Source organism: Bos javanicus, chromosome 8, assembly GCF_032452875.1.
Source record: "Bos javanicus breed banteng chromosome 8, ARS-OSU_banteng_1.0, whole genome shotgun sequence".
NCBI lineage: Eukaryota > Metazoa > Chordata > Mammalia > Artiodactyla > Bovidae > Bos > Bos javanicus.
This window is the reverse complement of record NC_083875.1, coordinates 32,419,821-32,563,999: the sequence shown is the minus strand read 5'-3', so window position 1 is coordinate 32,563,999 and position 144,179 is coordinate 32,419,821. Positions and strand designations below refer to the sequence as shown.

The 144,179-nt window shown below is 37.2% G+C and overlaps 1 pseudogene; it reads left to right on the top strand.

The window, feature by feature from the left end:
- Window positions 1–56,587: 56,587 nt before the first annotated feature.
- On the top strand, window positions 56,588–57,956 carry LOC133253402 (large ribosomal subunit protein uL3-like; annotated as a pseudogene).
- The last annotated feature ends 86,223 nt before the right edge of the window (window positions 57,957–144,179 follow it).

The window sequence follows — 144,179 nt, the reverse complement described above, 5'->3', positions numbered from 1 at the left end:
GACAAACTACTCCAGAATTATTGCCTGGAAAACCCCATGGATGGAAGAGCCTGGTAAGCTACAGTCCATGGGGTTGCAAAGGGTCATACACAACTGAGTGACTTCACTCACTTTTGCTATTGTTAACTTTACTATCATGATTGTTGTCAGCTACATAGCATGGAAGAAAGGTTAACAGCACAGTGTAAAGAAATAAACTTCCTAGAATTTAAGACTGGCTCCATCAGGTATTTGCTATATAATATTAATAATGTTATTTAAACTTTCTAAGTCTCAATTAATTTCTTCTCGAAAAAAATTTACAACATAGAATTTTAATAATCGAATGAAGACACATATTAGGGAATCTTCAGAGTACCTTGTTCATTTTATAAACATACTAAGTCTAACTCATTTACCTCAATTTGCTCATTGCATTTAACATAAGCCCTCAAAAGTCCTCCAGGTTTGTGAGAAAAAAAAAATATAGCTTTCTAATCTTTGATGACTAGCTCAGGAATAACATGGCAAAGTCCAGATTTAATCCTAGCCCTTGTGATTTCAAATCCTATTATTTTCCATGTTGATTATTTCCCCCTATTATTTATAACTGCTAGCCAAAGAAGGATACAGATAGACAGAGATAATAAGCTTTAAAGCCACTTCTTGATTTCTATTTTCTACATGAAAAGCTAAGATGGCAAAACAATTTTTAGATTCTTTAGGAAATAATGAAAGGTTCTAGAAATATATGATCACTTATGCCTTCTGGTTTGCTTTAACCTTCTATATACATAAATCTAAAGTATAAAGTGGACTACAAAACTCTACAAATTATATACATATGCATCTGTATATATACAGGTATATACAGATACATCTGTATATATCTGTACTTGACCTAAATTGAGGGCTATCTCTGAAGCAGAAGTTCTTAAAATTCCAGTGATACAAGCTGACAATATTATGATATCAACATAACATTGATACATTGTCTCTACTATTCTATTTGAGTTGTCACAATAGAGTATCACAGGCTAGGTGGTTTAAGGGCTTCCCACCTTCCCTAAGTGGTAAAGAATCTGCCTGCCAAATCCGGAGACGCAAAAGACACGAGTTCCATCTCTAGCTTGAGAAGATCCCTTAGGAAAGGAAATGGCAACCCACTCCAGTATTCCTGCCCTGGAAATTCCATGGACAGTGGAGCCTGGCAGGCTACCATCCGTGGGATCACAAAGAGTTGGACCTAATTGAGCACAGCACAGCAGCACAGGTAGTGTAAACAACAGACATTGATTTTTTCACAGCTCTAGAGGTTGAAAGTCCAAGATCATGGTGCTAAGCGGGTTTACCTTGAGGCTTCTGTCCTCAGCTTGCAGACGGCCACCTTCTCACCGTGTTCTCACATGGCCACTTCTTGCGCCTGTGCTTTTGTTGTCTATTCTTTGTCTTATAAAAATATCAGTTTTTTAAATTAGAACCCTACCTAACATTATGACCTCATTTAACATTAATTACCCTTTAATTAAAAGAGGTAATTAATACAAATGCAATGACATAGGTGATTATGGCCTTAACATATACATTTTAGAGACATGCAATTTAGTCCATAACACTGTCATATCCTGTTAATCCAAATTAATAATCTTTTAAATAGTAGAACATTCATTACAAGGAAAATACCCAGACTTAGATTTCTAGGAAAAATAAAGAATTTACTTAAATTATATTTTCCCTAATTTTTCCTAAAATGTACATTTCCCATATATATTCACTAAGTAAAACTACAACAATTAAGATTAATATGTTTACTAGTATCCATGTTAATATTTATACAATTGAAATTCATACACAATTACATGACTATAAAACTGGGCATAATATTTCAAAAATTTGTGATGAATTCTAAAATGAATCCAAGAGTTGAAACAATATATCTCTCCTATTTCAGGAGAATTTCTTTTCATATATATGTATCAGTATCTCTATATCTAAGAAATTCAACTGTACTGGATGCTGTGATACATCACTCTAGTCCCTATTCATGTTAAAATATATGTTCTTCAAACTGCTGACTGTTTCAAACTGACAGCTTCCAGCTGTCATCCTTCTTCAAAAATGGCCCTTGATTGGAAAGAGCCCAGTGTCATACCCTCTGCCCCCAGGAAAGCTTGCATCCAGTGACTGATCCACTCTTATGTATAAATGTCAATTCCCTGGACACAGTGCAGGGTGACTTTAAGAGCCAGTGCAGCTTCAGAGCTTCTCCTTCTCAGCTTATCACTCTGCTGAATCTGATTCCCTTTCTTTGCCTTCCCGAGAGCACCCTAGGACACCTCACATGAAAGAGTAACTAATACTTTTTGTAGCAATGCTAAAAGCATTAATGAATCAGACAGATTAAGGAAGTGCATATTAATTCCCCTCACAGTAATGGAGGCATGTTTTCAAAATAAAATCATTTTTAGTCGGTCATGATTAACTTTTATTTTAGCAAAATTTTAAGGAAGTCAATGGCCCTCCCAAGTAGTAAACACAAGAATTCTTCTGGGAAATTTGGCTACAGTTTCATAGAGTGATTTCTCCAGAAAAAAAAAAAATCTAAGACAATAAAAATCAACTAAATTCTGTTCAAGAAAAATAAAACAGAAATGTGGATTTTAAAATAAAACAGGACAATAGTTATATTAATAAGCTATCTTATACTTTATAATATTTTAATAAATTCCAAAGTTATTTCACTGGCATTGTCAAAAGTATACACCAAAGTTACTTTGAGTTTTTTTTAAAAGAAAGGGTTATTTTTCATCTTGTTACAAAGGTTGTTTGAAGATCTTACTTGTGCTGGGCCCTGCACTTAACACTGTTTTTGTTCATGATTGTCAATCCCCAAGAGTTAATCTGGTGCCTCAAAGATCATTCAAGCTGTTGAAAACTATTTTTTCATTTATAAGTGAGTAATGACAGCACCTGGGAACATGACATCTGAACTTAATTGCCAGTTCTGTCATGTGTAGGAGTTGTGGAAATTTCTCTTAACCTTTCTGTTCTGAAGGATACTTAGCTGTAAATTAAGACTGAAAATAGTAATAGCTATATCACAACATGTGTCATGAGATTTCAGTGAAATAGTTTATGCACAAAAGGATATAAATAATAAGAAACAATACAAATTCTTTATCCATTCTTATCTTATTCATCTGATGTAAAGTAAAATACTAAATTGCACATGTCATTGTTGTTTCGTCTCAAAGTCATGTCTGCCTTTTTTGCAACCCTATGAACTTCAGCCTGCCGGGCTCCTCTGCCTATGGGATTTCCTAGGCAAGAATACTGGAGTAGGTTGCCTTTTCCTTCTCCAGGGGATCTTCCTCACTCAGGGATTGAACCTGCATCAAAGAATGGCAGGTGGATTCTTTACCACTGAGCCACCAATAAGCCTAAACTGCTCATTATTTAATGTTTATCAAGATGATCTTAATGTTCCCCTCAGCTGGACTATATTGTAAATAGGCTTCTTCCTGACTCTAGGCCCCTTTCCTCCCTTTTCTTAGGAAATTTACTTAAGAAAATCTTGTAAACTCTTTTTCATCCTCTTTAAGATATAAATCTTTCAAACATTTCTCTTGCCAGTTTTGTGCTCCAGGGCTATCATTTTCAAGTGTAAAGGAACCATTTCATTGAAATGTCATCAAGGAATATAGGGCTCCTATCCCCTAGTCTCTGTGGGAGGGTAGGAGCCTGAGTTGGGTGCCTTACTCCAAGTGGAAAAACTACCTCCTGTTATGAAGATATGAGCAAGATTAGTTTTCCTTTTGAAAGTCAATAGTAAACACAGATGTCCCTTGACCTCTGTCTCACCCCACTGTTTAAAAAGTTTCCCAGCTTTGTTTTTTTTTTTTATTTATTTTATTTATTTATTTACTTTACAATATTGTATTGGTTTTGCCATACATCAACAGGCATCCACCACAGGTGTACACGTGTTCCTCATCCTGAACCCCCCTCCCACCTCCCTCCCCATACCATAACTCTGGGTCATCCCAGTGCACCAGCCCCAAGCTTCCTGTATCCTGAATTGAACATGGACTTGCAATTTGTTTCTTATATGATATTATACATGTTTTAATGTCATTCTCCCAAATCATCCCCCCCCACACAGAGTCCAAAAGACTGTTCTATACATCTGTGTCTCTTTTGCTGTCTCGTATACAGGGTTATGGTTACCATCTTTCTAAATTACATATATATGCTTTAGTATACTGTATTGGTGTTTTTCCTTCTGGCTTACTTCACTCTGTATAATAGGCTCCAGTTTCATCCACCTCATTAGAACTGATTCAAATGTATTCTTTTTAATGGCTGAGTAATACTCCATTGTGTATATGTACCACAGCTTTCTTATCCATTCATCTGCTGATGGACATCTAGGTTGCTTCCATGTCCTGGCTATTATAAACAGTGCTGAGATGAACATTGGGGTACACGTGTCTCTTTCCCTTCTGGTTTCCTCAGTGTGATTTCTGGGTCATATGGCAGTTCTATTTCCAATTTTTTAAGGTATCTCCACACTGTTCTCCATAACTGGCTGTACTACTTTGCATTCCCACCAACAGTGTAAGAGGGTTCCCTTTTCTCCATACCCTCTCCAGCATTTATTGCTTGTAGACTTTTGGATAACAGCCATTCTGACTGGCGTGAAATGGTACCTCATTGTGGTTTTGATTTGCATTTCTCTGATAATGAGTGATGTTGAGCATCTTTTCATGTGTTTGTTAGCCATCTGTATGTCTTCTTTAGAGAAATGTCTATTTAGTTCTTTGGCCCATTTTTTTGATTGGGTCGTTTATTTTTCTGGAATTGAGCTGTAGGAGTTGCTTGTATATTTTTGAGATTAGTTGTTTGTCAGTTGCTTCATTTGCTATTATTTTCTCCCATTCTGAAGGCTGTATTTTCACCTTGCTTATAGTTTCCTTTGTTGTGCAGAAGCTTTTAAGTTTAATTATATCCCATTTGTTTATTTTTGCTTTTATTTCCAATATTCTGGGAGGTGTGTCATAGAGGATCCTGCTGTGATGTATGTCAGAGAGTGTTTTGCGTGTTCTCCTCCAGGAGTTTTATAGTTTCTGGCCTTATGTTTAGATCTTTAATCCATTTTGAGTTTATTTTTGTGTATGGTGTTAGAAAGTGTTCTAGTTTCATTCTTTTAAAAGTGGTTGACCAGTTTTCCCAGCACCACTTGTTAAAGAGACTTTTCTCCACTGTATACTCTTGCCTCCTTTTCAAAGATAAGGTGTCCATAGGTGCGTGGGTTTATCTCTGGGCTTTCTATATTGTTCCATTAAGACCAATGTGTGGCCTCTCTCTCCTATTCAAATAGCCCTGAATAAAGTATTCCTTCCCGGTTTAACCTTGGCTGGTAAAACATTGTACTTTGACAGTGAGAACTAAAGTTTATTTCCAAAAGTTGTCCTTTCTGAAATGTTTTAATATGTGTATGGAAAAAAATTAGAAGGATAAAGTATGTAGTGGAAGAATCAAATGGCAGCCTTAAAAGCAGGTAGAAACTCATTGAAAAATGTTTTCATTAAATACTAGCTGTTACCCATGAAGTTACAGAGATGGAGAGGTGAAAGCACTCTCAGAAATTATAGTATCTCAGGAAACCTCAATGTTTTTCTAAAAGCTTAGATTGAGAATACATACAATTCCAATGGTCATATTTTTTCTCCAGACATATTTAGAAAAATAAATAATGAAAAGGAGGTACTATTCCCCCCCCAAATCGTACAAATATCAAAAAATATAGCCACCTTCCTGAGTGTTATTGTGCCTTGCTGTCTAACCCAGGCAGAATCATCATTTCTTCTGTCAAAACACACTAAAAATACTGTGTAAAGAATTGGAGGGACTCCTTCATATTTCTAGTGATAAATTAACATTATGATGGTCCCCATACTCAGTTACCTATTTTCAGCAAAGTCAAGCAAGCTGAAGAATTATACAGAGGATGCCAAGAATTAATAACCTCTGGAAAGGGTAGTTACTTTTAAGTCATGCTACAAAGTTATTGCAGCTTGAAAGAAGGCTGACTAAGAAGAATCTTCTCACTATAAATATTCATATGTATAATTATGTCCTGCTTCCCAAACATTGGCACTGTTTGAGAAACTGACATTAAGAAGCTTATTAAAAACAAGTTTGGCTATAATTATTGTAAAATTAATGCTTATATGTAACAGAAAAAGAATGAAAAGGAGGAATCTAAAGTCATCTCTGCTGCTGATGCTGCTGTTAAGTCCCTTCAGTTGTGTCCGACTCTGTGTGACCCCATAGACGGAAGCCAACCAGGCTCCCCCGTCCCTGGGATTCTCCAGGCAAGAACACTGGAGTGGGTTGCCATTGCCTTCTCCAATGCATGAAAGTGAAAAGTGAAAGTGAAGTCGTTCAGTCGTGTCCGACTTTTAGTGACCCCATGGACTACAGCCTACCAGGCTCTGCCATCCATGGGATTTTCCAGGCAAGAGTACTGGAGTGGGGTGCTATTGCCTTCTCCGAAAATCATCTTTACACCCACAATTTAGTGATAGCAACTTATAAACATCTCAGCAAATTTTACTTCCATGTATATATAGAATATTTAGTATAGTTTAACATTTTAGCTCATACTATAAACTGGAGATTATTGTAACTACTATACCAATATTATCATATTTAATACTCAGAATAGCCCTATAAAGAGGGCACTATTTTTAACCAGGTTTTACCACCAAGGAAAACAGGCACAGAAAGGTTAAGTGATTTGCTCAAGTTCAGAGAGTTAGTAAGTTATCAAGCCTGATTGTATCAATAGTTAGTCAATATGGTTTAATGGCCCATGTTTTCATACATTATAATGTCTATTACCAAACTCTTACTTTGAAAATTAATATGGTTTGCCAAAGTTTTCACTATTATATAGAATTTAATGGTGAATTTCTTACACATTTTTCTATACTTTTCCACTTATCACCTTGAGATAAATTTGTTGAAGATTTATTTTAGTCGAAGAGCATACTTATTTTAGAAACTGATACAAATTTCTCAAATTTCCCTCAATAATTATTACCAATGTTATTCCATTTTTATGGTAAGAAAGAGTCACTTCATTGTTGCCTTCTCACAATAGACTGTTTTCTACTCTACCCCCCACCCCACGGTATCTGACAATGTAGACCAAGACAACACCTATTGAAAATATAAGCTACATTAATTTATTTTAGTAAGAAGATGCTATATAGAAACATTTTCACAGATATAATTTCTAGTTATTTTTCCTAGCACTTTGAAATGAAATCTTAAATATATCTTAGTTTAATTATACTAATTTTATTAATTCAGAACATAGTAGGCATATAGCAGGCTACTCTGCTAGATGCAGTCAATAACGCAAAAGATAAATAATCCTGTTTGTTTCATTAATTAGCTTGCTATGTAAGGGGAAGTTATCCCACATAAACTGCTAATGAATAAGGCAGAGTAAAGATTGTTAATTATAATACAAGCTGAGTTTTTTGTACAGAGGGGTGGATAAAAATATGCCATTAGCTCTCACTGAAGTGGTCCAGAAGCCTTCACTGTAGAGTTACCTTTAGAGTTGAGACCTAATGAGACAGAACACTAGGGTAGATGTACAGAAGTCTGAAGGACATACCTGAGCCAGTGAACATGATGAAGCAAGTCACAGAAAAATAAAACTGGATACGGTTTTCTGTTTTACATTATGAACTGAGGGCATTTAGTGGGAGGTGGACTTGATTTTTCCAGCTATAAATACATATTGTATCATCTATTTATGTAAATAAAGTGTTTTATCAGCTTTCTAATCAACACTGCCCCCAAGAGGACCAGGTGTTTCCACTGATTAATTTGTTTCACAAACTCAAAAAAAAGTCAGTCTTTAAAAATAAAGTATATTAATTACTTTCTTTGTGCTCACCACTGTGCTGCTGCTGCTGCTGCTGCTGCTGCTAAGTCCCTTCAGTCGTGTCCGACTCTGTGCGACCCCATAGACGGCAGCCAACCAGGCTCCCCCGTCCCTGGGATTCTCCAGGCAAGAACACTGGAGTGGGTTGCCATTTCCTTCTCCCATGCATGAAAGTGAAAAGTGAAAGTCAAGCCACTCGGTCATGTCCAACTCTTTGAGACCCCATGGACTGCAGCCTACCAGGCTCCTCCGTCCATGGGATTTTCCAGGCAAGAGTACTGGAGTGGGGTGCCATTGCCTTCTCCTGTGCTACACACTGGCAAAAGGGTGACCTTCTTCAGACCCCTCTTTCAGGAGGCTTATTCCAGGGGTGAGAGAGGAAAAAAAAAAAAAGCATATATGTCAAACATATTGCTGCTGCTGCTGCTAAGTCGCTTCAGTCGTGTCCGACTCTGTGTGACCCCAGAGGCAGCAGCCCACAAGGCCCCCCATCCCTGGGATCCTCCAGTCAAGAACACTGGAGTGGGGTGCCATTTCCTTCTCCAATGCATGAAAGTGAAAAGAAACATATTACTAGCAAGAGTTAAATAATAAAAGCAGAAGTTGAGATAGGTAAGAGGCAATCAGCCAGGCAAAGATCTGGGTAGCATATTGCAAAAAGATTAGAAAGAATCTGTGGTCAGGAGGTAATTGTCACCAAAGGAGAAGGCTAGGTATTTTGACTGTGATCATTGCTACCTTTAGACTATTAGTCTAAATTAGCCTCACCATTAATCTCTTTTGCGTGATTATTCGATACCTCTTCATTCATTTTTAGTTTTGGTTTGCTCAGGGAGTGTGTAAGCAAATAGAAAAAAAGTATCATTTCATTTTTTATTCACATACTCTAAGGAGTTACTAGAATTCTTTCCCAATCTTTAAATATCATCTTTCTTATCCAGCTGCTGCTGCTAAGTCGCTTTAGTCGTGTCCGACTCTGTGCAACCCCATAGACAGGCAGCCCACCAGGCTCCTCTGTCCCTGGGATTCTCCAGGCAAGAATATTGGAGTGAGTTGCCATTTCCTTCTCCAATGCATGCATGCATGCTAAGTCACTTCAGTCGTGTCCGACTATATGCGACCCTATGGACAGCAGCCCACCAGACTCCTCTGTCCAAAGGATTTTCTAGGCAAGAATACTGGAGTGGGTTGCCATTTCCTTCTCTATCCTATCCAGAGATACCCACTAATCAAAAACTATTGTCTCTCTTCATTCTGCCTTTCCAATCTAGCCTCACACCCCAGCTCTGCCTTATTAAGGCAATGTAAACCTCACGCAAAGAGTTGACTCATTGGAAAAGACTGTGATGCTGGGAGGGATTGAGGGCAGGAGGAGAAGGGGACGACAGAGGATGAGATGGCTGGATGGCATCACTGACTCGATGGACGTGAGTCTGAGTGAACTCCGGGAGTTGGTGATGGACAGGGAGGCCTGGCGTGCTGCGATTCATGGGGTCGCAAAGAGTCAGACACAACTGAGCGACTGAATTGAACTGAACTGAAGGGTTCAAGAATTCTGGAAGTATTACACTCAAACACGATACATCAAGACCAGATAGAGTTTGTTTTCAGGATTAGTTTTTCCTTGAAAAATGACTATAAAATCAGATTTGCCATCAAAATCCACCTTTTATTCTGTGTCAAAAATTGGATTTGCTGTCTTCAATACGATTTTATCTCAGTTTGATTGCTACTGATATTTATCAATACCTTGATGCATGCACTCATTTTTACTTCTTTTCCTTTTATCCTGGGGCATTAAATATTTTTAGAATACATACTATATAATAATATCATCAACATAAAACTATATTTTAAAATTTTATTTAGTATATTTTATATATCTATAATAATAATAATGAATGAAAATCATATATATTGTTATAACAATTAAATATTTTGTATATATATATATATTTTAGCCTATGAGCCCCTAACTACACACTGCAGTCACCACCAAATATGATGGGGGAACAAGTAGAGTGTTTAAATTTTACAAATCATGCTGGGACTTGTACCCAGTTTGCATCAACATCCTCCTTGAGGTAAAGGGAAAAGTTAGCTATTTTTCAAATAGCCCATTATACATCAGCCTTGGCCATTTGAAACTATGTTTCCTAGATTTTTTAAACAGTCTTGCCAATGGTATAAAATGAATACTAATCATCTGTGCCTGTCTTGCTTGGGGAAGGAAGCTCTTTGGGGTTTTCAAGTTGTTTGGAGATTGTCACTTGATACATTGCTTTAATCATTTTGCTGTTTTAATCAATGTGCACATGTGCTAAGAGAGGTCTGATGAGCATAATGTAATGAACTCCAAAAATAACAATCAGAAAAACCTCTGGGTCCTCTCCAATTCCAAAATATAATGTAATCTCTGAACCAAATGAAAGTGTCCCCGGTCCAATTTGTTCAAGGGAAGATGATCAATTTATCTCCTCCCAAAGAGAAATAAAGGGAAGGAAAATGTAAAAGTAGTTGAAGCCTCAAATATATTCAGAGATTCTCTGAACACATCAAATAAATGTCACTTTCACCTGAGGAAAAGGTTTTTAGAAATAAATGTTTCAGCGATACACAAGAGAGTCTTTTAGTGTTCTAAAGGAAAACAAAATATGTTTAAGCATCTGGATGTGAATGAACCATGGTAAAATTGTTTTCAAAGTTTTTATTCAAATAACATTTATAATTGCTGTAATGGTTATGATAACAATTACCATTTTTTATGTTTGCCAAATGGCAGGAAGAACATTAGAAATGTTACCCCATTGTGATGCAATCTACAGCATGGTGACTATAGTTAATAATGCCATATTGCATATTTGAAAGTTGCTAAGACAGTAGATTGTAAAGGGCCTCATCTTAACACAAATAAGAAAAAAAAAATTATAACTATGTATAGTGACAGATGTTAGGATAAATTATTGAGGCGATCATTTTGCCATATACCAGTTCAGTTAGTTCAGTCGCTCAGTCATGTCCAGCTCTTTGTGTCCCCATGGACTGCAGCATGCCAGACTTCTCTGTCCATCACCAACTCCCAGAGCCTATTCAAACTCATGTCCATCAAATTGGTGATGCCATCCAACCATCTCATCTTCTGCCGTCTCCATCTCCTCCCACCTTCAATTTTGCCCAGCATCAGGGTCTTTTCCAATGAGTCAGTTCTTCGCATCAGGAGGCCAAGGTATTGGAGTTTCAGCTTCACCATCAGCCCTTCCAATGAATGTACAGGACTGATTTCCTTTAGGATTAACTAGTTGGATCACCTTGCAGTTCAAGGGACTCTCAAGAGTCTTTCTCCAACAACAATTCAAAACCATCAATTATTCAGTGTTCAGCTTTCTTTATGATCCAACTCTCACATCCATACACGACTACTGGAAAAACCACAGCTTTGACTAGATGGACCATTATCGACAAAGTCTCTGCTTTTTAATATTCCATCTAAGTTGGTCATAGCTTTTCTTCCAAGGAGCAAGCATCTTTTAATTTCATGGCTGCAGAAATCATCTGAAGTGCCTTCAGAGCACAAAAAATGAAGTTTTTCAGCGTTTTCATTGTTTACCCATCTATTTGCATGAAGTGATGGGACTATATGCCAATATCTTAGTTTTCTGAATGTTGAGTCTTAAGCTCTCCTCTTTCACTTTCATCAAGAGGCTCTTTAGTTCTTCGCTTTCTGCCATAAGGGTGGTGTCATCTGCATATCTGAGGTTATTAATATTTCTCCCAGCAATCTTGGTTCCAGCTTGTGCTTCATCCAGCTCAGCATTTCGCATGATATACTCTGCATAGAAGTTAAATAAGCAGGGTGACAATATACAGTCTTGATATACTTCTTTCCTGATTTGAAACCAGTCTGGTGTTCCACGTCTGATTCTAATTGTTGCTTCTTGACCTACATATAGATTTCTCAGGAAGCAGGTAAGGTGGCCTGGTATTCCCATCTCTTTCAGAATTTTCCACAGTTTGTTGTGACGTACACAGTCAAAGGCTTTGGTGTAGTCAATAAAGCAGAGTAGATGTTTTTCTGGAACTCTCTGCTTTTTTCAATGATCCATCAGATGTTACCAATTTGATCTCTGGTTCCTCTGCCTTTTCTAAATCCAGCTTGAACATCTGAAAGTTCATAGTTCATGTACTATTGAAGCCTTGCTCAGAGGATTTTGAGCATTACTTTTCTATCATGTGAGATGAGCGCACTTGTGTAGTAGTTTGAGCATTCTTTGGCATTGCCCTTCTTTGGGATTGGAATGAAAACTGACCTTTTCAGTCCTGTGGCCACTGCTGAGTGTTCCAAATTTGCTGGCATACTGAGTGAAGCACTATCACCACATCATCTTTTAGGATTTGAAATAGCTCAACTGGAATTCCATCACCTCCATTAGCTTTGTTCGCAGTGATGCATCCTAAGGCCCACTTGACTTCGCATTCCAGGCTATCTGGCTGTAGTTAAGTGATCATACCATCATGGTTATCTGGGTCATTGTCTTTTCTGTATAGTTCTGTGTATTCTTGCCACCTCTTCTTAATATTTTCTGCTTCTGTTAGGTCCATACCATTTCTGTCCTCTATTGTGCCCAACTTTGCATGAAATGTTTCCTTGGTATCTCTCTTTTCTTTAAGAGATCTCTAGTCTTTCCCATTCTATCATTTTCCTCTATTATTTGCCATATATACAAATATCAAATCATTATGTTTTATACCTAAAACTAGTACAATGTTTTATATCAATTCTACCTCAATTTAAAAAAATGAGAAATAAAAAAAAATTACTCCATTTTAACTTACACAAGAATTTAGAGGAATGGTAGTTCTTATTTTCTCCGTTGTTAGAAAAGAACAAACTGAAGCTTATAGATTTTAAGCAACAGAGATAAAAATTAAGTAAAAAATTATCCAATTAAACTCTTAGATACTTTGCCATTTTCAGAAAGCCTTTGATAACTCTAATGTTGTGTATATATGTGAAGTTATGTTTTAACAGGAGACTCAGACCTCTCATTTTTAGACCTTCCACAGTTCACAACTTTTTCATTCTCACTACTTTACATGGTAGCTCATTCCTAACATCCCCTAATTTGACAGGTTCTTAAACATCCCTGGATTTTTGTACCTCTGTTTTATTATTTTTTCATTCTTACCAGAACAATATTCTTCTGTTCCTCTTTACCTTTTTGCCTATGCCTGCTTTTAACAAATGGTTCGATGATCCTCTTTTTATTAAATCTTTTTTGACTCTCCCAGTCTCTCATGGGACTCACTGGGTATTCATGACATATTGTACCTAGATTTTCTTTCCCATACATTCCTGTGATTTTATTTATTTTTTTTTTCTTTTTTTTTTCTCTAATTTTATTTTATTTTTAAACTTTACATAATTGTATTAGTTTTGCCAAATATCAAAATGAATCCGCCACAGGTATACATGTGTTCCCCATCCCGAAACCTCCTCCCTCCTCCCTCCCCATACCATCCCTCTGGGCCGTCCCAGTGCACCAGCCCCAAGCATCCAGCATCATGCATCGAACCTGGACTGGCAACTCGTTTCCTACATGATATTTTACATGTTTCATTGCCATTCTCCCAAATCTTCCCACCCTCTCCCTCTCCCACAGAGTCCATAAGACTGTTCTATACATCAGTGTCTCTTTTGCTGTCTCGTACACCCGGTTATTGTTACCATCTTTCTAAATTCCATATATATGCGTTAGTATACTGTATTTATGTTTTTCCTTCTGGCTTACTTCACTCTGTATAATAGGCTCCAGTTTCATCCACCTCATTAGAACTGATTCAAATGTATTCTTTTTAATGTCTGAGTAATACTCCATTGTTTATATGTACCACAGCTTTCTTATCCATTCATCTGCTGATGGACATCTAGGTTGCTTCCATGTCCTGGCTATTATAAACAGTGCTGCGATGAACATTGGGGTACACGTGTCTCTTTCCCTTCTGGTTTCCTCAGTGTGTATGCCCAGCAGTGGGGTTGCTGGATCATAAGGCAGTTCTATTTCCAGTTTTTTAAGGAATCTCCACACTGTTCTCCATAGTGGCTGTACTAGTTTGCATTCCCACCAACAGTGTAAGAGGGTTCCCTTTTCTCCACACCCTCTCCAGCATTGATTATTTGTAGACTTTTGGATCGCAGCCATTCTGACTGGTGTGAAATGGTACCTCATGGTGGTTTTGATTTGCATTTCTCTGATAATGAGTGATGTTGAGCATCTTTTCATGTGTTTGTTAGCCATCTGTATGTCTTTTTTGGAGAAATGTCTATTTAGTTCTTTGGCCCATTTTTTATTCAACATAGTTTTGGAAGTTTTGGCCACAGCAATCAGAGCAGAAAAAGAAATAAAAGGAATCCAAATTGGAAAAGAAGAAGTAAAACTCTCACTATTTGCAGATGACATGATCCTCTACATAGAAAACCCTAAAGAGTCCACCAGAAAATTACTAGAAATAATCAATGACTACAGTAAAGTTGCAGGATATAAAATCAACACACAGAAATCCCTTGCATTCCTATACACTAATAATGGGAAAACAGAAAGAGAAATTAAGGAAACAATTCCATTCACCATTGCAACGGAAAGAATAAAATACTTAGGGATATATCTACCTAAAGAAACTAAAGACCTATATATAGAAAACTATAAAACACTGGTGAAAGAAATCAAAGAGGACACTAATAGATGGAGAAATATACCATGTTCATGGATTGAAAGAATCAATATAGTGAAAATGAGTATACTACCCAAAGCAATTTATAGATTCAACGCAATCCCTATCAAGCTACCAACAGTATTCTTCACAGAGCTAGAACAAATAATTTCACAATTTGTATGGAAATACAAAAAACCTCGAATAGCCAAAGCAATCTTGAGAAAGAAGAATGGAACTGGAGGAATCAACCTACCTGACTTCAGGCTCTACTACAAAGCCACAGTTATCAAGACAGTATGGTACTGGCACAAAGACAGAAATATTGATCAATGGAATAAAATAGAAAGCCCAGAGATAAATCCACGCACATATGGACACCTTATCTTCGACAAAGGAGGCAAGAATATACAATGGATTAAAGACAATCTCTTTAACAAGTGGTGCTGGGAAATCTGGTCAACCACTTGTAAAAGAATGAAACTGGACCACTTTCTAACACCATACACAAAAATAAACTCAAAATGGATTAAAGATCTAAACATAAGACCAGAAACTATAAAACTCCTAGAGGAGAACATAGGCAAAACACTCTCCGACATACATCACAGCAGGATCCTCTATGACCCACCTCCCAGAATATTGGAAATAAAAGCAAAAATAAACAAATGGGACCTAATTAAACTTAAAAGCTTCTGCACATCAAAGGAAACTATTAGCAAGGTGAAAAGACAGACTTCAGAATGGGAGAAAATAATAGCAAATGAAGCAACCGACATTCCTGTGATTTTAATGGTAGTGATTTTGTTTTTCAATCTCCATAACCACATTATCTCATTAATCCCAAATGTATAAATAAAAATAAATGAATTATTTTCTCTCTTATTGCTATACTGTGTCACTCAACAATCTATTGGGTTAGAACAGAGAATAAAAAAGGAAAACATTTCTGTTACCAATAAGAATGCATTATGCTTGCCTTTAACTTTTAAAACAATGACTATTCTGGGGCTGGCAGGCATCTAAAGCAAATGAAATGTTATTTTTCACTCATTTCAGAATTGCATAAACAGAATAGTTGCATTATATACAATGATTTGAAGACTATTTTTCTTTTGGTTTTAATTACTCATACTTCTAACTTTAGTCTGTAAATAGTTTTCAGAAATTATTGTAAAATGAAATATTGTGTTTCGTTTTTAAGGAGAGTAAGAAGGAATTCAGGAAGAAAATATTAAAAAAAAAAAAGCACATAAATCCAACAATAGGAGAATGACAAACCCAATTTAAACATAAACAAAAGTCCTGGACATATACCTCACCAGAAAAGATACACAACCTGCAAATGAGTGTATGAAAAGATATTCAATTTCATATGTCATTGCTGCTGCTGCTGCTAAGTCGCTTCAGTCGTGTCCAACTCTGTGAGACCCCATAGATAGCAGCCCACCAGGCTCCCCCGTCCCTGGGATTCTCCAGGCAAGAACACTGGAGTGAGTTGCCATTTCCTTCTCCAATGCATGAAAGTGAAAAGTGAAAGTGAAGTCGCTCAGTCATGTCGGACTCTTAGCGACCCCATGGACTGCAGCCCACAAGCTCCTCCGTCCATGGGATTTTCCAGGCAAGAGTACTGGAGTGGGGTGCCATTGCCTTCTCCATTAAGGAATTGTTAATTGAAACAACATGAAACCACAACACAAGTATTAAAATGGCCAAAATCCAGGGCACTGACAACACCAAATGCTGACAAAGCTGTGGAGCAAAAGGAATTCTCATTCACAGATGGTGAGAATGCACCACCCTTAGCCATTTTGGAAGATAGTTTGGCAGTTTCTTAGATAAATAAAAATACTCTTACCATATGATCCAATAATCACAGTCCTTAGTATTTACCTAAATGAGTTTAAAATGAGGTTTTGTCCACACAAAAACCTACAAACAGATGTTTATAGCAGCTTTATTCACCCTTCAACTACATATAGACGGAATAAATCCAAGTCAGCAGAGTAAAGGCAATGACTGCTATACAGCAACTTGAAGCACTGCTCAAACTTCAGACTAGCCTGTGAACCATGTATGCTCAGATAGAATGTTTTGCCATATTTCAACCAATGTACTAAAGACTTAGAGAGTTGATGTACTATTTGAACTGCTGCCTACAAGAGGTGAGACAAAACTTATAGTCCAAAACTACCTGGATTGATAAACTGCTAAAACAAAAACAAGATTCTCCAGAAGATTATAACTGGAACCAGAGTTTACACAAGAAAGGGTTCAAAATTTCCAGGATACAACCCCAAATTACACAATGTACAATAATCCACAAAAAATGTGGCCATTTCTCAAGTAGAAAGAAAATTAAGATATATTGCTAATGTGTTCCTTCAAAATTCACATGTTGAAACCCTATTCCCAATGTGATGGTTGTAAAGTCAGCTCTTTGGGAGGTAATTAGACTTAGATGAGAGTTTGAGGATGGAGCCCCCATGAATGGGATTAGTGCCCTTATAAGAGTCACAGGTGAGTTTGTTTCCTCTCTTTCTTCACCATCTGAAGCTGCAGTGTAAGATGGGCTTCTACAAACAAGGAAGTGGGATCTCACCAGACACCGAGTATTCTAGTGCTTTGATCTTTGAACTCTTAGCTTCCAGAATTACAAGAAATTTTTATTGCTTAAACAATCCAATCTATGATATTTGTTATATAGCATCTTGAACTAAGATGTGATCTCCAAGATTATCTAAATGTTGGAATTATCAGATAAATATTTAAATCAGTTATTATAACTCACTAATATAAACCAAAGGGAGTTACATGAAGCACTTAAAATTGCTGTAATATTCAAGAGAGAAATAGAAACTATAGAAAAGAACCAAATGGAAATTCTATAACTGAAAACTACAGTTTCTACAATTTAAATAAAATACAAGATGATATCAATAGTAGAATATAGGTATCACAAAAAATAACTAGTGATCTTGAAAATAGGCCAATAGAAATTACACAATCTGAATAAAACAGAGATACAATTTCCATAAAATGAACACAGCTAATGGAGTAAAATGTTACCAAAAGAATGTACTGGAATACTAGAACAAAAGAAGAAAGAGATTAGGACACAAAAAATAACCAGTGAAAATACCCTTCAAGAATAAAAACATTTCCAAATGAAGGAAAATAAAGAATTCAGCAATAGCCTAACTGCTCCATAGGCATTGCTAAAGAAATTCCTTCACACTGAAGAGAGATGACAACAGATGAAATATGGATCTTTAAGGATGCAGTAATAATACTAATAACACTGGTAAATACCTGAGTAAACCCATTAAGAAACTATTTTCCTCTTAAGTTCTGTAAAATACATGTGACTGCTTAAATCAAATATCATAACAGTGTCTGGTATGATTCTTGAATATATAGGAATGTAATGTATATCACTCCTGTAGCATAAAGATCATTGGAGAAGTTGTTAAAGGTACATTTAACTTGAAAGATTTCTATATTTTATATCCAGTGTAACAGTATTAATTCTAATCATGAAAGTTTATTTGTTATAGTATACTTCCTAGAGCAAATACATACACACTGATGTGCAATGCTCCCACAGAAACATGTTACAAACAGCCAAAAGTGAAGATAAATTTAAATGGGTTAACAACAGATAATGCATAAGAGGGCATCCAAGGAGGGAACAGAAGAATAAAAGGAAAAGTAACAAGCATAAAACAAATAATAAATTGGTAGACCAATCCAACCATATGGAACATTACGTTAAATGTTAATAGCCTGAATAATACAATTATAAAGAGATAATTGAAAGAATGGATAAAAATTATGACCAATCAAATGCTGCCCTTAGAAGAAAAAATTTAATAAGGCACAAGCAGGATGAAAGTAAATGGATGGACAAATAAATGCCATGAAAACAGGATAAGGAGACTGAGCTAACAGTTTCAGTATCAGATGAGTTCATGACAAAGCTTATTACCAGGGATAAATACCGATCTTACATAAGTATTAAAGGGACAATTCATTAGGAAGACATAACAATCATAAATATATACACATCTAGAAACAGTGCCTCAAAAATACATGAGGAAAACTGAAAACATTAAGGGAAGAAATAGACGATTCCACAAATACAATGTAAGTTATTAAGACCTGTGTCTCAGTAGCTGGTTTAACACCTAGATAAAATATCAGTAAAGACACAGATGCTTTGAATCCACCAGCTGAATCTAATTTGCATTTACAGGACACTACTGCTACTGCTAAGTCACTTCAGTCGTGTCTGACTCTGTGTGACCCCATAGACGGAAGCCCGCCAGGCTCCCCCATCCCTGGGATTCTCCAGGCAAGAACACTGGAGTGGGTTGCCATTGCCTTCTCCAGTGCATGAAAGTGAAAAGTTAAAGGGAAGTCGCTTAGTCGTGTCCGACTCTTAGCGACCCCATGGACTGCAGCCTACCACGCTCCTCCGTCCATGGGATTTTCCAGGCAAGAGTACTGGAGTGGGGCGCCGTTGCCTTCTCCATTACAGGACACTACAAACTACAAATGAAGAATACACATTATTTTTAAGTTTATATGCTACAGTCAATTAGATATACAACATGCAGGATCATAAACAACTCAATAAAATGTAAATAGATATAAAATCATATAGTGTATTAACAACCGGACAGAGGGGAAATGGGAAAATATTGGTCAAACAGTACAAACTTCCAGTTATAAGATGAACAAGTTCTGGGAGCTATAGTTCAGCATGGTGACGGTAGCTAATAACACCGTATTACACAGTTGACCTTCAAACAACACAGAGATTAGGATCATAAGCCCTCCATGCATCCAAAAACTGCATGTAATTTATAGGTGGCCCTCCATATACTCGGTTCCTTCATATAGGTGTTTCTTCCATATTCACAAATCCACATCCTCAGATTTAATCAATCTCGGATGCTATAGTGCTACAATAATCACTACTGAAAAAAAAAAAAAAAAACCCACATACAAGTAGACCCATGTAGTTCAAACCTGTGTTTCTCCAAAGGGTCAACTGTGTACTTGAAAACTGGTAAGAGTAAATCTTAAATGTTCTCACCCAAAAAGGAAATGGTAGTTATGTGACAGGATGGGGGTATTAAAGCGCTAACACTATGATTACTATGTTGGTAATCATTTTGCAATATATAAATGTATCAAATCAACAATTTGTACACCTTAAACTTACACAAGATTATATGTCAATTATATCTCAACAAAGCTGGGGAAAAAACAGAATAAATAACAATTATATAAAGATTTTTTATTCCATCAAATTCATGGGAATGAAATTTTGTTTAATACTATAGGCACCAAGTACAGAAAGGAAATTTTCATCAGATAACAATTATCCTATTTTGTTGTGTCAACTCTAGCGTTGCTTATTTGTGTAATTTTTGTACAAATTATATTCTAATGTATCCCAGCTTATACCCAGGAAATACAAGCAAAGGGGCCTAGTGTTAAAACTACTATATCTAAAATAAGTGGAGAATAATGTAGATACATGATATAGTTACTTATTCTAAGTGGTCTAAATTTTGGACCTCAGAGTCAGCTTCTGGGAGATAAGAGAGAAAGTTCCACATTCTCCCTCATAGCATTATTAGATCCTAATTTTAGTTGTAAGCCCCACTTTTGGTTTGAAAACAAACCAAAATAAACCTCTTTGCAATTCCATGGGCTGTCCATGGAATCCTCTAGGCCAAAGTACTGGAATGGGAAGCCGTTCCCTTCTGCATGGGATCTTCCCAACTCAGGAATCGAACCCAGGTCTCCCTCATTGCAGGCAGATTCTTTACCAGCTGAGCCACAAGGGAAGCCCAAGAAGACTGGAGTGGGTAGCCTATCCCTTCTCCAGGGGATCTTCCCGACCCAGGAATCAAACTGGGTCTCCTACATTGCAGGCAGATTCTTTACCAACTGAGCTATCAGGGAAGACCCGAATGCTCAATACCAGATCTTTAAATGGTTTCTAGATTTTAATTATTAGGAAAAAAAGTCTTATGAACACACATACAAAATTTATTTTTGTGAATATTTTTTAACTTTTATATGCTTGTTATTTTATTATTTCCAACCTTTCTTGGAAAATCCTTGCTATTTTATACTCACCATGCTTTTTCTTTTGTTTTTCCTTATAAATATGGCAATACAAGTATAATTATTTATGCAAAAGTTTATCCAAGTGATTTTCACTCTGGGCATGTGTTACTATGCACATATTTTATAATAAAAAATTTTAAGCCAGATTATTTGAGTATTCTCAAAGCAAAAATTACACTGGGCAGTATTGAACAGACAACATCAAATTCATTCTGGGCAACAAGGACAAGAGACCAGAACAAAGTTTGTTTAGCTCCACGGAAACAAAAGAGAAGAGTTTGTAAGGGCTGTGTGATGGGCACTGTAGTTCTTCAGTGTTTGCCTACAGGCTTTAGCCAAAGGAAGAGTAAACATTTTTTGTATCTTCATGACAGGTGGTAATTTTACAACTTAGAGCAAGTCTCCCATCGCAGTCAGGCTCCTACCCTCCCACAGAGACTGGGCAACATTCTCTTCCTTGATGCTTATTAATACATTGCAAAGAAATGGCTCCCAGGTCCTTGAGAAAGACAGCCTCTGGTGGTCAAACTAGCAAGAGGAATTCATGTATGTTTGTGTGTATTTCAGATATAAAGGACATAACAGTATATTTATTCCAGGTGTATGATGAAATGGTTTTATATTTGTGTATGTTGTATACCCTACATCCACTTAACATCTATCACCATACTTTTTTTATTGTGATGAGAATTTTTAAGATCCATTCTCACAGTTACTATTAAGTATCAAATACATTATTATTAACTATAGTCACAGTCACCATGCTGTACATTATATTATTTACTCATTTTATAAGTGGAAATAGGCATCTTTTGACCCCCTTCCCTCATTTTATCTACACACAACCCTCTGCCTCAGGCAATCACCAATCTGTCCTCTCTGTGCCTGAGGTTGGCTTTGTTTATTTGTTTAAGATTCTAAATATAAGTGAGTTCACATGGCAGTTATCTTTTTCGGTCTGACATTCTACTTAGGTAATGCCTTCAAGGTCCATCCGTGTTGTCTCAAATGGCAAGATTTCATTATATTTTTATAGGCTGAATTTTATTTTGTGTGTGTATATATGTATATATATTTATATATCACATTTATTATCCATTTATCCATTAATGGATATTTAGATTGTTTCCATGTCTTGGCTATTCTAAGTAATGTTACAATCAACATGAGGGTGCAAGGATCTTTTTGAATGTGTGTTTTTGTTTCCTTCAGGTAAATCCCAGAAGTGAAGTTGCTAGCTCATACAAGAAGCTTCTTGAAATATTTAAATTCTCAAAGGGACAGAGAAAGAATTCACAATTACAAGTTTTCTAAAGCAAATGTTCTAGCAAAATGGAGGGGAGGGAATCTGTCTGACTAGACCATCTTGACTCCTTAAGGGTCAGGGTGAGAGGGAAGTTAGGAGCCCACAGGCAAGAAGCAGCCTATCTAGTTTTCAGTAAAACTGAAGCAAAGGTCAAGGCTTCTTGTCCAGTATCAAGTGCTAAATAATTTCTAGTTCGATTATGAATAAATTTAGCATTTCAGGATTCTTGGGGTTCAGATAAATAACTGCAATGAGTTAAACTAGAAAGGATTGTGTGAAACTTTCACTGCTTTATAATAATTGGAGGATACAAATTTTTTTTTTTAATTTTGAGGTAAAAAATTAATTAGTTTTATATATAAATCACAGAAGATGTGGTCACACAATTTTGCAAATAATAATGCTAATGAAAGTAACCTAAGTTAGCACAATGACTATAAGAATTTCAGAGTGCTTGCATTTGAAACAGTCTGATTTAATTCGGTTAACAATTTGAAAACATGAAAGTTGTACTATAGATAATATTGCTGAAAGACCTCCTTTCTACATTTTGATACCTTTTTGTCTTAAAAGGGTGTTGGTATTAAGAACATTTCTCCATTTTTTTCAAGTAGGTTATATCAACACATGGCAAGTACATAGTTAATCTGATCATGTTTTAGGCAATGCATTTGCATATCTTATTTTAAAGGAATACCTTCCGTTTCCTTGCTATGTTTAAAATATTGTGAAGATTAATGTGGTATTACTATTATTATCTCAATTTTTCAGATGAAAACCCTCAGGATCACAGAATAAATAACTTTCCCAAAGTTATGTTATAGTGTTTGTATGAACATACATTCAACTCAAATTTGGCTCACTGCAAATCGTAAGCTATTTCCCTTGTTGAGCACCCACCAATCTGAGACCAGCTACTACAGTAGGGGTATTTTTATTCGTTTATGTACAGTGACCATTTTACTTTATAAAATATAATAAAAATAGGCCTAATAAGTAATTTACAATTAGATATTTTAGGTAACAGATAGGAATGTCAATAAGAATACTAGTGTCCTCAACATTGAGATACAAATCGATCTATTCCACAACAATCATTTTTAAGTTTTCCAAAGCGAGAAAGAAACACTGTATTAGAAAACAATACTGTTTTCAGAAAGACAACATGTGAAAAAACAAAAACAGCATTTTTTTGGTATACAAGAAAGGAAATGAAGAGAAAGAATGGATTATTTACCGTCTTTTCACTGCAATACCACTACCACCCTCATCAAACAGAACCAAACCAAAATAATTTACATACACATAGCTCGTCTCCATACATGTACATTCTCACACAGATTAGCACTTTTGCTGACCAGCACCTGGCTGGTCCCTGGAGGTCTATAATTGAGAGTACTCAAGTCAGCAAAAAATCTAAAATAAGATGCTTGGGCTTTTTATTTCAGAATTCTGAAAATCAAATTTGTGGACTGTTTCCAAACATAAGTCTCCAGCTTCACTAACCTCGGAATGGGTCACTTCTGAGTAAAGTAGAATATTCAGGTTTGCTTTAATGAACTGATTTTTCACTCAATTCACTAAATGGTCTTTTAGCCAGACACAATCAAGAGGATGAAAATTATGTCTTTAACTATGTTAGCAAGTGATTAGTGCACAAAAAAAAAAAAAAAAAAAAAGCCATTATGACAAGCTCCGGTTGGTACCTCTGTATCATATGAGTATGTGTAGGATCAGCTGCAGGCATGGAGGCGAGGGACACTGGATGGTAGTCAGTGAAACATTCAACCTCTGTCCATTGGCCCATTGCCCCTATATTTTTATTCTTATTGACTCATGTACTTTATATATATATGTATCAATATTTTTAGATGGAACATTTCATAAATACCTCTCTCTAGAAAATAATAGAAAATGCAATACTTTAAGTTTCTCAGGAAATAGGTTTAAAAATATTCTTGGCTATAGGGGCTCACTGTGTATCCGTTAAGTTTATGCCTCAAGACAGGATTTAGTAAAGTCAAAGGATAAGTTTTAAATGTGAACTCGTGTGAGTAAAGTGAGGGTCTGATTTTCTTTCTGTTTTGTTTTGTACTGCCAAAGGGTGAGGTACAATACACTGAAGTAAAGTTATAATTTTCCACCAAAAGTTGTTTATTTAGGTTAATCTTTAAACTATTTCTGTATTGACTATGTATATACTATTTGCGCATTCTGTATTGACATTTTTTCCCCCCAAAGTTTCTAACTATGTTTAAATTCATTGCACCTTATTACATGATTTTTGGCTCTGAAGCTCAAGGACAAAATTGAACTTGAATAAGATTCGGCACAGCAACAGTGGCAGGAACAAAACCCTTCTTTGTTGGAGGTGATTATTTATTAGCCAATGAATATTATTTAGCTAATTTGGTACTTTTGTGAATAAAGCCACTGGTCAAATCACTAAAGTGTGTTCCTCATTCTGACAATCAAATTTAATTTTCCTTTGTGTAAACAGATGATTAGGCCTATGAGTTCAGATATTCTCAGTGAGAAAAATTAATTTGTCCAAAATATTAGTCATTTGGAGTCAGGAGCAAGAGTCATATTCTAATATAGCTTCTCAAACAAATATCAGTAACATGACTATTATATAGTCATATGGATTACACTTCTAGTACCATATAGTGAACTACATAACTGACTTGTTATATTTTACATAGATTTCTTAGAGATTTTTTATTATTGTGTTTTCACAACATATTTCAAATATTACTAGTATATTCATTCATTCTCCTGATTTCTCCCTTTATCTGTAAAGTGATAACAATAATGCAGGTGAATATTTTCATTTGCTTCATTATAAAGTGTCTCATTTCAAAACTGACCTGAAAAAATATGAGCTATTTCATGCAGCATGAAAATGACAGAATGTAATATAGGCTTACATGACTACAGGTCCCTGAAGAAGGGTGAAAAATACCTGTAACACCCTGCAGTCGGTTTCCCTACCTACAACCACTAGGGGACCAATTATACAGATTGAGGATAGCTTGACAGAATCAAGGATGAGTTCAGCAGCCCCTGAAAGAGAATCGAAGATTAGATCAATACAGTTCTGGCATAAATGAAAAAAGAGGTAATTAATACAGGAGGCCAACCAATAAATTAGCCAATTGTGTTAAGGAAATGGTGTGGGACTTTTACTGCTCTAAATTTTCCTCTGTAATCACAGGGAAAGGCTTAGTTTAGTTTGGATTCCCTTCCATAAATAAAGTTTCCTTGCTTGACTTCTAAGATCTATGAGCTAGACACATGGTATAGAGTGAAAATTAAAACTGGGACTTTAAATATATTAATAACTATTTAGCACAGAAAGAAAAAGATAATGTTGTCTGATTCTTGTGTATCAGTATCTAGTGGATACTTAAGAGCAAAATTTTCATTGTAGATGACACTCCTAATATCTGAAATTTTATACTTGTAATTCTAAATATATAATTCTTCATAAAAATCATAAAAGTAAAATACATCATAGCTAAATAAAATCAATGGTGAAAAATTAGCAAGGATTCAGAAAAAATATTTTTTCAAAATCGATTATTAAGGCATCATACCACATGGGGACTGTTTTAAAATGTATAATTACAAACTTTATCACTATATGCAGCAATAGAGACGTGAAAATCATATATGAAATGTTGACCCATCTAAATAATACTTCATAAAACTCTGGAAGGACTTTAGTTAGTCTTGTGTCTATATTCTGAAGTATCCTTGTCATATGGTAAGGCTATAGTTTAGATAAATGGTCAACTAAAAAGTACATATCATTCTAAGAACAGATTGCTGAAGTGTCCAGAACTAACTGTCAAATGATATGTATTGCTCTACTTTTCCCAAAATATTACTGCTTCATGACATCAGTTTTAAATATTAAGAAAAGTATTTAACCAAAAAATAAGAAAATAGGAGAACAAAATTATTATTACTGTATAAATTATTTAAAAATTTGGAAGTGAATTTTGAATAACTGATAATGTTTTCCACAAATATACCAAGTGGTTTTCAGTTCAGTTGTGCAGTCGTGTCTGACTCTTTGTGACCCCATAGACTGCAGCATGTCAGGCTTCCCAGTCCAATACCAATTCCCAGAGCTTGCTCAAACTCATGTCTATCAAGTCGGTGATGCCACCCAACCATCTCATCCTCTGTCATCCCATTCTCCTCCTGCCTTCAATCTTACCCAGCGTCAGGATCTTTTCCAATTTTTGTTCTATTTGTTTTCTATTGCTGTGTCACAGATTACTACAATTTTAGTGGCTAGAAGTAAATGATTTATATTACAGTTTCTAGATGTCAGAGATCTAGGCATGTCTTAGCTGGGTTCTCCATTCAGGGTCCCACAAGGAAGAAACCAAAGTGTTAGACTGCATTCTAATATGGAAGCTGGACTAGAGAAGTATTCCCCCTAAACTCTACCAGGCTGATAAGAATAATTTCCTAGTAGCTGTGATTCAGGCAACTTGCTCCTTGAAAGTCAACAACAAAGGGAATCTTTGTCTCTTCACGCCTCTAACTTCAAAGATTGCCTGACCGTCTTTTAGAAAAATCACATAATTAGATCAGACATACCAGATTAATCACTTCCTTTTATTTAACTTAGAAGGAACTGACAGAGACCTGAATTAAACTTGCAAAATTTCTTCACTTTCATCATACAATGTGAACATGTTCTTAAGTCCTACCCCACTCAAGGGGAGGGACTTCTATGGAGTGTATACAACACGTAACAAGGATTTTTAAGAGCATCTTAGAATTCTGCCTACAACATATGTCCCAAGTATCCTTTCACACTGTATTTTCTATCTCTGAGCAGTTCACCTAGCTGGATGAAGTCCTGCAATTTTTAATAATGAATTGTTTTTGTTTTCACTGATCTGAAATTTGAAACAACAAAACTAAGCACAAAACTAGGTTCATTGTAGTTAAAAAACTTTAAATCATTGCCTTAGCATCTCTGTTCACAATATTTTTTACCTTCTCTTTTGGTTGAGGTATAATTCACACAGTGAAACACACAGATCCAAACTGTAAGGTTGGATGATTTTCACCAAATGTTAAGACTCAGGTAACCCACACCCAAATCAAGAAGCAGAGTATTTTCATCAACCCAGAAAGATCCCTTGTGCTTCTTCCCAGTCAATGACTACCCATACTCATAGAGGCAATAACTGCTCTACTCATTCATAGATTAGATATGCTTACACTAAAACATGTTTGGAATCATTTCATATATCTTTTATCAAATACATCTTTAAGGTTCATATTATAAATTTTTAATTGTCTCTGTCTACTGGTAGGATTCTTTACCATCTGAGCCACCAGGGTAAAAGACAGGGAGGCCTGGTGTGCCGCAGTCCATGCAGTTGCAAAGAGTTGGACACAACTGGGCAACTGAATAACACCACCACCACACTGGTAGGATATCACTTTGTTTACCAATAGTTTTAAATGGACATAGCTGGCTAGACAGCTGATCTCCACAACAGAGATGCATAAAAATCACCACTGAGATCATCTGCCTCAACTTCAAACAGCTGTAGACGGGTCAATCGGAGACAAAGCCTATCTGTGTGTGAATAAAGACCTAGGGAGGCTTGCCCCTGGGTGTTTCTTGTGCTTGCTTACACACTTTCTCTGCCCTAAAATATTTGCATTTTAGTAAAAGCCTAACAGGAAGAAACTCTGTGGAATTTTGTGATCCTTGACTATATCTGACCTTTTGAGATCTTTAAAGTTCCAGCAGGGTTGGGATTTTCTTTTGTTGGTTTTGGTTTTTAGCTTCCTTTATATTTTCTAAATGTTGTAGATGTGCTGGTGAATAAAGTGAGTTTTACTTTTTCCTACCGAATTTGGATACCTTGTATTTCTGTTTCTTTGCTTGTGATAGAATCTATAGCACAAAGTTAAATATAAGTGGTTATTTCCTCATGTTGGGAAGAATTTAGACTTTCACTATTAAAAATTTATCTTAAGTTTTTTAAGTATTTATTTTGAAATAATTTTAGATATACAGAAGAGTAGCAAATACAGGACAGAACATTCTCATATACATTCCAACCAGTTTTCCCTATTGATGTCTTACTTAGCCATGGCACATCCATGAAGACTAAGACATAAACACTGCTTCAATACTAGTAACTAAACTATAGGTTTTACGTAGATTTTACCTTTTTCCACTAATATTCTTACTATTCTAGAATGTATTACAAGACAATACATTACAGTTAGTCATCATGTCTTTTTAGTCTCTTCCAATCTATGAGAGATCCCTGGTTTTCTTTTTCATATCCTTAACACATTTGAAAAATATTAGTCAGGTATTTTATAAAATGTCTCTCAATTTGAACTTGTATGGTGTTTTCTTTTGAACAGGAATAGGAAAAAGTAGGTATATATTCCCAGAGCAGCATCCTTAAATATAATACAGTAACTTTTCTAGAATATGTCCTGATTGTGGTACCTCTTGATCAATTTCTCAGGCAAATGACATTTCAGTAGATAGTCCTGTGTGTATGTGTGTGACTGTATAATTTTAATTTTAGGAAAATTTTCTTGAATTGCAGAATTTTAATATATTTATTCTGTTTCCATGAGGCTTCCCTGATGGCTTAGATGGTAAAGAATCTGCCTGCAATGTGGGAGACCCAGGTTCAATCCTTGGGTTGGGAAGATCCCCAGGAGAAGGAAATAATAACCCATTTCAGTATTCTTGCCTGGAGAAGTCCATGGACAGAGGAACCTGGAGGGCTATAGTCCATAGGTTCAAACATGACTGAGCGACTATCCCTTTCACTTTTATTCTGTGTCCTTACTTTGGTTCTTCTTCCAGGATTGCTATATATTTTACACTTTACTTCTGATTTTTAAGTTTCTGTCCTCCACATTTTTAATCTTCTGTTTATCTTGAGGTATCACCTGTTATCTTCATTTGCTCTTGTGTTCTTTGTAGTTTAATTGTTATGGGCCAGTTTTCTAAGGACATGTTTCTGGCCTGTTTTCACCATCAATAAGAATGTTACTCTGCAACTTGTTCTCTTTTCCTTTATGATTTTGTATAGGACTTAATTTTGACCTATTTCTATTGCTGATTCTTAGGTAAAATTTGTTTTCCTGAACTTTTGGAATCACATGAGTTTCAGGAAGGCTTCTTAACATCCCTGAGCATTCTTATCTGTTACTTATAACAAAATACCATGAATACAAGTGGCTTAAACAACAGAAGTTTATTTCTCAGTTTGAAGGCTACAAGTCCAAGATCAACATTTCAGTAGGTTTGGTTTCTTCACTTCTTATGAGGACAACAATCAGACTGTATTAGGGCTCACTCATATAACTTTATTCTAACTTAATTACCCCTCTAAAGCTCTTCTCTCCTGATACAGTCACATCCTCAGATATTAAGGATTAAGACTTCAACACATGAAATTTTTTGGCAGGAGGGCTTACTCAGTCTTTCTAACATGAGGTCACTTACAATTACCCAGTATTAAAAAGGGCAAAACCCCTCCAGGTTTCAGCTGTTTTACTCAGGTTGGAGAAACCTACTCTCTGGGAAATACTTCCTGACTATCATGGTTCTTCTGTTCTTGGATCTCAGATATTCTTTCAGTTCATTCCTTCTTCTCCCCACACAGAATTAATACAATGTGGAACTTTAATTCTTACTGGTTTGTCTCCATCTGCTTATATGTTAGAGTGCATTAGGACTTACTACCTAGTTCTGTTGTGTATGTGGCTTATTGTTTGATGGTTTTACTATCGTGTTCCTCTGTATTTCCTTATATTGGTATTTCATGTTTTCTTTTTTTTTTTTTTCTTGGTCTGTATTTTGACAATACAGGGTTATCAACTTTAAATATTTTAAAAGACATGTCCTTTGGTTTTATTGTTCATCTCTGTTTTTCCATTTTCTATTCCATTGATTTCTGCTCCTTAATATTTTCATCCATATACTTATTACTTAAGATTTAACTTGCTAACATTTTTATAGATATTTTAATGTTATGTTTTCATTATAATTCATCTCAAAATATTATTTGATTTCTCCTTTCGGTTATTAGGACGTATGTTACTTAATTCTCAGATAATTGGGGATTTTTCAAGTGTCTGCTTTAAAATTGATGACTAATTTAATTCTGTTATGGCCAGAGAATGTATTGTGGATGATTTAACTCTTTTAAATGTATTATCTCATTTTATGAAATAATATATGGTACCTTTTTGTGAACTTGAAAAATATGTGTATTATCAGTTTGTTGCTTAATAGTGATTTATTTCTGTTGATTAGGTTCACAAGCTGTTGGTATAATATTTTCAAGTCTTCTTCTGATTGTCTAATTGTTTTGTCAATTGCAGGATGAGAAGTGTTCACATCTCCAACTATGAGCTGACTCCATTATCATTACCAAATGTCTCTCTATCCCTGGTATATATAAATATTCTTTATCCTGATGTCTACTACGCACAATATTTACAGACATACTCCAGTTTTCCCACAATTCATGCTTGCAGGGTATAAACACAGAAAAAGAACAGGAAGTCCCTAACAACCACGATTAAGCTAGGCACTGAGATATTTCTAAGAATTGCCTTCCAGTGAGGTTTAGAGTTTTTAATGAACAAGATTCTAATAATTGGTTGACATTCTTTTCTGCTGACTCTATTGTCTTTGTCATTTCTCAATCCGTTTCTGTTGACTCACTCTATTCCTAGTTATTGGTGACATTTTCTGGATTCTTCACATATTTAACAATGTTTTCATTGTATTCTTGTACTTATGATGCTAAGTTCTTGAGCACCTAAATTTTTCTGATGTTTTCTTAATAGACATTTTTTTCCCTACAACAGTAAGTTGATTTCTTTGCAGTTAAGCTTGATTTTTGATGCTTACTTTTAAGCACTGTTAGGGGATATCAGAGTAGATTTTACTCTATAGAGTTAAATTAGTTAACTTGAAATTATGTGGGGTTTTTTATGTTTGTAATGTTGTATTATAATGTACATTATTCTATTGTGTCTGCTGTACAACATAGTATCGATATTTTATGGATTATACTCCATATAAAGTTACTATAAAATATTGTCTACATTCTCTCTGCTCTCCGTTACATCCTTGAATATTGTTTATTTTATACTTAGTTGTATGTACACCTTGATGCCCTTAACCTTTCTTGCCCACTCCTCATTAGTTATCACCAGTTTGTTCTCTGCATATGTTTCTTTTTTGTTATATTCATTCATTTATTTTCTATATTCCACATATAATTGAAAATATACCAGCATTTGTCTTTCTCCGACTTACTTCACTAAGCATAATACACACTAGATTCTTTCATCATGTCAAAAATGGCAATATTTCATTATTTTTATGGTTTTATCATGTTCTATTGTGTATTTATATATACCACACCTTCTTTACCCATTAATTTGTTGATGGAGACAGTTTATTTTTACATTTTGGCAATTGTAAATGATGCCCCTATAAACACTGAGGTGCATATATGTTTTCAAATTGACATTTTCATTTTCTTTGTGCATTGGCAATAGTGGTTTTCACCTTAGCTGGGAGTAATTCTGAAACAGAAAAGGCTGGAACAGGAGTCCAGTGTGAAATGGGATGCATGCCGGGGTGGTCCTGGCAGGGTGGTCAAAACATCAGTAGTTTTCAATTTGGTGCCTTTGTGCTGGAACTGGGAGCAATCAAGTCTGTGTGTGTGCTGTTCAACAGTGAAGTCTGTTTCTTACAGCCCTCTGTAAGCCCTACTAGTTTTCAAACCATCTAAGAGGACTTATCTTTCTAGTGTCAGACCCCAGAGATGGGGTGACTTATATGGGGCTTGTACCCCTCACTCCTTAGTGAGGATACCCAAGCCAATGATATTCCCCTGCTCTTCTGGGTCACCCATTAGGGATGTAGTTCCCAATTAGATCACCTCTCTTTCTGCCAGGTTCCTTGTTGTTCTTTCCTTAAAGTCTTGGTTATAGAAGAGCTGTTCTGCTAGTGTACAGGGCCTTCTCAATGACAGTGACTCTGTGTAGTTGAAGATCTGATGTTATTTATAGGAGGAAATGAGTTGAAGAAGGTCTTCTTAGTTCACCATCTTGATCCCACGCCCTATCCAATTTACGTGTTTTTAAGATTTCTATTGGCAGGAGCTTTCCTTATATCCAGTTGCCTTTGAATTCAGGCTGTGAAAGTACCCCAAGTTAACTAAATGGTTTTTAAGTCATTATGTATTTATATTAAAATGTATAGACACACAAGATGGATAAATTCAAGATTGTATAACGTATTCAGTCTTGGAAAGTATAGGTTCAAATTTACATCTCATTAGTTTATTTTAACACATATCTTGAAGAATGACTATGGTTTTGCCATATGTGGGTGGAAGGATCTGAAGGGAATTCCATCCATTCAAACCTTATAACATGAGTAAAGAATTGAAAGTCTATTCATGCAAGAAGTCTTGAAGAAATATCTACTTGGGAATCATAGCTGTGCATTGCAAAGCTGTTGTGGTGGTGTGGTAAGACATCTTTATTATAGGAGCTAAAGCAAGAAACTGTTGTTTGGGCTAGACATAAGCCCTTCAAGAGTATTTTTATCATGACTTCAATTTTTGTTTTGACTAGTGTCATAGATTTGGAACACAGTCTGGCACAAAATGTGCAGTTCTGAAAGGATATCTCTAAACAGTCATTCATGAGCTTAACCAAATTTCTTGGTGCTACTATTTCAACAGCCATACATAGCAACATTTAACACCCATGCAAAGTCCCTAGAAAGAGGGCAAGATTCTCTCTGTAAATGCAAAAAGAAAACATTTAAAGAATTATTTACATTTATTTTGTTCTTTTCTCCTTTGCCTCAAGAGTATTTCTGTAGGGAAAAATTATTTAGGTTAATTGTTTGGAAACATGACACTGGTATCCATCCAATTTTTATCATTTTCATTATATCAAACAAATTCCATTTTCATCTTTCACTAGCAAGACTCCTCGATGTCAAGATGGGCTGAACTAAAGCCAAAGACAGGATTTTGCATACTTCATATCAGACGGTTTAGTTCCTCCTTCTCCTGGATGACTAACCTTACATCTGATTTTCATATTCTGAAGTTTCAAATTCTTCCCTCTCTCTAGTAGCATGACTTGCATCTAACATGCCGTAAAATTCTCATCAAGGCACTTTCAAATATATGAAACTATAATGCAAATGTAATGTAAATAAGGGATTAATTCGGAATTTTAAATAAAAATGAATTTTAAATAGATAAAACTTAAATTAAAACTTTTCTTGATAAGGGAAACCTTATAAGAATGATATATCACACTAGGCCAAACATAAAAGAGAACTACAGATCATGCAGTATTTGAGTGGGTTGTGACTACATTGTTCAGACAGCAGTGGTACTCAGAGCTGCTGAGTTTCTGCACCTGAATGAGGCTGAACACTGCATTTGAATGATGCAGTAAAATCTTGCTCTTGTAAAACTACAGCACAGAAATAATGCATTATTTTGAATCATCTGTAAAATATGAAGAAACGTCAGCACAAGGACACTGAACACAGCCTTTTGTAACAGCTAAAGCTAAAGCATTACTAAGCACCCTCATTAAGGCATCACAACCCAAGCTTTCTTTTCAAACCAGATTTAAAAACACTATTTTATTTCAAGGGTTCAGTTAAGTATCATGATACATAAAGAAAACTTTTAAAATGTAAGTATTAAGAAGAAAAAAGATTTTCATAGAAATTTCAAAGGAAAACAACTTGAAAAAATCTATTAATAAGCACAAAAGATAGAATTGGCTATGATCCAATTATACAAGTACCCCTAAACGATTTTCAAACAGTACTCTTCAGTTGTACCTTAGCAAACAGAGGATCACTTTAAGTGCAAGAAGAGAAAAACGCAAAACAAATCTCTACCTTTCAAAAGCAACAGAAGTTTGCCAGTTTATTGCTGTGTCTAAAGGGAATTAATTAATAAAGTTTCTCCATCACTCCCGGTTTGAAGTTATAGGAAAGAAGAAAGAAGTACAGATATGGAAAAAAAAAAATCCAAGTTCTGCAGGTATAACATGAAAGAAATAAAGAATAACCTTCATTGAAACAAACCTATCTTGTAGTTTAAGAGAGATACTAGTAAGTTAAAAACAGTGTCATTCATTTTAGATGTTCTTTTAGTGAGGATCAAAGTATGCAAAAGAAATATTCACCTTTGAAGTTAGATTTTCTTCTTGAATTCACATACCCATAGTGCTTTTCACTTTTAATTTGCCTTAATGAATTTATTTATATATTAAGTAATTCTATGTGAAAGCACTCTTAATTGCTGCAAGCATACAACAGATCAGTGTAAGTTTCTTATATCTAGGAACTAAGTCCATCAAGTAGGGAGGGCAGGAGAGAATCACATGACCACTACAAAGATTTTAAAGTTGTATTCTGCACATTGATGGCATATCTATGGGGGTACTGTTCTCACAGGCATCATAGATTTGTTTTTTATTAAAATAATTTTTGGCCAATGACAACAAATTTTCTTACTCTACTGAGTCTACGTGTTTGTTTTGTTTTTCATTTTTAATATAGATACTTGGTAGACAACAATCAGCAAGGCTGTGGAACTACCAGCAGAAAACTTTCCAAATACAAACCAAAAGGATTAATTTTGGTAAATTAAGTGTAGCCCAAATGCTAGCCTCACCTTTCCATGCTCATAAACTTGACTGGTAAACACATTTCAGTGATTCCTTCAAAGGTCAACTATGATGTTTCCAACACTGATAACTAAAAACATCATGAAAATGCATAGATTTATGTGGGCAAGAGAACTATCATGTGAATCAAAATATTTGCATTTATAGAACCAGTGCATTCTCTTCCTGCATGCACTGTGACAAGGAAAGACAAGTACATAATTAGCAGATGGTTTGATGAGAATCAGTATAAGAGTCATAACATAAACAGATATTTACTAGCAACAGGGTTAAAGTACCTAATGTACATAAAAACATATTCGTAATTGGGTGTCTCTTGATATTGAGTCCATAAAATTCAAATGCTATGGATAAATGCATAAACCTACCTTGTACAATTAGGATGGAATCATTAAACAAGTAGTAATATCTCATGTCTGTAGATGCAGCTTTCTTGTTTTATATATATACATACATACATACATATATTTGCATGAGCATTTATTTGTTAGCATCTCTCTCTTTTTTTTTTAGTCTTCATTAATCAACTCTTCTGATTGATTTCTATTTTGTGTTAACCCCTTTCCACTGTCACTGGTACAGCGCTGGTTTTCTGACCCTTTAGAAGCATGACTATCATTTAATATATTACATGTTGACTTTTAAATATGTATCAGAGAACACATGATTATTCAGTTGGGGGTGAGATGGAGATTATCCAAATTTGCAAAATATGTAACAGATATTCCCTGAGCTTCAGTGTTAATAATGATTACTAATGTAAAATATTATGACTACTAGCAAATGTCTCCCTGTTGTAGAAATTATGACATCAAGTATCTAATGTATTTAAAATGAGAACTATTCACACAGAAAAATAATGAGATTTTGTGTAATGCATGCTTTCATCATCTACAGGAATCAAACAATAGTTACTAACATACAATGTAAGAGAAGGCAAGAACAACCAAAGTATTTTCATAATACTACACTATCTTCCTAGTAGCCTACCTGACTATATACTTAACAAAAAATGTATAAAGAAAGGTTGCTAATGCTATCTTGTCTGAAGATGTAATTCCTCTAAATTTCTATAACTTATGAAAATGCTAAATTCTTGAACTTTAAAGACAAAATGAATTGAATATTGTTGTTCACTCACTAAGTCATGTCCAACTCTTTGTGATCCCATGGACTGCAGCGCCCCAGGCTCCCCTGTCCTCCACTATCTCAAGGAATTTGCTCAGATTCATGTTCATTGAGTACAACTCATTGGAAAAGACCCAATATTGGGAAATATTGAAGGCAAAAGGAGAAGGGGACAGCAGAGTATGAGATGATTAGATATTAAGTGTCACATAACATCACGCCAGGCTATTCCCTGGTGGCTCAGATGGTAAAGCGTCTCCCTGCAATGTGGGAGACCCGGGTTCGATTCCTGGGTTGGGAAGATCCCCTGGAGAAGGAAATGGCAATCCACTCCAGCACTCTTGCCTGGAAAATCCCATGAACGTAGGAGCCTGATAGGCTACAGTCCATGGGGTCGCAAAGAGTCAGATACGACTGAGCGACTTCACTTTTTCACTTTCAAGCATCACATTAATTGAATATTATATGCCAAAAAGGGCTGATGCCAGTACCATGAATGGGGAAAAAATAAGAGTGGTATCTCAAAGTAATTAGTTAGGGAACAGAAAGATTTAACAGCAACAACAAAAAAGGCATTAAAAAATACAAAGCTATTTAAAATCTTTGAAACCATACATTCTTTAGGCAATAATTAGATTAATGTGAAAATAGGAAAATTTAAAGCTCTTCTTCCAACATAATGCTATTTCACTTCTATTTGATTATTAAGCCTTTATAAAATTATTCATATTAATTATCAAAGGAACAAATATACCCAATAGCCACATTATGGAGTGAAATGCAAAATATATATGCTGTATTAAAATAAATCATAAAACTTCAAAGAAATTTGGGCTTATACAAATTTGCTTTGACTAACGCGTACGAGACCCTTAATAGAAAAAAAAAAAAAGAAGAAGAAGCAAGTTTATATGAACTGTAAGGTCATATCTAGCTTCAAATTTAGATATATATTTTTTGGGAGGGAGTGTCAAGATGTTTTGGTTTCAAATAACAGAAATGCAATACTTGTTTAAGGAAAAAATTACCTTGTACAAAATATAATATAATACTGGTTTGGGGGTACTACCTGGTGCTAGGGCTAGATATGAGACTCACTGTCATTTCTTCCCTTTATTATTAGGCTACTTCTTTCTGTGGTAACCTCTGGCAACTCTAACCCTGCATCATCCTCATCCCTACTTTCCATCTCCCAATAGTTCCAACAAAATTCCTAGAATTAAATTTCATTCTCTTCATGCCCATCCCTGAATGTTTCACAGTAGCTAGTGGGCAGAACTACATGATTTGACAAGGTCTTGATTATGTGCCAATTCCTTGGATGAGAGTGGCAACAGATATTATCACAAAGGGAAACTGAGGGGCATTAACCATAATACTGTCAATCAGCACTTGGTGCCAGCTGAGCCTACGTAGAAGATTTACAAATGGTCAATCTGCATCCTTGTTCCTTAGTATTCTCAGTTCCATCAAATGCTGGGTTATGGTTTATTTTCTTTCAACTGCCATTTTTGCTCACTCAGGGTACCATCAAGTACTGGCCAAGAATTCTTTCCTTGAATCATTCCAAACCTATGGGAAAACCACTATATGGAACTGGTAGGATATTTATGTCACTAATAGTGGGCTCATGGAGTAATTTATTCTAGCACAAATATTCCGTACAGTTTAGTTCAGCCACTCAGTTGTTTCTGACTCTTTGTTACCCCATGGACTGAAGTACTCTGTGCTTCCCTATCACCAATTCCCAGAGCTTGCTCAAACTCACGTCCATTGAGTTGGTGATGCCATCCAACCATCTCACCCTCCGTCGTCCCCATCTCCTCCCACATTCAATCTTTTCCAGCATCAGGGTCTTTTCCAATGAGTCAGTTCTTCACATCAGGTGGCCAAAGAATTGAAGTTTCAGCTTCAGCATCAGTCCATCCAATGAATAGTAAGGACTGATCTCCTTTTGGATGTACTGGTCTGATCTCCTTGGAGACCAAGTGACTCTCTTGAGTCTTCTTCGACACCACAGTTCAAAAGCATCAATTCTTCGGTGCTCAGCTTTCTTCACAGTCCAACTCTCACATCCATACATGACTACTGGAAAAACTATAGCTTTGACTAGACAGACCTTTGTCAGCAAAGTAATGCCTCAGCTTTTTAATATGCTGTCTATGTTGGTCATAGCTTTTCTTCCAAGGAGCAAGTGTCTTTTTATTTCATGGCTGCAGTCATTATCTTCAGTGCTTTTGGAGTCCAAGAAAATAAAGTCTTTCACAGTTTCAAATGTTTCCCCATCTATTTGCCATGAAGTGATGGGAATGGATGCCATGATCTTAGTTTTCTGAATGTTGAGCTTTAAGCCAACTTTTTCACTCTCCTCTTTCACTTTCATCAAATCTCTGTAATTCCTCTTCACTTTTTGCTATAAGGGTGGTGTCATCTTCTCATCTGTGGTTATTGATATTTCTCCCAGAAATCTTGATTGCAGCTTTTACTTCATCCAGCCTGGCATTTCACATGATGTACTCTGCATACAAGTTAAATAAAAAAGATAACAATATTCAGCCTTGACATACTCCTTTCCTGATTTGGAACTATTCTGTTGTTCCATGTCCAGTTCTAACTGTTGCTTCTTGACCTGCACCCAGGTTTCTCAGGAGGCAGGTAAGATGTTCTGGTATTCCCATCTCTTTAAGAATTTTCCAGTTGATTGTGATTGACACAGCCAAAGAGTTTAGCATAGTCAATGAAGCAGAAGTAGATGTTTTAAAGGAACTGTCTTGCTTTTTCTATGATCCAATTTATGTTGGCAATTTGATCTCTGGTTCCTGTCTTTTCTAAATCCACCTTGAACATCTGGAAGTTCATGGTTCACATACTGTTGAAGCCTGGCTCGGAGATTTTGAGCATTACTTTGCAGGTGTGTGAGATGAGTTCAATTGTGCAGTAGTGTGAACATTCTTTGGCACTGCCTTTCTTTGGGATTGGGATGAAAACTGACATTTTCCAGTCCTGTGGGCTCTGCTGAGTTTTCCAAATTTGCTGGCATATTGACTGCAGCATTTTCACAGCATCATCTTTTAGGATTTGAAACACTTCAGCTGGAATCCCATCACCTCCACTGAGTTTGTTCGGAGTGATGCTTCCTAAATCCCAGTTGACTTCACTTTCCAGGATGTCTGGCTCTAGATGAGTGATCACCATCATGATTATCCAGGTAATTAAGATCTTTTCTGTATAGTTCTGTGTACTCTTGCCACCCCTTCTTAATATCTTATGCTTCTATTAGGTCCATACCATTTCTGTCTTTTACTGTGCCCATCTTTGCATGAAATATTCCCTTGGTATCTCTAATTTTCAGGAAGATATCTCTAGTCTTTCCCATCCTATTGTTTTCCTATAGTTCTTTTCATTGATCACTTAGGAAGGCTTTCTTATCTCTCCTTGCTATTCTTTGGATCTCTGCATTCAAATGGGTATATCTCTTCTTTTCTCCTTTGCCTTTAGCTTCTCTTCTAAGCTATTTGTAAGGCCTCCTCAGACAACCATCTTGCCTTTTTGCATTTCTTTTTCTTGGGGATGTTCATAATCCCTGCCTCCTGTACAATGTCACAAACCTCCATCTATAGTTCTTCAGGCACTGTATCTATCAGATCTAATCCCTTGAATCTATTTCTCACTTCCACTGTATAATCATAAGTGATCTGGTTTAGGTCATACCTGAATGGTCTAGTGGTTTTCCCTACTTTCAATTTAAGCCTGAGTTTGGCAATAAGGAGCCACATGATCTGAGTCACAGTCAGCACCCCATCTCGTTTTTCTAACTGTGTAGAGCTTCTCCATCTTTGGCTGCAAAGAATATAATCAACCTGATTTCAGTATTGACCATCTGGTGATGTCTGTATGTAGAGTCATCTCTTTTGTTGTTGGAAGAGAGTGTTTGCTATGACCAGTTCTCTTGACAAAATTCTGTTAGCTTTTGCCTTGCTTCATTTTGTACTCCAAGGCCAAGCTTGCCTGTTACTCCAGGTATCTCTTGACTTCCTACTTTTGTATTCTAGTCCCCTAAGATGAAAAGGACATCCTTTTTGCGTGTTAGTTCTAGAAGGTCCTGTAGGTCTTCATAGAGCTGTTCAAATTCAGCTCTTTGGTATTAGTGGTTGTGGCACAGACTTGGATTACTGTGATACTGAATGGTTTGCTTTGGAACAGAGATCATTCTGTCATTTTTGAGATTGCACCCAAATATTCCCTTAGAAGTTTTATAATATTAGAACTGTACCTCACAGCTAGTAGCATGAAGAATCTTGATCTCAGAGTTTTGGATTCAGGGAACATAAAGGGATGGAATGTCTAGAGCAGTTTTGTCCAGTAGAATTGTTTGTGAAGATGAAAATTTTTAAATGCTATGCTGTGGAATATAGTAGTCACTGGTCATATGTGACTTCTAAGTACTTGAAATATGACTAGTTTGACTGAAAATTGCATTTTATTTAATTTTATGTATTCTAAATTTAAATAGCACATATTGGACAACACAGCTCTAGAGAAACTACATGGGGTCACATCTCTGTGGTTCACCATCATATTCTCAGGCAGTAAAGTTTCTGGAGAGAGCCAAGAACCTAACATCTTTTGTTGTTGCTGACATACAGCAATAGCTGACATGTATTCAGTGCCTCATATAAGCCAGGCACTCTGCTAAGCTTCTTTAAGAACTTTATACAAATATCTTTTCAAAGATTCCTCACATCTAGCTTAATAATACAGGACATATCTTAGAAGTCCAGAATGTTGTGGTAGACAGTGAAAGACTCCAGCCCATAATAATGTACGAGTTGAATAGCTTCAATTCAACAGTATAATCTGCTAACAGCATATACATGTATATCATCATCACTTTGTTTTTTATAAACTTTATGGAGGTATGACTGGTTCCATCTTTCTATGTGTAAACTGGGTGAACAGCTGTGCTCACCACATAGTATTATGAGGATCAAACTCAATATGTGTAATATACTGAGAATAGCTTTCAGGAGATAGTGTTTAATAAATATTCAACATTATAATAATTATTAATGTTATCAACATGGCCACTATAGAATGTTTCTCCACCTAGTTATATCTAGGACATTTCATGATGTGATAGAAACCATATGCTCCAATTAACTCTGGAGTACACTCAAGCACCACTGGATCCCTCAAACTCCAGAGCAGAAGACTATAAGGTCTACCTGCCACTATCTTGTTAGTATTCTCTCATCAACTCTCCAGATTTGAGAATTCCTATTTCTTAATTCCTCAGATTAACTTTTCTTGGGCTCCAAAGTCACTGTGGACAGTGAATGCAGCCACAAAATTAATAACACACTTGCTCCTTGGAAGAAAAGCTATGACAAACCTAGAAAGCATATTAAAAAGCAGAGACATCGCTTTGGTGACAAAGGTCTGTATGGTCAAGTTATGGTTTTTCTAGCAGTCATGTACAGATGTGACCGTTGCACCATAAAGAAGGCTGAGCACCAAAGAACTGATGCTTTTGAACTACAGAGCTGGAAAAGACTCTTGAGAGTGCCTTGGACAACAAGGAGATCAAATCAGTCAATCCTAAAGGAAATCAACTCTGAATATTCATTGGAAGGACTGATGCTGAAGCAAAACCTTCAAATAATTTGGCTACCTGATATGAAGAGCCAACTCAATGGAAAAGACACTGATGCTGGGAAAGTTAAGGGCAGGAGAAGGGGCAACAGAGGATGAGGTGGTTGGATGTCATCACCGACTCAATGGACATCAGCTGGAACAAACTCTAGGAGACAGGGAAGGAGAGGGTAGCCTGGTATGCTGCGGTTCATGGGGTTGCAAAGAGTTGGACATGACTTAGTGACTGAACAGCAGAGATTATCTTTAATAATAATAGTCTTTCAAGAGTGACTGTGTCTCCTATTTTCTAAGAAAGTTCATATTCCATGACTTCCATTAGACAATCATATCAAGATATTCAAAAACTCTGATAATTAGAAACATAAAACCCAAGAATCTTTCAGAAGATTTCTGAAAAAGTTTTTAAATTTTACGAAGTAGCTATACGTTCACTGCTCATTTAATCTGATATTCACAACAGCTTGTAATAAAAGTATCAGCAAACATATTACAAAAAAAAATACTAAAAATCAAAGACACAGAAAAATAGAAATGAGACTGGCATCATGACTAGGAAAAGGGGGTTCCATTCTTGAACCCAGGTCTTAGAAGTCCAAATCCAGAGATATTTTTCTTTTGTTTCTAAACTTAAGACATTCTAAAATGAGTTTTAAGTGGTCAGGGTACTTTGTGGATAAAACAAGACATGAGAGGGAGAAGTGCTTAGTTTACATCTCTTTAATCAGGAAAGGAGTACATCCAGGCTGTATCCTGTACCCTGCTTATTTAACCTATATGCAGAGTATGTCATGAGAAATGCCGGGCTTGATGAAGCACAAGCTGGAATCAAGATTGCTGGGAGAAATATCAATAACCTCAGATATGCAGATGACACCACCCTTATGGCAGAAAGTGAAGAAGAACTAAAGAGCCTCTTGATGAAAGTGAAAGAGAAGAGTGAAAAAGTTGGCTTAAAGCTCAACATTCAGAAAACTAAGATCATGGCATCCAGTCCCATCCCTTCATGGAAAATAGATGGGGAAACAATGGAAAAAGTGACAGACTTTATTTCAGGGGGCTCCAAAATCATTGCAGATGGTGATTGCAGCCATGACATTAAAGACACCTGCTCCTTGGAAGAAAAGCTATGATCAATCTAGACAGGATATTAAAAAGCAGAGACATTAAGGTCCATCTGGTCAAAGCTATGGTTTTTCCAGTAGTCATGTATGGATAAGAGTTGGACTATAAAGAAAGCTGAGCACCGAAGAATTCATGCTTTTGTTCTGTGGTGTTGGAGAAGACTTTTGAGAGTCCCTTGGACAGCAAGGAGATCCAACCAGTCCATCCTAAAGGAAATCAGTCCTGAATATTCATTGGAAAGACTAATGCTGAAGCTGAAATTCCAATACTTTGGCCATCTGATGCAAAGAACTGACTCATTGGAAAAGACCCTGAGCTGGGCAAGATTGAAGGTGTAAGTAGAAGGGGATGACAGAGGATGAGATGGTTGGATGTCATCATTGACATGATGGACATGAGTTTGAGTAGGTTCTGGGAGTTGGTGATGGATAGGGAAGCCTGGCGTGCTGCAATCCTTGGGGTCACAGTCAGACATGACTGAGCAACTGAACTGAACTGATTAGGATTCAAGGTCGTTTATTTTTTTTTTTTAAAGAATTGAACTGTATATTTGGCTGTTGTTCTTGAGTCACTAAGGTGTGTCCAACTCTGCAACCCCATAGACTGTAGCCCACCAGGCTCCTTTGCCCATGGCATTTACCAGGCAAGAATACTCGAGTAAGTTGCCATTTCCTTCTCCAGGGGATCTTCTCAACCCTGGTACTGAAGCTGTGTCTCCTGAATTGGCAGGTGGATTCTTTACCACTCAGCCACCTGAGAAGCCACTGGATTATTTTGCTGTATCTCAAAAAATAAACTTCATAAACTTTTCAGAAAGAAAAAAATAACAAGGAGGTCATTGTTCTACTAAAAACAGGCAGTTTTAACTTCAGTCTACTTTACATAAAGACAGTAAGGAAAAATGATCATTAATTACATTTTACTTTTTACTCAAATATCTGGGTTCTGCACTATACCACAAGGGATCACAGAAGAGTCAGACATGTCTTAGCAACTACACAACAATTTGTTTATGCTACATGTCTGCTGCCTAAATGGATACAGTGTTGCTATTGAAACAGATGTTTATGTGCTTACTTCTGTATCATATATTGTTTTCTCTCTGGGAATAATTAATTCTCATCATTGTTCTTTCATATATATATTGTTTTCTCAGTTTCTTCTTCAATCTCAAAACTTTTACTTTAAAGAGGAAAATAAAAGGCACAAAGAGGTTTGATGTCAAAGCAAAGTACCTGACTGAAAAATGTTCGAGTGCATTCTATATCTGTTATCTTAAAATAAAAACTTCAAAGAAGATGACGAAAGATTTTCAAGCTCCTGACTCTGTATATATATAAAAAAATTAAATGATGAAAAGCCATGAAGATGAATAGGTCTTTCTAATTGCACGTGTGGTTGCCTACTGGACTCATTCTAGCTTTTCATTTATTTCTGGATTTTCTTTTGGTGGAAGGAGATTATCCTTCTTTAATAGAGGAGCACTCTGAATGATTTTAGTACAACACTTAAATATACTACATAAAAGGGTTTATTTAATCGAGGGCTATGATTTCTTGATACCATTTCTGACCCACGGTACAAGAACTGGCTTTTAATGCATAAAGATATCTGGTTACCATGACTATAATTACCATAATTTTACACCTATTAATTTTGTCTGTAGAATTAATTTCCATAACTTATGACTTGAAACAAAAACATCAGCCTTGTTCCATAGTTTCCAAGAGCAGAATTATGATAAACCTCATAAATGCCAAATGGTATTATTATTTTTTCCTTTTTGTTCTCTCTGAATCCTCCAAACTGGTTCCCTCTTATTAAAATTCAAACAGCTGTGAAATGGCCAGGCGATTTGAAGATGAAAGTAAATGTGAAGTGACCTTCATCCATGCTGAACAAATAGAATATTATAAACATACTTTCCAGTTGAAGTTACACAAAGCAAATTAAGAAATACCTAGGGCCATAATTTACTATAAAAATGTTTCTTAAATTTCTGACAGTTTCATTTAACTGACTAATTAAATTTGCTTGTAGGCATTTTAGAGATGGAGTCTAATAACCACACTGTCATTTGGGAAGAAAATGAAAATTACTTTTTTGTGTGTGAGATACATTTGTAATGGTCCAGGTCTCATACTAAACATTTGACAAATATCTGTAAGTACTTATGCCTAGCTGTATTAGATAATAATGCCAATTCTATTAAAAGATGATTAAAAGAAAATCTCACATATAATAGCCTGGAACTGTAAATTTGTATTTTCTAAAGGTGCTGCCAAGGAAAGAAGTTAAAACATATTTCTACAATAAGAACAATATGCACTTATTGTATATTTAGTTTACTCACTTCATGAGAACTTAGCATGAGAGGATAATCCATTTTATTATTCCCCATGTTAGACAGGGTGCTACTTCTTCCCCTCAATGATCTGGATAAATCCCATCCCCACGAGATTGCATTTCTAGCTGCCAGACAGACACTGTTGTGGAGGACTTGGAATTCAGTTTCCAAGTATATAAGCTTATATGTTCAGAAAGCTAATAGATTTTTTATTTTCTTCTAAAGAAAACCCCAAATACAAACTCTTTTTTGAGGCATTGTGTAAGCTGTAAGGGAAAACGTTCAAATAGAGTTTTGCAACCAGTGTCTTCAGGTGAATCTTAGAATAAAATACCCTACAATCTTCTATAATTATACCCTCAAATTGTGGATAACGGTCAAAACACTAATTTTCTCTTTAGAAACAATCCAGGATCTTGGCATGTAAAATATAAAACACCTGATGACGTTTAATAATTATCTCCTTTCATTATGTGTAATTGTGTTATTCATTTCATGAAAATGACATTTAAGAGAAAAAAGTGAAAGCTACAATTATATAATTATTTTGCCAAAGCTCTGTGAAAATCAGACTATCTCAGGGTTTAAAATTTCACTGAATTTATGTGCAAAATTATTCACATTTATTTTAGTTCCTCTCTTACCTCCTATTAACCTGTGAACTCTCTGAAGCTGTACAGTGGTATCTGCTCATGGTGGAATATCCTTCAGCCACTTCCCTGGTGGTTCAGTAAAGAATCTGCCTGCAATGCGGGAGATCCAGGTTCAGTTCCTGAGTTGGGACGATTCCTTGAAGAAGGAAATGACTACCCATTCCAGTATTCTTGCCTGGAGAATGCCATGGACAAAGGAGCTTGGCAGGCTACAGTCCATGGGGTTCCAAAGAGTCAAACATGACTGAGCAACTAACACTTTCAACACTAGTATAGTACCAGACATACAGAAGTCATTCAGTATGCGTTTGCTGAATTGAACTGATTGAAATGTTTAAAATGAAAATAAACTAATAGGGTATGGCATTCAGGGAAGGGGAAAGTTAGAAAGATTAAATCTCTATGGCCTTTATTATTCTTGCCCCTCTAAAGATTTGATGATTTTTTCCCCCTAATTAAAAAAAAAAAAAAAAAAGAATCAATGCTCAAATTTGTAGCAAAGGTGAGAAAATACTTCCATTATGGCAAACTTGATACTAATTTTGGTATTAATTAGAGAAACCTAGGAGGATTTCTACACTTCAAATTTCTCTCGCTGCCTAGAAAATTTAACTCAGCACCGCTGGAGTTCCTCCTATTAATACCATCCCAACTTCATTTTTAATAAGGAACCAAATCATAACCTTAGCTTATAACTTCAGACTACACTCTAAATTAAACTGTACAGACACAATTTAGATGGTCCATTTTTGCCATAATCCCAATAACAAAGTCAACTGATCAAAGACAACTAGAAACCTGGAATCATACAGTTTAAGTTTATTTAGCCTTCCGCAGTGACTGAGCGCATGTACCAGAAGAACCATGGGAATCTCAGCACCAGGGAGTTTGAAGGGGTATATTACAGTGTTTGTCCTTATTCTGGGTAATTTTAAGGCAAATGTAGGGAACGTGAAGTCGCTCAGTCGTGTCCGACTCTTTGTGACCCCATGGACCGTAACCTACCAGGATCCTCTGTCCATGGGATTTTCCAGGCAAGAGCACTGGAGTGGGTTGCCATTTCCTTCTCCAGGAGATCCTCCCAACCCAGCGATCGAACCTGGGTCTCCCGCATTGCAGGCAGACGCTTTACCATTTGAGGCGCCAGGGAAACCTAATGTAGGGAAGCAGGTGTCAACTTAGATTGAGTGCCATTAGGAAGTACAGACAGTGTGCATCCTGGTTATCTCAGTAACTTTTTGTCTAAGAAGCCTGAAAATTAAAGGAGAAGTACAGTTGCCAAGGGTAGAGAAATAATAACCACTGAAATTTAGCCAGAAGAAGGAGGCTTACTAGTGCTATTACTATTCAAGTTTTGGTTGCTTAGGGTATGTGTCCCTGTCTTGTTCCATCATGGTTACAGAGTGACTTTTTTGAGTGTTGTTTATACTCCATAAATATCAGTTAGAAACACAGCATCCTTTTTGAAAACTCCTACCTGCCAGTTTCTAAGGTCAGTCAGTCAGTTCAGTCTCTCAGTCATTGTCTGATTCTTTGAGTCCCCATGGACTGCAGCATGCCAGGCTTCCCTGCCATCACCAACTCATGAAGCTTGCTCAAACTCATGTCCATTGAATCAGTGATGCCATCCAACCACCTCATCCTCTCTCGTCCACTTCTCCTCCTGCCTTCCATCTTGCCCAGTATCAGGGTCTTTTCCAATGAGTCAGTTCTTCACATCAGGTAGCCAAAATATAGGAGTTTCAGCTTCAACATCAGTCCTCCCAGTGAATATTCAGAACTGATTTCCTTTAGGATTGACTGGTTGGATCTGCTTGTAGTCCAAAGGACTCTCAAGAGTCTTCTCCAACACCACAGTTCAAAAGCATCAATTCCTCAGTGCTCAGCTTTCTTTATACTTCTAAGGTAATTTCCCCCTTTCTTATGAAACATTTTAATTATTTATAACTATTACTTTTTTAAAATCATGTGATAAAACTATAAAGGCAATCACTTTTTATGGAAGAATGGGGTTTTGGAAATCCCTGCTCCATCTTTCTGCTTCTTACCCACTACATCATTTTCAGAATTTCCTTTATATTAAAATAACTGCAATTGTTACAGGTGTAGAAACAATCTATGATAAACCTATTTTTCTTCATGTCAAATATTATTTGCTTCATGATTTGAAAATAATTAAGACGAAATAAAGTGATTTACCTATATTCAATAGGAGGCATAAAAGGAAAGTAAATAGGAAAAACTACATGAATAACTTTAAAATCTTTTTTGCCAAAACAGCAACAACAACAACGAGACCAGTCATGAGGAGTTTGCGACTGCTTCATCTAACAAACCTACTCATTATGAAGGCAAGCTTATTCTTTCTAACTCAGATCTTTCAGTTCAGTTGGTCAGGAAAACCCCTAGAAACAGAAAAAAAAAAAATGATCTAAGATCCTGTTTCTCTGGCATAAGCAAAAGCAGAATGCTTGGTAACAGAAGTCTAGGGTTCAAATTGAAAATCTCCTATTCATCTTGGGAATTACTCTTTCAGGTAGGATTTCTTAAATACTTATGATACTACAGTTCAATCTAGATGTAATAATTACTCATGTAATGCACTGTATAACTCTTAGTACAATAAATCCCTTATCTTATGTAAAAGTAGGCTGAGGTTGTTGTTTTTATTTTCTAGAACTCAAAATATAGGAAATTAACTGGTACCAATCAGGAAAAAGAAGGATTGCTCATATCAAACTTGCCTCATTGAGAACAGGCACTGGGATTCAACAGCCAGTGCTAAAAAATGGTGAACCAAGCATGACTTAAATACCTGAGGATGTGAAAAGGAACTAGGCACTTTTGACCAAAGGATCCTGAATCGCATTTGTAGTGTGTTGTGTGTTCCTTTATGGCACACAAAGTGTGCCCTAAAAGGAAGTAGAGATGGGGATGTGATGGAGAATATGTGTGGGTCCAATATTACTGGAAGCAACTGGAAAAATAAATGATATTTTTCTATGAATATCAACTTCTCTGATTCAAGACATACTTACACACTGATTTAAATCCCACAAAAAAATAAAAATCTCTAAGAGAAATAGAGAGCTTCAACAATATTGAGTAGGAAACTAATTATTTAGGGCACTTTTCTATCTTAGACACTGGTGTTCACCTGGCATTTTGCTTGTGTTTCTCATCATTCCACTAAAGTAGAATATAAAACTTTTTTATCCTTGATTTTGATCAAGAATTCTATTTTACCAGAAAGCAAGTTCAAGAATGAGCTATGGAAACTAACATTCAAGATCAGTCCTACCAATGAATATTCAGGGTTGATTTTCTTTAGGATTGACTGATTTGATCTCCTTGCTGTTCAAGGGACTCCTAAGAGTCTTCTCCAACACCACAGTTCAAAAGACTCAATTCTTTAGCACTCAGCTTTATTTATGGTTCAACTCTCACATCCATACACGACTGTGGAAAAACCATAGCTTTGACTAGATGGACCTTTGCTGGCAAAGCAATGTCTCTGCTTTTTAATATGCTGTCTAGGTTTGTCATAGCTTTTCTTCCAAGGAGCAAGCATCTTTTAATTTCATGGCTGCAGTCACCTTCTGAAGTGATTTTTGGAGCCCAAGAAAATTAAGTCTGCCACTGTTTCCGTTGTTATGCCATCTATTTGCCATGAAGTGATGGGACCGTATGCCATGATCTTCGTTTTTTGAATGTTGAGTTTTAAGTCAATTTTTTTCACTATCCTCTTTTAATATACAATTAAGATTTTAGAAAGCCCTGGACCTAACAATCATAATTGTGGATATATTAATTAAGACTTGTTTTAGTGATGAGTTATAGAAACTTGCACTAAGAAGGGGAAGCAAAAAGGAATGTAGTGCTTCACGTGACTAGGATATCTGGAGATTAATCTTGAAGAACAGCTGGGTCTAAGGACTCAAATAATAATCCACCTTGGTTTCTCTGTGTATCTCCTTTATCCACTTTTTTCTGCTTCTAATTTTCTCTGTTTCATCCTTAACCTTGGTTAGGTTCACTACACACTGAAGTCCTATAGTCACCAGTTACCCAAGTCTCTTCCTTCCAGTTTACCAATGTATTGGATGCTTTTGGTGCTCTGCCAATTGTCCCTTGGCACTTGTAGTTCCTATGCATGCTAGTGGCTTCTTATCCCAAGCATCTGCAATCTCTCTACCTGGGGGCCTTCGGTGGCTGCTGCAGCAAGGGCAACCTGGAAGTGTGGAGCAGTTAACAGCCCTGGAGCAACCTTACTTTCAAGGTTTGTTCTATACTGTTGCCAAGAAGTTCTCAATGGAATTGAGCTTCCATTTCCCAAAGCAATCACCTGCTCATTCGCACACCCTCAAATTATTCTTTTTCCTTTCATGATCATTCCCTGTGCCCCACCAGTGTTTCTGTGGATAGCCTCTCAAATAAATTAATTTCTTTTAAATCTATGCATCAGGGTCTGTTCTTGTAGAAACACAACACAAGCAACCTCAAAAGACAAATTTTCTTCTGTTATATATACTAGAGAAAGATGTTAAGTCTGGGGTACTTTGAGGGCTGGGTCTAAGTCACACGACCACCCTTTTGCTAAGGAAAGAACCAATGTGTGTGTATGTTTGTTACACAAATGAATGTGTCTCTTATCCAAGAAATAATACATACAAGACAAGGAAAATACAGTATTTTCACAAGTGTTTGGCACACCTCATGAGTGAAAAACAGTTGTATGAAGCAGAGGATAAGAAATATCTATTTCTGGCCTACAGGGGACATCAACCAAATTATTAATTAACTACTCACAATCTCCACAACTGTTTAGAATAACATTCTAAAGTAAAATAGCCCAGTATTAATTATAACCTCTTTTAGTTATTAATTTGATACATGAATCCTGATATTCAATTACATTCCTATTGTAACATGAATATTAAAAATAATCATGTGTAATATTATAAATTCCTATAGGCTATGGGAAATATATTTTTATTATTTTTGTTTTAAAAATATGTGAGATTCTGATGAAAATCAGAAATAAGGGAAAGAATACTGGTAAATAGGATGTACAGATTCTGATAGATTTGTAGAAAAGCTACACTTAACTAACTTCTTTAAAATCAACTCTAGTGGAAAGCACTACCAGTATGCTACCTGTATTGTTGCCCTTGATGGAAATACAAAAACACTAGAATTTTCTTTCTTGGTTTTTTTTTTTTTTTTTTTGCTTTTGAAGTCTAGTCAAACAGTACACTCTGAAACTTGTCTCCATTGAAAGGGCACTAAATCCTGATGTGTGATCCATCTGTGGGGTTCATTCTGGAGTCAGACACAGGAGTAGAAGGATATAATTACGAAAGTCACTTCTCACTGAAAATTTTACTTTGTATTGGAGGGGACAGAGAGTCAGATAAGTATTCTAAGATGTGTATGTATCAGAAAGAAGCTACTCAGTATTGAAATCAAGTCTACAACAGGAAAATAGCCATAAGTGAATCAGGATGACTACTGGGGACTTTCCTGGTGATGCAGTGGATAGGAATCCATCTGCCAATACAGGGGACATGGGTTCGATCCCTGGTCCAGAAATCCTACCTGCCACAGAGAAACTAAGCCCATGTGCCACAAGTACTGAGCCTGTGCTCTGGAGCCCGGGAACCACAACCACTGAAGCCCTTACGTCTAGAGTCCACGCTTCACGATAAGAGAAGCCACTGCAGTGAGAAGCCCAGGAGCCACTAGAAAGTAGCCCCCACTCTCCACCACTGAATAAAGTCCATGCACAGCAACAAAGACCCAGCACAGCCAAATAATAATAATGACTATCATTCAAAGCCGAAAATTTATCCTTACTATCAGTACATTTGCTAGCTAATAAAGCAGTGGGAAGCCACAGTCATTGGATATCACTCGGAGAAGCTCAGTATATTCAAGTTCTTCTCTGAAAGCTTGATAGCTATTTTGTTAAAGAATCCTTGTGATGATACAGTCAGTGCAATTCATACTCAGCACTAGGATAATGAATTCGCTCCTCTGATACTAATTGTCCTATCTGGAAAGAATCCCAGCTCCCAAGGGTAGACATATGAAGAATTTCTGGAACAAAATTTTGCACCATGTGCTTCTTATCTACAATGTCATGGCATCCCAGGCACAGGTTACTGAACAGAGTACAGATTTAACAGAGTAGAAGAACTATCATTATTTTACTTCTAATACAAAACAAACAACATAAACAAAAAAACTCCAAGTTTTAGAAGAAACAGTATAATCCTTTTGGATACCACAGGGTGAGTAACACTTTTCTGAGTACCATTAAAGGGGAAGTGAATGATCATCTTATACATATGAAAAGAAAGTGGAAATTATGCAAAAGGTAATCAGATTTACCTTTCCTACTTGAATTTCTTTCAGTTTATAGCTATTGTTTTCACAGCCCTCAGTAGGGAAGGGAAGATCCCATAGGAAGATTCCTTAGAGAAGGAAATGGCAACCTACTCCACTATTCTTGCCTGGAAAATTCCGCAGACGAAGGAGTCTGACGGGCTACAGTCCATGGGATCACAGAGTCAGACACAACTGAAGTGACTTAGCATGAACAGTACACACTTGCTATTTCAGTTTCTGTAACATTCTATGTCTTATTGTCAGGGGTAAGAGACGCTGTTTATGATCAGCTTGACAGTTGAGGGACAGTGAAGATATCAAAAGTTGGGAATATATTACGCTTGAAGAAGGATTAACAACACTGCATTTGTTAAATTAAAACAAAACAAATGTTTTTAATCTGAGAGATAAGCCATTATTTCCCCACAGACCTTCAAGAAGAGGATCAGATGGGCTCCCAGGACAGATGTGATCCAGAGGTAATTTTGAGGAATTTCAAGTTCTTTGGTGACTTTCCAAATATTCTCTAGATTACTAATTGAGGAGATATTTATATAAAGACTAATAGAGAAAATGAGAGGAACAAGCCAAAGAATGAGAGGAAAAAAAGAATGACGGCTGCATGGGGAAGCATACTCCTCTTTACTCCTCTGAAAGGCTGAGAAGAGTGAAGACATAATGCTCTGTATGACTGAAAGTGCTCTAAAATAAATACTCAAGGTGTGAGCTTTAACAAGTCATATCACCAGACTGATCCAATGTATGAATCTGAGAGTTCAATAAGGAGGTCTTCAACATTCCTTTCAGCCTTAATCTCTGTTAATTCCTTTTCTTTTGTAGGCTACAAGGAATTTAAAATAAAATGAACATATTTCATGAAGCTGCTGAGTCAAATAAGCCATTTTGGAAAAAATGTTCTTGATGCTTTATACCTTCTGAAGAAATGAAGAGTATCTTCACTTTGCTTTAGCGTAGTTTTACAGGGAGTTGATGCAGATATGCAGCCAAAGACGCATACTCCTTGGAAGGAAAGTTATGACCAATCTAGACAGCATATTAAAAAGCAGAGACATTACTTTGCCAACAAAGGTCCATCTAGTCAAGGCTATGGTTTTTCCAGTAGTCGTGTATGAATGTAAGAGTTGGACTATAAAGAAAGCTGAGTGCCAAAGAATTGATGCTTTTGAACTGAGAGAAGTGGTGTTGGAGAAGACTCTTTGGCCTGCAAGGAGATGCAACCAGTCCATCTTAAAGGAGATCAGTCCTGGGTCTTCATTAGTAGGACTGATGTTGAAGTTGAAACTCCAATACTTTGGCCACCTGATGTGAAGAGCTGACTCATTTGAAAAGACCCTGATGCTGGGAAAGATTGAGGGCAGGAGGAGAAGGGGAAGACAAAGGATGAGATGGTTGGATGGCATCACTAACTCAATGGACATGGGTTTGGGTAAACTCCGGGAGTTGGTGATGAACAGGGAAGCCTGGCATGCTGTGGTCCATAGGGTCGCAAAGAGTCAGATGCAACAGCAATTGAGAACTGAACTGAGGCAGATATGATCAAACATCACATCACCATGCAGTGTGCCTCCTAGCCTCCCTTCCAACAATGCTGAACTTCAGAAATAGCTAGAAAAAGAAAGCATTTTCCTTGTGTTCAAGGTAGTAATACTGAAACTCAGAATGTCACGATCTTTTTTGAGGTTTGTCATTGATTTGAAATGTAGTCTAAAATAAATTAGTCATCGGTTTATGTCAGTGATTTATTCACATGCAAACTTCGAAGTTAGTCCTTATCTGCTTCTGTTTTTGGCAGACATACGAAGGAGATTGGAAAGACAGTCTGTGAAAGGCCTTGAGCTGCAGCAAGGCAGAGGTACACAAACATAAGGCCGTTTGTAATCATCATTATGCTGCTGTTTATTTTTGCTGAGTGACTCCATTTGACTCATAAACTCAACATTCCAGCAGTAAAAGCAAATGTGCTTTCTCCTTGGAAATTCATTTCATGTGTTTTTAGGGAAGGCAAGATTGCCCACTGGACAAAATTTCAGAAGGTGCAATTTCACATGAGTTCTTATGGTTTTTAGCTGAAGAAGCTATTTAAAGTTTTGCTTTCTAATTTTTTTTATGACATTCAAATCTTATTTCAATTAAATCTTAAAACAGTATCAAGCATATTTTTATCTGCAGGTTTCAGATTTGAAAGATAAGAGGGAGAAAGAAAAATAATGATCAGCAGAAAATTGTGTATCATCAACAATCAGAGAGAGAATGAACAAAAAAATGTTTCTAAATTGCATCATAAAATACTTATGAATAAACTTGACCAAGGAAGTGAAAGACATATACTGAGAACTATGAATCATTAATAAAGAAAACTGAAAATTATTCAAAGAAATGGAACAATAACCCATGCTCTTAAACTGGGAATAATATAAAAGGGCCACACTACCCAAAACAATCTACAGATTTATTGAGATCCCTCAGTCAAATTACCTGTTTCACAGAACTAGAACAAATAATCCCCAAATTTATATGCAACCATAAAAGAACCAGAATCGGCAAAGCAATCCTGAGGAAAAGGAACAAAACTGAAAGCATAATTTTCCCAGACTTCAGAAAATACTGCAAAGCAACAGTAATCAAAACAGCATGGTACTGGCCCCAAAACAGACATATGGATCAATGGAAGAGAATACCGAGTCTAGAAATAGGCCCACACACCTAGTCAATTAATCTTTGACAAAAGAGGAAAGAATATATAATGGACAAAAAGACAGTCTCTTCAGCAAATGATGTTGGGAGAGTTAGACAGCACTATGTGAATCAAAAAAGTTAGAACATACTCGCGCACCATACTCAAAAATAAATTCAAAACAGCTTAAAGACTTGAGCAGAAAATTATACTGTAAAACTCCGAGAAGAGGATACAGGCAAAACATTCTGACATAAATTGTACCAGTGTTTTCTTAGGTCAATCTCCCAAGGCAATAGAAATAAAAGAAAAATAAATAAATAAACAAATAGGGCCTTACTAAATAAAAGCTTTTGCAAAGTAAAAGAAATCATAAACAAAATGAAAAAGAAAACCCACAGAATGGGAGAAAATATTTGCCAATGATGTGACCAACAAGGGACTAATCTCCAAAATATATTAACAGCTCATGCAGATCAACAGCAACAATAAAAAAACAACCCAATCGAAAAATGATTAGAAGACATAAGTAGACATTTTTTCAAAGAAGACATACGGATGGCTAACAGGCACATGAAAAGATGGTCAACATTGCTAATTATTAGATAAATGCAAAACAAAAATACTATGAGTTATCACATCATACCAGTCAGAATGGTCACCATCAAAAAAAAAAAAAATCTATTAACAATAAATGCTGGAGAGGGTGTGGAGAAAACAGAACCCTCTTACACTGTTGGTGAGAATGTAAACTGATGTAGCCACTACAGAAAACAGTATGGAGGTTTCTCAAAATACTAGAAATACCTTTAGACTGTGAAATTTTTGCACTTTGTTTTATGTCCGTGGATATGTTCCAGTGTCTCCAAATTTATAATCCATGGAAAGTTGAATCAAATTTTTACCCTACTGTTGTGTGAAAATTATATAAATCTTAATTATGTTGAATTGGGTAACAGTGTTTTTCAGGTCTACTATATCCTTCTACTTCTCTGTATATTCATTCTATTAATTTGTGCAAGTTTGATATTGAAACTCCAAATAAAAAATCTTATTTTATCTACTTAAAATACTGCAATATATAATGGAACTATATGTAACCTGATTCTGTTTTCCAAGTCTCCTATAAATGTGTTATCATACTTTCATAATTAAAAAAATATATATTTTTTGCCCACTCCTGGACAAAATTCTAATTCAGATACATACCCTCCTACGGTCACAGCAGCACTATGTGACTACGGTCACACAGCCAAGACACAGAGAAAACTTAAATGAACTTTGACAGATGAATGGATAAAGATGATGTGGTACATACACACAATGGAATACAACTCAGTCATAAAAATGAATGAAATAATGCCATTTGAAGCAACATGGATGGACCTAGAGATTATCATACAGAGTGAAATAGTCAGAGAGACAAATACCATATAACACTTACATGTGGAATCTAAAATATGACACAATGAACTTATCTATGAAACAGACTCACAAAAACAGAGAATAGACTTGTGGTTATGAGGGGTTGGGGTTAGGGGAGGGGCATATTGGGAGTTTAGGATTGCAAAGTACTATATATAAATGCAAAGTACTATATATAGAATGGATAAATGATGATGTCCTACTATATAGCACAGGGAACTCTATTGAATATTCTGTGATAAACCATAATGGAAAATAATACGAGCTCTACTGGCAGCTTCCAACAGGCAGGATGTCTCACAGGAAGTTCTCTGCTCCCAGGCACAGGTCCCTGGGCTTCCTGCCTCAGAAGCACAGCAGCCAGCACCATGGGAAGGTGAGGAGCTTCCCCAAGGATGGCTCTTCCAAGCCCCTGCACCTCACCGCCTTCCTCGCTACAAGGCTGGCATGACCCACATTGAGAGGGAGGTCAATAGGCCAGGGTCCAAGGTGAACATGAAGGAAGTTGTGGAGCCTGTGACTGTGGTGGAGACTCCACCATGTTGACTGGGGCATCGTGGGCTATGTGGAAATACCCCAAGGCCTCTGGACCCGTAAGACCATCTTTGCTGAGCATATCAGCAATGAGTGCAAAAGGAGCTTCTATGAGAATTGGCATAAATCTAAGAAGTAGGCCTTCACCAAGTACTGCAAGAAGTGGCAGGACATAGATGGCAAGGAGCAACTTGAAAGGGACTTCAGTAGCATGAAGTACTGCCAGGTCATCCATGTCATCGCCTTCACCCAGATGCTCCTGCTTCCTCTGCACCAGAAGAAGGCCCACCTCATGGAGATTCAGGTGAATGGAGGCACTGTGGCTGAAAAACTGGACTGAGCCCATGAAAAGCTAGAGCAGCAGGTCCCTGTGAACCAAGTGTTTGGCCAGGATGAAATGACTGAGGTCATTGGGGTAATCAAGGGCAAAGACTACAAAGGGGTCACCAGCCGTTGGCACACTACGAAGCTGCCCCATAAGACCCACCGAGGGTTGTGCAAGGGTGCCTGTATTGGGGCGTGGCATACTGCCTGGGTGGCCTTCTCTGAGGCTTGGGCTGGTCAGAAAGGGTACTACCACTGCACTGAGATCAACAAGAAGATCTACAAGATTGGCCAGGGCTACCTCATCAAGGACAGCAAACTGATCAAGAGAAATGCCTCTACTGATTATGATCTGTCTGACAAGAGCATCAACCCTTTAGGTGGCATCGTCCACTATGGTGAAGTGACCAATGACTTTTTCATGCGCAAAAGCTGTGTGGTGGGAACCAAGAAGCAAATGCTCACTCTGAGCAAGTCCTGTAGATAGAACTCAAGTTTATTGACACCACTTCCAAATTTGGCTATGGCTGCTTCCAGACTGTGGAGGAAAAGAAAGCCTTCATGGGACCACTTGGGAAGGACTGAATTCCAAAGGAAGAAGGGGTCGAATAAAACAGATTGTACAGCTGGTGGAATCTCAATAAAATAATTTTCCAGTGGGGGAAAAAAAGAAAATAATATGAAAAAGTATATATGTCAGTCAGTCAGTTCAGTCGCTCAGTTGTGTCCTACTCTTTGTGACCCCATGAACCGCGGCACACAAGTCCTCCCTGTCTATCACCAACTCCCGGAGTGGTGTCCCCTGCCCATTGAGTCAGTGATGCCATCCAGCCATCTCATCCTCTGTCGTCCCCTTCTCCTCTTGCCCCCAATCTTTCCCAGTATCAGGATCTTTTCAAATGAGTCAGCTCTTCGCATCAGGTGGCCAAAGTATTGGAGTTTCAGCTTCAACATCAGTTGTACCAATGAACACCCAGGACTGATCTCCTTTAGGATGGACTGGTTGCATCTCCTTGCAGTCCAAGGGACTCTCAAGAGTCTTCTCCAACACCATAGTTCAAAAGCATCAAATCTTTGGCGTGTGTGTATGTATGTATATCAGATCAGATCAGTTGCTCAGTCATGTCCGACTCTTTGCGACCCCATGAATCACAGCATGCCAGGCCTCCCTGTCCATGACCAACTCCCGGAGTTCACTCAGACTCGTGTCCATCGAGTCAGTGATGCCATCCAGCCATCTCATCCTCTGTCGTCCCCTTCTCCTTTTGCCCCCAATCCCTCCCAGCATCAGAGTCTTTTCCAATGAGTCAACTCTTCGCATGAGGTGGCCAAAGTACTGGAGTTTCAGCTTTAGCATCATTCCTTCCAAAGAAATCCCAGGGCTGATCTCCTTCAGAATGGACTGGTTGGATCTCCTTGCAGTCCAAGGGACTCTCAAGAGTCTTCTCCAATACCACCGTTCAAAAGCACCAATTCTTCGGCGCTCAGCCTTCTTCACAGTCCAACTCTCACATCCATACATGACCACAGGAAAAACCATAGCCTTGACTAGACAAACCTTTGTTGGCAAAGTAATGTCTCTGCTTTTGAAATGCTATCTAGGTTGGTCATAACTTTCCTTCCAAGGAGTAAGCATCTTTTAATTTCATGGCTGCAGTCACTATATATCTTTTAATTTCATGGCTGCAGTCACTATACATATAACTGAATCACTTGGCTATATAACAGAAATCGCTCAGTCATGTCCACTTCTGTGACCCTATGGACTGTAGCCCATCAGGCTCCTCTGTCCCTGGGATATCCAGGCAAGAATACTGGAGTGGGTAGACATTTCCTTCTCCAGAATACCTTCCCGACACAGGGATCAAACCCAGCTCTCATGCATTGCAGGCAGATTCTTTACCATCTGAGCCACCAGAGAAGCCCATAGCAAAAATTAACACATTGTAAATCAACTATACTTCAAAAAAAGAAACTTTAAAAGATTACACAGCATGTTCGAATATCAATTCTTAACGCAGAGTCCGTTAATATAACATACGACTAAGGTTATTCCTCCTTTAGTATTAAATCTTGCAACTCAATATTTTGCCTCACAGAAAATTTTGAAAAACAAAAACTTATTTTAAATTCTATTTTATATCTATAATGTTTGATCAAAGCTTTAATTTTGTCACTGTGTATGTGAAACTGGATGGCCATAACAACAACAGTAGCTGTTTATTTGTCGGACACCATTTTAATAGAGCCACTTCCCTGGTGGCTCAGACGGTAAAGCATCTGTCTACAATCTGGGAGACCCGGGTTCAATCCCTGGGTCAGGATGATCCCCTGGAGAAGGAAATGGCAATCCACTCCAGTACTATTGCCTGGAAAATCCCATGGACAGAGGAGCCTGGTAGGCTACAGTCCATGGGGTCGATAAGAGTTGGACACGACTGAGCGACTTCACTTCATTTCTATTATTTTTTGCCAGGCAGTTGCCTGAAATAATCTTTATGTAAAACTCTTGAATCAGTGCTATTATTATTTCATTTTAAATTTTAGGAAACTAAACCACAGGAAGATTGAGGAATAAACTATTGAAGTCTTATAGTGACTGAAGGCACAACTGAGATTTGAATGTATGCAGGCTGGCTCCAGAGTCCCATACATTTATTACAATTCTACAAACAGTCCCTTTTTCAAGGGCCTCTACTGATTTTGGGGGGACCTGGTCCTGTACATAAATAGTGATTGTATCACCATCATTTACTGTATGTTCACATGAAGTGTCAGTTAGCTCTGAATTAGGGTGGGGAGCTGGAATATGACACTTGGATGACAGCTAAAACACACAATTTTAGTTCTGGCACTTGTCTTGACTTACTGTTTGATCTAGAATTAGTCATTAAACCTCCCTGGGCTACAATTTCTCAAGGGTAAATTAATTAAATTGTTGGGACATGAGATTGATAAAGTTTTTTTCCAAATGATTACATGGAGATTTTATAATAATAAAGAGTTTATTTAAAAATAATTGATGTGACTTTATCCAATTTAGTAATGAAATCAATTCTACTGTTATAAAAATATGGAAGAAAATGTACATGGACTTGATTTGGATTTTTAATAAAAGGCCAGGTTGGTTCTTAAGAAAAAAACAAAACATCAGGATTTCCATCATAAGAGAGCATATAAGTAATAACAAAAAAGCAATTGTTCACATGTTTATATTTTGGGTTAGTGTATTTTTTTCATTAAAAAAATACCTCTATAGGAAAAATAAAAAATGCTACAATGATATAATACATGAATTCTCATAAAATTATAACGTAAGACAGGGAAGGGGCTTTTCCTTGATTTGTTAAAGCTATAATCACTTGGAAGAAACTTATAAGTATTATGCTGATTTAATCAATAGGATTGACTACATAGTATGATTCAGTCTCAAAACACTAGGTGTGGCCAGAACAGAGGTTGAAAATTACTAACTGCTCTGATACTCTGGCCCATCACTGTTGGGCGAATAAGCACCAACTAACAAAAGTAATGTAACTAGGAACCATTGGATGTTAGATGCATTATCAATATCCAGATTTTATATGTTTCTGTACTATTTTTAGTAGTGGTAAATATGTGTAGGTGAACTAGAAGACAAAAGAAAACATGTGATCGTGATCAACAGGGATAAAGGAGCACTGTCTTGGGATTCTCTGTACTCTGGCATATCTTCTTCTGTGATCAATTTAAGTAATATTATCTCATATATAGCAAAAAAAAGAGGTTATTGGAGTCCCCAGGCATGTACAAGGAATTCGTTTTTAGTTTATATCAACAACAACAAATTTTATCAAAGCATTCAAGCTTTCCAGTGACACCATCATACCTATAGGACAAAGTCCTGGAATATACAATATTTTTTAAAAGGGGCCTGATTATCATTATGTTCTTTGAGGCATAGCCAGCAAATGACATTTATAAAAGAATCATGCCTTCCTAAAACCCCCCCAAATCGCAAAATGCTTTCATAGACTTTATGGACTAGGAAACAACCAAGCGAAACAGATAACAGTATCCCGGGTTTTTCGAAGGGGAGACAAAGGTTCAAATACACTGTAAATTATACATTATTTAACTTTACAGTAGAGCTTTCAACCAAAGTATTTTGTTTCTAAATTAAAATATGTAAATGTTTTCTTCAATTTTCACTATAAAAGTAAAAATCTGTGACTCCTACAAAACTTTCTGATGATACTAACATATCTGAGGAATAGGCCCAGTAAATTCATTTATTTGTTACGAAATTTATTAGGGATTTATTTGGAAAACAAATAGCTTCAGATGTGATAATAAAACAATTATCTAGAATATACAAAATTTTCCCTTAGAGTATAAAAATATCTAGCTCACAAATCTAATGCAAGATAGACATCTTAAAGACCAAACGTCTGTGTCTATCATCAAAGTCTTTAACTTTGCAAGGAGATGTGATCTACTATAATTGTATCCCTCTCTGTACAACTGTACACTACAAATACATCGTTGCTTTGGTTGAAAGATAAAGATTCAGTTGCTAGAAAAAACTTCCAGACTTGTTAAAAATGGTTCATTTTAATTGACGATATCTTTACTTCTTCTTTGCTGTAGGCCATATGTTACAACAGAAAGAATTTTTATTTGAGACAAAAAGATCTGGAATTGACTTTCTACTCATGCATCTACCATCTGTATGATATTAATCAAGCCACTGTGATGGACTTCTCTATGGTCAATCAGCGATATCATAGACCTCCTTCATCGCTGCCCTTTGCCAGATTCCTCTGAGCTCTGCCTGCCTGCCAAGATCTCTCATCTTCTTTGCTTGATCCATCACCAATTTTCTCCTCTGAACATGTGCTTGTGTATAATCCTGAGTTATGGACATTCCCAACCAGACTGATACCAACTAATTTTCAAGTGACCTTGCTGCAGGGATAGAAAATCTAGACCCTGGTCATCAGTCTGAGTACCTTGACCATTATTCTGCCAATTCTTTCTGCCTGACTTGAACATTATTCCTCTTCTAGGTCCTCATTCTGACTCTTCTTGTTCCCTCTTTCCCTCAGTGAACATGGAGTACAGACAGACTCATGTTTCATCAGGGCTCTTGGCTCTCGGTCTTGGCATCTCCTGTGCTGTTCTGTTATATCATGATCAGGCAATGGCTCAAAAATCACACTTCAGAACCCTTATCTATTTTTGATAAGGAGATCTTCTACAGATTCAATCCTTTCTCTTTGAAATTTTCGAATTTCTGTTCAAAGAAAATAACTTTACAGCCTTCTCATTGAACAAAATATAGATTTCAAGAATATATAAATGAGTTTGCTTTAATATCTACACTATTAATCTCTCTCACACAAATGTTCTGAATATTCTGTTTGTCCTCTTAGGTATATTTTCCACAATCCTCCACGTTATGCCTTGCCCCAGAAGACTGAATTCATCATCAGGCTACCTGGCTCTCTAGCTTTCATTTTGGCTTGAGCAATGGAAGGCTGTACTGGCAGGAAACCAGTGTGAGATGGTAGAGAGAGGCTGAGCTATTTGTGCCCCAATCCCCACAATGCAGAGGGTAGACAGAGGCTGCATCCTCTAGTTGGGAAGCCCCTTTCTTACAACAGCAGCTCTAAGTAGGTCATGTAAACCTCTCTGTCTCCTTTCCCCGCCTCACTGTTACCAGCCCGTTCCCCTCTTCCTTAGTCCTACCTATACACACACATTAATAAATAGCAGAATCATAAAATCCTTCTTACTCCTTTTGTATGTCACCTGCTTTTAATAGAATCTCGACTGATACAGTTTCCCCACACCAAGTTTAACAGAGTTGTATCTGCTGCAAGTGCTTAGCTCCCTTTTTAGAAATCATTGGTCCCTGAACGTAAAGGGAAGAAGGAACTGGCAGAAATAGTTTACAATCCTTCCATCAGGATTTTAAAATGTAGTTTCTCAGTCATACTCTATAGATATATAAAGATATATAAAGCAGTCAAATTTAATAGAACATTTTATATACTTTAATAATGTTTAAGGTTTAATTCTATAAAGGAATATTTGAGGTGAAAAAAAGAAATTAGTGATATTTATCCTTTCTTATTCAGTTTATTTCATACTCAGATTTTTTTAAAATCTTTTTCAAGTCTGGAAAATTCCCTGCTTAAAAATCAGGTCTATAATTATGATCTTGAGAGTCTAATGATTTTAGTTTTCCCTTTCCCTCTAGCCCCTTTTGAAGCTGCATCATTAAATGATCATTTGCACATTTTTTTTTCCTTATACAACTGATGAATAGTACAAGGAAATTCTGAATAATCAGCCAAGCAGTCATGTTAGGTTTTCAGAGAAGACATTCTGGCTTTTGCTTAGGTAATTGCAAAAGAGGACAATTTTTTTTTTCCCCCTGGATACTTCAGTGATCATCTAACGAATTGTTCCTACTATCCAGTACCACATTTCAGCTTCAGATGTATTTCTGTTCCGCTTTATCATATAACTTGTAAGATCAGTAGCATTTGCTTTAGTAATTATATATCAGCAAACATTCTGAGCTTTCTCAAAAGGTATTCTGATAGACTTCTAAGCCATGATAATTCAAGATATTGCTGGATGACTGTTGTATCAGAGGCAATGGCATTTCTCTACCACTAGTTTTCTCTTGTGAGTGTATCACTAGCCCACATTTTTCAGGTTCTTATGCTCAGTTCAGTTCAGTCACTCAGTCATGTCCAACTCTTTGCGACCCCATGAATCACAGCACGCCAGGTCTCCCTGTCTATCACCAACTCCCGGAGTTCACTCAGACTCACGTCCGTTGAGTCAGTGATGAGATCCAGCCATCTCATCCTCTGTCATCCCCTTCTCCTCCTGCCCCCAATCCCTCCCAGCAGCAGAGTCTTTTCCAATGAGTCAACTCTTCACATGAGGTGGCCAAAGTTCTGGAGTTTCAGCGTTAGCATCATTCCTTCCAAAGAAATCCCAGGGCTGATCTCCTTCTGAATGGACTGGTTGGATCTCCTTGCAGTCCAAGGGACTCTCAAGAGTCTTCTCCAACACCACAGTTCAAAAGCACCAATTCTTCAGCGCTCAGCCTTCTTCACAGTCCAACTCTCACATCCATACATGACCACTGGAAAAACCATAGCCTTGACTAGACGGACTTTTGTTGGCAAAGTAATATCTGTGCTTTTGAATATGCTATCTAGGTTGGTCATAACTTTCCTTCCAAGGAGTAAGCGTCTTTTAATTTCATGGCTGCAGTCACCATCTTCAGTGATTTTGGAGCCCAGAAAAATAAAGTCTGACACTGTTTCCACTGTTTCCCCATCTATTTCCCATGAAGTGATGGGACCGGATGCCATGATCTTCGTTTTCTGAATGTTGAGCTTTAAGCCAACTTTTTCACTCTCCACTTTCACTTTGATCAAGAGGCTTTTTAGTTCCTCTTCACTTTCTGCCATAAGGGTGGTTTCATCTGCATATCTGAGCTCAGTTACAGTAATTTGACAAGATTCTAGCTCACTCTGAGAAAAAAAAAATGATGGGTGCCATTCTTAAACCTGCTCTAAGAAAAACTCAAACCATAAAGTCATCACATTTTTTCCTTCTTTTGGCTGAATAATATGGAGATAACAAACAAGAGTGACCATGAAAATCATGTGTCATAGAAAATAGACACATATCAGTACAGGTTGCTGAACTGCGTGGAACAGCATCCCTGCCTGCCTGCCTACCTTTTAGAATTTACCTTTTATTGTAACTGAGCAAGAAATACACTTCTCTTTTGTTTGAGCCAATATACATTTTAGGTGTAATTTTTTTTACAAAGAATGACTTACCCAACACTAACAATGTGACCAAATAATTCTTTCTCAGGATGATTGAAAATAGTTTTATTTGTCTAGTGAATTTTTTGGATACTATATTTTCCTCTAGATGCTACCAGTGTCTTTCCTTTTACATGGAAGCTTTCAAAAAATGTTTCAAAAAACACATTTAAAAACCACTTGAGAGCACAATTAGATTCATCCATTCTAGTTGATTCTTAGCCTGAACAAAAACAGATATATTCTGTGACTCAGATCTTGTAAACTGGATTGATATTAATCAAATAATTGCAGGAAAAAATATTTACAAATATAACTATTTTGAAGGAAAGAGTAATATGAAACACCTGGCTTGGTATGGTAGCAGGACAATCTTTGATAAAGTAAATGAAATCAGTACAAGGAGAGGATTACATCAGGTAAACAAAAGCAGAGATTGCATCCCAAACAGTAGAAATAGTATGTGCACAGAATATGTGGATGGAGGGAGGAAACAGCACAATGTCTTGGTAAAAAGCCACTGTACCTGGAGCACACAGCCAGCTATGGGGTTTGAGATAAGCCCAGAGAAATTGATGACAGCCAGAGTATGCAAGACTTCATTGGTCATACTCTTCTTTCCCATTCACTTTGTAAGTCACTGTGACCTGGCTTCCACATATTTGGAAAAATGACTTTGTCACTGTACCTATCAGTTATCACCACTGATTTCCATTATTACCACTGATTTCCATTATTACCAAACACTCCCTCTATTATTGAACACTGCTTCCTCTTCTGTTGGAAACATCAGTGCCCCACTCTCTTCATTCATCTCTAAAATTATGGCAGATTGTAATTTCCAGACCTTGCCTCAACAATAGTGCCAGTCCATGCTGTTCTAGAACCCTGCCACTACCATACCAAGCAGTGAGCCTATTTCTTCTTTACTTGAAATTAGGTGAGTTGTTTGGCTATCTCAACATGCAGAATGTAGAAAAGGAATGATACTTCACTTCCAAGGTTAGTCCATAGAAAGCAGACAATTTCCATCTGGTTCTCTCTCTTGAGATGATCACCTTGCATCCAGCCATTATGTTGTTAGGAAGCCAAGTTCACATGAAGAAACCACATTTAGGTATTCTAGCCAAAACTGAAGCTACAATTTCAGCCAGCAGTCATCACCAACCACCAGATATGAGTGAGCAAGCCTATAGATGATTCCAGCCTTTAGATTTCATGTTGCTGTAGTTGATGAGTGAAACAAAGACAAGCTGTCCTTGCTGAGCCCTGTCCAAATTTTCAATTTATGAGCTAAAGAAAAGTAGTCATTGCTTTATTTTTACAATCTTTGGAGAAGTTTGCCACACAACAATAGGTAATCAGAGCATATATTTTGATTCCTTCCATTTTTCTTTATTAAGTCCTTTTCTTTAGTGTAATAGTTTAATAAACCATGTTCTGCAAATTAGCCTTCCTTGGTCCAAATCATCACTCTATCACATTCTACCTATGCAAGAGTACAAATTACTATACCTCATTTTAGTCATCTGCAAAGTTTGTAAAACCATGGCAAATATCCCATGGTGTTATAGCAGGAATTAAATAATATAAATCATGTAGAGCATTTATTATAGTACCTGGCACATAATAAGTGCTCAATTAAAGTGTTATTTTTACTTCAACTCTGAAACTTTGCAGTTTCCCAGCATTTTAGCCTTAATTCTACTATCTTATTTGATGTGTTCTTCCCAAATTCTTAACTATTCCCACTGCTTCCATTATCAAAGTGACATTTTCCTTTTTTGGACTTAAGTAGGTTTTCAGGGCACATTAGAACCAATTGCATTTTATAATTTTTCAAAGTTGTCTAGTATGGTACAATATTTACTCTCCTTCTTCAGTATATGTTATTAATATAGAATTAAGAAAAAGAACCAGGATGTGCTGAGAATTTAAAATAAAAAGTATGAGTCACCTTACAGCTAGATGGCTTCTTAGAACCCAAGAAACTGGAAGTAAGGGAGAATAACACTGTTTGCTTAGGGAAAAAAATCTTGTTTCAAGCAAAGCAAATCTTGGAGAAGTATAAAGACAAAAATATAATTACCTCTATTTGGAATGGTTAAAAAAGTCTTTTTTTTTAAATTTTATTTTATTTTTAAACTTAAAATATTGTATTACTTTTGCCAAATATCGAAATGAATTCACCACAGGTATACATGTGTTCCCCAACCTGAACCCTCCTCCCTCCTCCCTCCCCATACCCTCCCTCTGGGTCGTCCCAGTGCACCAGCCCCAAGCATCCAGTATCGTGTATCGAACCTGGACTGGCAACTCGTTTCATACATGATATTATACATGTTTCAATGCCATTCTCCCAAATATTCCCACCCTCTCCCTCTCCCACAGAGTCCATAAGACTGATCTATACATCAGTGTCTCTTTTGCTGTCTCATACACAGGGTTATTGTTACCATCTTTCTAAATTCCATATATGTGCGTTAGTATATTGTATTGGTGTTTTTCTTTCTGGCTTACTTCACTCTGTGTAATAGGTTCCAGTTTCATTTTAAGTTCTGCTTGTTTTGAAATTTTCATTGATTGTGGTATTTGCTTCTGGTTTTACCCACTAAACACCTTGTATATTTATCTGAAAATAAACATTTCTCATTAATAATTTGAAATTATGTTTTAAAACCAACACAATTGTAAATCAATTATTCTCCAATTAAAAATAAGTTAATAAAAAATAAAAGTAAATGTTTTTTTTTTTAAATGCATCCTTTAAATCAGTGTTCTTAGCAGAAGTAACATACTAGTGACAATCAGTGACCTGAAAGGGTTGGCATGCCGAAAGTGATTATTAATAGCAAAGTGAATCTTCCAGAAGAGTAATCCAATAAGAATTATTTCTAACATTTCCCATCCTTCACCTTGTCAAATGTGTTTTGTGCATATCTTTCTGGTTCAAGGCTAATAATGGGTAGCATATAACACTCACTACATGTCAGAAAGTGTTCTAAGCTATATAGCAGATTTAACTGCCATGAATTTCAAAACAACACATTGGTACCATTATCATCTCCATTTTTTAGATAAATCAGGAAGGTTTAAGCCTACCTAAATTCTTGGCAGCTACCTAAGTAAGTACTTGTTCGGGTGGGGATTTGAACAACCATTGTCTACCTCCAGAACCCTACTGGTAGTCACTGTACAATTTATTGAACCACTGAGGTCTATAGTATACGGTCCAATCTCTACAGCACAGCCATCAAAATCTTCCCTGATATGTTCCCAGTTCTTGCCCACCTATCGCTCCCTCCGCTTATCTGTATACCAACTAGCTCCAACTAAACTAGAAGAGTGACCATTACTCAAGAACACTTTGCATTTTTCTATCCCATTGTCTCTTTAAAAACTCCTACATTTGGTATGCTTTTCTTCTTCCTGTGTCAAATTCCTGACAATTATCATCAGTTCAGTTAAGTCTCCTCCATGGAGACTGACTTGAGGTAGCCTTATTTGTGACACAGAAACAAGTCCTATCTTTTCCTTTCCTCAGGAAATATTCTTCTTACCTCTCATGTATTCATTTAACATGTTATATCCTACACACGCTAGTAAAGTAATGCTCAAAATTCTCCAAGCCAGGCTTCAGCAATATGTGAACCGTGAACTTCCTGATGTTCAAGCTGGTTTTAGAAAAGGCAGAGGAACCAGAGATCAAATTGCCAACATCCGCTGGATCATGGAAAAAGCAAGAGAGTTCCAGAAAAACATCTATTTCTGCTTTATTGACTATGCCAAAGCCTTTGACTGTGTGGATCACAATAAACTGTGGAAAATTCTTCAAGAGATGGGAATACCAGACCACCTAATCTGCCTCTTTAGAAATTTGTATGCAGGTCAGGAAGCAACAGTTAGAACTGGACATGGAACAACAGACTGATTCCAAATAGGAAAAGGAGTTCGTCAAGGCTGTATATTGTCATCCTGTTTATTTAACTTATATGCAGAGTACATCATGAGAAATGCTGGACTGGAAGAAACACAAGCTGGAATCAAGATTGCCAGGAGAAATATCAATAACCTCAGATATGCAGATGACACCACCCTTATGGCAGAAAGTGAAGAGGAACTAAAAAGCCTCTTGATGAAAGTGAAAGTGGAGAGTGAAAAAGTTGGCTTAAAGCTCAACATTCAGAAAACGAAGATCATGGCATCCGGTCCCATCACTTCATGGGAAATAGATGGGGAAACAGTGGAAACAGTGTCAGACTTTATTTTTCTGGGCTCCAAAATCACTGCAGATGGTGACTGCAGCCATGAAATTAAAAGACACTTACTCCTTGGAAGGAAAGTTATGACCAACCTAGATGGCATATTCAAAAGCAGAGACATTACTTTGCCAACAAAGATTCTTCTAGTCAAGGCTATGGTTTTTCCTTTGGTCATGCACAGATGTGAGAGTTGGACTGTGAAGAAGGCTGAGCGCCGAAGAATTGGTGCTTTTGAACTGTGGTGTTGGAGAAGACTCTTGAGAGTCCCTTGGACTGCAAGGAGATCCAACCAGTCCATTCTGAAGGAGATCAGCCCTGGATTTCTTTGGAAGGAATGATGCTAAAGCTGAAACTCCAGTACTTTGGCCACCTCATGTGAAGAGTTGACTCATTGGAAAAGACCCTGATGCTGGGAGGGATTGAGGGCAGGAGGAGAAGGGGACGACAGAGGATGAGATGGCTGGATGGCATCACTGGCTCGATGGAAGTGAGTTTGAGTGAACTCCGGGAGTTGGTGATGGACAGGGAGGCCTGGCATGCTGCGCTTCATGGGGTCGCAAAGAGTCAGACTCGACTGAGCGACTGATCTGATCTGATCTGATCCTAAACATTCTGAGAGTAGAAGCTTTTGTACCTTCTTTATTCCCCCCAAATTACTGGCATAAAGCCTTGAATAAAATCAGTTTTCCAAAACTGGTTTGATTTGATTTAGGTTCATCATTCCATGTCACTCTGCAACATAGCTAGCATTCTAAGAAATTGTGAAGAATCACTGTTCGTAAAAACCTGATGAATAATCTTTTCTGTTAACATGGTTTGGTGTTCTGGCATCTAGTATATATGTAAGATATGTGAAATACCCAGACTCTACAATTATTTTTATTTTATGATATAATATGAATGACAAAACATTTCCAGTTATTCAAATATATCATCAAAGATGACTGAAAGGTCAAGTTGACATATTCAAGAAGCTGAAGATTACTATGTTATTTGATTAATTTAAAGCACTCTTGACATTCAGCCATGGTAATCCAATCAAAACAAGATTATGTGCTTTGTGCCTTGGGATGATTCAGTTATTTTTCTCCATTCTTCATAATTAACAACATGCAAGCAAGTGTATTTTTTTTCAAAATAGAGATGTCACAATATGTTTCAAAAAATAACACAATATATGTTCATCTTCTTCATGATGTATTTGTATTTTATGTACTCTATACTGCAGACTAATTCATCTCTGTATTAAATGTTTCAAAACAACAATGATATTTTCCTACCTTCATATTTGAATTCTCCTAACAACATTTATTCTATAGAGGTATAAAATTTCCCTTAGTGGTCATAAGTCTTATATATATATTTTTTTTTCTTTTTTGGTGTGTGGGGAATTTAACCAGATCATCCTGTTTAATCTTTCCAATGTATGCAATTCTCTCTCTCTCTCCTGCTATCTCAAAATTAATGAACTTTCACAACTTAAATGTTCATCTATAACATAAACGTTCATCCATCTTAACTATTTTTTTTAGTTTGTTTAATACGTAGTAGGCAAGAAAGTACCTAATCAAAAGGTACCAAAAACGTCTCCTGCTGTATTGATACAAAGCCACTGGAGTAACACAGAAACCAATTGCCGTGGTTGGTTGTAAAGCAACCAGAGAAACATTCCCAAGGGCAAAATAATATTGTGGCTCAACCCTCTACGAGTGGGAGTGTTTGATTATGTACACTCTCAGGGAGTTTATAAACCAGGTAGAACAATCAGGGAGTGCTTAAGTTTAAGCACCACTACAAGGAGGATATTGACTAAATGAATTTTCTCTACAATAGAATTACCCTGCTGTGTATAACCACGGATTTCAATCACTTTGATGTATTAGCCAATCAGTTCAAGCAAGTTTAGTTTTCTTAATGGAGCTTAATCAGACTTTTACAGAAAATATTTTTATGTAAAATAATTCACCAACATAATGATTTGTTTTTCTCTTTCCTGGCATGTGTTAGAAATCTGGTCTCTTTAGCCAGACTTCTGTACACTGAGACACTAAGATTTAATACCTTTGGCTTTGTAAGATGCACGAAGGGAAGCCTGTCAGAACATAATTGCATAACTGCCAAAAGAGAGTCAGCACATACATTTCACAGAGCAGAATATCCCCAGCAAGGCTCCAGACTTGTAACCTTTTCTTAAAATCCCATTTTCTTTTTAAAGCTTCTTCCCACTTTGGTTCTCATCTAAGCCATCCATTGTGGCTCTTATCCTGTTTTACCATACCTTTGTTCTTATCTGGATAACTGCATCTGACTGTGCCTATTCTCACAAAGCTGCCCTTGACATTTTAAGGGGCTATATACTTCTCCTGAGTTTTTACCTCTTTTGACCGCAGACCCAATTGCTGCTGTTGTGGTATGAAATTACCTCTAAAATCTTTGTTTAAATAAGGATGAAGCTCATAGTCAAGCTCATAGTCAAGTTCAACTTACAATGTTTTGATTTATCTTCCTAGAAAGATGTTTAACGCAATTATAATAGCTGATGGAAATATGTCATTTTGCCTGAAAGTTAAACAACAGACTCAGGCTTGTATTAACCAATCAAGGTAAAAGGATGACCACTTTGGTCTGGATGTGTAATTCCTATGATGTACATGTGTAGACATGCACACACACGGAAGTTAACAGTGAAGACTGTACATCCATAAATTAACTATATTTCTTTCTTTACAGATTATCAACAAAATGATGTTGGACTCTATCAGGGGATCAATTTAGGACAAGCATTAAAATAAGCAGTACTTCGAAAATATACCTTAAGTGCGGTTTAGAGGCATCCATGTGAATTCCTGGCATCTGGTCCCATCACTTTAGATGGAGAAACAATGGAAACAGTGGCAGACTTTATTTTCTTGAGCTCCAAAATCACTGCAGATGGTGACTGCAGCTATGAAATTAAAAGATGCTTGCTCCTTGGAAGAAAAGCTATGACCAATGTAGACAGCATATTAAAAAGCAGAGACATTTCTTTGCCAACAAAGGCCCATCTAGTCAAAGCTATAGTTTTCCCAGTAGTCATGTATGGATGTGAGGGTTGGACTATAAAGAAAGCTGAGCACTGAAGAATTGATGCATTTGAACTGTGGTATTAGAGAAAACTCTTGAGAGTCCCTTGGACTGCAAGGAGATCCAACCAGTCCATTCTGAAGGAAATCAGTCCTGAATGTTGATTGGAAGGACTACTGCTAAAACTGAAACTCCAATACTCTGGCAACCTGATGCAAAGAACTGACTCATTGGAAAAGACCCTGATGCTGGGAAAGATCAAAGGCAAGAGGAGAAGGGGACAACAGAGGATGATATGATTGGATGGCATCACTGACTTGATGGACATGAGTTTTAGCAAGCTCCAGGAGTTGGTGATGGACAGGGAAGACTGGTGTGCTCTAGTCCATGGGGTCACAAAGAGTTGGACATGACTGAGCAACTGAACTGAACTAATGTGACTTCCTGATTAACTTAAGTGCTGCTCCTATTCAATATAAATATGCTTGTGGCTATGTACATTTCATACATCATTTGCACTATTCAATAACGTCTGAAGAATATTAATCAGGCTAAAATAAGAGATGGAAAGCTAAAGAAATTCAATATAAACATGTAGCAGGGTGAACTTTCTGACCTCTCTTTGTAGAACAGAGTTAAATCTATTACACAGAATTAGGCAACAAATACACAGAAAGGATTTGCCACAGGGTTATCAGATTTCATAATAATCAGCAACAGTGATGCAACCTTCCTGTGAATTTGAGAACTATGGAGTTTAAATTAAAATGAAATGCCCTAGATTAGGCATGAGATAAAGTTACCCATTATATTATTAATTTTAGTTAGATTCTTTGCAGCTTATGTTCTTTGATCTGAGCTAAGCAATTAAGCCTATTTTACTTTCTAATTGGATTATAGTGTATGTCTTGCTAAATCCAAAGATAAGTGAATGTATAGGCCCTATATACGTATACTGCTTTGGGATGAGTATCCTGCTTATGAAAATGTGCATGCATGTAAGAACACATTCAAAATTTTATTTGACAATAGCAGTCATGGTGATATTTCCAGAGATATTGTAAACCATAATTTTTTCCATTTATGAAATGTGTCCTGTTGAGTTCCTAGTATTTAAAGCAGAGGATTTTGAAATACAGAAGAAGACATTTCCTAGTGGGAAGAATCTGAAGGACGCCAGTATATAAGGAGGGATCCAGGAGTCCAGAAGAAAAAATATAGACCACTCAAAAAGGGAGATGTCTCTATGTCTTTAAGCCAGACATATGATTTGATGGTGTAGCTTTATCTTGAACCAACTTTCAGGCTGTTGAAAACTTTCAATTATGTTAAAGATGACTTTTGAGATTAAAAATAATGATAACTACAACATTTGACTGAGCAGTGACTATATTCCAGACATGGTAATAAGCATTTTACATAAATCATCTCATTTAACCTAGCATCAACCCACTGGAGTAAATTTTTTGTCAAGTCCACTTTCCAGAAAACATGAAGGAAACTGAAAATGTCAAGACTAGAGGCTTAATTTGACTTGATGCCACTGCTTTGTGTCAGAAGAGTGCCTTGAACCCAAGTCTGTATGACTCCAAAGCTTATACATGTTTCAACCACTGCCTTTCTCTATAGCAATTCTAATTCAATCAAGAGTTTTAAGAACCTCTCTCAGACTCCATTTTCCACTTGTAAAATGGAGCCTGAAATGCCTACAACTCTTAGTGATATTGTATAAACTAAATCATTCCTATTTTTAAACATAATTAGTGTGATATCATCAGGGAACACAATAGACTAGTCAATACATTTCTTCTTTTCTAGATTTTGTTTTTTCTGGCCCTGCCACATGGGATGGAGGCTATTAGTTCCCCAACCAGTGATGGAATCTGTACCCCCTGCATTGAGAATGTGGAGTTTTAACCCTAGACCACCAGGGAAGTCCCTATTTCTTTTTTGAAACCCCAGCTACCAGCTACATGTAGGAATCATCTAGTGCTTGAATACAACAGCATTTATTTAACACACTCACTTCTGAACTGGTCTTCTTGCTTCCCCTCCTACTCTCTCTCCTACGGCTTATTTCCACCTATTAGAACGATGCAAATAAAATGTAAGTCATGCAGCACTTTGTCAACTGACAATGGTTTCCCATTTCACACAAAAGCTTCTTTCATAATTCGCCAGGTCACCATTATCTGACTGCACATCTGTGTCACTTGGTCTCATGTCTGTCCCCTGCTCACTGCACTAATTCCACCAGATAGATGCCTGCTATTTCCTCATACACTGGCAAACACTCAGCCCAGGGCCCTTGTGCTTATTATCCTTCCTTCTACCTGCATACATAAGTTTTGCTCCTTTTTTAAACATAAGTCTTAGCTCAAATGTGACCTTCTCTGAGATGCACCCCGACTGCTTGACCAAAGCATTATGAAATAGCACGAATACTCCACCAACACTACTCTCTTCACTGTTTACCCCTGAGTCTCGGTTTTTTTCATAACATGTATTGTATTACTCTCTATTTACTTATGTATCTATAATTTTTATAATTATCTTACTGAAACATAGATACCATGAGAGAAAAGGAAAAGAATGGCTTTTTTTTTTCTCACTGTAGCTTCTCCAGAGCAGAAAAGTGCCTGACACATTGCATTAATTCAATTTGAAAAATGATGAGTGAATGAATCAGCAGATATATATTGATGCTCATTACATTAAAGGTACTATGTTAGGTATTAGGAAATTAACATGGTATTACACACTTCATTTCCAAAGATCTTTTTCAATCTTCTCATATGACACAAACTCTTACATAACACTGAGCTATTACACTTGAGAAGAAGGACATGTTCCTACTGGGGAGGCTCCAAGAACAGAAATGCTGGAGTAAATTATCTGATTATGTCTAACACCTGCATTTCTCGAAATGTGCCTAGAGCCAGGCACATTTATAAATCTACTCTAGGTTAATCCCATTTTATATTTTAAGGGTAACCCTCTTTGTATATAATGTGACTTACACTAGTAAATTTAAAGCTGACTCATATCTTGCCTGATTTTCCAGAGTCTGAATAACGTACAGGAACAGAGTTCAACTTCTCCCCTACACTACCTTTTGGTATTTCTACTCCTCTCTCTCACTCGCTCTCTCTCTGCTAACTGCTCCTATTGCCTGCTGGATATATCCTAGTCTTTGCTGTTGGAACTTCTACCCTTTGCTTAACCATATGATGTAGTATCTAATCTCCCCTCTGACCTCTCATTCCACCGTTTTCATTATGATATCACTCTAAGGTCACAATTTTGAAGAATGTTTTAATTTAACAAACACACATCATTGTGACCAAATCTACTGATCAAAGAAATAAATCACTATATTTAAAGTCAACAGCTACACATACTATCACTTAATATCTACTGGTACTTATTTTTATTACTCATTAGGTGTGCATATCCACCCAAAATGTATATGGACTATTTCATCATTTTTACATTGTTACAGTATGCTGTGGTAAGTTAACTGTATATAAGAAATGGGGTTTCAATGAAGCTATAAATAGAATAAAAGACTCTGTGTTGGAATAAGACATTCTTGTTCTAACAAGAATGGTAGAACAAGACATTCTACCGTGGCTCACTGTAAGAGTTTTCTATTAATTTTTAATGAGACAATAGTATATAAAAAGCACTTTGTAAATTTAAGTGATTTAATATATAAACTACAATTTATAGAACAATTCAAAGTATACATGATTTTTCAGATTTAAAATATTCTTATCACTTTGCCACATGACTCACTAAGTATGTGTTATAAATGAAAAGAATATTTTTCATCTGATACATAATAAAGATTTTACAAAGATGAATATGAAAATAACATATGACATACTGAGAAAACTGGATGAGATTGAACTATATTTTTAAATAATAAATTCTATTTCAATTAAAAATAAGAGGCTTGCTATATTATGAAGTAAAAATAATTTGTACTTTATAGAACACCTGTCTGTGTATTTACTTTATAATTGCATTTTTTAAAATGTTAATGTGAATAATATTTCTTTTGAGCTAGACAAGAACATTAAAAATTAATTAAAATGATATTCCCAGGGAAAATATTTAATGTGCTTAACATTTAACATATTATTGTAGGTGTTAATTATTAACACATTCCATCATATCTAAATGAATATCTGTGAGGGTCAAGTCAGGATGCCTATACCTTCAGACCAAAAAAATCATTATAGCATCTTGAGTTTGGTTAGCTATTTAAACTTCTCTACCTATTCAGCACTCTCATTTTCTATTACAAACATTCATTGTCTCAGGTTGGCTGTTTTTGAAATATTTTTCTAAGACCTATGGCCTTAGAGTTTATATTTATTTATTTATTGTTGTTTGCTGCTGCTGTTTAGTTGCTAAGTTGTGTCTTACTCTTTTGAGACTCCATGGACTGTAGCCTGCCAGACTCCTCTGTTCATGGGATTTTGCAGGCAAGAATACCGGAGTGGGTTGCCATTTTCTTCTTTAAGGAATCTTCACCACCAAGGGATTAAACCTGCATCTTCTTCACTGCAGGGGGATTCTTGACCACTGAGCCACTGGGGAAGCCCCATCTGTTTAGTAGTGGAAATGTTTTATTATATAAGACTTTGGGAGTGTGGGAAAAAAAAAAAAACTCTCCTTGCAAAGTATACTACCCTGGGCAACTTACATGAGTTTTACTTTCAATAACCCACATTATAGCTGTGAGGATGACATCATAAAAATACATAAAGCACCTGATACATATGTAATAGTCAATTTCTACTTTCTTTTCTCTTAATTTCCTATTATGAATAAAAGCCAACATTGCTCAATCCTTAACTAGTATAGCCATTACCTTTTCAAATTTGATTCTTACTAATTTACATGTCCTACTTTTATATTCAATGTATCCTTTAATCAAACATAATGTCTTAAACATGTTCTTCCTAATACATGGCCATTTCTTCTATTCATACAGTTTCCTATAATAAAATAATCTCCCGTAAACTTTAATTAATCTATCACAATTTTACCCAAATTTCACCATTCAAGCAACATGTACCACTGAAAGAATCTTCTATTTCCGTATCAGTATGAGCCCTTTTTCTATGCTTTAATAAAACTGTATTTTTATTTCTTTGCACATTTTTTTCATGGCAGGAGAAGTAGTTTATCTTGAAATCTTTCACAGTAGATACCTCAGTAATATTTTAAAAAAAAAGGTGTTTTGGGCAACTGTCTGTGAAATAAAACTACAAAACTGTTCTGCATTCCATCTAAAATTTGTAATACAAACAGATTCTCATAAAGCTCTAGAGTGTGAAGAATTTGAAAGCCAATATTCTTTTCTACTTAAATAAGAAAATACAGTGTTTTGGGGCTATTTTGTCATTTGTTAGAAAAATTCCAGTATAAAAATTCTAAGAACAAGGTTTTGCTAAACTCATTTTTTCAACTTCCTTATTTGATTGCTTTTTAAATTGAAAGAATTTCTTTCTACCTTCTCTATCCTGCTTTGAAAAATTCACACACACACACACACAAATGTACTTGCATGTCCTTGAAACTGCTCATAACTTGACTGATAAAAGTATTACTGTTGTCATTTTTGACAATTGAATTTAATTAAAATTATCATATTGTATTCTCTTCTTTAATTGCTATTCAAATTTTAGGTGCTACATGGAGAATAACTAAAAACTTGGGTTTTTTTTCAATGCAATCTTTTTCTAAGTCACTTCTCAAAAGTATATGTCAATAGGTTCTGTTTCTTTTTGCAATGAAGACAATTTCATATCTGAATTTCTCTCATTATAGTCACACATTTCTTACTACCATTTCTGTCGTTAACATGTTCGCTCTGACTTTGCTAGCAGGACTGATCTTGTTGATTTTCTATTGAACTGGGTAGACAATTAGCCCTGTATTATCTGCATAGATAGTTGGGCCTTCCTAAGTCATTTATCAATTCTTATTACCATGAATGTGGGAGTAATTGAAATTCTGTGTTACCATCACCTGCCATTGAATGTGACTTGAATTCTCTGTGATACCTTCCTGGCTCTTCTCATTATACAACTTCTGGTAATTTATGCACTCTGTGAACCTTCCAATTCAGTTGTGTGAGATATGAGATGTACAGATGTTCTGCAATACTGCCACAAAATATTTCATAGAAAATAAAGGAAGTTTAATATATGACAATCATATAATAATGTACTAGATGTGCTCTAATGTGGAATATGTGGGGTTACAGAGAAATTACAGAGAGAAGCTTCATGTTTATCTTTTCTTTAATAATAGAAAAATGCCTCTAGCTTAACTTATTACAATATGTCCCCATATGATATTGCATTTTCTTCCACATGATAGGTAATTTAGGACTGCCAAAGCCTTATGATTCAGTGAGAAATCAAAAACAGAAGTGTGTAACCCTAGCTCAGAAGAAATTTCCTTATATGCTAAGGAGTTATATCAGTAAGTACTCACTTCTCTCCTTTCAGTCACTCATGCAAAAGTCATCAAGCTTGGGCTTCTGGTGTCTTCTAAATGGTAGATTCTTAAATTCATTTGAGATTGTTAAAATTTTTTAATTCATGGAATTAAATTACTGTAGTTTATGTAAACGTCCATGAAAAACAGGGGAAAGTTACATCTATTCATTGATATCTTTTAGCTCAAGAGTGTCCTTTGCACTACTTGTCTGTTGATTTAGCATCTGAGTGAATGCAAAGTTACACCCTGCACGATCCACTGTTTACCCCAAGTTGCGTGTAAACTATAAGCATAGCCTACCCTAATTCCGTCAGGAAAAAATTTTTTTCCAAAATAAGTCTTTTTCTTGAGTTCATTTATTAAACTCTGTGACTAAATATTTCTAGAATCTCCTCTTTCTTTTCCAAATATTAACAATGACTTAGTCCAAGTACTTTCTCTCCTAGATGATTACTAACAATCCTTTTTTTCATTTGACACTGCTCCAGATAGATTTTTTGTTAAAGGAAATTCCAGTACTTTGATTTTCACATTTAATGTCCTGAAATGATTTCCCATTAACCACAAAAAAAGTATATGTACCATACATACCAGACCCTTCTTAATCAAAACAATCTTTCCTGTTCCCTTTCTTAATATTACTCACTTGGAAAGTAACTATAGTTCCCAATACTCAAGATGCTCACTCATATCTTTGCTTTTTTTTATACCTGAAATCTTCTTAAACTCTCCTCCCCATCAACATATGGTCAACTTTCTACTTAGAAATCAGATCCTGATAGAGTTACCTTATAACCCTACAATTCCACTTCTGGGCAGATATTCAGAGAAAATTCTAATTTGAAAAGATAGATGCGCCCCAATATTCATTATAGCACTATTTACAGTAGCCAAGACACAGACACAACTTAAATGTCCATCAATAGAAGAATGGATTAAAAAGATGTGGAATACAAATATGATGTTTTATATACACACACATACATAATGGAGCATTATTTAGCCATAAAAAGTAAAATAATGCCATTTGCAGCAACGTGGATAGATCTAGAGATTATCATATTAAGAGAAAGACAAATATATGATATCACTTACATGTGGAATCTATATTATACAAATGAACTTATTTACAAAACAAAAACAGACATGGAAAACAAACTGTGGTTACCTAAAGGAAGAGAGGGAGGAGGAAGTATAAATTAGAAGTTTGGGATTAGCAGATATGAATGACTATATACAAAATAGATATAAACTATAAGGTCCTACTGTGTAGCCCAGGAAACTATATTTAATATTCTGTAACAAACCATACTGGAAAAGAATATATATATTTATATACATATAACTTTGCTGTACACTAGAAATAAATACATTGTAAATCAACTATACTTTAATTAAAACAGGTCCTATGATTCTGCAATGCCTTAGATAGCTCAATTAATTCTCACTATACTAAAATTATTCATCCTATTATTACTGTACTATATATTGTTTAATGTTTTAAACATGCTTTTTAAAAACAGGTGATCTAAGCCATCTTTGCATCTCAAGTCTTGCAAAATATCATACTCATGACATGGGCATTGCATTTTTATTGGAACTTAACTTGATTTAATTTAGCATATTTTTTATCATTCATTTCTTGTTGAATATTTTACTCTATGACTATATGATGTATATAAAAGGGTATAGTACTTCTATACAATGTGGATTAGAAATTCAACCATGTATACAAATGGTGACATCTAATTTGCACAAATGTATTCATTTCTCCTTCTTTATTGAAAAACCCACAGTTCCAAGAGTTGCTCTTACTCAGAAAATGTTGCTTACACACTAGAATCTTTATCAGCAAAATTTCTCCAAACCTCATCTCATTTTTACCCTTCACAGCTGTTCTTCTGCATCCCTTGTTGAAACTTTTTTTGTCAAAGATCCTTGCAATTTCCTACTACTGAACTCCTGCTTTTATCCTTTGTTATTGCTAGACATTTAATTAGGCAAAATAATCTCTAAATGTATTGTTACATTCCTGGAAAAAGATCATTTTGAGTTCTAAAGAAGTGACTTACATACAGACTTGTAATATAAAAGAATGTGTTTTTTAATTAAAACAGTGAGGATCAGAAACTTTAATGCAAATAGAAATACACTCATAAAACATGAGATGCTGAAGATTTCCTAAAGACCATATGTTTCCACCTATTAAGTTTTAAAATGAGGAAAAAACAACTAAGACAGAGGTTAGTTAAAATGCTTGTCTCAAATCACACGTACAGTTAGCAAAGTATCCAGAAAGAAAGCTCTACTTTCACAGAATCCCATCTTAAGGCAACACCCAGTATTGCAAAGCCTTTCTGAGGGACAAAAAAAACGGCTACCAGGATGCCTGGTCACAGATCTGATCTGCTACAAGAGAATGGAATATCTAGACATTTTTGGCTCCTACCTGAAATATGGAAAAAGTGTCTTTGTCCCAATTTCTTACATCTGGAGTATGCCTTGGAAGTTGAGGTCAAGTTTGCTTTTAGTTGTTCTGAGAAAGTGTCTATTTGTATCTGTTCTTGTACAGCCCTTGAATATTGAGGAAACTAGATATTATCTTTCTGAGAATAAGTGTAGCTTGAAAAATGCAAAGCATGGTGTTGACTTACCCTGATGCAAACTTGCTTCATGTGAATTGTGCAACTGCTCCTGGCAACTATCTGTAGCTGAATTTATATGCTCTGTTAACCATCCAATCAACAAGTCAGCTACTGGTATCCCTGCCATCAGAAAACTATATTTCCCTCTCCTTGCATTTAGTAAGTGCTTTAAATCCTGACATTTATTCAAGCTTACTCAGGCCAAGTTTTTTATTTCCTCTTAGTGCTGTGCTGATTATTCACCCATGTAACTACACTGGGAATTAGCATCAAAATGGAGATATGAGGACCAACCATAAAAAAGATGTTATGAATTCTCAAATCTTCAGATCTGAAAGTTTCTGCTTTAAGAGTCTAGAGCATAAATGTCAGGGAAAAACACTAATATTTGGATTTATGAAGACAACTCTGATGCCATCCAGTGGACAGTTAAGGAAATATCTCAAGTTTTCCTTTTACTGCTGCTGCTAAGTCACGTCAGTCGTGTCCGACTCTATGTGATCCCATAGACAGCAGTCCACCAGGCTCCCGTCCCTGGGATTCTCCAGGCAAGAACACTGGAGCGGGTTGCCATTTCCTTCTCCAATGCATGAAAATTAAAAGTGAAAAGTGAAAGTGAAAAGTGAAAGTGAAGTCGCTCAGTCGTGTCTGACTCTTCGCAACCCCATGGACTGCAGCCTACCAGACTCCTCCACCCATGGGATTTTCCAGGCAAGAGTACTGGAGTGGGGTCGCCAGTGCCTTCTCATAGGCCAGCTGTATTTAATGGCATGGAGAGCAAAAAGACAGGCTTCCCTGTCCATCACCAGCTCCTGGAGCTTGCTCAAACTCATATCCATCAGTTAGTAATGCAATCCAATCACCTTATCCTCTGCGTCCCCTTCTCCTCCTGCCTTCAGTCTTTCCCAGCATCAGGGTCTTTTCAAATATGTCAGTTCTTCACATCAGGTGGCCAGAGTACTGGAGTTTCAGCTTCAGCATCATTCCTTCCAATGAACAATCAGGACTGACTTCCTTTAGGATCGACTGGTTTCACCTTGCAGTCTAAGGGACTCTCAAGGGTTTTCTCCCACACCACACTTCAAAAGCATCAATTCTTTAGTGCTCAGCTTTCTTTATAGTCCAACTCTCATATCCATACACAGCTACTGGAAAAACCATAACTTTGACTAGATGGACATTTGTTGGCAAAGTAATGTCTCTGCTTTTTAATATGCTGTCTAGGTTGGTCATAGATTTCTTTCAAGGAGCAAGTGTCTTCTAATTTCATGGCTGTAGTTACCATCTGCAGTGATTTTGGAGATACGGGCTTCCCTGATAGCTCAGTTGGTAAAGAATCTGCATGCAGTGTAGCAGACCCCCGTTTGATTCCTGGGTCAGGAAGAACCTCTGGAGAAGGGATAGGCTACCTACTTCAGTATTCTTGGGCTTCCCTTGTGGCTCAGCTGGTAAAGAATCCGCCTGAAATGTATGACTCTTGAGTTTGATCCCTGGGTTCAGAAGATACCCTGGAGAAGGGAATGGCTACCCACTCCAGTATTCTGGCCTGGAGAATTCCAAGGGGTTGCAAAGAATTGGACACGACTTAGCAAATATCGTTTTCACTTTCAGATCAAAAAGAGGATGGCATATAAAAAATTTTAAGTGCATCTTCTCTGACACAACATGTAGTCAAAATAATATATATTTCATATAATAATCATTATTATGGTAACACACACACACACACAAAGAGAGAGTACATAGATAAAAGAATAAAGCCCAAATGGTAACAGTGATTATAGAATAATATTAATGATTTTTTATAATTGAGGGGAAAATCATTTCTAATTTGCACAAAAGTTTTAACACAAGAAGCAATTCAAAAACATAATGTATTTTATTTTTTATATTTTGAGATAGGAAGACAAATTCGGTATGTAATATTTCACAGACTTCTCTAGTTAAGTAACACATATTCAGAAAGAAAGATTTCCTATAGAATATGAGTACAAGAGGCTGGACAGATACTTCTGTGCTATAAATTGTTAAAGGAGTTATTGTCATCTTATTTAATTATCTGGCAAACCTTTACTAGGATCCAACAGCATGCTCAATACTAGCAACCAGGCAATGGAAGATGCTCCCTGCCTTTCAGAGCATCACCATGTAGTAAACAGATATGGAGAGTAATGGTAAGTGACTCTGTGGAGCTCTGTACTGGATGCTGAGGCACTACAGGTAGGACATCCAACTCATAAAATGGAGGAGCCAAGGTAGCAATTCAAATGGTCCAAAAGATGTAATTCCTCATCTGAGCTGAATGTTCAAGATGTAACTATAGATTTAGCCATTAAAACAGACAGGGGAAAAGGTCAGAGTTTCTTTAGGCAAAGAAAATAGATACTTCGTCTCTGAAAGCCTCCAACACAGGAAGTACAGGCTCAGTCACCCTCACAAAATAATAAACTTCTAGCAAAAATAAGAAACTTTCTAAAAATTGACTCTGAATTACAGGATAATTTTAAAGATAACAAAGCAGTTTGAATCACAAAACCTTAAAACCTTTTTAAAGTTCCTAGTGTCATGACTCCTGAAATGAGTTTGGGGATGGTCATGTACGTCCTGGATAAACATTGAGATAAGCTCGTGATAAAAAGCTTTCTTTGTATTACAGTCCCCTTTCAGGTTCAACAGTCTGAACCCCAAACCATACTTCAAATGTGACAGGGGCTGGATTTTGAAATCAGCCTTCCAAGCTCTTCATTCAGAATTTTTTCTCCCAATTTTGTTGATATGTAATTGATAATACAGCTCTGTATAAGTTTAAACTGTACAGCATAATAATTTGAGTAACCTACATCATGATGTGGTTATCACCATATGTTTAGTGAACCTCCATCATCTCTTAAAGATATAAAAGAAAATGTTTACCTTGTGATCAGAACTCAAGATTTAACTTTCATATATAACAACATGTAAATAATTCTTAATACTGGAAGTTTGTACCTTGTAACCATTTTCATCCAATTCCTCTTCCTTATAGCTCCTATCTCTGGTAGCCAAATATCTAATTTTTTCTGTGAGTTTCTTTATTTCCACGTCTGTTTGTTGAAGTAAAATCGACCTACACATTGTGTTAGTTTCTGGAACACTACACAGTAATCCTATATTTCTGTATATTACAAAATGATCACCAGGATAAGTCTAGTTACCATCTGTCACCACATAAAGATATTTCATTACCATGAAAATTTTCCACATTATACATTTCATCCCCATGACTCATTTATTTGGTAACTGGAAGTGTGTACCTCAGCCTCTCCCACCTATTTTGCTCATACTCCCAAGCTTTCATCTCTGGAAGCCACATGATTGTTCTCTTTAAATAAAGATCTTTGCATGCACGCTAAGATGCTTCAGTCATGTCCAACTCTTTTTGACCCTATGGAAGTAGCCCACCAGGCTTCTCTGTCCATGAGACTCTCCAGGCAAAAATACTGGAGTGGGTTTCCATGCCCTCCTCCAGGGGATCACCCCACCCAGGAATCGAATCTGCAATCTCTTATATCTCCCTCATTGGCAGACAGGTTCTTTACCACTAGCATCATCTGGGAAGCCCAGCTCCAGGGGTGGGGCTTAACTAATCACTAATTAAATCACCTAGGTCATTACACACACACACACACACACACAATTAGGAATATATTTTTTATTTTCACCAAAGAAAATACAGATTCTTGATTTAAATAGTAGACAAAAATGGTAGGAAAATTCTTGAACTTTTCAGGCTAGCTGTATGAATTAGTCAAAAAATTTTACCCAAGGGACACATAAGAGGAAATTTTGATAGATTGACTCTTTTGATTCAACCAAGATGAATAGCTCACTTGGTAAAAAGCAGACATGCAGGTCAACCTTAGAAACTCAGGGAATGAGCATCTTCAGTGCTGTTAGGACCCTCCACATCTCTCCACTCTTTGTTTTTTATTTCATTGCAAACCTGATTTTTCATACAAAGTGAGAAACAATGAACACCAGTGTACTCATGAGCTTCATAAAGAAAGAAACAACCACTTGAAAAGGACTGACTTTCTCACTTTTAATTTTGAAAATATAATGTACCCAGCCTTGGTCCACTGGTGGTTAGATTTTTTTAAACTTAGGACTTTGGATTATAGTAGCTGTTTTCAAACCCAATGGCAATATGAGAGTATCTTAGCTGATTTACTTAATTGTTCTTATCTCAGATTCCTCATCTATTAAACAGAGACCTCTGCTTTATATACTGATAGCAAAAGATTATGAAGATCTTATGAAGATTAAAAAGCACTATGGAAATGGATAGCATTGTTACCAGTGTTAAATATTAAAGAGACAAGAATTAGTAAAGTCTTATCCATCATCCTTCCTTGAGTTTCAAGGGACTCATCTAGAAAATCTGTCCTGGCCCAAAGTTGTGGAAATTTTAGACAATAAGAAATCTTGTCCTTTTAGTACTTTTATTTATCTAGAGGAAATTTCTTATATCCCTGTCTGAAAACCTGTCTTGGATATGGTTTGTGAGGCAAAGTTTATACACCTCACTCATACAGAAGCAAAATTATTTAGAATATTGGACTTTTAACTGAAAAAAAAAGTCTAAAAGTCAAAGTGAAGACATGTTATGAACCTCTTAGGTAGCATTTATATTCAGGTATTACTTAATTAACTGATTCTTAAAGCTATTTTCAACAATAGCAACTTAGTAATTCTTTAAAAGCATCTTTGGAAATATGAAAAGAATCAAGAATCAAAAATGATATGCCTCAGCAAAGGAAATAATAAATAAAATGAAATAACAATCCACAGATTGGGAGAAAATATTTATAAATGATGTGACTGACAAGGGATTAGTCTCCAAAATTTACAAACAGCTCATGCATCAAAACAAACAACCAAATCAACAAATGGGCAGAAGACCTAAATAGACATTTCTTCAAACAAGACATACAGATAGCCAACAGGCACATGAAAAGATGTTCAACATCACTAATTATTAGATAAATGAAAATCAAAACTATAATAGGATATCAACTCACACGAGTCAAAATAGTTATCATCAAAAAATCCACAAACAATAAATGCTGGAGAGGGTGTGGAAAGAAGTGAATCTTCCTACACTGTTGGTGGGAATGTAAATTGGTACCGCCACTGTGGAGAACAGTATGGAGGTTCCTTAAAAAACTAACGCTATATGCTAACATATAACCCTGCAATCCCATTCCTGGGCATATATGCAGTGAAATGGCACCCCACTCCAGTACTCTTGCCTGGAAAATCCCATGGATGGAGGAGCCTGGTGGGCTGCAGTCCATGGGGTCGCTAAAGGTTGGACACGACTGAGCGACTTCGCTTTCACTTTTCACTTTCATGCATTGGAGAAGGAAATGTCAACCCACTCCAGTGTTCTTACCTGGAGAATCCCAGGGACAGGGGAGCCTGGTGGGCTGCCGTCTATGGGGTCGCACAGAGTCGGACACAACTGAAGTGACTTAGCAGCAGTAGCAGCATGCAGTGAAAAATGTGATCCAAAAGGATACATGCACCCCAATGTTCATTGCAGCACTACTTTCAATAGCCAAGACATAGAAGCAACCTAAATGTCCATCAGCGGAGGGATGGATAAAGAAGATGTGGTGCATATATATAATGGAATATATACTCGGCCACTAAAAAGAATGAAATAAAGCCATTTACAGCAACATGGATAGACTTAGAGAGCCCCATTATGAGTGAAGCAAGTCAGACAGAGTAAGAGAAATATCATATGACCACCCTTATATGTGGAATCTAAAAATAATTTCATTCAATATGAAATTACAAAACAGAAAGAGACTCACAGACTTTGAGAACAAGCTTATGGTTGCCAGGGAGAAGTATGGGGGAAAGGGACAGTTAGAGAGTTTGGAATTGACACGTACACACTGTGATATCTAAAATGGATAACCATCAAGGACCTACTGTACAGCATGTGGAACTCTGCTCAATGTTATGAGGCAGCCTCACAGCAGGGGAGTCAGGGGGATAATGGATACATCTCTATGTATGGCTAAATTCTTTCACTGTCTACCTGAAACAATCAAAAAATTGTTTGTTAACCAGCTATACCCCAATACAAAATGAAAAGTTTAAAAAAAAAATGATGTGTCCAGGGTGTCATTGGATTTCATTATATTTGTGAATATGTATATGTGTAATGTAGACACTAAAATCAGATTTAAAAATCACTGTAAATTAGATAAAGAATCTGTCAAGGAAACTTATGGGTCTGTTGTGCATTCAGTCATAAACCAGTCATGGATTACATGTAGACAGAAGAGAAGAGGACCTACAAGGCCTTTGAGCCAAAATCCAGAGCCCACCATGGAATCCCATGACTAGCACCGAATAATCAGCCGGGGTTGTCCCAAGGACAGTTTGTACCCACCATCATAATCTCAATGGCCAGGAATAGGACAACATAAGCATCAACATAAGAGTGAGGATAAATTAAAATGTTCCAGTATATTGAAGCTGTAGTCCATTTAACTTCTGGACTACTAAGTGATTTTAATTGGTACCTTTGGAGATTCTTATTTATCTATTTCTATTTTAATATGTCACTGTGCATATGACTAATCTTACTTTTCAGAATCACTGTTTATAACTGGAGAGTATCTATTAAGCTAACATGAGATACTAATATTGTGGGGAACAAAACTTAAGAGTTGCTACCTACCATATTTAGATGAAGATAAGGTTAACACATTTGTAATACTTTTCTCATGTCTGAATTTTTCTGAGACAAAATGGGATAAGTGGGATAAAAGGAAAGATAAGTGCAAGGCAAATGGTAGCTGCAATAGTTATAATAAACTAAGGAAACTGAGGCAGGAGAAATGAAAAAGTTAAATGGCTACTTGACAGTTTTTCTAACCAGAAATAGTATAAAATTTCAATTATGTGAAATGGGATTTTTGAATTATTGGCAAAGAAATAGAGGAAAATAATAAAATGGGAAAGACTAGAGAGCTCTTCAAGAAAATTAGAGATACCAAGGGAACATGTTATGCAAAGTTGGGCTCAATAAAGGACAGAAATGGTATGGACCTAACAGAAGCAGAAGATATTAAGAAGAGGTGGAAAGAATACACAGAAGAACTGTACACAAAAGATCTTCACGACCCAGATAACCATGATGGTGTGATCACTCACACTCACCTAGAGCCAGACATCCTGGAATGTGAAGTCAAGTGGGCCTTAGGAAGCATTACTATGAACAAAGCTAGTGGAGGTGATGGAATTCCAGTTGGTGAAATTCCAATTTCAAATCCTGAAAGATGATGCTGTGAAAGTGCTGCACTCAATATGTCAGCAAATTTGGAAAACTCAGCAGTGGCCACAGGACTGGAAAAGGTCAGTTTTCATTCCAATCCCAAAGAAAGGTAATGTCAAAGAATGCTCAAACTACCACACAATTGCACTCATCTCACACGCTAGTAAAGTAATACTCAAAATTCTCCAAGCCAGGCTTCAGCAATACATGAACTGTGGACTTCGAGATGTTCAAGCTGGTTTTAGAAAAGGCAGAGGAACCAGAGATCAAATTGCCAACATCCACTAGATCATCGCAAAAAACAAGAGAGTTCCAGAAAAACATCTATTTTTGCTTTACTGACTATGCCAAAGCCTTTGACTGTGTGGATCACAATACACTGTGGAAAACTCTGAAAGAGATGGGAATACCAGACCACCTGACCTGCCTCTTGAAAAACCTATATGCAGGTCAGGAAGCAACAGTTAGAACTGGACATGGAACAACAGACTGGTTCCAAATAGGAAAAGGAGTATGGCAAGGCTATATAATGTCACCCTGCTTATTAACTTATGTGCAGAGTACATCATGAGAAACGCTGGACTGGAAGAAGCACAAGCTGGAATCAAGATTGCCTGGAGAAATATCAATAACCTAAGATATGCAGATGACACCACCCTTATGGCAGAAAGTGAAGAGGAACTAAAAAGCCTTCTGATAAAAGTGAAAGAGGAGTGAAAAAGTAGGTTTAAAGCTCAACATTCAGAAAACTAAGATCATGGCATCTGGTCCCATCACTTCATGGCAAATAGATAAGACAGTGGGAACAGTGGCTGACTTTATTTTTCTGGGCTCCAAAATCACTGTGGATGGTGATTGCAGCCATAAAATTAAAAGACGCTTACTCCTTGGAAGGAAAGTTATGACCAACCTAGATAGCATATTCAAAAACAGAGACATTACTTTGCCAACATAGGTTCGTCTAGTCAAGGCTATGGTTTTTCCTGTGGTCATGTATGGATGTGAGAGTTGGACTGTGAAGAAGGCTGAGCGCCGAAGAATTGATGCTTTTGAACTGTGGTGTTGGAGAAGACTCTTGAGAGTCCCTTGGACTGCAAGGATATCTAATCAGTCCATCCTAAAGGAGATCAGTCCTGAATGTTCATTGAAAGGACTGATGTTAAAGCTGAAACTCCAATACTTTGGCCACCTGATGCGAAGAGCTGAGTCATCTAAAAAGACCCTGATGCTGGGAAAGATTGAGCGCAGGAGGAGAAGGGGACGACAGAGGATGAGATGGTTGGATGGCATCACCGACTCAATGGACATGGGTTTGGGTGGACTCTGGGAGTTGGTGATGGACAGGGAGGCCTGGCGTGCTGCGGTTCATGGGATAGCGAAGAGTCGGACACTACTGAGTGACTGAACTGGAACTGGAACTGGAACTGGATTGGCAATCATTTGGAGGAGACTATGAGGAACTGAAAAGAACAAAGGTGTTGGGTATCTAATGGATGCATATAAAGGTAGAGAAGAATAGAACAAGGAAGATCTGAACTGTTAAGTGGGATTCATTTGAAATTTTGTTTAACAATATTCCTGGTGGTAAGATGCCCTAGTGTGCCCTTGGAGGGGGGCGGGGTTGCTGTGCAGAATGACCTGTTTGCTTTGGCTCACATTGTTTGACTGTCAGTGGATAATAACAATCATGCTCTGCAAAGACACAGATGGAGCACTGTTTACCCTCCATAAAACTTCACAGATGATTTGATAACTAAAAACCATGAATACTTATAGCAAGGTCCTCCACATTGGAAATGAATTAAATTTCAGCTTCTCACAAGCTTTACTAACATCCAGACTACCTGTCTCTCCTTTCCAGTGAGTTTTCTATAAATAAACATAATTTATATTAAAATATATATATAATTTAATTATATTTTTATAAAAATAACATAATTATCTACATATGCATGTGTGTATGTGCAAGCATGTTAGCCTGGGTCAATAGGTGAATGAAGCTTAGTCACTGGAATATCAATAGGCACTTCCAAATGTAAGTTGGCAGACTGATTCTCAAGCTATAAGGCCCAATGGATGAGGGTAAACTGATATCGGAAAGATGCTCTCTTTCTCTCTTTTCCTCCCTTTCTATCACCAGTATCCCTCAATACATTCTCCTTGCCTGTAAATGTCTGAACCCAGCCACTGTCACAAAGGTCCAAATTTTGGGGAGTTTCTGTTGTTACCAGAAATGACCGTGTTAGTGATACTTTTATTAAAATAGGACCCTGAAAGTTCAATGTGTTATTCTGATTTGTCTTTAAACATGTGATTAATAATTTTCTTACCCTTTTTGCCCTTTTTTCTGAAAATTTTCAAACTTATAGAAAAGTTGCAGGAATCATTCATTCTGAATGAACATCTGAAAAATGTTTACTTATGTGTGACAATCGTTTAAGCCTTTTCTAGCCACTGGTTAAATCAATGGATTTATAGAGATCAATTATTATGTTATACACCGTAACACTATAAAATGCTATGTTTATTCTATCTGAATAAAAGTGAGGGGAAAACAAACAAAAAATGGGTTCAAACAGATACTTGAAACAGAGGAATCATCCACCCATTAGCATCAGGTTGACTGTGCTCCTCTTCTAGTCCCCAAACCCTGTAGCTCTCTGTAAATACAACCATACGTATGTCCTATGTAATTAGTTATCTAGGTAAAGTGAAAGCTGGGACAGCATCCTATAAGTTGCAGGTGTCCTTTCCTGATCCAATTTCTCTCTCCCAAAGAGAGGTAACTGTTACTTTCCTTTGCAGTTATACAACCTAGGTATGTATTTTTTGTTTGCTTGTTCATTTTTTAATTAATTTATTTAAATTGGAGACTAATTATTTTACAATATTATGGTGGTTTTGCCATACATTGACATGAATCAGCCATGGGTGTACATGTGTCCCTCCGTCCCAAACCACCCCCCCTCCCTGCCCCATCCCTCTGGGTCGTCCCAGTGCACCAGCTTTGAGTGCCCTGTTTCATGCATCAAACTTGGACTGGTCATCGATTTCACATATGATAATATATATATTTGAATGCTATTCTCTCAAATTATCCTGCCCTTGCCTTCTCCCACAGAGTCCAAAAGTCCGTTCTTTATATTTTTTAAGTATTACATTTTTTTTTATATGAACCTAATAAAAATTGGTGTCTTTGTTATTTTTGTTTTTTGTCTTGGTATTTTTTCCCATATTTTGTTTTTGTGATCCAACCATGTTAGTACACGCATAAAAGTTAGGAAGACTAATTAGTTAATATATGTCATTTCTTGGTAGAATAACTTTGTAAATAAAAGCTAAGTATAGAAAAAAGACTGGTTTCCCCAGGCAACTGGATGAGAAGATGTGTGTGTTGGTCTTTTTTCACTTTACATTAATCTTTCAAACCACAATATAGTCGACTTCCACTTATTAGCTGGCTTGCACAAATGTTCTTTTCCCCTTTTTGCTATCTTTGAGAATAAGGACCATATTCGAGGGCTCATACTACCAGCTGGGCTTTGGTACAACTCTCTGGCAAGAGTGAAGATCATGGAACATAGCCTAGAAACAGACATTAAAGCGGGTCTACTTATCTGAAGGGCAAATATCAAAGCTGATTTGGTAAGGAACTGCCAAAATACAATATTTCACTAAAGTTCCCACATAAATGTGAGTTTCTATTCTACTTGATGTCGAATATCTTCTGACTTGGTCTGAGAGAACGTAAGAAATGTTGCAATAAACATTATCAGTATAAAACTACTTTAACATTTGTAAAAAGTAAAAGCAGGTTTAATATTTTCTCCCTCATAATAAGGCTCTAGAGGTTTTCGTTAAAGTTTTGATACAATAAGCAAATGGTCTTTGAGTTCAGTAAAGTAAAACATTTTATACTATTAAGAAATATATACTATTAATATTTCTGGACCAATAACACACATATAAGATATATTGTGAGATATAAGATAAGATACAAGATATATTGTGAGATCATCAACTTGATTTAAGATATATTGTGAGATTGTCTCACTATAGTAAGATATTGTCTCACTATTCTGAGATAGTCAACTTGATTTATTTTGCAAATGAATATGTACATTAGGTATGTGTAAGTAGGTATAAAAATTAGAGAGATAAGCCAATCTTCCATTTGCCCTAAATTATTGCTTTTCTGACTTCTAAATTGTTTTCTTTTCTGTCTCTATATTTCTCATTTCAAAAGGAGCAATTGTTAAAAGTAATCTTGTTCTCCACAGGTATATAGTAAGTCTTTTGTCATTTTTTGCTAATTTTTGGCTAATTTTGGCTAATTTGCCATGACTAAATAAAATAGGAAAAAGAGCTAATCTACTGAGGGATTGAGTAAAACAGGCAAATGATTAAAATAACATCACTGAGAAATATATATATTTTGAATTTGTAGTCTTAAGGAGAAACACATTATTAACCTTGAAATTATAATTTAGGTCAAGATAATTTTAGGTCAAGATGGCAGAGTATCTCCTGTGAGAATTCCAAAGTTACAATTCACTGCTAAACAGCCATCAACAGGAGAATGTTGGATCCAACCAAAAAAAGATACCACACATCCAAGGGCAAAGGAGAAGATCCAGCAAGACAGTAGGAGGGGAAAAATCACCTTTAAAATCAAACCTCATACCTGCCAGAGACACTTGGAGGGCTCAAACAAGCCTTGTGCATACCAGGACCCAGACACGCCACAAAGCCTGAGCTAGAATTGTGTTTGACTATCTCCTGTGGAGGTATGGGTCAGCAGTGGACTGCAGCAGGGGCTGTTGGTAGACTTGGGTATGGCATAAGCCCTCTTGGAGGAGATTGCCATTAATCCCAACATAGAGCCACCAGAACTTACAAAGAACTGGGGAAACAGACTCTTGAAGGGGACAAACAAAATCTTGTGTGCACCAGGACCAAGGAGAAAGGAGCAGTGACCCCACAAGAGACTGACTCAGACTCGCCTGAGTGTTCAGGAGTCTCTGACAGGTGTGGGTCACTGGTGGCCTGCTGCAGGGTTGGGGGTACTGAGTGCAAGAGTGTGTGCATGGAACCTTTTGAAGCAGGTCGCCATGATCTTCATTACCTCCACCATAGTTTGGCTTCTGGTCAAACAACAGGGAGGAAACACAGCCCCACCCATCAACAGAAAATTGGATTCAAGATTTACTAAGTATGGCCCAGCCCATCAGAAAAAGACCCAGTTTCCCCCTCAGTCAGTCTCTCCCATCAAGAAGCTTCCATAAGCCTCTTATCCTTCTCCATCAGAGGGCAGACAGAAAGAAAACCACAGTCACAGAAAACTAACAAATCGGATCACATGGATCATAGCCTTGTCTAACTCAAGGAAACTATGAGCCATGCCTTGTAGGGCCACCCAAGACAGATGGGTCATGGTGGAGATTTCTTACAAAACATGGTCCAACAGAGAAGGGAATGGCAAACACTTCAGTATTCTTGGCTTGAGAACCCCATGAACAGTATGAACAGGCAAAAAGATATGAAAGATGAACTCCCCAGGTTGGTAGGTGCCCAATATGCTACTGGAGATCAGTGAAGAAATAACTCCAGAAAGAATGAAGAGACAGAGCCAAAGCAAAAGCAATACCCAGTTGCGGATCTGACTGGTGATGGAAGTAAAGTCCAATGATATAAAGAGTAATATTGTATAGGAAACTGGAATGTTAGGTCCATGAATCAAGGAAAATTGGAAGTGGTCAAACAGGAGATGGAAAGAATGAACATCAACATTTTAGGAATCAGTAAACTAAAATGGACTGGAATGGATGAATTTAACTCAGATGACCATTATATTTACTACTGTGGGCAAGAATCCCTTGAAGAAATGGAGTAGCCATCATACTCAACAAAGAAGTCTGAAATTCAGTACTTGGATGCATTCTCAAAAATGACAGAATGATCTCTGTTGGTTTCCAAGGAAAACCATTCAAAATCACAGTAACCCAAGTCTATGCCCTGACCAGAAGCTGAACGGTTCTATGAATACCTACAAGACCTTCTAGAACTAACACTCAAAAAAGATGTCCTTTACATTATAGGGGACTGGATTGCAAAAGGAGGAAGTCAAGAGATATCTGGAGTAATAGGCAAATTTGACCTTGGAGTACAAATCGAAGTAGGTCAAAGAATAACAGAGTTTTCCCAAAAGAACGCACTGGTCATAGCAAACACCCACTTCCAACAACACAAGAGAAGACTCTACACATGGACATCACCAGATGGTCAATACCAAAATCAGATTGATTATATTCTTTGCAACCAAAGATGGAGAAGCTCTATAGAGTCAATGAAAACAAAACCAGGAGCTGACTGTGGCTCAGATCATGAACTCCTTATTGACAAATTCAGACTTAAATTGAAGAAAATAGGGAAAACCACTAGACCATTGAGCTATGACCTAAATCAAATCCCTTAGGATTATACAGTGGAAGTGACAAATAGATTTAAGGGATTAGAACTGATAGAATGCTTGAAGAACTATGGATGGAGGTTTGTGATACAGAACAGGAGGCAGTGATCAAGACCATCCCCAAGAAAAAGAAATGCAAAAAGGCAAAATGGTGATCTGAAGAGGCCTTACACATAGCTGTGAAAGAAAAAAAAAAAAGGACTTGAAAGGCAAAGGAGAAAAGGAAAGATACCCGTTTGAATGCAGAGTTTCAAAAAATAGCAAGGAGAGATAAGAAAGCCTTCCTCAATGATCAATGGAAAGAAATAGAGGAAAATAATAGAATGGGAAAGACTAGAGAGCTCTTCTGGAGAAGGCCCTGGCACCCCACTCCAGTACTCTTGCCTGGAAACTCCCATGGATGGAGGAGCCTGGTGGGCTACAGTCCATGGGGTCGCTAGGAGTTGGACACGATTGAGCGACTTCACTTTCACTTTTCACTTTCACGCATTGGAGAAGGAAATGGCAACCCACTCCAGTGTTCTTGCCTGGAGAATCCCAGGGACGGTGGAGCCTAGTAGGCTGCCATCTATGGGGTCGCACAGAGTTGGATACGACTGAAGTGAATTAGTAGTAGTAGAGAGCTCTTCAGGAAAATTAGAGATACCAAGGTAACATTTCATGCAAAAATGTGTACCATAAAGGACAGAAATGCTATGGACCTAATAGAAGCAGAAGATATTAAGAACAGGTGGCAGGATTACAAAGAACTAAACAAATAAGATCTTAATGATGATGTGATAACATGAATAATCATGATGGTATGATCACTCACCTAGAGTAAGACATGCTGGAATGTAAGTCAAGTGGGCCTTAGGAAGGATCACTACGAAAAAAGCTAGTGGAAGTGATGGAATTCCAGTTGAACTGTTTCAAATCCTAAAAGATAATGCTGTGAAAGTGCTGCACTCAATGTGCCAGCAAATTTGGAAAACTCAGTATTGGCCACAGCACTGGAGAAGGTCAGTTTTCATTCCAATCACAAAGAAAGGCAATACCAAAGAATGCTCAAACTACCACACAATTGCACTCATCTCACACACTATTAAAGTAATGCTTAAAATTCTCTAATCCAGGCTTCAGCAATATGTGAACTATGAAATTCCAGATGTTCAAGCTGGTTTTAGAAAAGGCAGAGGAACCAGAGATCAAATTGCCAACATCCGCTGGATCATCAAAAAAGCAAGAGAGTTCCAGAAAAAATCTATGTCTGCTTTATTGACTATGCCAAAGCCTTTGACTATGTGGATCACAATAAACTGTGGAAAATTCTGAAAGAGATGGGAGTACCAACCACCTGACCCACCTCTTGAGAAATCTGTGTGCAGGTCAGAAAGCAACAGTTAGAACTGGACATAGAACAATAGACTGGTTCCAAATAGGAAAAGGAGAACGTCAAGGTTGTATATTGTCACCCTGCTTATTGAACTTACATGCAGAATACATCATGAGAAACGCTGGGCTGGAAGAAGCACAAGTTGGAATCAAGATTGCCGGGAAAAATATCAATAACCTCAGATATGCAGATGACACCACCCATATGGCAGAAAGTGAAGAGGAACTAAAAAGCCTCTTGATGAAGGTGAAAGAGGAGAGTGAAAAAGTTGGCTTAAAACTCAACATTCAGAAAACTAAGATCATGGCATGTGGTCCATCACTCCATGGCAAATAGATGGGGAAACAGTGGAAACAGTGGCTGACTTTATTTTGGGGGGCTCCAAAATCACTGCAGATGGTGATTGCAGCCATGAAACTAAATGATGCTTACTCCTTGGAAGAAACGTTATGACCAACCTAGACAGCATATCTGAGACGACCCAGAGGGATGGTACGGGAAGGGAGGAAGGAGGGGGGTTCAGGATGGGGAACACGTGTATACCTGTGGCAGATTCATGTTAATGTATGGCAAAACCAATACAATATTGTAAAGTAATTAACCTCCAATTAAAATAAATAAATTTATATTTAAAAAAAAAGGAAAAAATAAATAAATAAAAATTAACAATCATTCCTCAATATAAAAAGCAGAGACATTACTTTGCCAACAAAGGTCTGTGTAGTCAAGGCTATGGTTTTTTCCAGTGGTCATGTATGGATATGAGAGTTGGACTATAAAGAAAGCTGAGCACTGAAGAATTGATGCTTTTGAACTGTGGTGTTGGAGAAGACTCTTGAGAGTCCCTTGGACTGCAAGGAGATCCAACCAGTCCATCCTAGAGTTCAGCCCTGGGTGTTCATTGAAAGGACTGATGTTGAAGCTGAAACTACAGTACTTTGGCCACCTGATGCGAAGAGCTGACTCATTTGAAAAGACTCTGATGCTGGGAAAGTTTGAAGGCAGGAGGAGAAGGGGATGCCAGAGGATGATATGGTTGGATGGCATCACCAACTCTATGGAGATAAGTTTGAGGAGCCTGCAGAATTTGGTGATGGACAGGGATCCCTGGTGTGCTGCAGACCATGGGCTTACAAAGAGTTGGACATGACTATGTAACTAACTGAATTGAAATTATAATATACTTCTAAACCTCGAAATATATCCTTTCACGTTTACATTTGGGTTTTACATATATTTCTACTGTATTTCCTTGAAACATCAACACTAGTTACTTGGTCTTCTGTCCCTACCCATGTACATAATAAAGTTATCAAGCTATCATTTACTTACTGTTTAGAAAGCTTCCCTATACATATTGCTTTTGATCTCCCAAGCAACAAACACTCTTAGACAGATTTAGTTAACAAATATTTACTGGATATCATCCAGCTGTACATTTCACACTGTAGCAAAGAAAAGGTATAGTATATGAGCAAATATAATTCATACTCTCAAAAAGTTTGTCCTTTGGTGGTGAAACCCAAGGACAAATTACTTCAATTAATTATAAATGCCTGGATAATTATTAGTATCAAATGTTGTGAAGGAGAAGCAAAGACTGCTATCATGGTGAAAGAAGCAAAAAGAACTTTTACCAAGTATTGAAAGTATCTTGTCTGTTTTCTTCCTTCCTGTTTTCATCCTCTTTCTTGCTATTTTTAGGTACACACTATACTTTCTCTTCTCTCAAAAGATTTATCCCCATTTTCCAAGACAATTTTATAGTTTTTCTAGGAACAAGTGAGTTTTTTCACTTGATATAGACTGTTCACATATAATTGAAACCTGCAGAAGCCAACAGAATATTGTGAAACAAATATACCTCAATTGAAAATAAATTTAAAAAAAGAAAAATAATTGAAACCTTCCAAGAAACTGGCATATGGTTTTCTCAGATGTGTCTTCAATGTCTATATGATGATATCACTTTATTTGTGTTATCAGTGATGTCATCATCGTTGTTCTTGCTATCTCCCCCATCCTCTGCCAATAGGGAAAGAAACATTCCTAGTAATTCTAGTCTCTTGAGGGGGATTTAGAAAGTAATCTTACTTATTCTCTCCTGTGGCATTTATCCCACAGATTTAGTCACCTTTTTTTTTTTAAGCAGAATAAACTTATAAACAAAGGCTTCTCCAATTTTAAGGAAAAAGAGGAAAAAGTTTCCACATAAAAACTAGCAAAAACTAACCAAGCCTAATAGCCTGAGTTGAACCTTCTCTTGAGGAAATATCCTCAGAAGAGAAAACTAAAACTTGAGTACATCTTACAGGGTTAATAGAAAGTTACAAGAAAAACAATTTTCACATAAATTATTATCTGATCATCATCTAGATTTTATATGAAAAAATTATGATTCACACCCTGCAATGAATGATTATCTGAGGCTCTATTTCTGTGGTTTGTTCAGGGATAGTGAAGAAAATAATACTTCAAAGAGGCATACAAGCAAAGCAAAAGATATTTGGAGCATTTTAGATTTTAAGATTATCTTCCTACCAAATGCAAAACCAAACATCAAGACAGCAAGGAATCTCATATTGAAATATACAGATACCCTTGATGTTTTAACTCTATCAAGAAAATTCCCTTTATGAACTTTGAAACAGGAAAAAAGGAAACTCACTTTTATATTCATACCTTACTTCCTTGAGGTAGCAATGCTTCTTGGTTGATCCAGTTGATGGAAAATGTTGTCAGGATCTCCAGGAGTCTTCAGAGCAGCACTACTTCTTAAGAGAAAAATCTGCAACAGTACAGAAAAGATAGTGTGGCCTGTTGGCATAAAAAGGTCACAGCATACCATCATCCATCCCATAGATACAAATGCCAGGAAAGGGAGACCTCCTTAGGACTAAATCTATGGCTGTGGTTTGGAACAATAAAGTAGAGATCTGAGAGGTCAAAATCATAAGAGAAAATATCTTTATATTACAGAAGTGAAGAATTCCATTTTCATCCACGATAGCTAATACTATCTAGAGACTTCTCAGGCAAGCAAAGAAGAAAAACAAAAAAAATTGAGCTGGCCCCAGATGTCCAGAATATGCACCTTCATCTATTGTGCAGTCACCCAAGAGAAACGACCTCTCCAGAGGGTGCACTATGAATGATTTAAGCTCCCTTTAACACTCCAAACTACTTCCAAAGCTCAGTGGGAATTCTGTGTTGCATTACTGGAAGGAAAAAAATGAGTAAATATAAATACTCCACTTTTCCTCTTTAGATCTCATCTTTGACTTCTTCCTAAATACTCTTTCCAATATAGGAATCACTATTTCTTTCTTCTCCTAAACATTATAGGTGTCATAGCTATATACTTTAGAAGAATGAATGCTTGGATATAATCACATAAAAGAATTTCCCTTATTCTAAATATAGCATGTGTGAGTTTTCTTATCTTAAACGGTTAAAATGCTTTATTTGTTACATTAGATATATCTTCGGCTAAATGAATCCAACTAGCTTTTCCTGTATTGGCACCCATACTAAATTTAAGAACTGCTCACAATGATGAACTTTAAAGAATATATATGAGAGCTGGAGAGTTAGTCTGTTTTCTATGAAATGAATAATCAGAAAAAAATTTCAACCAGGTAACTGAAAGTAAATGAATAACATGGGAGCTGATTGAAAGCTTTCAGAAGAAAAGTAAACCCTATATTGGGGATTACATATATCAGGAAATAAAATAATGATATCTGGGAGTAAGGACAAGGAATTTAAAACATAAAAAAAAATTTTAAGCGTCTAAAAATATAAAGATACACTATACCAAGCATAGAGTTTTTCTCAATTAAAGCAAGGGCCTTTATTAAAATGTCTTTTGCATATTAATCTCCTAATAAAATAGACACTCAAATAATTGTGGAAAGGAAGAAGAATAGGGGGAAAGAGAGTAAGAAAGACAAAATGAAGCAAAAGCCAATGGTGAGGATACCAGAACTTTCCTATGCCCTCTCGACACAGAATCACCCCTCCTGACACAGAATCATATTCTTATCTGTCATTTCTCCTCATCTTTTCCTGCCTTACATGAGAGAGAACCAATTTTGCATTCTATCTGCATCTTCTTTCACATATATCTCACTGTCTTGTTGTAAAGCACACTAAGTTGGAAAATTCACTCAAGAATCCAGTCTTGTCTGTCTCTGACCAGATCCAAGGCAGAAGCCACTGATAGACTTTACCACCCTCCCACTCCACAAAGAAAGAGGTAAAAGCTGTATTGCTAGGTAATTTAACCAGATTTTACAATGGGTAGAGGCAGTGTCCTTTGTCAATGGAAGAAATGAACTAAGACCACAAGAACTGATTTCTAAAGATGTTTGCTACTGTTGTTCTTTGGTTGGTTTTTTTTAGTCATCAAATTGTAACTCCTAATCAATAAAGAGCCAGACTCCTTTATGTGGGTAAAATTCCAGAAACAAATCCAATTGCATATTCCACTGCAGTCAATGAATCAAGTGAGACAGAAGTATAAGAAACCATTTTGGTGTCCTTTTCATAGAGTAAAAGATTTTTTCCCCATCCCCCAGGAAAGAGCTTACGTGCTAAAATTTGCTTTCATGAGGATGAACAGATTATCATGATTTAGAAATATTAGCCACTCAGTAAGAGCCATAGTTACTTTGCCAACAAAGGTCCATCTAGTCAAGGCTATGGTTTTTTCCTGTGGTCAGTATGGATGTGAGAGTTGGACTGTGAAGAAGGCTGAGTGCCAAAGAATTGATGCTTTTGAACTGTGGTGTTGGAAAAGACTCTTGAGAGTCCCTTGGACTGCAAGGAGATCCAACCAGTCCATTCTGAAGGAGATCAGCCCTGGGATTTCTTTGGAAGGACTGATGCTAAAGCTGAAACTCCAGTACTTTGGCCACCTCATGCAAAGAGTTGACTCAGTGGAAAAGACTGTGATGCTGGGAGGGATTGGGGGCAGGAGGAGAAGGGGATGACAGAGGATGAGATGGCTGGATGGCATCACCGACTCGACAGACGTTGAGTATGAGTGAACTCCGGGAGATGGTGATGGACAGGGAGACCTGGCGTGCTGCGATTCATGGGGTCACAAAGAGTTGGACACGACTGGGTGACTGAACTGAACTGAACTGAACTGAACTGAAGAGCCATAATGCTCACAGGAACCACATGTAGGATTAAGCATGGAAGTCTTACAGTCTTATGATCCAGTGTGTGATTTATACATAATTCAGGTTCCAGAACTGGTAGTTATATCCTAACCAGTTGCATTTGTAATAGTTTCACTTTCCATACTCTGTGGCTCAAACGGTAAAGAATCTGCCTGCAATGCAGGAGACCCAGGTTCAATCCCTGGGTTGGGAAGATTCCTTGGAGAAGGCAATGGCTACCCACTCCAGTATTCTTGCCTGGAGAATTCCATGGACAGAGGATCCTGGCATACCACAGTCCATGGAGTCACAAAGAGTCAGACATGACTGAATGATTAACACACACACACACACACACACTTCTATATTCCAGCTAAGCAATGGTTGAGGATGGTAACTAATGTTCTCTAAGATAGCACCTTAAGAAAAGGTGACCTGAGTACATCAGCTAGCCACAGCTTAGCTTGCATTTAGGCATCATGGCATTGAAACATGTAAAATATCATGTATGAAACGAGATGCCAGTCCAGGTTTGATGCACGATACTGGATGCTTGGGGCTAGTGCACTGGGACGACCCAGAGGGATGGTTTGGGGAGGGAGGAGGGAGGAGGGTTCAGGATGGGGAACACATGTATACCTGTGGTGGATTCATTTTGATATTTGGCAAAACTAATACAATTATGTAAAGTTTAAAAATAAAATTAAAAGAAAAAAAAAAAAGAAAACAGAACTTGCTATGTGCCTACTGACTTTCCCATCTTTATATGGCCATAGACAGAAACCATGTGCTGCTGATCTACATTACCCCTTGTCTCCTTTGTCATCATGGAGCTCACCTTTTTTCTTTTTAATGTAAATATAAGTATATAGGCAATTGTGTATTGCCTATAAATATTGAAGAAATGTTTTAGAAATGGAAGTCTAAAGGGTGAAAAATAAACAGTAAAGTTTAGATGAAGCACAACAAACCAGAAATTTCACAACATACAGTGATTATCCGTATGATTGGTGCTAAGCTCTAGTCACAAAACTCCAAGAAAAAAGAAGAGGAAAATATGTTACTTATTTTTTAGGTCAATGCAAATTTTCCTTAGTTTCAGCAATTTGAAGATTCATGTTTTGTTTTGTAAAAAGTAACGTGAATGTCTCTAGCTTCACCCATTTTGGGATACAAACAATACCGACATTCAAACCTCATTAGTTTGTTAGCCTGGTTCTATAGAATATCTAAACTCAGCCTCCATCTCACACTGTATCCTCAGTAATTTCTGGGACTTCAGAAAGGTTTTCTCATGTGCATACATGTATTTGTATTTTCCAGTTAAAACAACTCTCTTCACTACGTAGAGAGAAACTCTCAGGAGTTCAATACTGATATCTTTCAGTGTGCTGTGTTGCTTCATTCATGTCTGCTTCATTCTTCAATATTTGTCTGACTCTTTGCAACCCTATGAACCATAGCCCATCAGGTTCCACTGTCCATGGGATTCTCCAGGCAAGAACACTGGAGTGGGCTGCCGTGTCCTCCTCCAGGGGAAATTCCCAAGCCAGGGATCAAACCTACATCTCTTACATCTCCTGCATTGACAGGCAGGTTCTTACCACTAGCACCACCTAGGAAGCCCAATCTCTTTAGAGGCAATGACAAATGTCATACTAGTCTCTATTTCAATGTATCCTTTCTTCATTTTGAGCATCTGCATACATATGTTCTCCTTCCTCCACAAAATTGGTTTCCCTAATCCTTTCCCACTTAACACAGATTATCAAAACCCTTACATATATCAACTCACACCAATGAATGACTGGAAGCAAGCTTTATCACCCAATAATACTCTCAATCTCCCAAATGGAATCTAACTTTCCATAAGATTGAGACAGTTGCTGAATTTGTCTAGGCAACATGTTTTTCATTTTTAAAATGGTAGATTTTTAAATCTCTGTGGCTGTTTTTTTTATTAAATATAACTTTTAAGATTGCAAAATGTTATGGGTTTTTTTGGAAGTAAATAATCACGTATTTTACAGGATCTTTTTTTAGTTTTGAAAATCTTTTTAAGATGTCAGAATGTATTTATACCTTTAATTTCTCTATACAATTCTTCCAGAGTATTTCACATGGACATTTAATGTGCAGGCTTAGGTATTTGGGGTAATAGTATCCTATTATGAGATGTCCTTGTAGAATAATGTGGATAGAAGCAACATTCTGAAAAATAAAGCATATGTATATCAAGTCTATAAATTTAAAGAAAGCAAATTCCTCTTCACACAATTATGGATTCCTCTTTCTCCCCCAAAAAGATTGCTAGTACTTGTCCATAGTAAGAACATAACTAGAATATTTGCTTAAAAATTAATCTGGTACTGATACAGATGGAACTGTGAGTGCTGGGAATGAAAGAGTATTTACATAAATAAAATATAAAGTGAACAAAAACCACAAAGAACTACTAATCCTCCTCACACTCAAATCACACACATGATACAAGTATAAATATTGGCCTATAAAAATAATTACAGAAGTTCTGAGTGACTTTTAAAGTTTTACTTAAGGACGAATTCTGTAACCTGATTGAAAGGAAGCACTGCAGCCATGTGTCTCCTTATATGCATATCACCCTAGATTACAGTAACTGCACAAAAAAGTCATCAAAAATACTGGGAAGCATTCTTTGATACAAGTCAGGTTTCACAAAATTAAACGAGATTAACTGTTCAGTTTGTCCTAGATTACTTATTTCTAAGAAGCTACAGCCATTTTTGTGGTTTCATGCAAAGTTTCTCACTAATGGATCCTTAGAAATACAAAGCAGAAATCTACTTCTCTCTCCTATACAATAGACTTAACCATGTTATTCTTAGATCAAATCTCATAACACATCTATATTTTATTGAAATTCTAAAGCAGTAAGAAAGGGGAAAAGACACAAATGGAACTAGAATCATTTAATTCAGTCATGGTTATAATTTATGACTTCCAGTGATTATTTAAACAAACAAAAAAAGCCTGTATTTTTTTAAGTTTAGTTTTTATTTTATCTATTTAATTTTATCAGTTTAATAAAACTCCAGTGGAATGGGAAGCTATAAACAACCACTATTTCAGGTTTTTCCCTCCTTCAATACTGTATTGTTTTATTGCTATTTTAATAAAAGGAGGCACAATATATTTAACATTTTTACTCTGTTACAAATAATTTTCAAGCTAAATTTAGGAAAATTATAGTTAATTTACTATTATGAAAGTGAAAAAGTGTTACAGATAGCAAAATGCCTTATCTTTGTAAATATTCACACATCAAAGAAATCAGATGCAACTGAATGAAATATAATAGGTCATATTACTGTCTAGAGCTTTAAGAAATGACATGTTTTCTTCTTCTACCTCTGCCATTACTTCTTATCACCAATAGGAAATCAGTTTATCCACGTGTATCATTGGGAGAGACGTGAAATGAGGAATAAAAAAGAAGATAGCATCTATGCTTATTTGAAGAGTCAATGCACATGAAATACTCTTGGGGCTCTTATAAGAATATAATACCATAACATAATATGGTAATTATTATTACCAAGTCGTTTTTCTGTGTATGAGTATCTGGCTGTCAGAGCCAATTTTCAAGTGAGACTCAGTTAAATGGAGCAGCTTTTGCAGAAAGAAATACCCCAGGAGTATACTGTCACACCTCATACCAACACCCCACTGGTTTATCCTCACTCTACGACTAGAGACATGCCCAAAACCTACTAGAGAAAAGAATGACCCAGAATTGTTACAGAACTTTTCAAATTATCTTTTCCTATAAATATGTTGGTCATAGAAAGTGAAAGTATCAGTAGCTCAGTTGTGTCCAACTCTTTGCGACCCCATGAACTGTAGCCCGCCAAGCTCCTCTGTCCATGGAATTATTCAGGCAAGGATATTGGATTGGATTGCAAATTCCTACTCCAGGGGATCTTCCCAACCCAGGGATCAAACCCAGATCTCCCTCATTGCAGGCAGATTCTTTACCCTCTGAGCCACCAGGGAAGCCTGGTCAAATGCCTTATTAAAAAAAAAAAAAAAGCAGCTCCCAATTTTTGATACAATTTCTGCATTTATTATTTTTTTGCTCTACCACTTGTAAGAATATGGATGACACTTTTAACTGATGAAGATACAGAAAAAGTAATTAGCATTTGTGTTGTGTTGTAAATATTAAGTACTATATATGGAAAAATTATGTGATATAGTACAAAGTGTTTAGAGATGACTAATTAAACTAAAAGTTAGTTTAACTTTTGTTTTAATGAAATTAATTTGTATTCAAATTTCAAAATGAGAGTTGCTGATCTACTGTATTGTCAACACGATTTTCTTAATAGTTTATCTGATAGTTAAACATGACTTTTCTCTTTAATAAATTAAATAATAAACTAAATGAAAATATTTTTTAATTTTTCATTACCCTTGCATTTCCAAAATAATATCCATTCGTTTAAAACTATATCATTATTTTAATCTCCTTCTGCATACTGATATATTATCTAACATCTTCATTTTAATATTCATAAGTAAAATATAGTCCTAATTTTTGTGAAAACATCATGTTTTGCCTTGATTTTATCCTCACATAATAGAATTAGGAATTTTTCTTCTTTTTTGAAAGAAAAAAAAGTTTCAAAATTATAGGAAGTATCTGCTCCTTAAATGTTGGTCAGTTCAGTTCGGTCGCTCAGTCGTGTCCGACTCTTTGTGACCCCATGAATTGCAGCACGCCAGGCCTCCCTGTCCATCACCAACTCCCGGAGTTCACTCAGACTCACGTCCATTGAGTCAGTGATGCCATCCAGCCATCTTATCCTCTGTCGTCCCCTTCTCCTCCTGCCCCCAATCCCTCCCAGCATCAGAGTCTTTTCCAATGAGTCAACTCTTCGCATGAGGTGGCCAAAATACTGGAGTTTCAGCTTTAGCATCATTCCTTCCAAAGAAATCCCAGGGCTGATCTCCTTCAGAATGGACTGGTTGGATCTCCTTGCAGTCCAAGGGACTCTCAAGAGTCTTCTCCAACACCACAGTTCAAAAGCATCAATTCTTTGGCGCTCAGCCTTCTTCACAGTCCAACTCTCACATCCATACATGACCACAGGAAAAACCATAGCCTTGACTAGACAGACCTTTGTTGGCAAAGTAATGTCTCTGCTTTTGAATATGCCCTCTAGGTTGGTCATAACTTTCCTTCCAAGGAGTAAGCGTCTTTCAATTTCATGGCTGCAGTACCATCTGCAGTGATTTTGGAGCCCCAAAAAATAAAGTCTGACACTGTTTCCACTGTTTCCCCATCTATTTCCCATGAAGTGATGGGACTGGATGCCATGATCTTCGTTTTCTGCATGTTGAGCTTTAAGCCAACTTTTTCACTCTCCACTTTGACTTTCCTCAAGAGGCTTTTTAGTTCCTCTTCACTTTCTGCCATAAGGGTGGTGTCATCTGCGTATCTGAGGTTATTGTTGGTACAATGTCTCTATTTACACTTTCCGTATATTCTGCTTTTGTGAGACAAAGATACTGTTCTAAAACTTTCTTTTTTGAAATTGTTCAATTTGAATGTTTCTTTTCATCTAGTATCAGTTTTGGAGAAGGCAATGGTGACCCACTCCAGTACTCTTTCCTGGAAAATCCCATGGACGAAGGAGCCTGGTAGGCTGCAGTCCGTGGGGTCGCGAAGAGTTGGACACAACTGAATGACTTCACTTTCACTTTTCACTTTCATGCATTGGAGAAGGGAATGGCAACCCACTCCAGTGTTCTTGCCTGGAGAATCCCAGGGCTGCCATCTATGGGGTCGCACTGAGTCGGACACGACTGAAGCAACTTAGCAGCAGCAGCAGCAGTAGTATCAGTTTATACAATGTATTAATGTATAATCCTAAGAAAGTATCTTTTTGTTTGCTTCTTTGTTTTGTTTTGTTTTGTTTTCATGGCCACATTGTGCAGCATGAAGGATCCTATTGAACCTGTGTCCCCCGAAATGGAAGCGCTGAGTCTTAATCCTTGAACCAGGGAAGTTCTAGGAACTATCCTTGTTAAAGAGTTTTCAGATTTATTTACCTAGAGATGATTAAGAAAAGCCCCATTATTTTCCTAACTTGCTAGCCTATGTCTTAGTTTTTACTATGCTGGATCAATTTTCCTATTTTGTTTTGTGTTTTTTTGAAAAAATGTAGCTTTAAATCTTCTGGTTCAGAAAAGTTGCACTGAATCCTATTACTTTATTTTTGCTTTATAAGACTATTATGGGGTTTTCCTTTGAGATTAATTATGCTTGTATTTAACTTTGTGTTTGCTATAGTGTGCTGTCCTCAGGAGAGTCAGTGGTTGATAAATGTCAGCAGTCAGGCCTCTGGGAACTTGCTCAGCTGAAGAGATCTCCTTTACTTAAGATTCACCCTAGTGTTGCCTACCTCCAATTACTAGCACTTGCAGGTACATAAGACTTGACCTTTGGCTCAAATTATTGATAACTTTGATGGCCATCTGAGTTCCAGCATCCTCTACTGGTCCCTGTGAAGTTTTCTTATGATTGTACCTCACGCAAAACTCTCCCTTTGTCACCCTCCGTTTTTTTTCTCCTTCTCTCCACAAGTAGATATTCTGACTGTTGTTATCCAATCGCTAGATTGTGTTCAACTCTGTGACCCCAGAGACTGTAGCACACCAGGCTTCCCTGTCCTTCACTGCCTCCCAGGGTTTGCTCAAACTCATGTCCATTGAGTTGATCATGCCATATAACCATATCATCCTTTGTCACCCCCTTCTCCTCCTGCCTTCAATCTTTCCCAGCATTAGGGTCTTTTCCAGTGAGCTGGCTCTTTGCATCAGGTGGCCAAAGTACTGGAGCTACAGCTTCAGCATCAGTCCTTCCAATGAATATTCAGAGCTGATTTCCTTCAGAACTGAATGGTTTGATATCTTTGCTCTCTGAGGGATTCTCAAGAGTCTTCTCTACCACTACAATTCAAAAGCATCAATTCTTCAGCACTTAGCCTTCTTTATGGTCCAACTCTCACATCCATACATGACTACTGGAAAAACCATAGCTTTAAATATATGAACCTTGGTCAGCAAAGTGATGTCTCTGATATCCTGATAGCTCTTTTAAATAAACTTCCTGCATTCTCACTTCCATAAAAGGCTGGGTTTAGGAGTGACCAAAATATAGCAGACACTAAAATTGTATTATGGTGATCGATGCCTGTATTGGTTATCAATTGCTGTGTAACAGCTACTCAAAATTTGTCAGTTTGTAACATTTATCATTTCAACCAAATTCTGAGTGGTAGGCATCCAGAATCACCTCAGCAATGTGGTTCTGCATTAGGGTCTCCCAGGAGGCGGCAATCAAACTGTCAGGCAGGACTTCATTCATCTCAGGCTCCACTGAGGCTGAAGGGTCTGCTTCCAAGCTTTCTCAAGTGGCTGTCAGCAAACCTCAGTTCCTCATTGGCCACTGGGTGGAGATTTCAGCCTCTTACCACATAGGCCTTTCCAAGGGGATGCCTCAATACATGGCATCTGGCTTCCCACAAAACAAATATCCAAGGGAGACAGTGAGAGCTCAAGACCAAAGCCACATTTTTTTATGAGTCTCATCTCAAAAGTGACATACTTAACATGTCTGCTGTATATTATGGTCTTGGAGAGCAATCCTGGTATAGTATAGGACAGAGCTACACAGAGTATGAATAAAAGAATGCAGGAATCATCTGGGGCCATCTTGTAGGCTGCTTACAACAATTCCTCATGAAAAGGCTGATGTATTAGTTACACGTTGCTATGCAACTGATTCTCTTGAGAGTCCCTTGGACAGCAAGGAGACCAAGCCAGCCAATCCTAAAGGAAATAAACCCTGAGTATTTGTTGGAAAGACTATTGCTGAAGATGAAGCTCTGATACTTTGGGCACCTGATGTGAAGAGTCAATTCATTGGAAAAGACCCTGATTCTGTGAACACCTGAAGGCAGGAGGAGAAGGGGATGACAGAGGATGAGACGGTTGGATGGATCACCAACATGATGGACGTGAATTTGAGCAGGCTCCGGGAGCTGGTGATGAACAGCGAAGCCTGGTGTGCTGCAGTCCACGGGGTTGCAGAGTCAGACATGACTTAGCGAATGAACAACAACAAGTGCAACTAATTACCCCCAAATTTAGTGCCTTAAACAACATTTATCACTTCACCAAGATAAGATGCGTCAAGAGATTGGACAAAGGTTAGCCAGATCTTCCGTTTCTGAGCCTCTTACAAGTCTGCAGTCATCGCAAAGCTTGACTAGAAAGGATTTTCTTTCTAGTTCACTCACATGGTTGTTGGCAGGAGTCATTCCTCATGGACTACTGAAGTAAGATCTCATTTCCTCATAAATTGTTGGCTGGAATCCTTTATCAGTTCTGTGCCATGGTGAACCACTCCATAGAATAACTCATGACACACAGTAGGATCAAACCAAAGAAGAAAAAAGATAGGAGAGGAATGAAAGTGAAAAGTCAGCAAGTAAAAAGTCATAGTTCTCTGTAACCAAATCATGGATGGGACATCCCATCATCCTGTCATATTCTGTTTGCTAGAAACAATCAGTAGGTTTATCCAACATGTAAGAGGAGAGGGTTATACAAGTGTGAAGATCTTTGCGAGTCACACTACAGCTGGAAACGTGTAACCTATCAGAGTTTGTAGGTAAAGTTAGCAGCAGACACTAGGTGGCTATGTAATTAAATATAAAAGTTACATAGCTGATGAACTAGAAGTTATACTTGTAGGAGGAACTATACTAGAAATCTACAAATCTACAAAATTCAAAAAATATGGAAGACATAGTAATAATAACAATAATGGAAAAGAATGATTGTTATTGGATACAACTGATGTTTTAGAGAGAGACAATGTAGGGCTAAAAATGATTAACTATCAATTAAAGGCTAAATGTGGGAGCCAGTGGGCCTGCCTGGCAGCATATAAATCATATTTCTTGCAGTTGGATGGCAAAGAAAACTGAGGAACAGGCTCACGACTTAGAGCAGTAACAGCACTCCAAAGATGATCAAATTCTCAACCTGGACATGCTTGTTATGCCAAATTTAGGGCCCTGGTGGGCAATAACTGCACCCTTAAACATGAGACAGGAATATCTGTGTTAAAGAATATTTAGTGATGACTGTTTAAGCAAGAGATGTTCAAAGCATGAGTGTAATTCAAGGGATTTCTGAGCAGTGTCACCTACAGAGCAGCAATCCCATGGTTGGCCGTTCCAACAGTGAGTCTTTAATACTATCAGTAACACGTTGCCTTTCCAAGTGCAGTGTCCCTGAGTGGTGTGCCATCTTAAGTCCTCATCAGCAAGCATCAAATACTAAAAACTTAGGAGTGATTGGCATGTCCCCAGCTGAAAACAAGACAATATTATCAAGAAGGAAAATGGAGCAGAAATTCAAGAAGGAGGAAAATGATGTCACACTGAAGGCAAATGTATCAACCTTCTTCCCAATCTTGTTAGTCATTCCTGATGACTGAGGGCTGAGCAGCATCCAACACCGGTTTCAAAAATCAGCCCAAAATGCCACCACTGCCAAATAACTGTATTTTTCTGGATTTTGGCAACCTTGTCAATGAATCAGAATATTATTATTTTCACCATGAATATTCTACAGAGGTTCAGAAAACCATTTATTTAGTACTAAAGTTATAGTCTTAGTATAGAAACAAAGAAACTATTTCTCAAATGTTCACTCACAGCAACTGGGGGCATGTGTCAGAGAAAAAGCTCAGTATCTGAGACTTTTGCAGACTGTTAAAACAAAAGCAAGCCAAGGTTACAGAAAACTGAAAATAGGAATACTCTGAAGACCATCAGTGTTAACCTTTGCCCCCTACTCACTCAGAGGATGCGTTCATGTTTAAGAAACTTGTTTGTGCTGCCTTCCTACTCTGCTATAAAAGACTGAAAACATGCAGAGAAATGTAAGCTCCAAATAATCACTAGCTGCCAACCCCTAGAAGCAGGCCCCGAAGCAATGCTCCAGCCCTATCCGTTGATCTGGGCAATGAGTCCCCATGACTCTCATCTGTTTACTCTCGCCTGGTCAGAAAGTCTTTACCTCACCAGAGAGCCTTGCCCCCAGCCTCTCCTCAAGTTTCCTGGTCCAGGCATCTAAGACGTTACACCTCAGGTCACCCTGCATCTGCTCTTCCCTGTCTCACCGGACTGCACGGTTATTACCCAACTTGTTTTCCTCTCTAAGTTATATGCTGTTTACTGTTTCCTTCAAAGTCAACCTAGTTGCAAAAAAACACATTTGACTGTAGAAGGTAGTGAAGTACTGAAGTGAAAGTCTCTCAGTCATGTCCGACTCTTTGCAACCCCATAAGACTGTACAGTCCATGGAATTCTCCAGGCCAGAATACTGGAGTGCACAGTGTTTCCCTTCTCCAGGGGATCTTCCCAACCCAGAGATTGAACCCAGGTCTCCCATATTGCAGGTGGATCCTTTACCAACTGAGCTATTTAACTGTAGAGCAACAGTTTAAAAAGAAAATGTAGTAGCTGGATATGAATCATTCAGAACTGTATTAACTATTTTCATCCTAACTATTAATTATGATTAAGTAGATTGTAATTATATTCATCTGGCTTTACTCCTCTAAAGAACTCAAAACACTGACACATTATCTTGAGAAAAGAACCTCTAAAAAGAAACTGGGGCTTCCCTGGTGGCTGAGACAGAAAAGAATCTGCCTGCTATTCAGCAGACCCAGGTTCGCTCCCTGGGTTGGGAAGATCCTCTGGAGGAGGGCATGGCAACCCACCCACTCTTGCCTGGAGAATCCCACAGACAGAGGAGCCCAGCGGGCTACAGTCCATGGAATTGCAAAGCATCAGACACAACTAAGAGGCTATCTCTTATACTTTCAGGAAGAAATCACTGGATATTTAAGAAATGAATATTTTTCAAAGATACTTAATTATTTGTACCATTTCCTTTATATTCCCTTTTCGGAGAGTACATAGTAGAAATCATCTTAATGCCAGATTTCTTCCAGGGATGAGAAACCAATTTCTAGTTACCTCCCTCTTTGAAGATCTCTCTTTGGTGATTGTATTAGTTTGCTAGGGTTGTCATAGAAAAGTACCTCAAAATAAGCGTCTTAACAGAAATTTATTGTCTCTTAGTTTTAGCAGCTAGAAGCCCAATATCAAGGTGTCACAATAGTTGGAGAGTTGTGAAGGAAGGCTCTATTCCACTCCTGATTTGTAGATGGCTGTCACCTCCCTGTGGATGTGTAGATATACCTTAACATCATCTTCTCTATGTGCCTGACTCTGTATTCAAATTTCCCCTTATTATAAATGACATATTATATTGGATTAGGACCCCATCCTACTCCACCCTGATGGACTAGTTAGGACAGACTGATGACAGTCTGTCCTAACAAATTAGGTCTACAATGACTTCCAACTAAGGTCATGTTCTGAGGTACTAGTGGTTAGGATATCAGCATATAGATTTTATGAAGACACAATTGAACATTTAACACTCATGTTAAAGTTTGATACAACTTTTCAAATACTCATCCATGAGAAGGGAAAAAAAATGATAGATTAAAACGTAATATCTAAAGAGAAAAAGTTTCAACTCTGTTACTTTTAGTGTGTAGCTTCACAACCTTGGAAAATTCCTAGAAGAGCAGTTTTATAAGTACCATTGTATGTTCCTTTATGTGAACTTGAAGTTGTAAAATAGATCAATCCTAGGGAAATTCAACAAATTATAGGACTCACCAAGGCATTCCTGAAGTTCTTTTTAATTCTACTGCTTGCATCAGTAGAATTAAAACTTAATTTTTGAACGTGATCTCTCTACATAATAGACAAAATAGTATTCATTTACTGTGGTGAGATAGGTCTATGATTGTGACAGAAAAATATTCAACAAAGTAAATGGAATTTCTGACTCTAACAGCTAAAATCCTGATGAATACTCATAGATCCTTTCTAGAGAACACATGACATATTTCATTATTATTTTTACTCTCATTAACCAATCGTTTGGACCAAGTGATGAAGAGCCATTAGTTTGTCTTTTCTCTCTCACTGACTTAATTAAACCAACTAATTATTGGGAGGTCATGAAATCATGCAAACCTCATGCATATACATTTTTAAAGTTAAAACCTGCTAGAAATTCAGTTTAATAAACAAAGCCATCCCTTTACATTTACTCCTGCTTTGTGTAAATTATAGAAAAAAATAAAGTCAGGGACTGACTGGTGGGCATCTGAGTGTGTAACACGAGTTAAAGTTTTGATTTTCAGTTTAGGCAATAACACTAGAATGCTGATAACACATTCTGTGTGTTAAAAAGTGCAAGTATATTAAGTATTATTTGATATAAAGCATTAGGAAATTCAATGAGACTGTAAATTTTAATAAATATCAGGGCTATTTCCCCTCTCCCCATACTATTGGTTAATATTTATCCTGATATTTAAAAGTATAAGGTAAAACTATGATTTACTTCCCTTACTTCTCAGTTACAAAAATTTGTTGATTCTAAATATTCCATTCAAATATTTTCTAGAGTGTTCTAATTTAATCTTAAAATGAGTTCAATCCTTCTAGTTCATTTTTATGTGACTTCAAATAAACCCTTATTTAAAGGACATGCTCCCCAAACTACATTTCATAAACACTTAATGTGTTAATGGGGATATAACTTCTGTCTTAGTTCTTTCCCTTGGCATGAAAATTAAAGAAGGAATCTACCACATTAAGAGCTACAGCTCCCATATGTAAACTGGCCATTTATATAGTCTTTATAAATTTACCTTTAATCCTTAAAGCAATCCTATCAGTTAAGGCTCTTTGCTTATTAGCAACAACTTAAAATTTAGATGTCTTTAAATAAACAGATAGAATAAGTGGTTTATATAAACAAAAACCTAGAAGTATGTGTGAATTTAGACAGGTTTTGATCTGAAAATTCATAGTCATCAAGATTCCAAGTGTAACTGTGGTTCTCTTTCTTCTATACTTTTTTATGTGTTGTTTTCTTTCACCACTGATTCTAAGCTTAGAAAACCACAGCTGTGGCCTCCCTAGACTGTCCCCTAGGCAGCACATCTTTAACTCCATTATCTGGAGGACAAGCAAACATCTCTTTTCACAGCTTCTATGGAAAGGAAAAGACATGTTTTTCCAAGATGCCCAAGACATTGTCTCCTCATGTCTCATTGGCTCAAATATGATCATGTTCCTGTCTATCAATGGGATGGCCTAGCTGTTTTTAAGTATTCTGATCTAAACCATATAACTAAAAACAGAGACCATATTTTCCAAATAACATATCTCAGAACAGAAGAGAGGCTTTCAAAATAAAGCTGACATCAGTATGGGTAAATTTGGATACTAGGTATGCAAACTTTAAAACCATCAATTTATAGTAAGTATCATGTCTTCGTTTAATAAATGAAGAAAATCAAATGCAGAAAGATTAAGCTATACTTATATCAAGATACCATAACTAGCAAGTGACAAAACATTGGAAAAAAAGTTTGGGCACTACGACAGATCTTCAACTACAAAATCATATTCCTACAGAGAGGTTTATAAGATTGAAGTTACTTTGCCAGCTAGTGTGATCTTAGATCAACGGCAATTCATCTGTTTCCATTATTTAAAAAACCACTTGCTCAACTCCAGAAAAATAAATGACCCAATCAAAAAAATGGGCCATTATAAACAGTGCTGCGATGAACATTGGGGTACACGTGTCTCTTTCCCTTCTGGTTTCCTCAGTGTGTATGCCCAGCAGTGGGATTGCTGGATCATAAGGCAGTTCTATTTCCAGTTTTTTAAGGAATCTCCACACTGTTCTCCATAGTGGCTGTACTAGTTTGCATTCCCACCAATAGTGTAAGAGAGTTCCCTTTTCTCCACACCCTCTCCAGCATTTATTGCTTGTAGACTTTTGGATCGCAGCCATTCTGACTGGCGTGAAATGGTACCTCATAGTGGTTTTGATTTGCATTTCTCTGATAATGAGTGATGTTGAGCATCTTTTCATGTGTTTGTTAGCCATCTGTATGTCTTCTTTGGAGAAATGTCTATTTAGTTCTTTGGCCCATTTTTTGATTGGGTCATTTATTTTTCTGGAGTTGAGCTATAAGAGTTGCTTGTATATTTTTGAGATTAGTTGTTTGTCCGTTGCTTCATTTGCTATTACTTTCTCCCATTCTGAAGGCTGCCTTTTCACCTTGCTAATAGTTTCCTTTGTTGTGCAGAAGCTTTTAAGTTTAATTAGGTCCCATTTGTTTATTTTTGCTTTTATTTCCAATATTCTGGGAGGTGGGTCATAGAGGATCCTGCTGTGATGTATGTCGGAGAGTGTTTTGCCTATGTTCTCCTCTAGGAGTTTTATAGTTTCTGGTCTTACGTTTAGATCTTTAATCCATTTTGAGTTTATTTTTGTGTAAGGTGTTAGAAAGTGTTCTAGTTTCATTCTTTTACAAGTGGTTGACCAGATTTCCCAGCACCACTTGTTAAAGAGATTGTCTTTAATCCATTGTATATTCTTGCCTCCTTTGTCAAAGATAAGGTGTCCATATGTGCGTGGATTTATCTCTGGGCTTTCTATTTTGTTCCATTGATCAATATTTCTGTCTTTGTGCCAGTACCATACTGTCTTGATAACTGTGGATAGATCAGTCTTACGGATTCTGTGGGAGAGGGAGAGGGTGGGGAGATTTGGGAGAATAGCATTGAAACATGTATAATATCATGTATGAAATGAGTCGCCAGTCCAGGTTCGATGCATGGTACTAGATGCTTGGGGCTGGTGCACTGGGACGACCCAGAGGGAGGGTAGGGGAGGGAGGCGGGAGGAGGGTTCAGGATGGGGAAGGCGGGTATACCTGTGGCGGATTCATTTCGATATTTGGCAAAACTAATACAATATTGTAAAGTTTAAAAATAAAATAAAATTTAAAAAAAAATGGGCCAAAGAAGTAAATAGACATTTCTCCAAAGAAGACATACAGATGACTAACAAACACATGAAAAGATGCTCAACATCACTCATTATCAGAGAAATGCAAATCAAAACCACTATGAGGTACCATTTCACGCCAGTCAGAATGGCTGCGATCCAAAAGTCTACAAATAATAAATGCTGGAGAGGGTGTGGAGAAAAGGGAACCCTCTTACACTGTTGGTGGGAATGCAAACTAGTACAGCCACTATGGAGAACAGTGTGGAGATTCCTTAAAAAACTGGAAATAGAACTGCCTTATGATCCAGCAATCCCACTGCTGGGCATACACACTGAGGAAACCAGAAGGGAAAGAGACACGTGTACCCCAATGTTCATCGCAGCACTGTTTATAATAGCCAGGACATGGAAGCCACCTAGATGTCCATCAGCAGATGAATGGATAAGAAAGCTATGGTACATATACACAATGGAGTATTACTCAGCCATTAAAAAGAATACATTTGAATCAGTTCTAATGAGGTGGATGAAACTGGAGCCTATTATACAGAGTGAAGTAAGCCAGAAGGAAAAAACACCAATACAGTATATTAACGCATATATATGGAATTTAGAAAGATGGTAAAAATAACCTGGTGTACGAGGCAGCAAAAGAGACACTGATGTATAGAACAGTCTTATGGACTCTGTGGGAGAGGGAGAGGGTGGGAAGATTTGGGAGAATGGCATTGAAACATGTAAAATATCATGTAAGAAATGAGTTGCCAGTCCAGGTTCGATGCACGATACTGGATGCTTGGGGCTAGTGCACTGGGACGACCCAGAGGGATGGTATGGGGAGGGAGGAGGGAGGAGGGTTCAGGATGGGGAACACATGTATACATGTGGAGGATTCATTTTGATATTTGGCAAAACTAATACAATTATGTAAAGTTTAAAAATAAAATAAAAAATAAAAAACCACTTGTAAGACAAAGCATCTGCTTACATATATTCTAAAGCTATGGAACAATTAATTATTGATTATTATAGGGTAGTAACAGTGGCCAAAATATTTATTGCCAGACTATTCAGAAGCATTGCAATGATCACCATCAGACACCATCAGCCACATATCCATTTCTGGCTGTATGCAATGTGTATGCAATGTGTTACTGGTAACCAAGAATTTTAATAACATAATAATGGAGTTCCACATAGCTTAAAATCCTTAAAAAAATGGCCATTATTGAAATCTAGGTGCATCTTTGAAAAATACAATTGTGCTAAGAGAATATATACATGTAATGCAATGGCATCTTCTGTTCATTTCATTAACATTACTACCCTTATGAGTTCTAAGTCATCCAGTTCCATCCAAATAATTCTACTAAAAGTTTCTACTGTAAGCACTACCTCATCTCTTCAGAACTTACAACATGAAAATGCCACATTGCCTCTGGAAACCTTCTGAAACTCCAGGAGACTCAGAGGAGAGATTCTTAGAAATGCAGATGAGAAGTTTATCTTGTGTCAAATTTTTAAACTGGTAAAGTGACATGAAATGGAAAGCAAATTTTTTTAAGGTATCGATTAATTACAATCTGTCTCCCCTTGGTGTTCAGAAGCAACTGAGCAAGTGACATAGGAAGTACATGGAAAGGAAAATAACTTCGTGATTAATGATAATAGAAGAATACAGCTTAAAACCAAGATTATGTTGGGGCCTCTTCTAGCCAACATCCTTAATAATCAAATTACAGATTACAGTCAACTGAAAAGGAGCATGATGCTAAGATTCTTGCCCCTCATGTCCTCAGGCTACCTTTTGTCTGTGAAAAGACTTTAGCCAAAGAGTAAGCTTATTCAAAGAAGTGAGAAAATGCAAAAACAAAGGAAAACAGTCCAACAAGAGTAATTAATAATAGTTTAATCATTAAGCATGGCCAAGGGCCTTTAGTTACTCTTCAAGGGATAGAGATAATATTCTGACACATGTCCTGTGTGCTGTCTTATAGAGGCTAAAACCCTATCTAGACGGAAGAAGTTAACCACATGAGAACCAACCGGACTGTAACCATGACATTAAGCTGCCACAATTCAGAAGGCTGGCCTCAAAGAAACTGGAAAAAATTGATCCTGGAATTAAAGATGAACTGTAGTTTAATCAATCAAGATGACACTGATCAGACCATTGCATGACCAATTTTAAGATGACTGTCAGAGCTGACTGTACTATTTCTGTAAATAGGCCCCCTCTCTCCATCTGTAAAAGTTCTTGCCCACTGGTTGCCAGTCAGGGGGAGTTGACCTTTGGACAGAAGTCCACCCTCCCCCACTGGTTGCTGGCTTCCAAAATGAAGCAAACTTTCCTTTCCACAAACTTTGCCTCATTATTGGCTTTTAAGCAGCAGTCAGACTCCACTTTGGGAACACAACCAGTTGCAGAAAAGCTTGAAGATTCCTGTCTAGGAGAAGTAAGCCATAACTCATTTTCATAAAACATGGAGGAAATCTCTAAGAGGAACCTCTTGATTCTTTTCATCTCCACATATCAGGAAAAAGAGCAGAGGACAAATCAATATTGACTTGTACCCAGATCTTATGAATCAACAAGAGAGAAAAAGCTTTCTTTTAACAGATTGGCTTCGAGGAGTGGAGGAAGAAAAAATACCTTCCTCTTTAAAAATGATGTGACCTCCCAAGCTGCTACTGTATCAGATCAATGAGATTTAATCTTCTTGTAAAAGTTTTTCTACGCAGCATGCCCCTTCTCTCTTTTTTCCCCTTGGAGGTAATAGAGTGTGGTGCTGAGACCAGATATAGAGTCAAACGGCTCAGGTCTGTGTCTAGTCTGCCAGTTCTCAGCTGCCCCACATTGAGGAAGAAATCTGTCTCATCCTCAGTTCTCTCACTTGCAAAAAAAATGCATAATCACAATACCTACCTTATAGGCTTGTTGGAGCATTAAATGATGTAGTTCATGTAAGGTACATAGAATATCACCTATTACAGAGTAAGTTCTCCAGAAATGTTAGCTGTTTTGTTAATTAATTACTTCTATGGGCTCTATCAAAGAAAAACAAGTTAGGACTTAATAAGTAGAGACTTTTATTCAGAATGATTATTGCAAGTGAGAGAAAGGGACTATTGCAACAGGAACAACACTGTGACTATTAATGTCTGCAAGTGTCTCAAATAAAAGAGAAAACTTTTTTATTTAATAGTGTTTTGATGGAAACAAAAAAGACCTCAAGTAGCCAAAGAAATGTTGAGAAAGAAAAACGGAGTTGGAGGAATCAGACTATACTATAAAGCTAGAGTAATCAAGACAATATAGTTCTGATTACTGTAAAGACAGAAATATAGATAAATGGAACAGAATAGAAAGCCCAGAAATAAACCCATGCAGCTACAATCAATTAATCTACAACAAAGGAGGCAAGAATATGCAATGGAAAAAAGATAGTCTCTTCAATAAGTGCTGCTAAGAAAACCAGACAGCTACATGTTAAAAGAATGAAATTAGAATATTCTTTAACACCGCATGCAAAAATTAATTCACAATGGGTTAAATACCTAAACAAAAAACTGGATACAATAAAACTTTTAGAGGAAAATATAGGCAGAACACTGACATAAATCACAGCAATATCTTTTAGATCCATCTTCTAGAGTAATGGGAAACAAAAACAAATGGGACCTAATTAAACTTAAAATCTTTTGCACAGCAAAGGAAATCATAAATACGACAAGAAGGCAACCCAAAGAATGGGAGAAAATATTTGTAAATGATGCCACTGACAAGGCATTAAAGTCCAAAATACAAAAACAGCTCATGCAGCTCAAAATCAAAAAAAACAACCCAATCAAAAAAATGGTGTCTCCTTTGCTGTCTTGCATACAGGATTATTGTTACCATCTTGAGGGATGGTATGGGGAGGGAGATGGGAGCGGGGATCAGGATTGGGAATACGTGTACACCCATGGCGGATTCATATTGATGTAAGGCAAAACCAATACAATATTGTAAAGTAAGTAGCCTCTAATTAAAATAAATAAATAAAATATACTTTCAAAAAAAATGGTGAGATATCTAAATAGACATTTCTCCAAAGAAATACTGATGGTCAAAAACCATATGAAAAGATGCTCAACATCACTAATTATTAGAGAAATGCAAATCAAAACTACAATGGGGTATCATCTTGCAGCAGTCAGAAAGGCCATTATTAGAAAGTTTACAAACAATAAATGCTGAGAAGAGTGTACAGAAAAGGGAAACTTGCTATACTGTTGGTGATAATGTAAATTAGTACAGCCACTACAGAGAACAGTATGGAGATTCCTTAACAAACTAAAAAAAAAAAAGCTATCAAATGACCCCACTCCTGGTCATATATCTGGAGAAAAACATGGTCCAAAGAATGCATGCATCCCAATGATCATTGCAGCAGTATTTACAATAGCCAAGACATGAAAGCAACCTAAATATCTATCAATGGATGAATAGGTAAAGAAGATATGGTGTGCACACAAACACACACTAGAATATTACTCAGTCATAAAAAAAGGAAATAATGCTATTTGAAGCAACATGGATGGACTTAGAGATTTTCATGCTTAGTAAAGTCAGTCAGACAAAGACAAATCATGGTGACACATACGTGAAATCAAAGAAATGATACAAATGAACTTGTTTATAAAGCAGGAATAGACTCATGGATTTATAAAACAAAGTTATGGTTATCAAAGGGGAAAAGTGAGGGTGGGAGGTATAAATTGGGAGGTTGGGATTAACATATACACATTGCTGCTGCTGCTGCTGCTGCTAAGTCGCTTCAGTTGTGTCCGACTCTGTGCGACCCCATAGACGGCAGCCCACCAGGCTCCCCCGTCCCTGGGATTCTCCAGGCAAGAATTCTGGAGTGGGTTGCCATTTCCTTCTCCAATGCATGAAAGTGAAAAGTGAAAGGGAAGTTGCTCAGTCATGTCCGACTTGTAGCGACCCCATGGACTGCAGTCCACCAGGCTCCTCCGTCCAAGGGATTTTCCAGGCAAGAGTACGGGAGTGGGGTGCCATTGCCTTCTCCGAACATATACACACTGCTACATATAAAATAAAAAACAAGGACCCTTTGCATAGCACAGGAAACTCTTCTCAATATTCTGTAATAAACTATATGGGAAAAGAATCTGAAATAGATTACATATATAACTAAATTGCTTTGCTCTACATCTGAAGGTAACACACTGTAAATCAACTATACTCCAATATAAAGTCAGAATTAAAAAAAATAACATTTCATTTCGATATTTGGCAAAACCAATACAATATTGTAAAGTTTAAAAATAAAATAAAATTTTAAAAAATAAAACAAAGAAAAAAAAATAACATAAGGGAAGGGTAAACAGAATCTTTGGAGAGGAAGCTGAACAAGCAAGGAGAAATGACAAGAAAGTTTTGACAAGCAAAGGTTTCACTGGGTGCTTAGCTGATTCCCAAGAAAAGCTCAGGAGAAGGCACTTAGTCAATTTGGGCTGCTATAATAAATCATCATAGACTAGGTGGTTAAACAATTCACATTCATTTCTTCATTCTGGAGATTGAGAAGTCCCAGATCAAGATACTAAGAGATCCACTGCCTGGTGAGGGCCTACCTCCTTGCTTGTAGATGGCTCTCTTCATGTTGTTTCTTTACAGAGTGGAAAGCAGAGACTGAGAGTCCTGTGTCTTCTTATAAGGGCACGAATCCCATTCACCAGGATTTCTTCCTTGTGAACTAATGATTTCCCAAAGGCCTCACCTCCTGAGATCACCACATTTGGGTCTAGGATTTCAGTATATGAATTGGGTGGGAGAGGGAAGAGATACACAAATATTCAGTCCATAATAGGTGCCTCCCTCTTTTTTTGTGTGTGTGCATGCTCAAGCCTGCAGGTAAGTAGGGTTCAAAGGGGGACTGTAGGAAATAGAAGCCTGACTGAAGTTTGGTCAAGATAAAGCAGCAAGAAGTCAGTTATTGTAAACACTTTAGTTCCAAGTGACTGTCTTGAGGCTTTTATATTGTTCAGTCTGGGTTGCTTGTTGTTTAGTCTATCTTTATTATATTGCAGATGCTTTGTGCTTATGTCTGGCAGTGAGTGCTGGGAATGATTATCCAGTGGTTTCTGGCAGCCAGACCTGTTGAAAACCCTCTCTACCAGATTTCCCACTGGACTGGGAAGAATCGCACTCACATATACCTTGCAAGTCATCATCTGTCTTTACCATCCCACTGAAACTGTATTCCTATACTCGTTTGAAAGTTATGATATTCCCTAAAAGTCTTCCTATTTCAATTCTTGCTTGAAAAGTGAAGAAGTAACCCTGACCTTTCATACTCCAATTCAGCATTGCAATAATCCAGATTCTCCTTAATTTTATCCAAGTAGATCCTCAATGTTACATCGTTGCTTCATCTCACCTGGGATCCTCTAGCATTTTCTATAGGACAAGTGGAAGAAAAGGAATACACCTATATAATACACACTTTCTCTTTTCCAGATTCAATGCTGGAATCTCCTATATTCAGTAATATCAGTGTTCTTGTGAAACACTGAATGTACAGAAAATGGGCAGGCCATAAATTACTAGAGAAGGCTGACCCACAGTCTCTGTAGCAAATAGTCCAGAAAGCCAGTTGACACTTCTGTAGCAATAGGCAAAAGGTAAGAGTTTAGTCAACGACTGTCATCTTCTCTAGTTTTTGCTCCTGCTTCCAACTCAAGACCAAATATTATAGAAAAACCCAAATATACTCTCCAATCAGTCACATAGCCTACCTAGCTTCTAGTTAGACTGCTTCCAACTTCCTCATTCTGTCAAAGAAAATTACAGCAGAATTTTCTAGTGTAAAAATTATTCAAAACTATTTCTAAAGAGGTCAAGACCATTGAAAGAAGACAGAGAAACTGAATTAAACTCTCTAAAACCAAAGTCAGAAGGATTTTTAAATGCTGGAAAGAACTAATATAAAAACTTTGGTGGATGTTGACAGGGAGGTATGTCAATGTGGTTTAGCCCCCTGTGTTTACTAGTTGTTCTTATCAAAGTTAAACCCCTAACCCCCCAGAGACTGGGAGAGAGGGGCTCTTTCTTTTTGATGAATGCCCCTGGCTTCCCTTGTGGGTCAGTTGGTAAAGAATCTGCCTGCAATGAGGGGGATCTGGGTTTGATTCCTGGGTTAGGAAGATCCCCTGGAGAAGGGAAAGGCTACCCACTCCAGTATTCTGGCCTGGAGAATTCCAAGGACTGTGTAGTTGATGGGGGTCACAAAGTGTCAGACATGACTGAGCAGCCTTCACTTTTACTTTTCAAAAGGATGACTCCCAGGTCCTTGAGAAAAACAGTCCTGTGACATGGAGAAGAGAATTTACAATTCCAAGTTTTCATGAGAAAGCAAAGGGGGGTTAAGAGCTTGTAGTGAGGAACTAGGGAGTTTACACAAGCTGTGGGGGGCATTATGGACACCACGATCAATGCCAATAACCTCCAATCAAAGCAAACCTAAAACCTTCCCTAGTTTTTCATTAACAAAGCTTTCTCACTGCCCTGTCTGCCTTTCAGTGTCTGCAAAACACAATTAATAGTTACTGGCTTTCTTACTATCAGTTCAGTTCAGTCACTCAGTCGTGTCCGACTCTTTGCAACCCCATGAATTGCAGCACACCAGGCCTCCCTGTCCATCACCATCTCCCAGAGTTCACTCAAACTCACGTCCATCGAGTCAGTGATGCCATCCAGCCATCTCATCCTCTGTCATCCTCTCTCCTCCTGGCCCCAATCCCTCCCAGCATCAGAGTCTTTTCCAGTGAGTCAACTCTTCACATGAGGTGGCCAAAGTACTGGAGTTTCAGCTTTAGCATCATTCCTTCCAAAGAACACCCAGGGCTGATCTCCTTAGAATGGACTGGTTGGATCACCTTGCAGTCCAAGGGACTTTCGAGAGTCTTCTCCAACACCACAGTTCAAAAGCATCAATTCTTCGGCACTCAGCTTTCTTCACAGTCCAACTCTCACATCCTTACATGCCCACTGGAAAAACCATAGCCTTGACTATAGCAAGCTCCAAATAAGAGCCTGTGTTCATTCTCATTTAGGTTCTCTTATTTCCACACTTGAAAATATGAGATTCCCCTATAAAGGAGATCTTGATCCTGCAGACAAAGAATGTTTTCTGCCATTGCAGTAAACAATACATGTTGTCTGCCATCAAGCTACAGCCCCCCACCTCCACACATGGTGCATCCTGAGGGGCATTCAGGATGGGAAAAAAAAGGAGGCATTCTGTGCCCTGAATACTAACCCTAGGTAGTAAAGATGCACATCTAAGGAATAATTTCAACAAACCCTGATTCTTGTGTCTTCTCATGCATAGAAAAACACTAAAATCATTACCTTGAGATGTCAGCTTTTTGTGATTAGCAATACTCTTTGATATATGACTACATTATTTATTTATACTCCTATGTACTTTTTGGTACTCCTATATAACATATTTCTATATATCCTGCCTTCCCCCTTACCTCTTTGGAGTAGCTCCTCGGATCTATCTGAGAGGCTGCCTCCCAGGCTATATTCCTCAGTAAGGTCCCCAAACAAAACTGAACTCACAACTTTTAGATTGTGCATTTTTCTTTTTCTTTTTTCAGCTGGCAATCTTTAGACATATCCAAACATTTTTCTATAGAGTGACTGTTGAATTTTAAAAATAAGTTAGGTCTAAAAACAAGGATATCTTTTCATATTTAAACTTAATAAAGAAAGCATTCTACTGATATAAACTTAGGAGTATTATTTATATCTATTTCAATTGGCTGTGAGTGCTTACCCTTATCTCCATCTTGGCATACCAAAAATGTCTTGCAAAATATAAAGGATATGAGTTAATATATGCTATGAGTCAATAAATACAAATTACAGACAGCAGGAGAAGAATAATCCAGAGTGACACAAGGGTGAGAGTATAATTTAAAATAGGATATGCAGAGTAGGTTTCATTGAGAAGGTAAAAGGTAAACAAAGACTTAAAGAAATTTAGTCTTGCAGCTATCTGGGGTAATATTATCCCAACCTTGCAATTGTAGTTTGTGCTTTGGGAGTACTGAAAAGAGTTCAGCATGGTGGGAACAGGGTGCTTTCAATGCTTTTGGTGGGGATGGAGGGATGGGGATAAGATGAGAGGTAATGGAATGAGGAGATGCCAGATGGCATAGGATCATAAGATCCATTAAGGCAAATGGAAACACTGGCTTCCCCTCTGAAGCCATTTCCCCTCTGAAATGGAGAATTTGGGGCAAAACGAGCATTCTAATAACTTCACATAATAAATAGGATACTACCCTGCAGTAGAAATCAGTACTGAACCTCTCTTGAATGCCAGTTCTGCCGCAAACATGGAAGAAGTCCTTTCACTGGACACTACTGCCATTTCCTTACTGGTCAAGGTTGGGCCAGGCAATCTTACAAGCTCTGTTTGCTGTTATGGTTTGGCCACTCCCTACTTGAAAACCAATACTCCAGAGATAAGTGTTGGTTTAAAAGAAAAGAGTGCTTTATTCATGAGGTCCACAACCTGGGGAGAAGATAAATTCATGTCCAGAAACCAACTCTGAAGATTCTGCTTGACCATGAAAGCTTTTAAAGGGAGAGTTATGTGGGAAGGGCATCAGAGACATTTGTTGTTCAGTCTTTCAGTCGTGTCCAGCTCTTGGCATGGAAGCATGCCAAGCTTTCCTGCCTTTCATTTTCTCCTTGCTTTTGCTCAGACTCATGTCCATTGAGTCAATGATGCCATCCAACCATCTCATTCTCTGTCACCCCCTTTTCCTCCTGCCCTCAATCTTTTCCAGAATCCGGGTTTTTCCAATGAATTGGCTTTTTGCATCAGGTGGCCAAAGTACTGGAGTTTCAGCTTCAGTATCAATCCTTCCAAGGAATATTCAGGACTGATTTCCTTTAGGATGGACTGGTTGGATTTCCTTGCTGTCCAAGGGACTCAAGTCTTCCCCAGCACCACAGTACAAAAGCATCAATTCTTAGTGCTCAGCCCTCTTTATGGACCAGCTCTCACATGACTACTGGAACCATAGCTTCTTGTCAGCAAGTGTCTCGCCTTTTAACAGGCAGGAAGGCTAGGGGTGCCCAAACAGAGGAAATAGGCTGCAAGTGTAAGACATTTTTTCTCTCTCTCTTAAGTGGTAGGAGGAAACAAACTACAAGTGTCAGATGTTTTTCCCCTTCTCTATACAATATAGAGTTAGACTCAATTTTGAGTTGTTTCCTCCTACCACTTGAGAGAGGAAAAACATCTTACACTTGCAGCCTATTTCCTCCATTTGGGCGCCCCTAGCCTTCCTGCCTGTTACCCTCTCAACTGCAGCCACAAAATTAAAAGACACTTGCTCCTAGGAAGAAAAGCTATGACAAACCTAGATAGCATATTAAAAAGCAGAGACATCACTTTGCTGACAAAGTTCCATATGTTAAAACTATGGTTTTTCCATTAGTCATGTATGGATGTGAGAGTTGGTCCAAAGAAAGGCAATGCCAAATAATGCTCAAACTACCACACAATTGCACTCATCTCACACGCTAGTAAAGTAATGCTCAAATTCTGCAAGCCAGGCTTCAGCAATACCTGAACCATGAACTTCCAGATGTTCAAGCTGGTTTTAGAAAAGGCAGAGGAACCAGAGATCAAATTGCCAACATCTGCTGGATCAGTGAAAAAGCAAGAGAGTTCCAGAAAAACATCTATTTCTGCTTTATTGACTATACCAAAGCCTTTAACTGTGTGGATCACAATAAACTATGGAAAATTCTGAAAGAGATGGGAATACCAACCACCTGACCTACTTCTTGAGAAACCTGTATGCAGGTCAGGAAGCAACAGTTAGAACTGGACATGGAACAACAGACTGGTTCCAAATAGGAAAAGGAGAACGTCAAGGTTGTATATTGTCACCCTGTTTATTTAACTTATATGCAGAGTATGCAGAGTACATTATGAGAAACGCTGGGCCAGAGGAAGTACAAGCTGGAATCAAGATTGCCGGGAGAAATATCAATAACCTCAGATATGCAGATGACACCACCCTTATGGCAGAAAGTGAAGAGGAACTAAAAAGCCTCTTGATGAAAGTTAAAGAGGAGAGTGAAAAAGTTGGCTAAAAGCTCAACATTCAGAAAACGAAGATCATGGCATCTGGCCCCATCACTTCATGTGAAATAGATGGAGAAACAGTGGAAACAGTGTCAGACTTTATTTTGGGGGGCTCCAAAATCACTGCAGATGGTGACTGCAGCCATGAAATTAAAAGACGCTTACTCCTTGGAAGGAAAGTTATGACCAACCTAGATAGCATATGAAATAGCAGAGATATTACTTTGCCAACAAAGGTCTGTCTAGTCAAGGCTATGGTTTTTCCAGTGGTCATGTATGGATGTGAGAGTTGGACTGTGAACAAAGCTGAGTGCCGAAGAATTGATGCTTTTGAACTGTGGTGTTGGAGAAGACTCATGAGAGTCCCTTGGACTGCAAGGAGATCCAACCAGTCCATCCTAAAGGAGATCAGTTCTGGATGTTCTTTGGAAGGACTGATGCTGAAGGACTGTTGCTGAAGCTGAAACTCCAGTACTTTGGCCACCTCATGCGAAGAGGTGACTCACTGGAAAAGACTCTGCTGCTGGGAGGGATTGGGGGCAGGAGGAGAAGGGGACGACAGAGGATGAGATGGCTGGATGGCATTAATGACTCGACGGACATGAGTTTGAGTGAACTCCTGGAGTTGGTAATGGACAGGGAGGCCTGGTGTGCTGTGATTCATGGGGTCGCAACTGTGTCGGACACAACTGAGAGTGAACTGAACTGAAGTGATACAAAATTAAAAGGAGGTTTCTTTTAAAATTCTGTGTTGCCCTGAGGGCACCTGGTTGCACCTGAACTTAACTTTTCTCAAACCTTGAGCTAACCAATGGGTTTTTCTTATGCAAATATTTTTCTTAAGCTATGTTAATGAACCATGTGTTTACCCAAGACTCTGTCTTTCTTCAAGTCAGTTATGCCTAAGGCTCAGAACTGATAATGTCTCAACAAATCAATATGTTTTACTCATAAAATTGTTCTCCTAATCTATGTTAATGAGACTATGTGTTTGCTTGGAAACCTGCCTTTCTTCCAGATTCACCTCAATCATTCTATGGCCCAGGATGAGTCACCTTGTGCCAATGTTATCCTAAAACGCATGTTGTGTGTGAGGGGCCTGGTGCCATTCTCTGAGGTTTGAGACATTTCTTTCTCTCATTAGCAACCTGCTAGTAGGTATATAACTTCCTGTTAAAGACTAGCAGGGGGACACTCTTTCTGCCCCCTTCTGATGTCTATGTCAGAACCTTTCTCTATCTCTTTCATACTTTAATAAAACTTTATCACACAAAAGCTCTCAGTGATCAAGCCTCATCACTGGGCCCAGTTTGAACTCCTCTCCTCTGGTGGCCAAGAACCCTGGCATTGTTCTCAGCTCAGCAACAACGTTTCCACAGTCACCATATGCAGTGATTTTGGAGCCCAAGAAAATGAAATCTGTCACTGTTTCCATTTTTACCCCAGCTATTTGCCATGAAGTGATGGGACCAGGGGCCATGATCTTAGTTTTTTTTTTATGTTGAGTTTTTAAGTCAGCTTTTTCTCTCCTCTTTCACTTTCATCAAGAGGTTCTTTATTTCCTCTTTGCTTTCTGATTAGGGTGGTGTCACCTGCATATCTGAGGTTATTGATATTTCTCCTGGCAATCTTGATTCCAGTTGTGCTTCATCCAGCCTGTCATTTCACAAAATGTATTCTGCATGTAAGTTAGATAAGGAGCATGACCATATATAGCCTTGTCATACTCCTTTCCCAATTTTGTATCAGTCTCTTATTCCATGTCTGGTTCTAATTGCTGCTTCTTAACCTGCATATAGGTTTCTCAGGAGGCAGGTAAGGTGGTCTGTTATCCCCATCTCTTAAAGAATTTTCCAGTTTGTTGTAAAACACACAATCAATGGCTTTAGCATAGTCAATGAAGCAGAGGTATAAGTTCTTCTGGAATTTTCTTGCCTTTTGTATGATCCAACAGATGTTAGCAATTTGATCTTGTCTTCTCTGCCGTTTCTAAATCCAGCTTGTTCTTGGTTCAGATTATCTTCTACTACTTTATGAACTTTTTCTTTTGGTTGTTGGTGGTTGCTTGGTGGTGAGGTAACAAAACAATGTTCTAGGACTCCTGTGTTCAGTCTGAAGAAGCCATGTCTCCTGAATTGGCAGGTGGATTCTATGGCCACCTGGGAAGCCCTTAGATCCTAGAGGAGAACTCAAAGGTATTGTTATGAGTATTCCTTGATGAAGTAGAAGGACCAGGGCTTCTCTCTTGTTTCTTGACTGCTCCTCTTTTGTTTCTGCATTCCCTTCCTTTCCTGATAAGCAACTGCTTGCATCTACCCTTTAGAATTCAGGAAAGGTCAAGACAGCAGAATGAAATCAATTTTCTACAAACAATGTGGACAAGGTGTACCCCCACAGGGTTCTGTTCTGTTTCATTATCATTTACAAACAAACAAACAAACAACAACAACAACAAAACACTGCTATGTGGAAAATATATATTGAGTTGCAGGAGATCCAGTTCCTCAAATAAATAGAAGATTGACTAATGTAAAAATCTTAATGTTATAGCAGTTGAGTAAAAAGAAAAAGGTTCAATGCCTTCTCTTCTGTTTCCTTAATCTTGCTCAATTTTCAACAAGCTTTTATAACCAATTTTTTCAACTTTGATTCTGATTAAAGTTTCAATGCATCAGGAAAGGGTTGCCAAGAGAAAAACTGTCTGTTCTAAAAGAAAATACTTTTTGGTGGCTTATGTGGGAATATTTCCAAAAAGTAATATAGACTCCTCCTGAAAAGATAGGATCAAAACTCTCCAGGAGTCTGGGTGCTAAGACCATTATCACAATCTAGGTGCTATTATTAGCATAAGAAAGTCAACCAAAGCACTTTGGTCAATAATCCTCTCAACTAATAACAGGGGAAAATTCAAGTTTCTAAATGAATTTCTTGAGCTAGATAAGGGGCTCATTATAAGGAGAAGAACAATTTGCATTTTAGCCAGGGGAAATAGGTTTATTTTTTCTTTCTTTCTTTTTTTTTTTTTTTGAGAAATTCATCTCTTCACTCTCACATTCAGACTTATTTTTTGTAAAGGATGTGATTATTGCCTTTGTCCTGTGAATTTCATTTAATATGTTTTGTACTTTCCCACCACTTTTCACTAAAAGGCAAAAATAAAGAATAAAAATTGCAGAAGTTTCCCTCAATTTAAAATTTTGTCAGTTTTCTACAATATACATGGCAGGGATATGTGCTTCTCTCATTATTGTTGATGGTGGGGAACCCCTGTTTAAACATAGTGTCTCAGAGGTGGTTGATAAATTCCTGGGGGTGGAGGGCAAGGCAACTGCTGTAAGGGCCTAAGGCCCACTTGCAAAGCTTTTGTTAAAATGAAGAGACAGGGTATAGAGAATGTTCTTTATAGCATGCCATATCTCTCCCAAGTACAAATTAGTTATAATCAATTCAGAGGGAAAGAGAGGAGAGAGAAGGAGAAAAGAAAAAAAAAAAAAAAGGAGCAGCAATGGCTAATGCTCTTATAATATGGAGCCTAATTTTATGCTATTATCTGTTTGACAGTTTAAGCAAAATAAAGTGACAAAGATCTTGAAACGTGAGAATGAGGCAGAACAAGAGACTGTTTGTAAGAGGAATAATTTCAGACACCCGTGGGGCTTCACATAAAACTAATTTGCACATAGACAGGGCTGTCTTATGGATGATGGATAAATGTAATTCCTAGTTACTAGTGTATTTCTTCTTATACTAATAAGACAGAAGAATGAAACCCAGGCTAAAATCACTTTGAAAATTAGAGCAATTTCTAAATGAATTGGATTTCTAAATAACTAGACAGTGACTTTTTGGACAGCTCCACCAGGTCACTAATGCAGATCCTCTTTACCAGTTATTCCTGTGATATTCAATATTCTTTAACAATATTGCTCAATGAAGGAAAAGAAAGAAAAAAAAATGAAAATGGGCTATGAGTTTTAATCAATACATGAAAGTCTTCAACTAAGTTTTACATGAGAGAAAACATATATGGACTTTAATCTTTCAAGCAAAATCTTCCTGAAAAAGAGAGATGTGGAGAAAAATTTTAAAGAAAAAAAAAAAAAAATCAAAGCTGATTACAAATGTACGAGTGCCATCTGGTGTCAGAAATAAAAACACTCACAGCCTTTAGCAGGGAAATGAACTCCCCTTTTGTGGGTTCATCTCAGTACACTGTGGTTCTGGGGTACTCAAATGGTAACTCTTGAACTGGAATTCACTTTCTGTCTAATACTCAAATGCAACTAGTTATCATTTGGTTTAAAACTCAGTGAATCTAGGGAAGTGGGGTTGGTAGAAGCAGTGAGTTTGCCAGTACTCATGTCTTCCAATATTCCAGGGAAAAATGCAGTAACTCAAGAACTTATATATTTGCCACAGTTTTATACTTTAACATACTTAAATGTTCCCTGATATATGAGAAGTGTATCTATACTTTCAGAAGCAATGCATCTTTAGAGATACAGGAAAAACAGATGGGTAGCATATTTTTAAAGAAGAGATTTTAAGGCTTATAATGCTAATGTGCTAAGATAAATTTAGCAATATATTTTTTCAAAAAGGAAATATAAGTAGTGGTATTTGACTGTCTTGAAAATTTATGCATTTATCTATTAATAGAACCTGAAAACTATACTGCACTCCATCTCACCCTGCAACTGATTTTTACTACATCTGTATATTTAAAATCCAATAACTCACCCTGTTTTCTTATGTTCCTAGTATACTCTGAGCTACAGAGGTTTTCTGACAATTTCAAAGACCCACAGAATATTTCACAAAGGAGAATACTTACTACTCAAGAACGGTCAGCCCTCTGATATCAAGCAGTCTTTAGACATGTTCTCTGTAGTTTGGTTGTATTAATGAGTGAAATATATGAATGATCCTTTCTTTGAATAATGCATTAGGCAAGATTTTAGCTATGCTCTTTTCCTACATATATCTAAGTAACAGGCAGCACAAAATACAGCCATAAAAAAAGCATGAAAGTAGAAGTTATACATCTCTTGTCACACAGAATAAGAGATTTGAGTAGTTATAATCTATGTTTCTTTGTTATAAAAGCTTGACTTCTATTAAAAGACAAAAACTAGATGTTGGCATCTAATTTTGAAGCAACAGTGAGAGGTTTTGTATGTTTTCCAAGGGATAATTGCCTTCCAGAAAGGCCCAGACCAAGAAACGCCAGCAGGGCTGGCCACACACGTCTTCCTCATGTCCTGTGACAAACGACGAATGTGGCAAAGGAGAAGACAAACTGCTGTGACTGGGAAGTCAGCACCCTGAGACCAGCTCTGACTTCAGGGCTGTGGGTGGCTTGGCAAGGAGCAGGACGCAGCTTGAATAGGATATAAGCATCCAAAATGTTGGATCCACTGGAGGAGGGGATGGCAAACCACTCCAGTATTCTTGCCATGAGAACCCCATGAACCGTATAAAAGATATGACACTAAAAGATGAGCCTCCCAGGTCCGAAGGTGTCCAACACGCCACTGGGGAAGAGTGGAGGACCACTACGGATAGCTCCAGAAAGAATGAAGTGGCTGGCCAAAGCGAAAGTGACGCTCAGTTGTGGATGTGTCTGGTGGTGAAAGTAAAATCCAGTGCTGTAAAGAACAATATTGCATGAATCAAGGTCAACTGGACGTGGTCAAGCAGGAGATGACAATAGTGAATGCTGACATCTTAGGAATCAGTGAACTAAAATGGACAGGAATGGATGAATTTAATTCAGATGACCATTATACTACTGTGGGCTAGAATCCCACAGAAGAAATGGAGTAGCCCTCATTGTCAACAAAAGAGTATGAAATGCAGTATTTGGGCACAACCTCAAAAACAACAGAATGATCTTGGGTCATTTCCAAGGCAAGCCATTTAAATCACAGTAATTCAAGGCTATGCTCCAACAACCAATGCCGAAGAAGCTGATCAATTCTATGAAGACCTATAAGACTTCCTAGAACTAACACCAAAAAAAAAAAAGTCCTATTCATCACAGGGGATTGAAATGCAAAAATAGGAATTCAAGAGATACCTGGAATAACAGGCAAGTTTGGCCTTGGAGTATAAAATGAAGCAAGGCAAAGGCTAACAGAATTCTGCCAAGAGAACACACTGGTCATAGCAAACACCCTTTTTAAACAATACAAGAGACAACTTTACACATGGACATCACCAAATGGTCAATATCAAAATCAGACTGATCACATTCTTTGTGGCCGAAGATGGAGAAGCTGTATACAGTCTGTTAAAACAAGACCTGGAGCTGACTGTGGCTCAGATTATCAGTTCCTTATAGCAAAATTCAGGCTTAAACTAAAGAAAGTGGGAAAAACCTCTAGGCAAGCCAGGTATAACCTAAATCGGATCCCCTATGATATACAGTGGATGTGATGAATAGATTCAAGGGATTAGGTCTAGTAAACAGAGTACCTGAAGAACTATGGACATAGGTTCATAATATTTTTTTTTCTAATTTTATTTTTAAACTTTACATAATTGTATTAGTTTTGCCAAATATCAAAATGAATCCGCCACAGGTATACATGTGTTCCCCATCCCGAACTCTCCTCCCTCCTCCCTCCCCATACCATCCCTCTGGGCCGTCCCAGTGCACCAGCCCCAAGCATCCAGCATCGTGCATCGAACCTGGACTGGCAACTCGTTTCCTACATGATATTTTACATGTTTCAATGCCACTCTCCCAAATCTTCCCACCCTCTCCCTCTTCCACAGAGTCCATAAGACTGTTCTATACATCAGTGTCTCTTTTGCTGCCTCGTACACAGGGTTATTGTTACCATCTTTCTAAATTCCATATATATGCGTTAGTATACTGTATTTATATTTTTCCTTCTGGCTTACTTCACTCTGTATAATAGGCTCCAGTTTCATCCACCTCATTAGAACTGATTCAAATGTATTCTTTTTAATGGCTGAGTAATACTCCATTGTGTATATGTACCACAGCTTTCTTATCCATTCATCTGCTGATGGACATCTAGGTTGCTTCCAAAGAATACATACAGATGGCTAACAAACACTTGAAAAGATGCTCAACATCACTCATTATCAGAGAAACGCAAATCAAAACCACTATGAGGTACCATTTCACACCAGTCAGAATGGCTGCGATCCAAAAGTCTACAAATAATAAATGCTGGAGAGGGTGTGGAGAAAAGGGAACCCTCTTACACTGTTGGTGGGAATGCAAACTAGTACAGCCACTATGGAGAACAGTGTGGAGATTCCTTAAAAAACTGGAAATAGAACTGCCTTATGATCCAGCAATCCCACTGCTGGGCATACACACTGAGGAAACCAGAAGGGAAAGAGACACGTGTACCCCAATGTTCATCACAGCACTGTTTATAATAGGTTCATAATATTGTACAGAGGGCAATGAACAAAATCATCCCAAAGAAAAAGAAATGCAAGAAGGCAAAGTGGTTGTCTGAGGAGGCTTTACAAACAGTGAGAAAAGAAAAGATATGAAAAGCAAGGGGGAAAAGGAAAAGAAAACTCTGCAAACCAACTGAATGCAGAGTTCCAGAGAAGAGCAAAGAGAGACAGGAAGGCCTTCTTCAATGAATGATGCAAAGAAATAGAAGCAAACAGGAGGGGAAAGACTAGAGATCTCTTCAAGAAAATTGGAAACGTCAAAGGAATATTTCATCCAAATATGGGAACAATAAAGGACTTAATAGAAGCAGAAGAGATGATGAAGAGATGACAAGAAGGCACAGAACTGTACAAAAAAATATTTTAATGACACAGATAATCATGATGGTATGGTCACTCACCCAGAGCCAGACATTCTGGAGTGTGAAGTCAAGTGGGCCTTAGGAAGCACTGCTATCAATAAAGCTAGTGGAGGTGATGGAATTCCAGCAGAGCTATTTAAAAGATTATGCTATTAAAGTGCTGAACTCAGTATGTCAGTAAATTTGGGAAATCCAGCAGTGGCCACAGAACTGGCAAAGATCAGTCCTCATCCCAGTTCCCAAGAAGGGCAGTATGAAAGAATGCTCAAACTATTGGACAATTGTACTCATCTCCCATGCTATTAAGTTTATGCTGAAAATCCTTCAAGTGAGGCTTCAGCAGTACATGAGCTGAGAACTGTTCAATCTGGGTTTTGACAAGGTAGAGGAACCAGAGATCAAATTGCCAACACTCACTGGATCACAGAGAAAGCAAGGGAATTTCAGAAAAATATCTACCTCCGTTTCACTGACTATGCTAAAGCCTTTGACTATGTGGATCACAACAAACTGTGGAAAGTTCTTAAGAGATGGGAATACCAGACCACCTTACCTGCCTCCTGCGAAACCTAAGAGAGAGGTACAACAGAGGATGAGATGGCTGAATGGGATTACCAATTCAATGGACATGAACTTGGGCACAGTCTGAGATTTGGTGAGGGACAGGGAGGCCTGTCGTTCCGCAACCCATGGGCTCTCAAAGAGTTGGAGACGACTTGGCGACTGAATGACAACACCCAAAATGTTTCCTGAGAAATGATAACACTCATACCAGGTTACAAAGTTCAGAAGGTGCTCATAGAGATCTGAAGTTTTGACTTAAAACAAGATCAAAACTTCAGTATTAAATTTTTCTTTCCTAGAATTTAATACTAATTAGATTAGCTATATTACACTGAATGTCTACTGTGTTCTGGAAATTAAAAAGGCATGGAAAAAGTTATGCTATTTACGTAAAATCAAAACACAATTCAAGACTTATTCCCTCATATTAATATATAAGTAGGGGAAATATGTTCCTAGAATACATAAATTTGTAGGAAATTAATGAGTAAATTTTTCCTTTTTATTTTTTTCAATTATCAAGAGCTTTGTGCTCTAACACAAAAAATAAGATTGCTAAGTAGTACATTATGGCAGCATCAATTTTGCATATTGCAAATATTCGATTTTCCCATGATTTATATTTGAATATAGGTTTATTTTTGCAAACTTAAAAGTACAAAATAACTTTTGACTTTTCAAAAAGTTTTCTAGTATTATCTTTAACATTTAGAAATATATGTCCCACTATATTGGATGCTTGGGGCTGGTGCACTGGGACGACCCAGAGGGATGGTACGGGGAGGGAGAAGGAAGGGGGGTTCAGGATGGGGAACATGTTTGTATACCTGTGGCGGATTCAAGTTGATATATGGCAAAACCAATACAATATTGTAAAGTTAAAATATAAAATTAAATTAAATTTAAAAAAAAAGAAATATGTGTCCTAAATTAACATATTTTTGTTAGTGTGGTTTGGCCTTATTGTTTTTTCTCTAAATTCTGATCAAATTTGTGTTAATTCCAAATTTACTTATTTTAGATGTTTTGGTCAGCACTGATGATATACCATTAATTATGAATATCTGGGTGGAATTATTACATAATATAAATAAGCTTTTACATTATAAGGGTAATATTTACAAAAATATTTTGAGAAACTACTATTGTACATCTCAATAGTAAGGTTACAGGATACTAACAAAGAATAGTAGATATTACTTTCTACCAGTTAAAATTATGTTAAAATTTATGTTAAAATTATGTTCAGTTAAAATTATGTTCAGTTCAATTCAGTCGCTCAGTCATGTCCAACTCTTTGCGACCCCATGAATCGCAGCACGCCAGGCCTCCCTGGCCATCACCAACTCCCAGGGTTCACTGAGACTCACGTCCATCGAGTCAGTGATGCCATCCAGCCATCTCATCCTCTGTCATCCCCTTCTCCTCCTGCCGCCAATCCCTCCCAGCATCACAGTCTTTTCCAATGAGTCAACTCTTCACATGAGGTGGCCAAAGTACTGGAGTTTCAGCTTTAGCATCAGTCCTTCCAAAGAAATCTCAGGGCTAATCTCCTTCAGAATGGACTGGTTGGATCTCCTTGTAGTCCAAGGGACTCTCAAAAGTCTTCTCCAACACCACAGTTCAAAAGCATCAATTCTTCGGCGCTCAGCCTTCTTCACAGTCCAACTCTCACATCCATACATGACCACAGGAAAAACCATAGCCTTGACTAGACGGACCTTTGTTGGCAAAGTAATGTCTCTGCTTTGAATATGCCCTCTAGGTTGGTCATAACTTTCCTTCCAAGGAGTAAGCGTCTTTTAATTTCATGGCTGCAGTCACCATCTGTAGTGATTTTGGAACTCAGAAAAACAAAGTCTGTCATTGTTTCCACTGTTTCCCCATCTATTTCCCATGAAGTGATGGGAACAAATGCCATGATCTTTGTTTTCTGAATGTTGAGCTTTAAGCCAACTTTTTCACTCTCCACTTTCACTTTCATCAACAGGCTTTTGAGTTCCTCTTTACTTTCTGCCATAAGGGTGGTGTCATCTGCATATTGATATTTCTCCTGGCAATCTTGATTCCAGTTTGTGTGTCTTCCAGTCCAGCATTTCTCATGATGTACTCTGCATATAAGTTAAATAAACAGGGTGACAATATACAGCCTTGACGAACTCCTTTTCCTATTTGGAACCAGTCTGTTGTTTCATGTCCAGTTCTAACTGTTGCTTCCTGACCTGCATACAAATTTCTCAAGAGGCAGATCAGGTGGTCTGGTATTTCCATCTCTTTCAGAATTTTCCACAGTTTATTGTAATCCACACAGTCAAAGGCTTTGGCATAGTCAATAAAGCAGAAACAGATGTTTTTCTGGAACTCTCTGCTTTTTCCATCATCCAGCGGATGTTGGCACTTTGATCTCTGGTTCCTCTGCCTTTTCTAAAACCAGCTTGAAATCAGGAAGTTCACAGTTCACGTATTGCTGAAGCCTGGCTTGGAGAATTTTGAGCATTACTTTGCTAGCGTGTGAGATGAGTGCAATTGTGCGGTAGTTTGAGCATTCTTTGGCATTGCCTTTCTTTGGGATTGGAATGAAAACTGACCTTTTCCAGTCCTGTGGCCACTGCTGAGTTTTCCAAATTTGCTGGCATATTGAGTGCAGCACTTTCAGAGCATCATCTTTCAGGATTTGGAATAGCTCAACTGGAATTCCATCACCTCCACTAGCTTTGTTCCTAGTGATGCTTTCTAAGGCCCACTTCACCTCACATTCCAGGATATCTGGCTCTAGGTCAGTGAGCACACCATTGTGATTATCTTGGTCATGAAGATCTTTTTTGTACAGTTCTTCTGTGTATTCTTGCCATCTCTTCTTAATATCTTCTGCTTCTGTTAGGTCCATACCATTTCATTCTTCTGTTAGGTCCACACCCTCTTCCAACAACACAAGAGAAGACTCTACACATGGACATCACCAGATGGTCAACACTGAAATCAGATTGATTATATTCTTTGCAGCCAAAGATGGAAAAGCTTTTACAGTCAGCAAAAACAAGACCGGGAGCTGACTGTGGCTCAGACCATGAACTCCTTATTGCCAAGTTCAGACTGAAATTGAAGAAAGTAGGGAAAACCACTAGACCATTCAGGTATGACCTAAATCAAATCCCTTATGATTATACAGTGGAAGTGAGAAATAGATTTAAGGGCCTAGATCTGATAGATAGAGTGCCTGATGAACTATGGAATGAGGTTCGTGACACTGTACAGGAGACAGGGATCAAGACCATCCCCATGGAAAAGAAATGCAAAAAAGCAAAATGGCTGTCTGGGGAGGCCTTACAAATAGCTGTGAAAAGAAGAGAAGTGAAAAGCAAAGGAGAAAAGGAAAGATATAAACATCTGAATGCAGAGTTCCACAGAATAGCAAGAAGAGATAAGAAAGCCTTCTTCAGCGATCAATGCAAAGAAATAGAGGAAAACAACAGAATGCGAAAGACTAGGGATCTCTTCAAGAAAATCAGAGATATCAAAGGAACCACCAACAATACAGCACCGATAAAAAAGATTCTCAGCACTTCAAATTTTATGCACAAAATGGGACTATTAATCTATCTATATCTGAACAGTTTGAAGTTCACAAGATCCAAGTTAGATAAATATGGCTTCCTTGGTAGCTCAATCAGTAAAGAATCTGCCTGCAGTGCAGGAGACCCAGTTCAATCTCTGGGTCCAGAAGATCTCCTGGAGAAGGAAATGGGCAACCTACTCCAGTATTCTTGCCCAGAAAATACTAGGGACATAGGAGCCTTGCGGGGTATAGTCCATGGGATAGCAAGAGTTGGACATGACTTAGCTACTAAACCACCATCCACACTGCACTCAACATTTTATAAACATTAATTCAGTTAAAGTGACAAAGGCTCTCATGAAGCAAACGACATTATGGCTATTGATGGATGTGGAAACTAAAACTCAGAGTTTAAATGAAATATGCAATTTGAAACAGTTAAATACTGACAAATCCGTGATTTAAACCTACTTCTCTTTGCTCATTCCACTGCTGAACACTGTTTTAAAACTTGGTCCTTACTCCTGGTATACTTCAACATTGAGCTATATATTTCCAAAGATATAGGAGAAACAAACTCAGAGAAATTCTTCAGAAAGCTTATAATCTTTGAGAGATTACATACATATGCACACACACACGATAATATACAACTTTAGTAAGCTGGTGTGTAGAGTTGACTGTTAATATTATAATACAGAGGAGTAGGAGTTAATCAGCTGAAGGGATCCCTAATGTCAGTCTCATGGGAGATGAACACAAGCTAGTATAAAATTATAATGCATAGTAATGAGGAATTTGATCAAGTTTTATGTAGAACCTTATAAAAGCACACACAAAAAAGAGCAATTAATGTAGTCTTAGGTTTGGGGTGCATTTTTAAAAACATCCCCCAGAGTAATATACTTGAGAAAAATTTTGAAGGTCAATTAGGAATTATAAAAGTGAAGAAAATAGAGATTTAAAGGCATTACAGACAGAAAATAGCACATGAAAAGTCTCAGCAGGGGGTGAACAGGAGGTAGCTGGTGAAATTACAATTTAGTTCCTAACAGCAGATCTATATGATATGTATTAGAATGGCAAGAGATAAAACCAGGCATGGAAGAAGGGACAAGTTAGGAAGGACCTTACATATTTAAGATGATTTGACATCACAGAATATTTTAAGCCAGTAACTAATGGATCGAATTGACAATATATAAACACATTACAGGGTCTTGTCATGAGAAGCAGAAAAAAGGGATATTGATTTTTTTTTTTTTAATTAGCTGGTCAAGAAAATGATGAGCCTTGAATGATGGATTAAGACAAATAAATGTTGAATATATATGACACACAGAGATATAAAATGATCCAATAATGATAAGTAAAACATATTGACATATACTTATGTTTATATTTTATAATAAAATATTAAATATATAAATATCATCTATAATAAATGAAATGGTAATATAGTATTCATCAAATTGTGATAAAATATTATCAACAAATGCAACAATATGAAAACATGTTAGTTGAGGTACACTGAGCAATTTCTAAAATCTATTACAACTATAATTTTCTACATTGTGAACACCTCATGCGAAGAGTTGACTCATTGGAAAAGACTCTGATGCTGGGAGGGATTTGGGGCAGGAGGAGAAGAGGACAACAGAGGATGAGTTGGCTGGATGGCATCACTGACTCGATGGACGTGAGTCTGAGTGAACTCCGGGAGTTGGTGATGGACAGGGAGGCCTGGAGTGCTGCGATTCATAGGGTCGCAAAGAGTTAGACACGACTGAGTGACTGAACTGAACTGAGCTTCTTATAATTCTATGAGGAAGAGGCATAGACTCTAAATAGCTTTTAAATTATATAATTAACAAAGAACATGTGGGAAGGAAAGAGAAAATTTCATGTCTCTAAAATAAACAAGATTCTATTTAGGAATGAAGTCTACTAAAATGTTCTCCTACTAATCAACTAAAGGAAGAATGATGCATAAGTAAACCATTTTTATGCTTAATGAGTCCACAATCTTCTGGATTTTATTTTTAAAAATTACCTTTTTAAAAAATATATTTTGATGTGTTTTATACCTGTCCTTATGAAAACATTTATTTAGCATATCAACTCTTTTTCTACAGCTTTACAGGTTATTAAAAACATCACCAGATACATAAATAAAGTTCCAATGCATTGTCTTACATTAAACAGTTGTGAGCATTTATATTTGGGGAAGTAATATGTTTTCTACTACTAAACTGAGATAAGTCTGACTGTGTACTAAGAAGTCAAAATTTAAAAGCCCAATGCAAGAATTAAAAACTTTTTATTACCACTTAGTATGTGACTTAGATGCAGAAGGCATGAAATTGCATAGGCTTTGGGAAAGGGTATCACAAAAATGTGAATTCTCTACATCCTGTGGAAGAGGGGAAAACTTCAAAATCACTATATTCATGTTAATGATGGAGATAAAAAACATGTTTGTCTAAACCTTTTTTTAGTTTTAAGGAAACAGGTATAGACATATAGAATGATAGCACTGGAGGAGCATGTAAGAAAAAACAGAAGCTATAGAATGTTCAAGAACCCTGAGTCTTCCAAGAAACTTTTTTGTCTTTACACAGTACAACTTATACCAGTCTTTAACTCTATGAGGCAATGTTGCTACTTCTATGCTCAGTCGTGTCTAACTCTTTGTGACCCCATGGACTGTAGCCAGGCTCTTCTATCCACGGAATTTTAAAGGCAAAACTATCGGAGTGGGTTGCCATTTCCTCCTCCAGCATGTCTTCCTGACCTAGGGATCGAACCTGTGTCTCCTGCTTGGCAGGTTGATTCTCTGCCACTGAGCCACCTGGGAAGCCCCATATGAAGCAATAAGTGGTGATATGTAATTAAATATTTGATGCTGTTTAGTCACTAAGCTGTGTCTGACTCTTTTGGAACCCCATGGACTATAGCCCACCAGGCTCCTCTGTCAATGGGATTTCCCAGGCAAGCATACTAGTATGGGTTGCCATTTCCTTCTCCAGGGGATCTTCTGACCCAGGGACTGAACCCACGTCTCCTGCATTTCAGGTGGATTCTTTACAGCTGAGCCACCAGGGAAGCCCAAATAATTAAATATAAATAGCTGCATATTCAGCTTTAACATGGTAAAGAATCTGCCTGCAATGCCAGAGACTCGGGTTCAATCCCTGGGTCAGGAGGATTCCCTGGAGAAGGGAATGGCAATCCACTCCAGTATTCTTGCCTGGAGAATTCTACGGACAGAGGAGCCTGGTGAGCTACAAGTCCATGGGGTTTCAGAGTCAGACACGACTGAAATTAACACTTTCACTTTCATGTAGCTATTGGATATATAACTACTTGAACAATGACTCCTAATAGATTTGGAACTATTAGAGCAAATATATGTAAGAATTATATATAATATATGTCTGTAAGAATTATATACAAACTTCTACAGGAGCACAGTAGAATGGAATTGTTTTCATTCCGGGAGGGTTGCAAAGGCTTATTTGTGATACATTTTGAAGGAAAAGTTTGAGTTTAATGATAGAAGATGTAGGGTGTTAGATATATTCTCTAAAAATAAATAAATTTACTTAAAACAAAATAAAAACTCTTGTCTTTTTTTTACCAATGAAATAAACTTTATTTTTAAATCTTCTTTGTTGCTGTACACTACCAGAATGTAAAAGTATAGAAAAAGAATGAGGCTTCTCTAATAAGGCACAGGGACTAAAACTCCAAAAGAATGATCCCTAAAGGTGAAAATATTCAAAGGCCAAGAACAACTCAAAGATGACCATATATATACAACTTTATAGCAGTATGCTAAATGTCCTAGTTAATACAATATGGAAGCAAAAAGCTACAAACATACTTGGAAGGATAAATGCAAAATTAGAAAATCAACAGCTCCCTAAATAACAGTAATGCCCAATTAAAGGTAATGGAAAATTATAATATCAATTTAAGCTTTAAAATATATAGGAATTAACATACAATCAGTACAGACATTTAATAAAAAGAAATTCATGTGAGAAAAGGGATTCTATAAGGGAATCTATATTCTACATGGAAAGACTCAATATTTTTACAATGCCAGTTCTTTTAATAAATCAAAAGTAATTGAAATAATAAGTAATATGGTTTATGCATCTTGACCTCCAGATTACAAAGTTCTTCTGGAAGG